The sequence below is a fragment of the Sciurus carolinensis genome, chromosome 7 (assembly GCF_902686445.1).
Source record: "Sciurus carolinensis chromosome 7, mSciCar1.2, whole genome shotgun sequence".
Lineage (NCBI taxonomy): Eukaryota > Metazoa > Chordata > Mammalia > Rodentia > Sciuridae > Sciurus > Sciurus carolinensis.
In genome coordinates, this window is record NC_062219.1 from 71,719,602 (window position 1) to 71,863,780 (window position 144,179).

The 144,179-nt window shown below is 35.5% G+C and overlaps 1 protein-coding gene across 3 annotated transcripts; it reads left to right on the plus strand.

Moving 5' to 3' along the window:
- Positions 1–43,765: 43,765 nt before the first annotated feature.
- On the plus strand, positions 43,766–107,967 carry Map3k7 (mitogen-activated protein kinase kinase kinase 7). Of its 3 annotated transcripts, XR_007109495.1 has the most exons (18): positions 43,766–44,214; positions 58,195–58,305; positions 61,353–61,418; positions 61,897–61,942; positions 62,852–62,990; positions 66,109–66,233; positions 68,158–68,286; positions 69,936–70,066; positions 71,800–71,881; positions 74,381–74,511; positions 75,159–75,288; positions 77,864–77,944; positions 87,665–87,729; positions 96,559–96,664; positions 101,244–101,305; positions 102,149–102,264; positions 104,075–104,843; positions 105,653–107,967. XR_007109495.1 is itself a non-coding variant. In XM_047558584.1 (17 exons), the coding sequence occupies exons 1-17, from the start codon at positions 44,095–44,097 to the stop codon at positions 104,253–104,255; spliced, it is 1,821 nt and encodes a 606-aa protein (XP_047414540.1). In that variant the 5' UTR covers positions 43,766–44,094; the 3' UTR covers positions 104,256–107,967. The 3 variants fall into 3 exon arrangements, 2 of the variants coding, with proteins under 2 accessions (XP_047414540.1, XP_047414541.1); XM_047558584.1 differs by having other exon boundaries at positions 104,075–107,967; XM_047558585.1 differs by lacking the exon at positions 77,864–77,944 and having other exon boundaries at positions 104,075–107,967.
- The last annotated feature ends 36,212 nt before the right edge of the window (positions 107,968–144,179 follow it).

The window sequence follows — 144,179 nt, forward strand, 5'->3', positions numbered from 1 at the left end:
CGGGAAGTAGCATTGATCAAACTATGTTACATGCATGTACAAATATGCCATGATAAGACCCATTATTCTGTATAATTAATATGCACCAATTAATAATTTTTTAAAAAATTATTCATGAGCCAGGATTGTTGGTGCATACTTATAATCCCAGCAACTCAGGAGGCTAAGGCAGAAGTATCACAAGTTTAAGGCCAGCCTCAGCAATGTAGATTCTCGGCAACTTAGCAGGATCATACCTCAAAATTAAAAAAAAAAAAAAATTAAAGGACTGGTGGTTAGGCGTCTCGGGGTTCAGTCTCCAGTAACAAACCAAAATCATCATCATCCTCATCAAACAAGGAGAAAATGATGGAAACTTACAAATAATAAGAAAATTTAACACTTAATATGTCACTCTCAGTACAAAACCAGTGAAGTGGAAAAAATAAAAATAAGAATATAAAAAGATCTAAACATATTATCAATAGGATACATCTTTAAAATATGTATAACATTATACTTTTCTTTTCCAGTACTGGGAATTGAGTCCAGGGATGATTTACCACTGAGCTACATCCCCAGTCCTTTTTATTTTTTATTTTGAGACAAAGTCTCACTAACTTGCTGAGACTAGGCTCAAATTTGCAATTCTACTACTGCCTCAGCCTCCCAAGCTGTGCCACCATGCCCAGTTATAAAACTTCATAAGGTGGCAGAAAGTAGAAATACTGCAAAAACATACATTGATTAGAATATAGTAAAACCAGAAGTGAAAAATTGCAATAAAATGTCCTTCTTCTTATAAATTTTTACTTGATTAAAAATTTTCAAAAAGGCAGAAGGAAATATAAACAGAAAATACAGAACTTCTGAATAATCATAATAACACAAAAAAACTATATGCCAGAGTCTTAAGGCAGTGACTGAAAATTTACAACCTTAAACATCAATGTTAATTAAAACAAAAGAATGAAAATAAATAAATGCAATTTCCTGTTCAAATACTACAAAAATAGCAACAGATTAAATCAGAAATAAGGACTAGGAAGGAAGCTAAAGATAAAAAGATAAAAATAATGGCACAGAATTAAACTAATTGGCCAAAATCTATAAATCAAAATTGTGGCTCTTTTATAAAAAATAATGAATTAATAATGAGATTTGTCAGGCTAGAACCCAAGTCTAAACACAAAATTCATTTATGTTTCATATATGCCTCATACAAATACTCTGAAGGTAACTTTATACTGTATTTTTAGTGCAACTGCATTTTGACTATGACTATTACATGAGGTCAGGCATGGAATTTTTCACTTGTGGTAGCATGTAAGTGCTAAGTAAGTTTTGAATTTTGGAGCACCTCAGATTTAGGATTTTCAGATTAGAAATTCTCAACCTGTATTTGACCAAATAAAAATGAAAAAAACATTTTCTTGACATAAAACACCACAAGACAAATCAAAGACAAATGACAAATTGGGAGAAAAATCTATAACATCACAGATGAGGGCTGATATCTCTGATATAAAAAGAGATTTTTTTAATGAACAAAAATCTTGTAGCAAAAGTGAGCAGTAGTCATGAACAGTCAACTCACCAAAAAAAAAAGGGGGGGGGGGAGGACTTAAAAACAATGCTAGCTATAAGAAAAAATGTTCAATTTCAAAGTAGACAAATTAAAACACACCAAGATACCATTTTTCACCCATCAAATTGGCAAAAATTCAAAAACTTAACCATACTCCTGTTGATGAGGTTTTGGGAGAAAACTCATAAGACCTAGAACTAAGTACAAGCAGAAACAAGTGAACTACTGTATTTTAAGTAAGTAATATAACCACTCTGCAGAAAAAATAAAGAACCAACCCAAGCTACTTTTCAACACTGGTTAAGGAGTCAAAAGAATTCTAAACAAATCTTGAACTCTTCTTAGTAAGTTTGCTTTTGTGTTGATGAAGTGTGAATTCTGAAATTATTTATGTATATTGAAGGGATTATAAAAATGAATAAATATGTTTGTGTTGCCAGAAACCAGTGCTCACTGCAGAAGGGACATGCAAATATGTAATGGAGAAAAACGGGTAAAGAACTTTCTGAATTTTTGCAGGGGGCAACAGGATTGAACCCAGAGCACTTAACCACGGAGTCACATTCCCAGCCCTTTTAATATTTTATTTTAAGACAGGGTCATGTTAAGTTGCTTAGGGCCTGCTAAGTTGCTGAGGCTCACTTTGAACTTAGTATCCTCCTTCCTCAGCCTCCCCAGCCACTGGGATTACAGGTATGCACCACTACACCCAGCTAGAACTTTGTGAATTTGGATTAAAATTAGAGGAATGAGCATGAGTTCATGATTTCTAATATGTGTGCACGCTCATGCACACGTGCGCGCACAACACACACATTTCTAATAAAGAAGTCTCCTCATGGCAATACACACATAATACCCCATCTTGACTGGGCTTTTTGTTTTTCGTTTGTTTGCTTGTTTGTTAACATTCAGGATTGCACTCATGGGCACTTCACACAGCTGTACCTCCAGCGCTTTTTCAATTTTTTATTTTTTATTTTTTTTGTGACAGTATCTCAATAAGTTTCTGAGGCCCTCACTAAATTACTGAGGCTGGCCTTGAATTTGCAACACTCCTGCCTCAGGCCCCAGAGTCACTGGGATTACTGGCATGCAACACCATGCCCAGTCCCTTCTTGATTTCTAAACACCATTGTCTCCTAATAGGAACAAGAATTCCGTTTGGAAATGCCATCCCAGGTCTAGGACAGAAAATGTTCAAGATCAGCCTTAATGTCAGAAAGAAGAAAGGACTCAAAACATTGATGGAAACATGTCAAAAAGAAATAAGATTCAGCTGAAAAGCCTCCCACTGACCAAATCTGGGGCAATTTGGGCATGAAAACAAATACCTATAGACTAAAATAGGAATACATGAGTCCATGCTGATATTAAATGGAAATGATAAATAAATCGATAAACATTTTAGATGTATCTTGATTATTAGGAATAATGGATTTAAGAGATGTCTATTTCTTCTTAGAAATGTTTACTGGTCTGAAATCCCAGCTACTCAGAAGACTGAGACAAGAGGATCCAAGTCCAACCTGGGCAACTTAGTGAGACCCTATCTCAGTTTTTTTTAAACAAGGGCTGGGAATATAGCTCAGTGGTAAAACAGTTGCCTTGTATAAACCCAGGCCTGGGTTTGATCCCCAGTACCACAAAGAGCAAGAGAGAGAGAGAGAGAGAGAGAGAGAGAGAGAGAGATAAAGGAAGGAAAGAAGGAAGGAAGGAAGGAAGGAAGGAAAGATCTACCTCTGTCCTTTTCCGAAGGAAGGAAGGAAAAGGAAGGAAGGAAGGAAAGATCTACCTATGTCCTTTTCCCTTATTTTGATTGGAGTTTAAATATTTTCTGTTAGATTATAAATTCTCTCTCATTATGTGTGTATACATGTGTGTGTATATATATGATAGAACACCTTTATTGCTTTTATTAAACTGTTTTTCCTAGTTGTCTTTTTCCTTTTAACAAATGAAAATTTTATTTTAAGAACTCCTTCAGATAGTAGAGTCACATTAAGAAAAACAACTACTTACTATAGATTATATTCATTTGAACTTATTCTTTAACTTTTCTTCACAAAAAATAAAACACCCCTAGAACATACTACTCATGCCAAAATGGAAAATGAAAAGAAAGAGACAGAAGAGGGAGGCAAACTGTGAGGATTAATAAGAGAGGAGTTGAATTCCCTCTGTTGTGCCTTAAACCATTCAATTGCAATAGCAAAGGACACCAGAAGAGGAAAATGTGATCCTCTTCCACAGAGAAATTAATTACTTTCTTAGATTTGAAACCTTTCCAATGAAAAATTTCCTGTTGCCCAGGAGCACATTCCTAATTAATGATCTTTAGTTTGTCAGGTAAGCTCATGCTACATAACTCCCATCTCAGCTCTTTATGAAGGAAGAGGCATTTAAGGCGTGAGCTGCAGGCAAAAGAGTAGGAGAGTTTATGCAGAGAAAATGAACTGGCAGTTGGAGCCTGTACACTCCATTCTTCTGCATGGAACCATCAGATGGGGCTACAAGGATCTTTGCCCCCTGGCTCAGTGGAGAAGAGTATGTGCTGACTCAAGGCTCCAGCACCCTCTTAGAAAAAAATCACTGCACAGTTAACTTCTAAATTACTAAGAACAATTGTAGAGATCAATAGAAAACACCAAGCTCTAAAGACATTTCCTACAGCATAATTTGAAGAAGTAGAATACAGGAAGCAGTGAGCCACAGAAAATCAGGTCTTACAACTAATTAGAAATTTTTCTGAGCTTTCTCTCAAGAAAATCAGTTCATCAGTTAAAGGACAAATTTGAAACATGGTTGGTTTACAAATTTTCATTTGGATTGAAAAAAATTCCAGCCGGATATTTGAGCCAACATTCTAAGTAAAATTGTGAGACTGATTAATTACTTACTGTTAATAAAATTGTAATGAAAAATTGATTATTCACTAGTAGTTAAAAGCTGTTTTTCACATGTCAGAATGAAGACAGTCTATGAAGTAGCCAAAAAAAAAAAAAAAAAAAAAAATCTGCTAGAGTATCTTGTTTAACCAGAAAAGGAAGAAGCTTAACACTACATCTCCCAAAATGTAACTTCCTCCCTTAAACTTTAACATTTATAAAATTTCCTTGCAACAACTTAATAAATGCTTACCTTGTGTTTAGCTATTAATCCTAACTGGTAATCTTTTTCTTTTATAGTTTGACTCAGCATAGAGATGCCACAAAGAGCTACAGTAAGTGTATCTAACTGTGTGTATTCTTGTGTAGCTTTTTTTTTTTTTTTCCAAGTAAATAGTCTAGAAACCATTTTTGACCTTCCTATCAGTGGAAAATCCTGTTTAACCTCCATCTGTATCCACCCATCTCATTCGATTTGGTAGGTGTGGCTCAACTATTCACACTGATGGAAGTTACAGTAGCCTGAGCATGTGTCTGCCAAAAGCTATTCGTTTAAATAAAAATAAGAAAATAAACTCTCCTTAAGAGCAGATCAGCAGGGCCAAGTTTTCTCCTCACTAAAAAGAATACAACCTTTTAGAAACAGACTGCCAGGGTGTTCACAGGCTCACCATTCTTCTTCAAAGGAATGTCATATCTCCTGACCTTACTGGTCTGACCAGTCACTACTAATAGTTCTCCACCCATTGTGCAGTCTCCAAATGTAGCCTATTTTGAATATTTTTCCTTTCACTCTTCCTATATAACCAGGTCACATCCTGTACATAATTCCTTCATATTATCTTAAATATTCACTTCTCCTATAATTGCAAAGCTAAAATTCTGATCCAATGTCCAATTGTTCTCTTTTTCTATTTCTGAACTAACTGTATCTTCTAATTTGCATGAAACAAATTAGGTATTATTTCTGTTTTATTTGGATAAAATTATAATATTTGTTACAAGGAAATATGTAAATATAAAAACAGGACACATGAATAAGCAGGAATTGTAAATATATGTTAGGACCAACTTAATATCAACATGAGTATATTATTATATATTCTAAAGTCATATAAAATTTTTTCTGCTGAATATTGGGCGAATTAGATACTAACATATCCTTTTTATTACATAATTAAATATATTTGCTATAGAAAAAGTATGAAAATATGGATGTCTAAACAAAACAAAAGTCTCCCTAATCCTACTACCTGAAATGGCCATTATTTAACATTTGGTGAATGTCCTTTCTGATTTTTCATATTTTTATATGTGTTATTTTTTTTCTTACAATGCTGGCACTCATACTGTATGGTCTGTTTTATAATATGTTTTCTACATCAATAAATATACAGCTAAAACATCGTTCTTTATGGTTATTTTTTTAATTTTGTGAATACCTTAATTTGGTTATCTGATCTTATGCCTGTATTCATTTTTACATATAATTTTGACAATGATTGCTTTTTAATGTTAATCTCACTGACCAGGCTCCACTTAAAACCTAGTTTTGTATCAAAACATCAGAAATAATATGTAGCTCTTAGAGAAACCATGAATCCTAACATGAAATCCAGCTAAACACATTTTTTTATTGTACTACAGCATTTAGTTCTTTGGGCTCATCTGCTATCAATTAGGGTGATAAGCAGGCACTCAAAGCTAGCTTTTCAATTATGTTTTCTACCTTCAACTGAAATGTTCCTGTCATTGCATATTGTGTAATAATTTTGAAAAAGCTTCATCTTAGCAACCAAGTGATAACTTTAAAATCAAGAATCTGAACCAATTAATTCCTAACATTAATTATTTCTTTTAAAACAAAAGGCACTTAAAAGTAAGAGACTGCAAATATACTTTTATCCCACTGGCTGTCCTTATCTCTTTTTTCCCCCAGCTCACAATTCTGTTGACAACTCATGCTCAGACTCAAATCATCATTCAAATCATAATTAAAGCATAATTCTGAGCTCTCTTTGTACATGTTAATTCGACCACCACCAGATGTAAAAAGCCACACAGAAATTCCTATAGAGTAGTATTAGCTTGCAAGCAGCAGAATTAAGATGCATAAAATTATCTTCTATAGCAAGTAAATATTTTGGTTTTAATTACATTATTACCTTGTTTTATGCTACTAATTACTACAATTTATTGTATAATTGACTCTGAGAGAAAAATATTACCAGAACAGTTCTATAGTCTTAAAACTGAAGATGGTATATACTAATAATTTGTCTTACTGCTCAGTCCCTTTAAAAATGTGAAATATTTTGTAATAGATTGATAAAGCTCTTTCCTATTCTCCCACTAATGTATAAAGTTATTGTATACTACTGTTTATGTGATGATTTATTACTCTATAAGTCATAGGGAATAAAAAAAATTATATTCTCAAGCCATATATTAGCTGTCTTTATTCCCTAGCACCTAACTCAGAACTTGAAACTTGGTAGGTGCTCAATAAGTTTATTAAATAAGTTAATGAATTAATCATTTCAAGGATTCCTTTAACTTGACATCATAAAGTAATATTGTTGAATGTTAGCTAGTATCCATTTCAGCATTTACAGATTAACCAACCTGCAGCCTTTAGAGAAAAAGGCTGAACATTAGAAATAATAATAGTTTGCCATAGATTGAAAACAAATGAACTCATTCTGAGACTCGGCAGTCATTCATAAGCCACTTGAGCTGCCAGCCCTCTTACAGTTTATGACCTCAGTCAAGTCTTTCTAGTGAAATAAAGCCTGTGTCACTCTGGGGCCATCTATTGTTCTCTCTGTAATTTTGTATCAAATTTTAAAGGATATAAATACTTGCGGTAAAGCCTAGTTGTTGAGCACATTCATTCACATGTAGGTGCCTTTTCTTATTAACTACAAAACTGGGAACTGGCACTTCCTTACTTCACAATAACCTAATCATACATACCTTTGAACTCAGGATGTTCTTCAAATGCCATGATTTATTATGTCCTCCTTGGTCACAGAACAATCAACCTTGTCAAATTCAACCAGGGCCAGCCTCTTTCTCTTAGGAGTAGTAGCTAGTAATAAAAGATGAAGAGTTATTTCTTACGTGTAACTGTATATACTTGGAATTACTTTTCCAATTTAAAAAAAATTCTAATATTGCAAATGACAGTGAAATGAGTGAAAATAAGCAGCTATATACATAAATTTTTTCTACCACTTCGAAAGCCTATTTCTAGCTTATTGCCGTGCTTTTGTTTAATTTCTCTTGAACTAATGTGCCCTCTAATGGTTCAAATAAAAATATAATCAGAACCATAAAATAAGTGCCAACATATTAATTGCACAGACTATTCCATTTAAAAGATATTCCCTTGACTTGAACCTATGCCTTTCAGATTAAATAGATGTCTTTAATAAACAACCAGAAAGTTATGGTATTTTATAACAATTTCTAACAAGAATTTGGTCATGATAGAAAAACATATGTACAGAAAATACATTTAATCCTGTCTAAAACAGGAAAACTGAAATCAAAGACAAAGACTTTCTGCCTTGTTTAACCAATTAATTGCCTTGTCAGTAATTTAGATAATTTGTTTTTTATCAAATAAGATAGTATGTCCTTAGAATGGAATTTTTAAGTCCTTTCCAATCATTGATGGGAAGGGGAAAAAAGAAAAAAAGAGAAAGGAAAAAGAAAACACGCACAGCCTTTTCCCTGCCTCAGAAAGTAAAGACATCATTTTTCCTCTTACATACTTGGTGTGATTTTCACTGATGTGGACGGACCTATCAAGATTGCATAGTCTTTGATGAAAACAAGGTTAGAATTTGGAAGTATTTATGCAGTGTGCTGATTGGGTAGGTGCTTTGTATGTCACAAGGATGTGTTATTTTATTAGGAAAAAATCCCCACATTTTCTGAATTCATTTCTGTCTTTATCATTCAGCACTAGTTTTAAAGATGCACAAACTATGTTATATATTATATATATATATACACATATATATATGATAATAATTTTTAAGTGAACACAGAAATATTAAAAAGGCTGCAGGCTGAGAGACAGAAGACCTGGATTCCAATTGTTTGTGCTACCAACTGAACTTGAACAAAGGCATAAAAAATTCTGATTCTGTTTTGCTCACCCTTCAAAGGAGGCAATTGAATTAGATAATTTCTGATCTTCCTTCTAATTTGAAAATTTAAGGTTTAAAAAAAAATGATACATATGGAAAAATATATAATCATTTTGTCTTTATAATCTAAAATTATAAGGCATTAAATTAGATTTTTAAGTTAATGTTTTTCTTTTACATTATTTCATTTTGCTTGATCATTTTGCAAAAATACATGATAATGTTCAATAGAATACGACAGAAATAAAATATCTGGTGAAAGTACTTATAAACTATAATCACTCAGAATTTAGTAATTTCTATTATCATTTGCCATTGTTTACATTGTTTTATTTTGTTTGCATGTGTTCCTACCTCTGTACTTCAAAGACAAGAATTAGTTCCTCCATTATTATCTCCCCATGATACCACTATTCAGTTAAAGGAACTCTCAATGAGATTTACCAACAGTCAAGATTAAGTTTGCTGGTTTAATGAATAAATTACAACTGGGACCCTGGTGAATGAATTATCAAAAAAGAAGTGAACAACTGGGTTCTCATACTCTTAAAACAAAACTCAAATACAATATGCCAAGGAGTTTTAATATATATGTAGTAAATTTATATTTACACCCAAATCTGTGTAATAGTAAATGACTGGGACCAGAGATATTTTGATGATAAAGAAGAAAATAACCACCTAAAAAATCTGTACAACCCACACTATGTAGAATCAGAACTGGTAGTATATTGCTCCCAGATCTTCAATCTCATAACTTCCAACTATGAAGAGAGCTTGAAATCAAAGAAGTATCAGTCCAATAGTTCCTCTGTGATTTATCAGCACAGCATTAACCTATTAGAACCTCTGTTTAGGTCTCCAGCAAGTTTAGTAGTAGCCAGGATTGAAGGCTGTACCCAAGAAGCCTCTGTGCATTGATTAGACCTCCCTGTTTCCCTGTTACCACTGGTTTCTTTCATCCTTTTATTTTCTGGAATAAAGAGGAATTCTTTCCCTTCTACTGACCAAAAATTGAAGTCTAGGTTGTATATATAGCTCATGTGTAGATATAATCAATGATAAGGAACTTCCATTTCTTACCTTTATTCCTCACTCAGTCAGAGGCTACTTTTACCTGTCTTCTCGCCTAAACTCACTATGAAAGCATTACTCCTGCTTCCTTAACACCATGTGTAAGACCCACACTTTAGAAACACACTGATGGGCATCCATAACTGTAGCATTATTCTTTAACTTCTGATCTCCAGTATCAGATGATTTGCCTGGTCTCTTATCATGTACTTCACAACCACCTACTCTGGATTTCTAATTCTTTGTGGTTCCTGGGATTGAAAACGTTTGAGATCTGCTCAGGCCCTCCAAATATTATTGCTTATTCTGTACTGGGGATTGAACCAAGTTCTTTTCGTTATTTTAAGACAGAGTTTTGCTAAGCTGCCAAGGTTCTTGTTAAGTTGCTGAGGCTGGTCTTAAATTTGCAATCCTCCTTCCTCAGTCTCCTGAGTCACTGGGATTATAATTGTGTGCCACAATGCCCAGCTCAAAGATTATTGCTATTTGAGACCAGCCCTTGAAGTCATCAGTGCTAGAATCATAAGAGGTAAAATAAAGGCTTGTTTAAGACATGGACCTTAGCCCAAAATACCTGGGTTTGGATCCCAGATCTTTTACTAACTTCATGACTGTGGACAATTGACAACCTCTCAAGGTCTCTATTTCCTCCTCTATAAATACAGACAAGTGAGCAGCCTCACAGGGTTATTTGGAGGATTAATCATGGCCCCACAATAAAATTCTCAAATAATATCTGGAATATAAGTGATCAAAATACATTAATAAGTGATCAAAATGTTAGCAATATTAAAATGGCATGTTTAACTTTTTCTCTTAGTCATAAATGCAGAATTCTAAAAAGGCAAGGGAATTATTTTTATGACGCAACCATCTGGCAATCCTAATTTCTATTTTTTATAGTTAATGTGCTCATAAATCCTCATTTCCTAGCTTACACCTGTTGTCCTGGGGTGATTATTAATATAGCAATTCCTTTTATTCTCAAAAAGTGTCCAGATATTGAACAATAAAATATGTAATAATTCTAATTATAATATAGAGTGTTTAGTTATCTTCCGTACCATTAGGAGAATGAATTTGATAGTCTCTGAGTTAATGTAAAGCACAAGGGTTTTATGAAATACATAGTTTATACATGAAAATAAATATTTGGGAGCTTTGTAAATAAAGTCTAAAATCTTAAAAAGTTCTATTAGGTTTTTTTAAGGTGACATAATTTGATATCTTTATTTAAAAATGGAAATAAATGGAGCATGAACTAATGAACATGTAGAGAACTACATTTATCTCACTTGTTTGAAATGCATGCATCTCTCTGGAGTCCTTTTCTTACTCTCCAGGTCCTGTCCTGTTCTTCTTCCTTACTTGCTCTCATGCTTCCCTCTTCTGGACTGGAGGTGGGGGAAGGATAAGCAAGACAAGAGAGAGGACTTCTCCCGACTCCCCTAAACTCCACCCCCTTTACCTCAGGGTTCCCATATAAAGATGGCCATTCTCCAAACCAAGCCCAGGGAAAAACCACTCCTAAGCAAGTATTAAGGGAAGCTCATAAATATAGGGAAGAACAATATAGATTTATGAGTCCTCTGTCACTGCATGAAATCTACAAAATGACAATATTGAATCTGAAAAGTAACACATCCTCATTTAGTTCATTCCTAAATATTTAAAATATGTGAAACCAGAAAGAACTTCTGGAAAGCAACAAAATTTTAAAAGAATAATTGTATCACATAAAAAGTGCCTTTTTTCTCTTTTTCTTTTTCTTTCTTTCTTTCTTTCTTTCTTTTTTTTTTTTTTTTTTTTTTTTTTTATACCAGGGATTGAACCCAGGGGCCTTAACCAATGATCAATGAGACACATGCCCAGTCCTTTATTTTTTATTTTGAGACAGGTCCTCACTAAGTTGCTAGGCTGGCTTTGAACTTGCCATCCTCCTGCCTCAGCCTCCTGAGTCACTGAAACTATACCTTTTATTTACCATCTCTTCTCCATCATATAATTTTTCCCATTGTCCTGCCATACTTATGTTCATCTTTAAATTAAACATATTGTTATAAGTCATTGATTGATAAAACTTGTAAAATTTGAGCCAAATACACACCACTTATAAAGCATATGTTGCAATCAATGCTACTTACTTTAAAAGTTGATTGATTATATAAACATGGTCCACAATTATGAGAAGTAGAGTTTATTGTACCTCGGTGGACATGCAAAATTTAATCTTAAATATGAATCACTCTATAATTGCTTGATTGTTGCAATGAGCTGAAGGAAACAAAAAACAAGGATCCTGTGGAGAACAAGAAATTGTGAAAGCAATCATAGAGGGAAGCAATTGTTACATTTATGATTCTTTCAATTATGGATTATGGAGACAACTGCACCACAACCTCTTCAGTTTCAAGACAGCATGTGTTTTTATATAATAAGCCTCTGAATAAAGGAACTATTATCAATAGCATTTGCAACTTAATTGGCTACCTTTGAAGCTAAGGAGGTCTTATGCTTCCCGGCTTTGATTCCCAGCTGTATTTTAGAACACTGCATTCTGTCCAGCTGTTTAACCTCTATTTTTTGTTACAGATTCTCGGAAGGATAGTGCATATACATTTGACTAGAGCTGAGCAACATTTTCACAGGGAGGAATAAATAAGCCCAGAATCCGTTAAGCATCTGTAAATTTATGTGTTTATTCAACAACATGCTTACACTGCACCTCTACTCTGTTATAATTACAATTAACATTAAAAGAACCATCATCTCAAACCACAATGTTTATTAAATCCTCAAACAAATCTTGCCTCTAAAGTCTGGCCCATTTGCCAGAAACAATACTAAGATGCACTCCCTATTTAATGGTTTTCCTAGAAGTTTTGCTTTAAACAACCTTTGGTCTAGTAAAGGCTGATGTTCTCTAAGGTATCTACCCCCACAGAAATTCCAACCAGTAAGGATAACAGTTTAAGAAATGAGAGTTTTACTGCACTGGTTCGGTGTGGCCAGGAAGGAGGAAGTTTACTAATATACGATGAAAATGTACACCTCATGGTGCAAGAGGGGATAAAGAATTCTAATAACTTAAATATCCTGGCAGGTAAAATTGGGGGGAGGGAAATACCCATCTCAAACTAATATCAGTGATCCATCCCTTTGATTTTCCTACAGTCAAGTCTCAGGTATAATATGACAGCATCCTCTCTAATCCCTGCCATTGAAAAGAAATCTTTATTTGATGTTTGTTAAGTGTCATTCAATCAGTAACACCAACATAGAAAGTGTCAAAAGAGTGGATTATTAGAGACAACAAAATTTGAAGAGCAATACCCTGATTCGCAGTCTGAAGTTCCCCACAATGATATTAGCTCAAGTAACTAGGTGTTTTGATGTGTTCACTAGCACTATTCGGTTTTTCTGGATGATCAGTGATGATCTGAAAACATTTGGAAGGAAGCAAATGCAGTGCAGGAAAGTGAGGTCCCAGTCATGGTTGTCAGTCCTTACAGAGGGATTTCCTCTGTTCCTCACACAGTTCCCTCTATTGCTGTTCCTACACCCTGATGGCACAGGACAAAGGTAGATTATAATTTCAGAGATGTTGCAAGGTTCCCCCAAACACCACCCCATGAAATTCAACATTGACAAATTCCTACTTTTGTGGTTTTTCCTGTATTTCAAAGAACTGATTCTAGAAAGCTTTTATTAAAATACAAAATTACTGCTGGGCATGGTATACTCCTGTAATCCCAATCACTAAAAAAGACTAAAATATGAATATCACAAGTTTTAGGTCAACATGGGCAACTAAGTGACCCTGTATCAAAATAAAAGTAAAAAAGACTGGGGATGTAGCTCAGTGGTACAGTGTTTGCCTAGCATGTGCAAGCCCCTGGGTTAGATCCCCGGTACTACCAAAAAAAAAGTTACTAGAAGAAGACTAAACACTTCATCTGCTATGATAGCAACACCAATTTTGTAATTTCATAAGCTCTTTGTTTAAAAAAAAAAAGAATAAAAATTGTGGTTAGTCTTCATAATCCAACCAACCAACCAATTAACTGGGCTAATTGCTGGGAATCTCAAGATACATTTGTTTAAATGCCCCACCCTTACTGTCTAGTGGGGAAGGTGGACATACATATAAATAATTTATTGCATATAATAAATAAGCCCTAAAAAGTAATCATTTGATAAGAAGGAACAGAAATTTACTTGGGGTCGCTAAATAAAAAAGATATTAGCATAATGGGTTAATAGTATCTAACAAGCAATGTTGGTCTCAGAAAGGACTCAAACAGGAAATAAGCCAACAGAAACCAAGACAGTGTCCATTCCTCCTCCTGAATGCCCCCAGGGACATTTCATATATGCTTTTTCATGTAGTTTTCTCCATTTTCTACCTTTCCTCTGTGTGCAAGCTCTTTTGGCTTACACATATGACCACATCAACCCTTAATACCTTAAGAGTTTACTTCTCCAACACCCATAGCCAACTAATTCACTCTGTATCTCCATATCTGTTCTTTGAAAGGGAGTCTGACTTAATCCACACCTAATCCAAGGACAAATTTTCTTTAAAGAAAGTGCAATAATGAGGAGGAAATCATTGCCCTCTTTAGTACAGTAATTCCAAGGTCAGTTTTGAAGGGAAGATAGGTATCTTCCAGAGAAACGAAGGAAAAAAGGCAGTCTGAGCTCACAAATGTCATGTTCAAGAGTATAGATGGAGCAAAGTATTCCATATAAAGAAAGACCCACACATAAATATCCACTTATCAATTGATAAAGCTAGGAAGATAGCTGGGGACCAGATGATGAAATATTTTTATGTTCTGCTGAGGCATATGGTTGGTTTTTATCCTAGAGTTTATGGGGATGGGGGAATCAAAAATTTTAAGCAGAGGAAAGATAAAAGCATACCTGTGTTTTTAAAAGAAAACCCTAACAGCAAAGTAAAGGATGGACTACAGGGAGAACAAATTGAAGGCACCATTCTAGAGGGTACTATAGTAATCCAAGTAAGATATGGTATAGACTCAAAATAAGACCATGGCAAAGATGATACACAGGAGAGGAAGGATTCAAGAATATTAATAAAATAGAAGACATCATGGAATGGGGTCAGTTCAGAAAAGAAACTTCACAAATATTATTTGGGGAAGAGAAGGAAAGTTTAAACCAAACTCAAAGTGGTAAGGAGTGCACCAGATGTGACAGGAAACACACTAGAAGAAGTGATGAGTACACAAGATACATTTTGCCTTCTTTCCAGTCTTTTCATGGACTAGCCTATCTACGATCTCTGAATATTTTAACCCAAGTAAATAATGGCAGACCCCAGCTCTTTGGGGTATGAGCACAAAGGGCAAGAAAATAATTGGTAATTAAGTCTTAATCAAAGGCATACTCCAATTATTCTGTCATTTTATTAAAATGTCTGTCAATTCAGCCTGTTACACAAAAGGACAAAAATTCATTCATAGTGAAGCCTTAACTTGTGGATGCTGGGCCCTGTTTCATTATGTCCTTAATTAGAAGTTTTAACAGTGTTGTTTTCCTTTCAATTACAAGAATAAAAAGTAAGAAATAAGGAATGTGAACTTCTCAGATGATCCTATGACTTTGAAGCCACATATCTGAATATATGATCTCTTGCTTTTGCATTTAGAAGCCCTGGGGAGCAACATTATCTGACTGATTATGAATGTGTATATTTTCATAAGAATATGCAATCTTAGCCAGCTCAGCACAGGACACTGAAGTGACTAAGTATCAAATTAAAGATTATTCTTTTTTGTGTGTGGAATTCACTCCAGCAAGAAATTGAACAAGGGGATTTGAAATCCAAAAACAGTGGACCACCTCCTGAGATGTTATTAATTATTAGTGGGCCATAGTCTTCTAGTTTCTTATCTCCCTATACACCCAATGCTCCCATTGCTTTAAATTATTATCATTATTGGCTAAATGCTTTCAGTATGCTTGGTACCCTGGCAAGCACAGGTACCATACCTGCCCAGGGGTTTTCTACCTAAATTACACAGATATAATTTAAAATTGAAAGTGAATAGTAGTTGTCATTTATAGTCTTTTCAATGGACGTAGAAGCAATAGGAAATAGCTAAAAGTTTATAGGTTCCTATACTTCTTTCATCACCCCCCTTGACTCTTCTTTCTATTCCACAGCATGGTCCACTAACCCAGACAAGAGTAGTCTGGAAATATGTCACAGGTCAGTAGTGAAAGGACATCCATAGCTCAGAGAAAATTATTAGCACATAGAAACAACCCTGAGTGTGTGGGCCACCTCCCGCTGGCCCCTGCTATTTGGTGTGGGGCCTGTGTTCAGAAGTTTGGCAAAGGAATGTTGAGTGGAAAATAAAGCCATGGGATGCCTTCCTCTTCCCTAACCTACTCCACCCGGGCCAAGTCACATATGGCCAGCAATGCCCACATGTCAGTCTAAATCTTCACCATTGTCTCAGAGGCCTTGTTCGTCCCAGATTTCTCCTCCAATTCCTATGACAACTCTCTAGAGAAGTGAGGTCTGAAACTTCAGAACCTCTGGTTTTAGTCCTTTATGTATGTTGCAAAGCACATCTCATCTACATGTGGTTTTGTTCCACAAAAAGCTAAGTATATAAAACCGGAAAATTGGGGTGCCCTTTCACCTATATTCCACCTTACTCCTATCATTGCCAATAAGCACAATCTTTTTTAAAAATAAAAAATACTGTGTTTGCCTCAAGGTCAGACAGATGATAGGGTAAAAGCAGTCAGATTGGGTGCTATTCCACAGGATGTAGAAAACCCCAGACAAAACCACAGGAGACAGGTAGGGAATAGGAAAGCACCCAACCAACCCTGGGTCAATAAAGAAAACAGTAGTAGGGGATTGGTATAAGGGATGGGGTACAAGTGACGTCAGGCTCCAGGGAATAACTATGGGTCTGCTTTACCAAAGAGTCCTGAATCCCTTTGCAACTATCACCAAATCGACCACACCCCAAGGCCCTGCCCCACCCTCTGCCAGTGCTTAGTCTGCCAAGGTGTCTCCACCACCAGTTGTTTGTCATTAGGGCACTCTATTTTCTTGGTTCAACAGGAAGGAGAAGAGGAATAGTCTTTCCCCACTTCATGAAGAAGTCCACCCAGAAGTTCCATCGCTGAAAGTCACCTCCTGGTACAACATTGGTACACCTAGTGATTTAGGTTCTCCTCCTCTTGAGGACCTCTACATGCATACCTTTCTGTGGGAAGATGTTTGAAATTACCTAAATTTGAACACAGTTTTACCTTTGAAATACAGATGTTTCTTAAAGACAAAGCTCTTGACTGACGTGAATACAATGAACAGTGCATATGAATACATTTCTGAAGGGTATTTATAATCTACTGCATTATTGCCTACTGGCCTTATCTTCTACACTGATTCACAGGGAGATGGCTCCTCAGTTATTTCAACCCAGCAACATGCCACCAAATATGCCCACTTCTACCACCAACAATGCTCAACTCTCCTCTGGCCATCTCTTTTGTTTCCTTTCTATGTTCAGCTCACCATGAATTCCCTCTCCATGCATGTTTTACCCACATACTTATTATTGTTTTCACAGCTATTTACTAAATGCCTACTACATACCAGACACTAACTACAAGGTGTCATTGAGTTTGGAGTGCCTGGAGTTTCAGTATTCCATTCATGTCTGCTCTAACCTACCAGTTTCTAAAATGTCAACTGGGTCTTAGTCCACTGATGCAGTATGAACCTAAATCCTTATTTCTCATATTCCTGACATTTATCTGGAGAGTCTTAATGCATGCATAGTTCTTTTCTTACTGATCCTTTATAGTTTTATTGTTTGGTTGGCCACAAAAAACCTAACTCATTTCCTCTGAATAAAACTCAGGTGTTTCATCACTAAAATAAATGAAATAGACTTCGACAGCTCAATGAAAGTGTGCTTTGTAGAGATTGCATAAAATAACTTCAAAAGTGGTTATGTCTGGAAGGGGTTCAGGATTTGTTATCACAAAACATGGAACTGTTGCATGTTTTAAGCTGAAGGCACATTTTATGCTGAAAGAGTTTTAGAAAACAGAAGCAGGAAGGTTTCCCTGACCTCCCACAACCTTTCTCCCCTGAAGCAAGTCATGAAACTTGGAAGGATTTTCTGACTTTCCCTGGAAGCAGGTCATAAGACCTTTTGTGACAGATACCCTGAGGAAAGAAGTATCCTTATCTTCGAAGATGAAGGAACACAGAAAAGAATCTGAACAAACAAGCCTTGTTAAGATTTCCCCAGGTATTACATTTAGCTCGTACCCCTTTATCCTATCATTTTTCTACACACTGGAACAGTCTTCACCAAAATTATAAAAACCACTCAAATTTAACTTTTTCCTCAGGCCTTTGTTTTCTTATGAAGGCTCCATATTATGTAAAACTTAAACATGAGTGGATTTCTCTTGTTAATCTGTCTTTTGTTATGGGGTTCTCAGCCATGAACCTAGGATGTGTAGAAGGAAACATACCTTCCCCACATACATAGTCCAGAAATGACTCTCAAGAGAAAAGGAACAGGAGATGAAAACTATAATAAAATTAAAATTAAAATAGCTAAAATCCTGAGCATAAGAGGTACAACTGTACCATGCTTTCTAGAAAATATGGATTTTCAGGGGGAAAAACTTGGGCAAGGTGAGTTTTCATTTACTAAAAGATTTACAGTATCATTTTGCAATATGAATAAAGCATGCTTCAATTAGTAAAATAGAAATATTCTCTATATAGAGAAGATAAATAGTTATGTATAGATAAAGATATATAATATATATTTTCTGATATGCATAGTATCTTTACACTAATCACATAATATAAACTTGTTAAATAATGAATGGTCATTTCTCAATTTTATCTATCATTTTTGTTCTAAACTTTGCCAAATATCCATGAAAATTAGAATAACCAGGTGGACAGAATATTTTAAGAGCAAGTTAAATGATTTAAAATTGAATCAATCCTTGGTTTTCTCTTAGTTGCCCAGACAAAGGCTAATATATAATTGTCTGGAATCCATAAATATCATAAGCACAAAGCTGGATAATCCATATCGATATGCAGGGGTTAAGGGTGAGGAGTGGAAAAGAGGAGAGAGAGACCAGGAGATTTCATTTAAACATTTTATAATTATAGTTTATAAATGTTTGTTGAAATAATGTTTAATCTTAACATAATACATTTTTCCTAGTTTCTATACTTCCTAAAGTTTTTCTATCTAAATTACTGCCTGGATTTGTCAGAAATTCCCTTTTCTCTATACCTTCTATAGGTCTTTTACTCATGTTTGTCCAGATTTTCTCATCTCTATCTCTTTCCCCTTTTTCTTTCATTAGTCCATATAATCTGCTCTCCTCTTAATCATTTTAAGATTTTCTTTTATCTTAAATCTGGTTTGTAAACAGTCAGAGCTACAGACAACAGTGGTTGCTAACATGGGATGACAAAAAGTACATAAACAATAGCGACATAATCCTACTTTAAAATTTTTTAAATTAACTTTTTTCCCTCTCAGAAGTCTACCTTTCTTTATATTGTTATAATCAGCTTTACTCAGTTAAAGGTGCAAGTGTGAATCAATATTTCCAACTAGAGTTCCGGCCATAAATCTAGAAGCCCAGAGAATTCAGGGTCTATAAAACTTGTCGGTGACTCTACTTTTGGAAGGGAATATATTTGGGTCTGGATGAAGTCACCGATGTGTCTCTGAAGAAACAAATGTCAGCACGACCTATTAAAGTCAACCCTGAGCTAGGTAGCAACAATGAGCTGGGGATTAGCATTGACAGCTCCCTTAATGTGATTCTTTTGGACAGGGATTAATTTAATGTGTTGCTGTCAAATGAAACAAAAAACGAGATGGATTTACTAATGACTCTATTCTATACCACACACTTTTCCACTCCTGATCTATGTCAGAATGAATCTGACAGCCAGAGAAAATAATTTTTAAAATGGAAAGAAGGAAGACATTCCCTTCTCGATAAACTTTCAATAAGGGAGTTTTTGCTGGGCTCCCAAGAGGCAGGATGAGCGAGCGTAGGGCACCGGACCATGTGGAGGAAGAAGCTGGGAGCCGCTGCTCCAAGAACTTACAAGGCAGCAGGATCGGACCTAGTGCTGGGTCCCAAGTAGGCACCAAACTTGCAAGAGGGACTTAATTTACCCAGGCCTTCCGATGCTAATGTGAAAGGTTGTATTTCAAGACTTCTAAATTTCTTGAGTCTAAATTGCTAATATCTGGAAGAGGGGGTCCTCAAACCCACCAGGAGCACCAGCCTTGTTCCAAAGACAACTCTGCTGAGAGTGTGACAGAGAGGGGGCGAGTCAAAGAGCGAAGGCTGATCTTTAGCAAAACGGTTTGCCAAATCAAATGCTAAAGCCTCCTTAAAATAGTTTGGATTCTTCTTTGTTCTCCCTAACAAAGAAACTTTAATTCGCAGTTCTGTGCGAAGAAAGACAATGCAGACAAGCCATTTTCAGGTGAAAGGTGTCTCGTCAATTAATAATCATTGAATAATGACTGAGGATTGGCAGGAGCTATTCATCGAATAGGGTGCTCATAATATGAAAACGGCATCGATTTACCATATAGACTGGGCATTATTCTTCCTCGTGATTTTTTTTTTTTTTTAATCTCCGGTGATGTACACGCGTTTCTACTCTTGTATATACGTGTAAGTTACCAAAAGGTTTGTAAATACCTCCGGCCCTATGTCTCAGTCTGCCTCATTGACAGTGATGCTCCCCAGCAGCGCCCAGACTCCAACGTGGTGCCTGCCAGGCGCCAGAGCCCCGCGACTAGTGCTTAACTCGGCACCGCCGCCCTCCGGAGTACGTTAGTGGGTCGGAGAAGGAGTAGGAGAGTGGACAGGGAGGAGAGCGGCCCGCGGTGGCGTGACCGGAGAACCCGAGTGAGGAGCTGCAAGAGCGAGTCTAGGGAAGTCAAGGGATAGGGCGCTCCACCCCTCCCCAAACAGACACCTCTTCGCCCTCATCCCGGGCATGGAAAGCGCTCTTGGGGAGGAAATGGTTCCCCGTCCGGCCGCTTACTCTGCCCGCCGAGCGCGTCCTCTCCCCCTGCTACCGGCGCGCTTTGGGCAGAGCCAGATTCCGGTGGAGGAGCGGCGAGAATCCTGGCTCTGACACTTAACTTGATGACCTTGAGCAATTACCTAGCCTCTTAAGGTCGAGGTTTCCCCGCCCGTTAAGCAAAACTGAAGAAAACGCCTTGGCGAGCTCTGCAAGAGGATGAAATGGAAGGATGGCTGCCTAGGCTTGAGCTCCTCTTGCATGCTCTGTGTTCGTTCGACTCCGCTTCTTCCTCCCTACCGCACTCGTTATTTTCTGCTTTCTCTGGGTTTGCTGTCGTTTTTATATCTTGTTTTCCCTTGGTTTTGTCTCTCCAATCTCTCGCAGAACCCTTTTTTAATTTTCCTTCTTCTTTCACTTCTTGTCCTCCCACGTTCATTACTGTCATCAACAAATTCATCAAAGATTTGTTTTCAGTCCCCAGACCCTGGGCTCCCTAAGGCAAGCCTCCATCATCTCCTTTCAGCCCCCTCCGTGGGCCACTCCAAATAGGCAGTCAAAAAGAACTCAGCTTACTACAAAAACATGATCTGAAAACACACGTTCCCTCGGTCCCATTCCAACCATTAAATTTCTGCTATGCAGGACCCCTAAGACCACCTCTGCCCAGAAGGTAGGATCCGATAGGAATTCTTTGTCGCTGTGTCCCCAACACCAGGTCCAGAAACCTATGCAAGGGTTCGACAAATGTAGGCCTGTGACAAGCCAGCAGAGCGGGAAGTTAAGACTGGAATCCAGTCTTCCAGTTATTTCTCTTGGTTCTTGGTGGAGAGAAAAACAGATTTACATATAATGTTCCATATTCAAATATGAATATTTTTACATCTTCAAATAAACTCAAGGATATAGTGTAAAAAAAAAAAAGAGCACAATATATACGTAAATGCTTTTTAAAAAGAAAAAAAAAAAACATGTTCTATAATTTTTACCTAAAGAACTGAGGCTTGGATAAAGTTCTTTATTATGAAAAAATTGGTCAGAAGGAAGAAAATTAAATACCACAAAATTGAATTGCCTGAAGATGAGGGGTTGCTTTTATACTCATTTACTAAAACATTTTAAAGATGCTTAATAACATGTTATGTATTTCTTTATATCAACAAAAAACTATTACTATATAAACATAGTAGTGGTTTTTATAATTTTATTTATACTCTTTGTAGTATAAATAAAACGCCATAAATTATAACCAGAGTTGATACAGGAACTCAAAATAAATAAATAAATAAAATAAACAAAAAAAACAAAAAGCCAAGGGGGCAGGGTGGGACTCATAAAGAAAACTAAATAGAGAAATTTAGTTGCTTGCAAGTTACCTCAAACCTTTAGGTATCAAGTTTTCCTTTGAAATTATTTCTCATTTTTATTAGAATCTAATTGAAGATCACCTGTAAAAAGTGGGGGAAGGAAAGCAAGTGGAGAAATACCAGTTATATGCACAGGTTTTTAAAAGAGTAAAAGAACCACAGTACCACCTTGTGGGGAACAGAGATTTTTTTCTTCTTCTTTAGTATTATGTTTTTAAAATTTCTCTTTACTACAGCCACACATAAACATATTAAAAATAAAAATAAATAAATCCACTTATGGCATAGGCAGAAATTTAGGTGTATTTGAACAAACTGTGATACTATGCTTTCTCTATTATTTTAAACAAACTAGCATGTTTATATCAAAAGTTTTATGTTTATACTAAGTTAAACATGACAATATATGGTATTGAGAAATGTTCTTCTATTACAGCAAGTAATCCCAGAAATTGAATATTAAGTATGAAACAATAAATATAAAATTATATGCAAATCCTAAAAGAAAAATCTTTCTTAGCTTAGATTTCACTAATAAATACAACTCATACTTTTTTAAAATGTATTTCTTTCTTCAGTGGTTTAAATCTGGAAAAGACATATTCTTAGAAAAATAAAAGCTTTTTTTTTTTTTTGTTAAAAATTGCTTATCTTGTTACATCTAATAGTAGAGCAACCACTTATAGGACCTACAAACATTACCGTAACAAAACCATTATGGTCACTTTCAGGATGTTGAGAAGGCACAGATCACAAAGCTTGAATTTTGAGAAGTAAAACTAAAAGACTCCAAAGTCACGAAATGCAAAATAAAAATTGTTCCTTTTCTATTGTACATCTGGAAATATCTTACATGACACAAATGTTTCCTGTTCTAAACGTGTTTTCTGTAAAGCAAGAGGGAATTCAGGGGTTACCTGTAGGCATTCTTTATTCTTTCTGCTTTAGAATCACAGGGCTGGTATATCCCTCTGACCTTCAGGAAGGACTAAATCAAAAGCATCCCGGGAAGAGACCAGTGTATTTCAAACTATGTTCAGCAGAGCCCTAGGGGCTGTCAAAAGATTACGAGGGGAGGGAAACAGAGAAAGGCCCCTCACTTCCAGCTTCCACCAAGCAACTCTGCTTTCATCATTTTCATATATAGGAATTCTGCCTAAGATTGAATGTAAACAACAGGCTCCATGGCTTTGAAAATGTTAGAAAAGCAGTCTAACTGAAACTATTTTATAACTCTAGTAGAGAATTGCTGTAAGAAATGTCCTGAAGCTTCCTTTGAGTTTATTAACAAATGCAATCCAAGAGCAAATCACTATGTTTCTACATACATTTTTTGGTTAAAATTAAAAAATCAGTAATTACAAGATTTATACAGGTTGACTTTTTAAAATCAAAATATATTAAATTAAAATCTCTATATTACAACCCTTCCACTCCCCAGGAATAACACAGCTAACATTTTGGTTTATATACTCAAACAATTTCTTTCTCTGTATGCACAGGTGCATGCACCTTTGGTGTGCATACATACCCACACCCACAGTGTGTGTCTGTTTATTCATCTTGAGAAAACAGAATCATGTGTCTGTGGTTTTCCTCCTCAATCACATAAGAACATTTTTTCAGTGTCAGTAGCTACAGAACCACTTGTTCATTGCAAAGATTCCACAGTATTCAAGATACAGACTATGTAATTCATTTAATCTCATCTCCATTGCTGTTTGGATTTTTGTTGTTATATCATATATTTGCACTTGCTCTTCCTAAAACGTATATCTTACACTTTTCACCCTGCCAATCTTTGCATGTATAAGTTTCATTTTTTTGTTATTTCCTCAGAGATGGAAGTTTAAATGTCATTTAAATGGAATTTATATGTCATTTTAAATTGTGATAAACAATAATACACATCAACTTTTAACATTTCTTAATACAATATACTTTTCCTGAAGAAGTCAACTTTTTCTCCTTCTGAACATTTAAAAATACAACAGAATAGATGTTTTTTAAAATAGTTAGTTGCATATTAATTTTTTCACAAGAAAAAAAATACACCTATATCTTTTTTAGATATTTCCAATACCACAAGAATTGGATTTATACCAATTTGGTATCGGGGATTGAACTCAAGAGGCACTGAACCACTGAGCCACATTCCCAGACCTATTTTGTGTTTTATTTAGAGACAGGGTCTCACTGAGTTGCTTAGTGCCTCACTGTTGCTGACACTGGCTTTGAACTCACAGTCCTCCAGTCTCAGCCTCCTGAGGCGCTGGGAATACAGGCATGTGCCAGCGAATTTATACCTTTTTGAAAAGCTATTTGGCTCTATCAGTATTTAAAATATGCATAACTTTCAACCCAACACCAAGTAACTTTTCTATAGAAACATTAACAGAAGGTTATTAATTTAAAATATTTATTGGTCCTCTCTAAATGTTAGTCATTTTGTTAATTTCTCATGGAAAAGTAGTTAAAAGATAGAAAGAAAACCCACCAAGGACATTATAGTGTGGTAGGAGAAAGCTATACAGGATAAATAGTATATAAGTCACTTTAAATTGTGATAAACAATATAAAATAATAATCAATAATTAAAATAACAATTAAATTAAACTAATAATTAAAATCATATAATAAAATTATTTTCACAGTGGATCTTCTCAAAGAGTGACAAAAATGACATCATAATCTCTCATTATACTTGATCTTTTAGATCCAATTTTTTTGTGCGTGTGCTGGGGATTAAAACCAGGGGCACTTAACCATTGAAGCACATCTCTAGACCTTTTTTATATTTTATTTTGAAGACAGGGTCTCATTAAGTTGCTTATGGCCTCCCTAAGTTGCTGAGATTGGCCTTGAACTTGCAGTCCTCCTGCCTCAGCCTCCCGAGTCCCCACCTGGTTTAGACCCAATTTTTGATGGTATATTTCTAAAGTCTTCCAAGTATGTTTTTTCTTTCTCTCTCTTTTTTTTTTTTTTTTTTTTTTTTTTTTTTTTTTTTGCATTGCTGGGATCGAACCCAGGGACTTGTGCTTGCAATGCAAGCACCCTATCAATTGAGTTATCTCCCCAGCCCTTTCTTTCTCTTTTTAATGTACTTCAACATATGAAAACCACTGCTCAAGTCTAATAAACCTTTTATTGAGATTGACAAATCACAGCTTTCAGCTCATTTTAGTCTTTGTCCAAAATTTATTAAAATAATTAGGCCTTATGGGCTGGGGTTGTGGCTCAGTGGCAAAGTGCTTGCCTAGCGGGTGTGAGGCACTGGGTTTGATTCTCAGCACCACATATAAATAAATGAATGAAATAAAGGAGCATCAAAAAAAATTTTTTTAAATAATAATTAGGCCTTTATATCTTAAAAGTCCTTTCAATTTTTCGATTGTAAATTTATTTTTAAAATAAAAATAAAATATGATAAGTTTTCAAATATATAAATACATACTACTGTTTGGATAAAACCAAGAACATATGTAAAACTTTTTGACTGGCTATCAATGAAGTTCCAACATTATTTCAAAATCATTTATGATAAGATGGTGTTCTAGAAACCAAATTCAGTGTTCAGAAGATTGTTTGGATATATCCATGTTTAGTGTATCGAAGTCTGCACTGAAAAGTTATTTATGACAAAGTTTAACATAAAATATAAAATGCTTGCCATTGTATTGTGGGAGTAGGGCTAGATAAAAGGTGTGGCTTTTATCAATGGTTTAGTCTCCAAAGATGTCAGTTGTAATAATAGTAAAAGATACAAAGACTAAGCCAAGCAGTAAACCCACAGAAAATTCAGACATGTCTAAACATATTTAGAAGACAAGTGAGCATTGGTCACCAAAGTTCTACTCATAAAAGAGACAAGGATGCTCCAGGAAAATAAGACTTTCAGAGTTTCAGTTTGACTCATTGAAGGATAAAAGAGGCATAATTTTAGCTGTATTAGCAAGCTTAAATGAGATATGTGCAGAGTTCCAGAAAACACTGGTTAGAATTTAAGAGACTAGAATGACCTTGGAGTGGGATAGGAGAGGTGATATCCAGGAAAATAACTGCTTTGTTTCTGTGAATGTGTCTCTATGACCCTGTTTTTCTCCTCTGTATCTGGTGCACCCTAAAAAAATGTGAATTAAATAACATAAGGACCTAACTGGAGAAAGTCACTAGGAAGCAGACACTGGTTTTCTTGTTAAGTTTTGGTTGAGTTTGAATTTTGGAAGTGGAGTTCTTTCTATCTGAATCATGAAAAAAACAGAGAACCACCGAAGAAAAATTATTTAAGGGCTCATTAATGACATTAACTGGTATAAACTGACATCTTGAAAAAATGGTAGAAAAACAACAGAACTGAATAAAAACAGAATAGCCCTAGCTTCGATGGATAGAGATGTGACAAAATGAGCACAGCAAAATGTTAATGATAGATTCTAGGTGGTAGATATTTAAATGTTCACAGTAAAATTATTTCAAGTTTACTATTATGTTTGAAAACTTTCATAATAGAATGCTAGGGAAAAAATTGTTTTCTTAAATCTAAGAAGGTTTGAAGTCTAAAATGAACCAGAGAAGGTCAGAGCAAGAACTATTTATACTGCAACTAAAACCAGCTGTGAACCAGAATGATGGGAATCTGGTCAGAAAGTCAACTCATCTCCTTTTCTCTACCTCTGACTCTCCAGGCACCAGTGGGTGGTTACATTGTTTCTCCCACCTAGAGGTTAGTCTTTCCCTGGTATTCCAGTCATTCTATGTGTTAGGTCGTCAACATGTAAGCACATACTGCCATTCACTATATAACCACCCAACACACACACACACACACATCACCTCAATATCAAACAAATAAGCTTAGAAACAGACACTTGCCTATATCCTTAGTCCCATCATTAGCTTTCATGTTGCTGCCTGAGTCTCTTCTGCCCACAGTCAGGCTTGAAATTCAGTGCCTCAGTGAAGACCAGTGGAATTCTGGGATTTCCTGCCTCTTTTAATTCTAGCTCTGGAAAGCTTTAGTTGTAAGGGTAACGTTTCTGTTTGGTTCCTGTTATTCCCACAGTCACTTTCCCGCTATGGTGCCTGAGGCACAATTACATAAATAGATGATGACTCTTGTACCAGCATGACCCTTAGCATAGGCAGCTAAAGAGGGCTAGAAAGGGTCTTTGATTTGGAAGGCCTAAGACAAAAAAAAAAACAGGGGGGTGGCTATTGAGAGTTGAGACTTCTAAACATCTCAGGTCAAGTAACATAATTATTCAACAAACTTATTTAAATCTCTACAATGTACTAGGCACTGTGCCAGGCACTGAGTAATTTGATGGTAAACAAAACAGATATAGTCTCTGACTTTACAGAACTTATAGTGGTGGGAGAGGTAGTAAATAAACACTAAAAAACAAATATCTATACATATGTATAATAATTTATTATGAATACCATAGAAAATAGCGTTCTTTAAGAGAAGATTAAGGAGACCCACTTTAGATAGGATGGGTAGAGAAGGTCTCTCTGAAGAAGTATCATTTAAGCTTTGACCATGGAAAGTGAAATGCAGAGGCAAGGGAGGTGGGTGAGAGATAGTGAAGACAGGAGAGAAGATGTGAAAGTTTCCAATATAGATTAATGTAGAGGAAAGGTAAGGATGCTGGTTGAATGTTTTAAGTTGCTGTAATCCAGGGTAATTAAGTCCTTGGATAAGGTTTTGGATAAGCAAATGTGTCAGATTTATTATGCAGGTCTGGTAAGTATGTTAAGGTCTTTAGATTTTATTTGAGTTCAATGGGAAACCTTGAAGGGTTTCAGGCAGAGGAACGAAGTCTTCCTGAGTACCACCTAACCTAGAAATTGCTAGAATTCTGGGTAAGCAGATCTTCTAGAATAATACAAGAATGTTAGCTACAGGAGGTCAGGAATTTTTATCTGATGTGAGGATGGTCACTATTCCATCCTCATGTTAGCAAGAGCTCAGTAAACATCCATTCAATAAACAGTATATCTCTAAGGATAATGGTTCCTTTTTATGATTATAGTTTTTTCTTTTTTTAAACAGTGTTGGAGATTGAACCCCAGGGTCTTGTGCATTGTAGGCAAACACTCTACCACTCAGCCACACTCCCAGCCCTTTTTATTTTATTTTTGAGATAAGAATCTCTTTAAATTACCCAAGCTGGCTTCAAACTTGAAATTCTCCTGCTTCGGCCTCCCAAGTAGCGGGATTGTAGGTATGCACCACCAAGCTCGGTTGATTATAGATTTAGATAATACTCAGTTTAATGGCTTTGCTCTCCTTTAAGTATCTAACTAGGTTTAATATCATAGGGCATTTCTTACATAGCAAAGGCTCTTAAAATAGAAATCTATTTATTTGGTGTTTTGTCACAGAAGTCTTGAGGAAGGAGTGAGAACAATGAATCCATACAGACTACATAGTAACCATTAGGAAACCTATCATTGCAAATGAAAAAAAATAAAAGAAGCAAATTGTGAAGGGGTGCTGGAAAGTGTTAATAGAACTGCTGAAACTTAAGGATTCAAATAAGTAAAAATGCAGGGGTGGATCTCCTGGCACCACTGAACCCAGATGCTCAGGCTTTGTCATTAGGATTCTGTCTCTCTCCATCCATGCTCTAATTCCCTTTACAAGATTTGTTCTCAAGTAAGCTCTTCCCAAATGGACACAAAGATAGCCACTAGTAGCTTCAGGCATGCAGACTACCAGCCTAGAAATCCTAGCAGAAAGAAAATACATTTTTCCCATAATTTAGCCAAAGTCTATTGGTTCTGATTGGCCTCACTTGGTTTACATAGCCACCCCTCAAACCAATAACCAGAAGGATGTTGCCAAAGGGATATGCCATTCTCCTTGTTCAGATGTTCCTACTACTAAAGGGGAACAGTCGATCTCACCCAAAACCCAAATATTGAGAGGTTTCATTGTCCAAAAGAAAACCAAAATGTTAATGCCAAAAGAAAACTACAGAATGTTAAGCATCTATCTGCAAACAATAGTAAAGGCAGAAAATGACTAATAACAATTATTTTTTTCAAGGGATATATATTTTATATATATTTACATATATATAAATACATATATACATAATAATATATAAATATATAAATATATATATAATATATATTTGTATATATGATACATATATATACAAATATTCTGCCATGTTTCTTCAAGGTTATTATATCAAATTTATAAATAATATCCTACACAAAATTAAGAATAATTTGTTTCAGACCCTTATTTACTTAATCAAAATATTCAGTTTTGAGCATTTATACACATAATCAAATGTGTAAAAATCTTCAGAATAAATATAACTGAACCAAATGTGAAAACTTTGAGAAATACTACTCTCAATGAGACATTAGTGGGATAATGAAATAGGACTTAAAACAAAATTCCACAACAATGAAGTCATTCTTAAAAGTATGATTGAAGATGAAGAGCAAAGGAGATAGAGATAGAAAGAACAAACTAGTTGAATAGATATAAAAAAATAAGTAAGCTGCAACTAATATAGAACAGAGTATAACAGAGGAAATGCATCACCACTCTGTGACGCACACTGTGTCTTTTTTATTTTTGTAGTGCAATTGCTAGGGAAAAGCATAAAACACAGTGAATGAAACCAGTAACCTCTTATTAAAGACTATTAATATTTGGAAAAGCTATTAAGATTTGCAAGAACAACATATATTTATAAGAATAGTACATAGATATAGCTGAAAACAATAAAATAAGCTAAAATTCAAACTTCTATGAAGGCAGAGTTAACCCTAAACAATTAGTCCTGGTCATTGGTATATCTCTAAAGGTTGCTATAGTACCTGGCACACCACAGATGTTCAATATGTTCAGTTAAAAAATGACATGCATCGGGGCTGGGGTTGTGGCTCAGTGGTAGAGTGCTGGCCTCACATGTGTGAGGCACTCAGTTCAATCTCCGCACCACATATAAATAAGTAAAATAAAGACCCATCAACAACTAAAAAAGTTTTTTTTAAAAAGAAAGACATGCATAATCAACTCTACCCAGTTATTTCCATTATTTAAAGTTAACAATTTGTTGGGGCATTTGGTGATTTCAAAGTGAAACCAATTAAACACAAAATTCATGTGAATGTAAAATCATACACATGTGCATTTATACATACCAGCATTTATATGACTATAAGTCTGCGATAAAATATACCTCAGTAGGATTCTACCAGTCACTCATAAAGGTATGTAAGGTTTCCAGAACTGGCAAATAAACAAAAAACTTATCCATTACACTATTTGGTAGACTTAACTGCCACAACCAAGATTCCAGCTAGACTGTTTGGATAATACAAAGCTCTTAGTTGGGTTTACCATAACATCAAACCCTTAGAAAAGGATTGACATACATGGTTTATTTGAAACACTGAGTGACTTTTAGAGAAATAGGAAGGTAATGTAGAAAATAAAAGTCATCGTAGAGGTCTATCACCTCTTTTGTTAGATCGATTCCCAAGTTTTTGTTTGTTTGTTTGTTTTTGAGGCTATTGTGAATGGAGTGGTTTTCCTAATTTCTCTTTTAGAGGATTCATCGTGAATAGAAATGAATCTTATGAATAGAAATCTTATGAATAGAAATGCATTAGATTTATGTGTATTGGTTTTATGTCCTGCTACTTTGCTGAATTCATTTATTAGTTCTTAAAGTTTTCTAGTGGAGATTTTTTGGATCCGCTTAATATAGAATCATGTCTTTGGCAAATAATGACGACTTGAATTCTTCTTTTCCTATTTGTATCCCTTTAATTTCTTTGGTCTGTCTAATTGCTCTGGCTAGTGTTTCAAGGATGATATTGAATAGAAATAGTGAAAGAGGGCATACCTGTCTTGTTCCAGTTTCTAGAAGGAGTGCTTTCAGTTTTTCTCCATTAAGAATAATGTTGGCTGTGGGCTTAGCATTAGATAGCTTTTACAATGTTGAGGTATGTTCCTACTATTCCTATTCTTTCTAGTGTTTTAAGCATGAAGGGGTGCTGTATTTTTTCAAATGCTTTCTCAGCTTTTATTGAAATAATCATATGATTCTTAACTGAAAGTTACACTTATTGAGTTCTGGATGTTGAACCAACCTTGCATCCCTGGGATAAACCCCACTTGATCATGATGCACTATCTTTTTAATATATTTTTGTATGTGATTTGCCAGTATTTTGTTAAGGATTTTTGCATCTATGTTCATCAGGGATATTGGTCTACAGTTTTCTTTCCTTGATGAGTCTTTATCTGGTTTTGGTATCAGAGTGATACTAGCCTCATAGAATGAGTTTGGAAGGATTCCCCTCCTTTTCTATTTCCTGGAATACTTTGAGGAGTATTGGTATTAGTTCTTCTTTAAAGGTCTTGTAGAATTCGGCTGAGAATCCATCTGGTCCTGGGCTTTTCTTGGTTGGTAGGCTTTTGATGGTTTCTTCTATTTCAGTGCTTGAAATTGATCTGTTTAAATTGTATACATCTTCCTGATTCAGTTTGGGAGGATCCTATGTCTCTAAAAATTTGTCAGTCTTCGATATAGATTTCAAAGTAGCTTCTCATTATGTTATGTATTTCAATGGTGTCTGTTGTGATCTTTCCTTTTTCATCACGAATTCTAGTAATTTGAGTTTTCTCTCTCCTTCTCTTTGTTAGTGTGGCTAGGAGTTTAACAATTTTGTTTACTTTTTCGAAGAAGCAACTTTTTGTTTTATCAATTTTTGAATTGTTTCTCTTGTTTCAATTTCATTGATTTCAGCTCTGGTTTTAATTATTTCCTGTCTTCTACTATTTTTGGTGTTGATCTGTTCTTTTTCTAGGGCTTTGAGATGTAATGTTAGGTCATTTAGTTACAGAACACTAAAGAAAGAAATTAAAGAAAACCTTAGAAGATGGAAAGATCTCCAATGTTCTTGGATAGGAAGAATTAATATTGTCAAAATGGCCATACTACCAAAGGCGCTGTACAAATTCAATGCAATTCCAATTAAAATCCCAATGACATTCCTCATGGGAATAAAGAAAGCAATCATGAACTTCGTCTGGAAGAATAAGAGACCTTGAATAGTCAAAATAATCCTGAGCAGGAAAAGTGAAGCAGGAGGAATCACAATACCAGACTTTAAACTATACTACAAAGCAATAGTAACAAAAACAGCATTGTATTGGTACCAAAATAGACAGGCAGAACGATGGTACAAAATAGAAGACACAGAGATGAACCCACATAAATACAATTATCTCATACTAGACAAAAGTGCCAAGAACATACAATGGAGAAAAGCTAGCCTCTTCAACAAATGGTGCTGGGAAAACTGGAAATCCATATGCAGAAAATTAAATTAAACCCCTGTCTCTCACCCTGCACAAAACTCAACTCAAAATGGATCAAGGACTTAGGAATTAGACCAGAGATCCTGCACCAAATAGAAGACAAAGTAGGCCCAAATCTTCATCATGTTGGCTTAGGATCAGATTTTCTTAACAAGACTCCTAAAGTACAAGAAATCAAAGCAAGAATCAATAAATGGGATGAACTCAAACTAAAAAGCTTTTTCTCAGCAAAGGATACAATCAATAATGTGAAGAGAACCTACAGAGTGGGAGAAAATCTTTTCCACAGCACTTCAGATAGAGCATTTATCTCCAAAATTTATAAAGAATTTACAAAACTTTACACCAAAAATAAAAAGAACCCAATAAATAAATGAGCCAAGGAACTGGACAGACACTTTATATAAGAAGACACACAGACAATTAATAAATATATGAAAAAGTGTTCAACATCTCTAGTAATTAGAGAAATGTAAATTAAAACAACTCTAAGATTTCATCTTACTCCAATTAGAATGGCTATTATCAAGAACACAAATGGGCTGGGGAGATAGCTCACTTGGTAGAGTGCTTGCCTCGGAAGCACAAGGCCCTGAGTTCGATCCCCAGTACCGCAAAAAAAAAAAAAAAAAAAAAGAACACAAACAATAATAGATGTTGGCATGGATGTAAGGGAAAAGGCACACTTTTACATTGCTGGTGGAGTTGCAAATTGGTACAACCACTCTGGAAAGCAGTGTGAAGAACTCTTTTGACCCAGTTATCCCACTCTTCAGTTTATACCCAAAGGACTTAAAATTAGCATACTACAGTAAAGCAGGAACATCAATGTTTATAGCAGCTCAGTTCACAATAGCTAGATTGTGGAACCAACCTAGATGCCCTTCAACAGATGAAAAGATAAAGAATCTGTGGTATATATACACAATGGAATACCATTCAGCCATAAAGAATAATACTACGGCATTTGCAGATAAATGGATGGAATTGGAAAATATCATGCTATGTGAAATAAGTCAATCCCAAAAAACCAAAGGCTGAATGCTTTCCCTGATAAGTGGATGATGATATATAATGGGGGTGGGGGAGAGTGAGAGAAGAATGGAAGAAATTTAGATTATGGAGAAGGAAATGAGAGGGAGGGGGTATGAAAAATTGTGGAATGAGACAGACATCATTACCCTATATACATGTATGATTACATGAATGGTATGAATCTACATCGTGTACAACCATAGACATGAACTGATGTACCCCATTTGTGTACAATGAATCAAAATGCAGTCTGTAAAAAAATAAATAAATAAATAATTAAAAGGAAGAAAAGAAGCTGGTTAGCTGAGATATTTGTACATAGGTACTTAATAAATGAACATAGGTACTTAATAAATAATAAACAGAAAAAAAAGAAAAGAAAAACCAAGCAATAAACGGTGAATTATTAATCCAAACACCTCAGTAGAAGGCATGAGATATTTATACCCCACCTTCTAGCAAAGAGGGTGAAGAAACTGTGTATTTATACCTATACACCACAGGTCAGTGAGTTAAGGTCCATCACCTGGGGGACATTAATTCCCATGTACTTCCAGCCTGCTCATGTTTGTAGGGAAGCAGGTTTTGATAATCTAAAGGTAGCTTCCCCCAAAAGATGCCATTGTTGGCCCTGGGAAGTCACGTTAACATGTATGAACAGTTAAGAGAATCTGAGGGGACATGGGTGAGACACTCACAATGGCTGCTATACCAAACAAGTAATGGCAATTGTTACATAAGAAAAGGTATGCCAGAATAAAAAGAGAGGTTGTGAACATAAAAATATAACTGTCAGGCTAAACAGCTTTTAAGGGTGCTACTATATATACTCAGCAAATTACCATAGTTTGATGAAGAAGTGAATAAACAGTTCAAATAGAGATACTCCACAACACAGCCATAATAGCCCACTTGCTCTGAGCTCTGAGTCTTAATTTATTTTTTAAAGAATGCTTCTGACAACCCAGCTAAAAAGGAATAGCTTTGATTCAGGGTTTTTTTCCCTCTGTAAGAGATAGACACAAACTCCATTTTTGCTGTAAACAACCAAGAATAAAAATAATAGATTAAACCCTAACAATTTTCTTTAATGCAATTATATAGCTAATTAAAAGTGTAAAGGAAAAAAGCATCCTGAATTTAAGAAACACAGGCATGTTACTTCTTCCTCTCTACACATACTCAATCTCTCACATTCTTTCACAAGATTCAATGGCATCTCAAGGCTAAAATTGTAATGCAGATTTCACATCTTATTATGGTCCTATAGTTAAAGTTGGTTGCTTTCAAAAATTGTTTTAATGCTGTTCAATATTCTTCCATTGGAGGCGAATTATCAATTCTTATAATATCTATTTCTTTTTAAATTAAACTGGAGACCTAGGATATAATGTATTCTTTGTTTTCCAAAGGGGATCAATCCCAGGCTTATTAAAGTTGATAATGAGTCCTTTAGAAAAAGTTAGAAATCAATTCTGAGCAGGAAAGTTAAGGTAAGCAATATTATATGAAATTAAGACCAAAGATAACTCCATTTTTGCTAGTTTAATAAATACTATATATCAATTAAAATATGCTATTGTTTTTCTTTTACAGAAGATGGCTTATATTGATTAAGAAACTTGTGAATTGTCTGAATTTATGAAGAGGTGCAGAACTTACTCTCATTTAGATTGATCTAGGATTGCTTCCTTTGGTCTCAGAATGAAATTTCCCTTTAGGCTGTGAATTTCATCCCATTTTGATCAAAAATGACATACTAACCTTAAGCAACTATCATTTATCAAGAAAACCAGAAGTATTTATTACAGAAGTGTGAGAAATTTAGATTTAAAACGCTAACATAAGTTGGATGATAATGTTTGCTATTTTTCATCCTCTCCCAATTACCCATTTCTACTTTACACCATGCAGTATAACATTACATTTGATGCACTCATTACAGTATGGACCACATTCCTAAATATCCCTGAGGATTCATTCCTAGGGATTAATTAAACTTGCACTCTTTAAAATGTTTTACTCTGCTTAAATTTCAACTTTAATTCCTTTTCCCTGAAACTAAAGAATCTTTCCATGCCGCTCACCAAGTTTTAAATATAGTTGACACTAAATCAGTAGTAGATAATCTATTAAGAAAGGAAAGGGAGTACTTTTAGGAAAACCACAGTGATGCAACCCTTAAGTATAATTACTCAAATAAATGAACAGAAAAGTTCCATTTTTTTCCCCAGGAAGGTTGATATTTAAAAATATTCTGCAAACAAAAAAGTTTACAATTAATCATTTGCTTTAAGGAACCCCAATAGGCTCCAATATGCAAGTTGATCATCTGATAAATCAGTAGAAATCTACATCTAGAAATATAGCTCTAAGCTTTCAGGCAAGTAGGTTTTGGTGATCCTCTAGAGATCATTAAAATGAAATATCGTCCTCGAATATAAAGCCAGTTGTTGTCCTTTCAAACAGTGAATCAGATCAAGGTGACAAAATGATTTTATAGAATACTAATGTGTTCTCCTATACCTGTACCAATATCTACACACACCACTTCTTTTGGCAGGAGGTACCAGGGACTGAACTCAGAGGCACTTAATCACTGAGCCACATCCCCAGCCCTTTTTATTTTTTATTTTTTTATTTTGAGGCAGGGTTTAGGTAAGTTGCTTAGGCCTGGCTAAGTTGCTGAGGCTGGCTCTGAACTTGTGATCCTCCTACCTCAGCCTCCCAGTCACTAGGCATGTGCCACTGCCCATACATACCATTTCTTTCAAGTGTCCTTTTGTTTATCTACCATATTATTATTCTCCTCAGTTTAACTGGTCTCCCTTCTTCAAGACCCTCATTTAGGACTAGTAAACAGTAGGCTTTTTAGTTCATATAGTCGCCAGTGGTTTTGGCAAACAGGAATTAAAAACCTAATCATCCTTTGAATGAACCAATAAAACCAACTTACAAAACCAAAGATGATAGCAAAGATCACAGTGTCCTCACTAAGGCCCCATGGCCCCATGAACACAACTGGAAATAGTCTTCAACTTTAATCAATAAAAATGTATTACCAATAAAAACAGAATCACTAAATGCAACTTTCTTCTTTTAAACAATAAAAAAATGGGTCCAAAATTTAAATGTGATCAAAATTTTTGGTTCTTAAAAATTATTCAAATAACTTATTAAAATAAATATGCCCCTAAGCATTCTTAACTCTGACTGGACAATGAAATAGAAACTAATTCTGCCTTGGTCACATCTGAGACTTAGTGGATCAGAATCTGCAAAAGTAATCTTCACTAACTTACTGATAGGGTTATGGCTAACTTTGTTGAATCATTTCATCTATTTCTATTTCTCCATATAATTTCATTCCTACTAATATTTTTGAAGGCCAAATATGTTCTACATAATAAAATATATAACTTAATATCTCATTTCATATATATTAAAAATATTTAGAAATGGGTTAAAATTTTAATTTTAACCAAACTAATGATTCAAATTCCTACTAACAACTCAAAATATTTCAATACTGATAGCAGTTTAGCATAGCTCATTTAGCACAATACTTAGGGTAAGCATGGTTAATCAGGTTTCAAATACTAAAATTTTATCAGATTATTTTTTCATTTAACAATTTAAGCAAAAGCTATCAGCATGGGTTTAATAATCTGTGCAGAGCCAGACTTCTGCACTTCAGGTAGGCAATTCCATTAAGTAATAGTTGTCATAATTCCAGTTCCTGAATGTCTTCTACTACTTCTAATATTTCTTCAAACATCTGAGCACCAAATATCAATTTCCCAAACTTATCAAGTGTGAAAGAACAAGTCAATATTGAAGATCAAACTAAAACACAGTTTAGGGATGATTTTCTCATTAGACTATGTCTTTTAACTTTTTAAATGCCTCTGGGCACAATTAAAAGACCCTGTTACTTTTCCTGTACTGTGTGATAAGTTTAAGTGTGTTATATAATTGAATTGATTAACAATTTTTAGAAGATTAATTAGCATCCCAACAGAAATTTAACAGAACTTTTCATTAATACCTTAATCTTGATAGTTCCAATTTCCCTCTCTGCACATTTTGAATTCCCAGAGATAGCTTCTAAATACAGACCTCTATTTACTTAATGGAGCTTTTCACCACTGAGAGTAGCTCTGTGGGGTGCTGAGGAACTCAGAGAAAGATGTGAAATGGGCTGCTCATGAACAAGAATGCAAAGTAGGCCCTCTCAGCCTTGCAGGTTTTAAGCACAATATCCTTTATCCTGATTGCAACTTCAGCAGAGTGGAGTGGTTGGTTTGTTGAAATAATGAATAGTAGATGGCATCCATTTTAGCGGAAAGTTTTAATTTGTGATTCCCTGAGGCTGTGTGAAATGAAACACCCCTATTTATTCCTGAAAATGAAGCCAAATTGCTTCTGGAATTTCTTCTGAGAAAAATCATCTAAAAAACAGCAATTTGATATATTAGTCTGTGAAATAAGACATTTAATGAATGCACTTTTATAGTAAAGAACACTATTTCCATGAAGGTTATTTTTATTTCTAAACATGTTCTTATCTGATTAAGTTTCTACTTTTAAAAACTGATGATGGTGTATGTCATGATGTCTAAGCTTGCCTCTGAATGTAAGTAAAAATCTGTCTAATTTTCCATATTTTTACTTAAAATACCAGTTATTCTGAAAGTAATCATTAGTGCTACAGTAAAACTTTCCTATTAAATTTCAGCAAGCAAACTATCAAATGAACTATATAGCAGTAGGTATTTGGAAGGAAGAAAAACTAAAGTTTCCCCTTGGAAAATCTAGGAAGAAAAAGTATCCTAAAAATTAGTTATCTTAAGATTGGAGAGAGATTCAAATTGACCAGGAAAACAAAGCAATTTAAAAGACCTCAAATACTTAAAAACCTCCATTACACATGATTGGTATGCTAATTGTACATCAATTTAGCTATTTATTAAAATTTCTCTAATAATATTACAGACAATATTTGGTTAACCCAATCCTCATAGCTGAAATGAATTAAACAGCACTTACTTAAAACTGTAGATGCTTATTTACTTCCTAAAAAGTTAAATGTTTACTGCATTACAGGTGCTATTCTAAATCCTGAGGGAACCATGAATAACATTTACTATTCCTACCCCAGTAGAACTAACATCCAACTGGCAGGGGTGGGAAGGGAGTGGAAGGACAGAAAATAAACAAGGCACAGAATAATTAAATAATATGTTATCAGATAGGTAATGACATAGAAAAAATAAAAACTGAGTAGTGGAGAAAGCGAAAGGGAAAAGAGCCAAAGAGAATATATAACTACCCCATATAGTTACTGAGCTGAGACCTACTTAGGAAATTTTAAAAAACCAAGTTGGGAATACCTCACCTATAAATCACTAGCACGTAGGACCAAAAATCAAACAAATACAAAACAGACCTCCTAACTTTTATGGTCTACACGCCAAAAGTCTCAAACCAGTTAAGGAAATACATTCCCTTCACCAGAAGTGGTGAAAAGAGCAAAGCTGGCCTCTAACTCTTGATGGAATCCCCATCCTCCTACACTGGGTCCAATCTATACTACAAGGGGCCTTACGCACACACATGCACACTCCAACCTACCCATTCAAACTCATTCACACACAAACATACACAAAGAGAGAACCCTTGGCTAGCCTTCCAGAAGGCAGACTCAGAGACGCTTATGCACAAAACTATGAGGCTGTTTTAGTTCAGGGTTCTACAAATCCTAGAGTATGATTTCCTTATGCTCCCATCCCATGAGGAACATCATATAGGAGAACCAGAGAAGGACATTTTAAAGTGTGAGGCTAAGAACAAAAACCCCTCTTGTTAAAACTAGTGGGCAGTACAATACATGGAAAGTCTCCAACAAGTTTCTTCCCTCTTCATTAATCTACCTAAGCCAGTCCCCGTCCCTGGGAAAACAGATTCCTAGTATCTGTTATAGAGAACTGTTTTACCCATTATCATCCTTCAAAGAAAGAAAAATGGAAAAGTAGCAATTATTTTACATTTAATTAATTTCTAAGAGCCGTCACTTTTAATTTGCACCAAAATCTTTGATGTAGGTATTGGGTAAATAAACTAAAGTTGAAGTTTAAGCACTTTATTCAAGATATGCAGCAGAACTAGGATAATAACTCTATCATTAGAATTCTAAAACCTGTGCTTTAAAGATAAAGCATAGAAGTCCTAACTGCAACTAGCCTATCACCCCTCTTCAAAGAACAGGCAAATTAGAAATGTTTCACAGAAAGGAAACTAGATAATCAGAGAAACAGAATAGCTTTTGCATAGACACCCTAAAAATATTAGATTCAGACACAAGTTGTTCACCCAACTCCATCAGAGTACAGAACATTTCCAGAATCCCAGCAGACTCTATCAAGCCCCTTCTCAGTTAATAACAACTCCCCAGTTCATAATCCATTGTTCTGATTTTTATAACCACAGACGAATTTTGCCTATTCTTAAACTTCATATAAATTGTGTCATACTGTAAAAAAAAAAAAGAAAAACTGGAAAGAATGCTAAGTGATGAGTTAAATAGAGACAAGGGCCACATGTTCCTTCTCATACATAGATGCTAAAAATTAGTTGACCCTAAAGTACAATAGTGGTTACTAGAAATTGGGAAGGGTGCAGGGAAGTCAAGGTATGGGCATGGGATAGTGTGGTAGGATTTTATTGGTGCATGCTGTATGATATATGGATATATCTCACTGAACCCCGTTAATAAAATTTTAAAATAAAAAATAAATACAAGGTGCTCTTATCAGTAGTTTTTATAATAGAGAAAATTTAGAGACAAGCTTCATGTCCAACAGAAGATAATTAGATGAATGACCCACTGATATCCTGATATGTTTCCACTCTTTTCGGTTCCAAAGACTTACCCTTTTCTCCCAATATCTTAGATCTTTCCCTTGCCTGAAATAGCACCAACTCTGAAATAACAAATTCAACAAATTCAAGCATCTCACCCTCTAATCACAACCCCAGATTCACTCAATTTGCTTGGAAAACTTTCATCATACCTGTTTTGGGGGATGGGGGTGGGCTGGTGTATGCATGGCTAGTTAACACTGAGCTACATCACCAGCTCCCTCATCAAAATTGTTCTTCAAACACATTGCAAACATCCACCCTGCTGACCCTCCTATCTTTTTCCAATCGATTACACTTTCCTATTATCTCTTCAGGTTTGCTTTTATGACCTATCATTTCAACTACACTCTTGCCAAAACCCTACATTCCCTTGCTTTCATACATATTTTACTTCCCCTTACTAGTCAAATTTCTCCAAAAGTTGTTCATATTACTATCCTCATTTTCCTCACTTTTCATTCACTTTTCAATCCAACCCATCTGATTTCTGTTCCCTAAGCCCTAGTCGAGGTTATAAATAACCTCTGAGTGTCTAAATCCAATAGATATTATTCAACTTTTCTCATATTTAAATTCCTGCAAGTACTGTATTTAACACTGAATCACCCTTTTTATCTTGGCTTCCACATCATAGTTTTGGGTTTTTCACAAATTTTGTAAGCAGTGCCTTCACTTTAATCGACTCTTAACCATTTTATTTCTTAAGGTTCTTTCTTAAGTCCTGTTTTCCCTCACTTTACACATTGTTATTCAGTGATCTCATGCATTTTCATGGCTTTAATTATCATGAGAATGTCAGCATCTGCTTTTCTACCTTCATCTTTTTCCCTAGGATCAAGTGTCAATTTAATAACAACAGTTCAGACTGGAAGGATATTTCAGTGGTAGAGTGCTTGCCTAGCATACAGGAGGTCCTGGGTTCTAATCCCTAGCCCTTCACAATGACAACCAATACTTAGAAGTTTCTCAGGTACCTCTAGCTCAACATGTCAAAAATAGATTTCTTCATTAATTCCTTTCCCAACCTGATTTGTTGTACTTCCTTCTGTAAAAGGCACCCTTCCTTCCCTGAGTTGCACAAGTGAGAAATCTGCAAATCATCCTGTACATTGCACTTTCCTCTACCATCTTCACCATATCTAGTCAGGTCTAGCTTTTATCCTTAATTCATGAAAATTAAAGACATTAAAGGGAATGCAAAGTCAAAATTGAGGTGAACCAAAAGGGGTCCAGCTCCTCTCCATTGTTTTCCCGTGTTTGAACATTACTTTGGATGATGTTCAAAATCATGTAAACAATTCATTTTGAAAAGCATCTAACAAAACAGATGTTAAGTATGCATAGATGAGTAGATATATGATAAAGCAAGCATAGTAAAATATTAGAGGTAGAATCTTGGTAGATACACAAATGTTTACTATTAAATTCTTTCAACTTTTCTGTATATTTGACATTTATAGTAACAAAAAGTTGGGGGAAAAAATCAAGCAGAACTGAATCATGGCTAGTGATAAGCCCTTTTGTTAGGATTCTAGTCCCAGCCTGAAGGTATAGAAAATGCATCTTATATTCCCAAGGAAAAGGAGAACTGATAAAAACTATTCATTTGTCCAAAATATATTACAAATTATTTCCTGATCTCCCACCTGGCATTATCCACTGTACTAAGACTGAGGTGTTAAAGAGAAATCTGAATGGACCTGCAAAGTGAAAATTTAAGAAGTGACCATCCTAGTTTGGAAACCTAAAAGGAATGACAGGTGAAAATGATTATCCCATTGATTTAATCTAATCCTATTTGGTTATTAGTACACTGCACATCATTTCATATTCCCTATTTCTCACTTGGACAACTGACTAAGTGAGAGCATCTTTTAGTGAAATAGGAATCTCACAAAGAGGAATACATTTGTGGAGTGATTTTTTTAGGTGTTTATATCTATAGAGATATCCAACAGGTCCAGAACTGGGGAAAAATCTCAGTACTGAGAAGAGACTGGCAGTCATCATCATAAAAATGGTGAGAAGCCAAGCCCCTAGGTGAGATCATCCAGAGAGGCTGTTGTACAGTGAGAAGAAATTACTCCTTCTTTTATTCTTTTATCCACCTACCAAATTGTCATTAAGTGTTACAGGACCTACAAATAAAAAGTGACAGCATTTTGTAGCCCATAACAATTTTTTGATTGACAAATACAATGACCTATTTGCAAGCCCGAATGAGTTCAACTTACTTCCACACAGCATCTACTTGTTTTGCTCTTTAATTGGTAAGCTCTCTTATGGTGATATCTGATCACCATTCCCCTCACTCCCTCCTTTTCATTCCTTTTTTTTTTTTTTCTGGAGATTAAACCCAGGGTTTCCTGCATGCTAGGCACTAAGCTACATCTCCATTTTAAGTCTCTCATTGAGACCTAGAATTTGACATATGCAGTAATCTGTCCCTAGTCCCTTGGCCCTTAAATCCTCATTTCTAACCCCAATTTTCCCACTGCTTTCAGGTCAAACTCACTAAAGTCTAATATCTAGCTTAAAACTAAAAAATGTATTGGTAGTACAATATGGGCAATACTATTCACCTTGGAAACAGACTGTTCTAGGTAGTAAGGATCAAAATTGTTTAAACTCCCTGAATTTACCTTATCATGTCCTGAAGATGGAGACAAAAATATTTGATTTGCAAGCCTATTGATAGTCCATACATATGTAACCCATAATTAAATGAATACGACAAAGTATGATAAATTGTACCTTACCCACCTGCTGTGTAAAATTTCTAATAGCAAAATGCTAACTTCTATTCGTGAGCATTCAGCTTCCATAGTGTTACTCAGGTTGCATGCACTGACTCGCTTTTAGAATTTCTCAGGGTATCGGGGACTAGCTCAAAGTGACAGACAAAACTGTTCCTTCCACGAATACCAAATTTGAGGAAACATTTTACAGGGCTTCTTAAAAAAAAAGACTCTACTTGGTTTAGGACCGAAACTAAAAAATACGCCACAAAAACAATGCAATACCGCCTTGTCCATCTACAGGCGGATCAGAGATGAGGAAGTGAAAGGATGACAGTTCACGAAGCAGAGACAAAATCCTGGGTTTCATCTTTCCCGCTGTTTCTTAAAAGACCAACCACAAGGACTTTCCGTCGTGCTCCTCATCACTTCCGTTCGCGCACTTTATTTACGTCACCGCCTCAGGTCTCGCGGTATCACCCTGTTGCGGAGCACCTTTTTAACAAGGGTCTCGCGAAACTTGTTCTACAAGTCCAAGAGTTAGCCTCTCACCCTTCTCCACCCCACCTCCCAACCGGTCCTTTCTTTCTTTTTCCAAGCCACAAATTTCTCCCCTCCCCTTCCTCAAGCTCCCTGTCCTCCTCCTGTTTCCGATTTTAGATCGGAACCGGAAGTGTGGTGGGCGGGGCCCGGCAGCGGAAAACGCAGCGGAGCCAGAGCCGGGACACGGCAGTGGCCGCTGCCCAGTCCACCGCCACGGATCGCGGGGTGGCAGGGCTGTGCGGCCCCAGGCTGAAGGTCGGCCCGGAGGCGGGTGGGCGCGGGTCTCACCCGGATTGTCCGGGCGGCACCGTCCCCGGCCCTCCTGGGCGCCCAGAGGGATCATGTCTACAGCCTCCGCCGCCTCCTCCTCCTCCTCGTCTTCGGCCAGTGAGATGATCGAAACCCCTTCCCAGGTCCTTAACTTTGAAGAGATCGACTACAAGGAAATCGAGGTGGAAGAGGTGAGCGAGGCCCGGCACCGAAGTGCATGCAGTTCATGGCCCGCCCCCGCCTCTGCTAGGTCCCGGCTCTGAAGCCTCCCTGATCCCTTTAATTCGAGGGGTTCACCCTGGAGTCCCCACAGCCTCCCGGAGATGGAGTGTGGAGGACTCAGATCAGCTGCTCCTTGGTAGCTTTTTCTCTTACTTTGGCACTCTTAGTAAGTTTGAATTTGATACTCTGGTGCCTTGATTGGTTCACCTTAAATAGTAGAATGAACTGGTGAGAGTGTGGTCCACCAATTCTCACATTTGTAAGTAGTAAATTTCAGCGAAGGTCGTGGCCAATGTGGAGTTTCAGTTCGCTAAACCTGGTGTTCTTAAGTGCCAAAGATTGTGTTGTGTTCAACTTCTAGCCCAGTGCCTGGTACGTAGGGATGCTCAATAAAGGCTTCTTAAATTTATGGATAATTAAGTCTAATGAACCCCCCCCCAGTACTGAAATGATTCTCAGTTTATCTGATACCATAGGACAATATTATTAATATTAAGTGTTCTTCCTGCAGTTGGGCCAATTTTAATGAACTTCACCGTTGGTAAAAGAAACTAGTGTGTGATAAAAAAGTGTTTCAGGTAGCATATTCTAAAAGTGATAACTAATGATTAGGGTAACAACAAGAATACAGCACCAGAACAAAAATCACTGCTAGAAAATTGGATCCATTCTTTATTCTGCATTAATTTATTTTAGAGGAAGGTATTGGTTCTAAGGGTCATAAAATTTAGAAAAGTTAAAATCCTTGTATCAATTTTTAAATACACTTTACAATTTTTTATAAGTTTGGAAATAGTTTCATACAGTTACCATTTATCATTTTAAGCTAATCATTTCATATTATGAATGTCATAGTACTGGTCCTAGTAAAATAGTATAAACTCTGAGTTATCTTTGCTTTAAAAATCTAAAGTTACTTTGCAGCAGCAGCAAGTTAAAATTAGTAAGCTAATTAACGTTCAACAAATACATTTTTCCCGGGCATTTTTTTAGAAGAATAATGGATTACTGAATTACATATTTTTATGACATAAAATACCTGTAGAGGACATTGTGTTCCTTGAAAATATTCTCATTTTACAAGGTAGTTTGGTGGGAAGAGCAAGATTTAGGATATTAAAGGAAGGTTCAATATATCATAAGTGCAACTTATTAGCTGTGTGATTTGGGAGCACATTTCTTAACCCCTTTGAGCTTCATAGTTCCTTAACTATAGTTTCCTTAACTATAAAATAAGGGTAATAATTTCTATTTTGTTTGTATAACAGATCTGATTAAACAATATACATAGTCATCCTACACAGTGCCTGACATATATTAGAAAACAGTTCCAGTGAAGAACAGTGATCTGCTGTAAGGTTGTGTGACTAAAAGAAGACCTGTCTTTTGAAGAGAAGAAAATATTTTTTGGTGCCTCCCCCCACCCCCATTGAGGCTATGATAAATTCCTTTTTCAGAAGTGGATAGTTGATCCAGCTTTCATGGCTAACATTCTTTTTTAAGAATAAAAATTCAATGAGTCAGAATACAAGAATTGCAGTTTTTAAATAAGCATTTACGTCTACTCTGTGGTGAACTGCTATGCTTGGAGACTACAAATTGTTATATAATAATAACTTTGCTTTACCTAGTGCTTTTGCAAACTTACTTCATTGGATTCTTAAAACCTTAGAAAACCACTACTTTCTAAAGTTTTTTTTTTGTTGTTCATGAAAGAATGCAGATTACTGAAGAGACATTTATCAATTTGATGCTTTTCCCCAAAAGCCATTTCACTTCTGGTTAGGTTTTTATGTTTCCAAGACTTTTTTTCAGTTCTGTGTTTCAACCCCACCTCCTCCAAGTATTTAAGACATTTCTGGGAAGAAGAATTTTGTTTTTAGATGAACATTTTTCTATTTTTAGGTAGTCATTTAGTTTTTTGATTTTGTTCACTTTCATTTTTTAGTACCCAGTTTATTTTCACATCACAGATTCATTTCAGATCTTTCTGATGTTGAAACCATGACATCATTTCTATCATTTTTCATTTGCCCACATTAAAAGTGTTAGATAATCTATGGTACACCAGGGGCTGTTTTTCAACTTAAATTCTGCTTCTAGGTTAAATCTTGAATAGGAAAAGAGAAGGATGACCAAAAACAAACAAAAAAACTATTTTGCATTGCTTTCAGCATTTTATATGTTCAAATGTATCACCTTTTAAATAAAGAAAAGCATATACTATATTTCTCAGTAGCATAATTGAATCAACATTACATCAACATAATTAAGAAATAAAAAATTCCAACCACAGATCAAATGTAATCCTTTAGTATATAAAGATATTTCTAAGATATCAGCTGCTTTTAATTCCTAATAAACTGCATTCCTAGTATCGTGACTCAGTAATATATTGGGCACTTTTAAAATTCAATTCTATCAAATAATGTAAGTTCTCAACCTCAGGCATCTACCTAGTTACTTTTTTAAAAAAATCATTCCATTTTTACCTTCTTAAATTTGAGTATAGAGAATGTTAGAATTAATTGTGAACTGTGTACCTTGAGGATGAGGTTACAAGAAGTGATGAAAAGAGTATGGTATAGTGAAAGGTTGCTGAACTGAGCATTTAGAAAATTTTGATACTATACAGATACTGCCGTAATATTTTTCTGTAACTTTGGGCATGTCCCCTCATTTTGGGATCCTGTGATTTCTCTTATAAAATAAGGAATTGGACAAGCTCATTTGAGATATCTTCTGGTTCTCAAATGAAAACACATTCATTGTTTCCAGTATTTTATACTTTGTTTCCACAGTAAGCTTAGAAATTCTTTAAGGACAATGATTATGATATCACATGGAATTTAGTTGGTAACCAATTAATTTTGGGTAGACAGGTCAAATGAAGTCCCCATTTTATAGATATTAACAAGTGGTCATGAAGTTTGATTTGTCAAAAGCTATGTGTGTAAGTAAATGGTAGGGCTGGGGATTGAATTTGAAATTTCTTGCTCATGAGTCATATGCTCTTTCCACTGGATTTACAATGTCACTTTAGTTCTTTCTGATGTACTTGATAATGAAACCTTATTCTGAGAATAGAAATACATAATGCTGGGCTGGGGATGTGGCTCAGTGTTTAAGTGACCCTGGGTTCAGTCCCTAGTACCAAAAAACAAAACAAAAAAAGAAATACATAATACTGATTTCCTTTATAGTAGTTAGTCCCCAGCATTTAACAAGCATTCTCTGTGAAGACTACTGCTGAGGTTTTGTGGAACATGAATAGAAAAATCCTAGGACTCTCTTAGAAATATCTGACTTGGTATGAGACTAGAAAAACAGAATGGTTAATTAAATTTTCAGAACCATGAACTTAAAACTATGAATATGGTGTAAATTGAGCACATAAACCTTAATTTGAATGTTAATTACAGAAGCCTCCATTGAGTGGGGACAAGTTTTAAACTAGGGTTTTGATGAAGTAATCATCATGGGTTGAGAAAGACACTAAGAATTGTCTTTGCATTTGTTCCTCTACCTAGAGTGAGTGCTTTTGTCTCCCCACTATTTCTTCAAGTCCCACCTCAGATGTCCCTTCCTCAGAGAAGTCCCTTCCTCTCCTGCCACAACCTAGATCTTTTTTATTATTTTTCATAGCACTTACTAGTAACTAAAATTGTATATACCTCTCAGCAAAATTCACATTTGTAACCCCAATGCCTAGCACCTAGAAAGTTATTTGCAAATATTTGTTGGATGAGTAAATAAAATTATGACAGCATAATATGAGAATTAAATGCCTATCTGGGTCTCTTATATCACATGTAATAAAACAAGGGTTAAGATGTGTTATGCCATTTGACTAAGGCAGCATTTACACTAGAAATGAGATCTGATTCTTATTCCAGTGTTGGTTCCATTATATTCCATTATACATAGCAAATACTTAGTAGAGGTAAAAGATGCAGTCAAGGGCCAGTTGCTATGAATAAGCCAAATCTTGGTGGACCTTTACTCAAATATTACAGGGTCTATTTGTAAAAAAGAGAAACCCAGATTGTGGACAAGTATAGTGTATGAGCAAGCATATTGGACAAATATGATCACTGAATATGTTCTTAAGTCTTATTAGAGACACAAAGGTTTTATTTTAAAAAACTAAAGCATACTAGGGATGGGAAATGTAGAATGAATTTGCATAGTGACGTTTATTTTATTGGTTTAAATTATAAATACATGGGCAACTAGAGAAAACCCTAAATCATATATATTATAGTGGTCTGAATAAACTGAGTCTGTAGATTTGTTTGTCACCATTTAATGCTGGATATTCAAAACAATCAATAAACCATGTGAAACTTAGTGAACACTGATTTCAATAGAAATCTCAAATGATTGTTATGTTAAAGAGGTAGCTACAGAGATCATTTTTGTGTTGTACATGTGTAACTTAAAAGGTAACCTGAGCATATTATTTGAAGGAAAGGTCTATTAAATAGGTCAGAAGTTTTATGACAGGCTTTAAATGAGTACATGGAAAATTCAGAAGAAAGAATAATCACCCCTTTTATGTTATCAAATCTGTCTTGTCAGCAGATGACAATTCCACTCTGCCAGTTTATTAATAGATATTGAAGTTCTGAAATAGTTGGAGGCCCCAGGTCCTAACTAATAAATGTAATATCTATGCTTGTTCTGTCATGTTCCAGATTTCTAGCCAGAGTCATGGTAACATACCCAGGGGTCTATTCACATAGTCTGTATAACAGAGCCAAACCAAACTGACAGCTATAGTCACTGAACTAAAAATAACAAACTGGGGACAATTAAGATGAATTATTTAATAGTAAATTTAGAGCACAAAGGTATATGTCCTTTTCCATTTATTTAAGTTGATGTGGTTTTTTTTTAACATAATTACATGAAGGAAGGGAGTAATCTTTTATTCTGAAGATGTCAGTTTTTTAAAAATTGCTTTCTTTAAACAAAACAATTCTGATTTTGGTTTTGGTTCCTTACAGTAGTAATTACATTAAAACGTTCTATACACCATCTCTTATATTGTTATATTTTTATTACAAATTTAAATTTAAATCTTTTTTTTTTTCTTTTAATGAGACTAAAGTTGTAGATTCAAAACCAAGAGGACTAAACCATGGGGGGGGGGTGCATATCATAAGAGAATTAATCTAAAATATCTTAATGTAAAATATTTCTAAATTGACTTTTACAATCAAAGTCTTCTTTGCAATCCTACTTTTACAAAGATGAGGGATTACAAAGAATATCTTAAATATTTATTTGTAGGTTCATCACTTAGAATGAATATGTATAATGGGGGAGATACTTATAACTTAGATATTTTCTCTTTTTTACACTCCTGATAAAAATTGATTTGGGGGGAAAACAGTCATTCAAGATAATTATTAATGGTAATGTTTCAGAGAAACTGTTATATTATTCAGATATGAATACAATCCAGAGGTATATTTGATGTGTGAATTTGAATTAGAAATTTGATAGTAAGTAAAATGTACTTTTTTCATTATTTTATAATTTGAATATTAAGTTTTCCATTGTTTGTCTCAGTTGGCCAATGCTTACTCAGTAGTGACCCTGCTATTTTTCTGTTGATCTATCATGTCAGGAAAAACACTGGACTGCTGTCTTCAATTTGTAACTTGGACCTATTCCTTCTCTAATAATGTATATAATTTCCTTATGTTTCTAGGTATGACATGTCATAGTCCAGGCATGACAATTACTCTAAATCTGATATTCTCCACCATTTTATATTCTCAATTAATGTAATAGGTAAATATGCTACCAAGCTATTGGTATTTAAAATTTTTTCTTAAAAGTATAGATTAAAAAAAAAAAAAATCAATACACTTGTAATGTTTCCCCATCTGCAGAGTGCTATTAGCCCAAGAGAGCTAGAATGCTGATAGTAGTGGACTTCCTTCTCTAGTGAATCTATTACATCAGTCGTTTCCATGTTTTTGATTATTTCCCTGTAGTGAACAAGACACTTTATGTTTCGGATATGTGTGTGTATTAAATATATAAGACATGCAAAAATAGATGCAGTATTTTAAAATAATGGGTATTATTAGAAAACTTAAGTTATAATTCCATAATATCATCTAATTATTCCTCAAGTTACAATAAATATTTTCCAAATACAGTCATGCCAGAATGTGAGGATTGGCTTTATTAAGATAAGCTAATGTGCCAGGTGCAGTGGCACAGGCTTATAATTCCAGCTAATAGGGAGGCTGAGGCAGGAGGATCACAAGTTCAAGAACAGCTTGGGCCACTGAACTGAGACTGTCTCAAAATAAAAAGAGTGGTAATATAGCTCAGTGGTGAAGTGCCCCTGAGTTCAATCCCCAGTACCTCAAAGAGAGAGAGAGAGAGAGAGATACTATAATCTGTAAATCTACTTAATTACAGTTAAGCGAACTACTATATGCTAAAAGGAAGGGACAGAAAATGAAGTCAGTATTTGATGTGTTAGACTTGAAGTACCTGTAAAACCTCGGCCTTCCGCTTTTAAATATATCTCCAGATTGGGCAAAACATTTGGATAGGAAGAATATTTAAGAATACAAAGTCATGAGATTAGAGAGCAAATTGAGAAAAAAGGGCCAAAGACTGAAACCTAGAAAATAACAGCATGTAAGATTTCAGCAGAAGAGGAGTTAGTGAATAGTGCTATCATGGAAGTATTTCATAATTAGTCTTCCGTTGATTATATTGTGGTTGATTTCTGATTTTTTTGTTACTGAAAACTAACATGAACAGTCCTTTAATATCTGTGTATCACTTTAGAATTAATTACAGAAGTAGAATTTCTGGGTCAAAATGAATACATTTTAGTTGTATCTTGACATATTACTGTCGTATAGGGACAATAGGCTAGAGCATCCAAGATGGTTCACTCTTGTCTGACTGAGTGGTGCCAATATCTGCTGGGAGATCACTTTGACTCTCAACCAAACACTCAGTTGCCCTCCATGTGACCTATCCTTATCCATTGGGCTTCTTAGATCATGTGGCTGGATTCCAAGAGGAAGAATATAGAAGCCACTAGACCTGAGCCCTGGTTTTGAGAGTAAAACATCACTTCAGCCACTCTGCTGATGAAAATAGTCCTTGGCCAGATTTGATCCAAGGGAAAAAGATATAAATTCCTCAAATTGCTTGTTTCTTTAAAAATATCAGGCATTTTAAAAACCCTTTCTAAACAGTTAAAAATCTAATTTGAATATAATCTTTTGAAAAGTTAATTGTTTTTGGTTGCAACATACTTTGTACTTCTGAGTAGCTTTTTCTATTGCTGCTTTTGTATAGGGTACTGGACTGAAGTTTGTAGAGCCCCTATTTGGCTTCATGAGACATATCTGAAAACTGACTCTGATTTACTAGTTCTGTGATATCGAGTACACAACTTGGTTTTCTCCGAGGATGGAAGTAAAAAAAAAATCCAATATATTCATAGGATTGCGATGAGACTTAAATTCGATCATATTTGTGAGTGCTGTATCATGCAATCAAGGTTTGATCAGTTATTTCAGAGTTCATTCTTCAGTCATAAATATTTTCCTTTCCATTCTTTTTTTTTTTTTTTTAGTACCAGGAATTGAACCCAGGGGTCTTAACCACCTAGCCACATCCCCAGGTTTTTTTTGTTGTTGTTGTTTTTTATTAGACACAGGGTCTCACTGAGTTGCTTAGGGCCTCACTAAGTTGTTGAGACTGAGTTTGAACTTGCGATCCTCCTGCCTCAGGCTGCTGAGTCACTGGGTTTACAAGTGCATGCCACTACTGTGCAGGACCCTTCCTTTTCCCTTCTTACTGCCCAGCATGATGTCTAGGTGTTCAGGAAAACTACAAATGATACAGCAAGGGAGGGAGGGCTCTTTGGTCTATGTGACGACTTCCACTGGAATATTGTATTCATACTGTTAATGTTGTAGTCTAATGCATGGGTTATCAAACATCAGAATTACCTGGAGGACTTGGTAAAACATATTGTTGAACCCTACCTTTAGACTCAGTATTTCTGAGTAGGAGCCTGAGAATTTACATTTCTTACAAAGTTCCAGGTGATGCTAATGCTTTTGGACCAGAGATTGCACTTTGAGAGCCACTGGCTTAATGCTTCCATTGTTCTTATAGCTGCTTTCTTCTTAAAACATTTTTCCTCTTGATTTCTGTGAGACTCTTCTGCTTTGCCATCTTATCGACTGTTCCTTCTTAGTCTTTGCTATTTCCCATTGTTGTGTTCTCAAAGTTGAAACTGCTGCCAGGCACTGCTACACACACATGTAATCCCAGCGGCTCAGGAGGCTGAGGCAGGAGGATCTTGTGTTCAAAGCCAGCCTCAGCAAGAGTGAGCCACTAAGCAACTCAGTGAGACCCTGTCTCCAAATAAAATACAAAATAGGGCTGGGATTGTGGCTTAGTGGGTGAGTGCCCCTGAGTTCAATTACTGGTCCAAAAAAAAAAAAAAAAACATTGAAATGCTTCAAAGTGCAGTTCTCAGACTCCAATCTAAATGTTTTTTGGTGATCTCATCCAACTGCTTTCATGAGAAATAGACTAGAAATACCCACCAGATGCCGATGACTCCCACATTTGTATTTTCCCCTTACTTCTTCACTGACACATGTTTTTGCCTTCTTAGAAACTTCTATTTGGATATCTAATTGGTATCTTACACTTTATGATTAAGACTAAATTGAGTTATTTTTTTAAAAACTTGCTTTTCATTCTTATTCTTTAAGAAATCTGGACATTATCCTGGATTCATCTCTTTTTCCTTTCTACCTTTCCTGCCTGCGTACAGACCATCAGCAAGCCCTGTTGACTGGGTATGCCCAGGTTTCTACACTACTGTCACTCTTTTCCTCATAGCAGTTATCTCTTGTTCAGGCTGCTATAATAGGCTGCTAACACATCTCGTATACATTGTAGCTTCCCTATAACGTATTCTTCACATAGAGTTTGAATGATTGTTTTTAAATAACTTTATTTTTACATGGTGCTGAGGATTAAACCAAGTGCCTCACACATGCTAGGCAAGATCTCTACCACTGAGTCATAACCCCAGCCCTAAAATGATTTTTTTTTTTCTGATGGAAATCCTATCAATCTTTCTTCCTTTAAATTTCTCCACTGCTTGCTGCTGCACCTAGCCTGAAATCCAAACTACTTTTTGTAGTGCATAGGCCATTCAGGTCTTCCTCTACCTATCCCTCCAGCCTTGTCTTAAATCACTTTTCCCTTCCCCTACTAGGCACCAGCCACACCAAACACTCTTTAAGTATTTCTCTAGGTCATCAGTGAAATGTCATCTTTCTCAGTGAGGCCTTGCTGGACTATCCTATCTAAAATTAGGTTGAGAGGGAAGTGCATACATGTATGTAAACACTCACACAATTATGTTCCTTTTCTTCCTTGTACACTTATATTCTAAAATGTTGTATACTTTTCTTACATACCTTACTTCCTATCTCTCTCCTTGAGAATATAAACAGCAAGAGCAAGGATTTTGGTTTGGTTTGTTTGCTGCTATAGCTTTTTAGTCCGGAATAGCACTAGTCCATATATAGTATTCACATATTATGAATAAGGGTATTTTTCTCTTAGGAATTTTACGTTAGTTGTTTCTTCTCCCTCATCTTGGTTGATTCCCTTTGTCATTCAAATATCAGGTTAATAACCTTCTCAGATGGCCTTCCTGTTCTACCCAATCAGAAGCTGTCACCAGTCTTTATCATAATGTCCTTTTATTTTTTATTGACTGTGTGACTTTTTAAAAACAGTATGGCTTTCTGTTTATTCATCCTTTTGTCTTTTAATTGTCCTTTCTCCTCCACCTGCCCCACATATTAGGAAGTATATTTCACAGTAGATCAAGGCCTTTGTCTTTACTTCTGTATTTCTGGTATGCCAAATGGTAGCTGATGTAGTAGGAACTCAAGAATTGTTGGTATAAGGAGTAAAGAAATGAAGTTCATCATACCCTTTGCTTAAAGCCTCATTTTCAGGTAGCTGTAACCCATTTCTCCCTGCTGACTAGACCTTTCCCTTGACTCATTGATTCCCAGGAACTCAGCCTATGCTCTGCATTAAACCCCCCTTTTCTTTGATCAGTCTTTCATTCCACAGCCTCTGATAAAAGTCCTAACACTCAGCCCTATAATAGCCTCCTTCCCATTGTCTGAAGACTCTTTAATTTTCAGTTACCTTTTCTGTTGGTTTTTCCTGATCAATTCCATGTTCTGGGGCTAGGGGAATTTGGGGTAAGGCCTTCCTCTATCTCTCTTGCCACTATTCTTACTCATGTGTACCTTGTTCTGTGAGGCTGCCTTCTCTTGAGAGTCTAAGTAAGCTACAATATAAATTCTTTCCTTGAATTCATTCCTAAGCCTGTTCTAGAACAGGTCGGATTGGGGGTGAAGTCTTAGCCTTCATCATGGATTATCCCCTTTGGTTCTCTTCAGCTGTGAAGTATTTAAGTAGTAAATGCTACTATTGTTTAGTCTTGAATTTTTTTCTGTACCTTCCATTCATCCCATGAAGGTAGGGGTCACTTGTTTACAGATTTTTTTTTTCTTTTTACCCCTAATATAATTGTGTTTATACTGTTGAGGGAATAAAATGCAGTCATTTTTGACACACAGAAATTTAATTCTTAAGCATTGACTTTGTGCTTATAGCCTTGCTCCTTTGAATTCATTTGCAGTTATTTTTGTCATATCTATGTATGTATACAGCCTTGGACATCTTGCCTTTCATTATCATTTTAGATCCTGTTATTTCACTCTACTTATAAAACATCTTAAGGCTATAATGAGGATGGAGTCTTCTTGAGTCCATAGGCTTTCATCATGAATGTGCCTGTTTTATATTTCAGGGTATTCTGGAAAATTGCTTTCTCCAGCAAAAGGGAAAACTTTGTTATGTCCTCATTCGCCCACAGTTTGTTCCCATAATTTAAGTTGAAAGCTCAGAGCTAGATATCATCTCATCACTAGGTGGCACTTGTGGATCACAAATGGTCATACATACCCAACACAATTTTTGTGAGAAGTGCATGATCCACAAATACAGGTGATGTTTAGAATCCCTGTGTGAACATTCCTGAGAATAGAAAAATGAAGAAAGAGTCATACTAAATACCAGTTGCTTTGATGTATTGTAAATATATGGTTGAAGACTATGTTAAATTACTTCATAAGCATTAGTTCATAGTTAATAGTTAGTCTGGTCTCTGTGCATAGCTTCTTAGTCTAATGTGGCCATAATGTTAAAAAACATTTAGGACCTGTTTACTATTCATATTAATTTACATGAGAGAAATGAGTACTATAGCTTTGTACACTGATTCACACCCAACCCTAAGCACTTACTGTTCTTTTTAGTATTTATTCAAATGCCTAATTTTAATTTGCGAACCCTGTAGGTATTTACTAAGAGAAATGTAAGCTTCTCTGTTTTACTATTAAGAAAACAGAAACTCAAGAACATTAACTTGCCCAGCATTGAGACGTAATAAACAGAGGCTACATATAAATTCAAGGCTATTGGGTTCCAGAACCTGGGCATGCTCTTTTCATTATTTTAATGGTGCCAGGTAGCCACTACCCCTTCATGGTAAAGTAACTAGAGGAGGCATGCAAATTATTGATGTTAATTCCTTTCTCTTACAAGCAGTGTGGAAGAGAGCAAGAACCTAAGCAGCAGGAGGACCCTGAGGTCCAGGGTTAGGAAGAGTAAAAGAGAAAGTTGTCAAAGGAAGGAATGACTGCCAGAGATACTGGCCTAATTAGCAGTTTTGCCCAGAGGCAGCCCTGTTTCCTTTAGGCAAAGTTGCATATAGAGCCTGTTGGTAATTACATGCTCTAGTCTTCAGATCCTGACTTCTCTGAATTCTTTGTGACCATCTCATCTTACAACCATGTGACTCCATTTGCTTACCTTTAAAATGGAGCAGAAGGAAACATGTTAGTGCATGAAAAGCACATAGAAGAATACCTGGCCACATGGTAAATATTCAAAAAAGGTTAACCATTTGGGTGGCTTTATATATTGAACAATACTGAGAAGGGTTCATACTTTAAATGATTTATGAAGTATAATTTGAGCCATGGCTAGAGTCTATACATTCCAGATTACAACTACTGTCCTGGTATAGTAGTTGTTTTTTGTTGTTGTGTTTTATTATATTCAGTACTGGGAATTGAACCCAGGAGTGCTTTACCACTAAGCTACATCCACTTTTTAGTTTTTATTTTGAAATGGAGTCTTGCTAACTTGCTGAGGCTGACCTCAAACTTGCTATCCTTCTGCCTCAGCCTCTTGAGGAGTGACTGGTATTACAGGCATATTCAACTGCTCCTCGTCTGGTATAGTTATTATTAATGCTGCCTACAAAGTGTCCCTATGTAGATAATAAGTCATTTAATCACCCTAGCTATAGTCAGCTTTATTATAGAAGAATTTTATGCAAGTTTGTCTAAAGTGAAGGCTCCTCCAAGGGAAGACATAACTGCTTTCTGGCATATGGAGGACATTATGTGTGTTACAAAATTAGGCTTGCTACCATTCTGGTATTAGACTGCCTGGCATTAAACTGCACTGTACCATTTGTTCACTACATATCCTTGGGAAAGTTAGTTTACTTCTTTAAAGCTAGGTGCCTCCTCTGTAAAATGAGGCTACCATTATTACCTACCTTCTAAGGCTGTGTAAATGAGGTGATGTATGTAAAGCACTGAGCTCACTGTCTACTACATAGGAAATACATGCTCTATAGAGAGGTTTTTTTGCTTAAGGAATAGGCCCTGACACAGCACTTAAATATGTTGAAAGTTGAGAGATTGGAGTAAATGAAATTTAACTAACATTCTTCCCAATATAAGATTTTGTTCTACCAGATGTAAAAGGTAATTTTTATTTTGTTTTATTGTATTGTTATTTTTATAGTATGGAAAATATCAAATATTCATAAAAATAAAACAGCTTGACAAAATTTGAACCCATGTGATACCTGTTAGTTTCAAACAATAGAATAGCTGATCACTCTTAATAGCTTTTTAAAATTAGATATATTTTACATATTATAAAATTCACCCTCTTGAAATGTTACAGTTCAGTGACTTACAAATTTACTCAATTGTCAGCCATTACAGTAAGTCAGTTATAATATTTCATCACTTTTGTGGGATACTTGCTACCCATTTACATTAATTCCAATTCTCATCTTCAGAACTAGGTAACTGCTGATCTTCTTTCTAACACTATAAATTTTTCTTTTCTGGGTATTGCATACAAATAGAATAGATATGTGAACTCTAGTGTCTGGCTTCTTTCACTTAGTATAATACTTTTGAGATTCATCTTGTTTTGTATTATCAGTAGTTTGTTTCTTTTCCTGCTGAATAACATTCCATTGTATAGGTAATACTGCATTTTGTCCATCCTTCAGTTTTGCATCTTTAATTATCTATATTTTTTATCCCTTTCCTTTAATTACTCAAAAGCTATTTTTAGTCTTTTAAATATGATAGCTTAAAACATTTATTATAATTATTATGTCTATTTTTCTGAACCATCTTCTGTTCATTCATTTTGCCTGTTTTAATTTTTTTCTGCAGTTAATAAATTGCTTTACATTGTTTATGCCTTCATGTAATGTTTTGGTTATTTTGGTTTTACTTGAGAATGAAGGGGTGTCTAGACCATTGAAACAGTACAGTCTGTTTCACAGACTAAAACAGTACATTTTATTTTCTCCTCACTTTAACGAAAATTAATTCTTACCCAGTGGCAAATCCAAATATACATGATTTCTAAAATTTTCTTTAATCAGATTTGATTGTCTCCAGTGTTATATTTGAACTGGATTTATTTGCTTCTGATTCTTTTGGGTTTTTCTTTTAATTTAGGTTGTTGGAAGAGGAGCCTTTGGAGTAGTTTGTAAAGCTAAGTGGAGAGCAAAAGATGTTGCTATTAAACAAATAGAAAGTGAATCTGAGAGGAAAGCTTTTATTGTAGAGGTAAGTTGAGATGTTATTTCTGTTGTGTAATCCTTCACCTGAGATACTCTGCATTTAATATTATAAAAGACATTGTTTCTCAATTGGCATTTCTCTGTATACATGAAGATCAGCAAATAGGTTGAACCAAAGGTAGTACCATAGGAATATTTTTTCATTCACATTTTTAGTTCTGATTTTAAATTAGGGAGAGACTTAAAATTTAAATGAATTGAGCCCTGCATTAAGATAGTCTCATCTATGGAATTCAGATCTATTTCAAGGTATGTTATTTTAATTTTGAAATAGAGAAAAATGATATTCTCTTATATTATTGAAAATTAAGGACCAATTTTATGCATTCATTCTTAATATTTTTAGAAATTCATATGAGATTATTTTAAGAAAAAATAACTTCAGCTTTGGTTTTTCCTCATTTAGCATGAAAATTTACAGTTCTTTCACCAATTAGATGATGAAGGACAGTTCAGTAATCATGAGGTTATGAGATTTATTCCTTAGTATATTAACTTTGTATTATTTTGTAGATAGACTTGATAAAATCAGTGCTTTAAACTTTCAGCCTCATTGGCCAGAGGATTAGTAACTTTTACCTTACAAAGCTTCTGAATTTATATCTCTGTTCTCATTTAATCCGAATTTCAAAATATACTCAATGGTTTTTTTTTTTGTTTTTGTTTTTGTTTTTTTAATGTGTTACATGGAGAAATGAGCTTTGTTTTGTTTTGTTTTCAGAATTGGGGATTGAATCCAGGGGTGTTTTACCACTGAGCTTCATCCTTAATCATTTTCAATTTTTATTTTGAGACAGGGTCTCAGTTGCTTAGGCTGTACTCAAATTTGGCAGTTCTCCTGCCTCAGGCTCCTAGTTACTGAGATTATAGGCATCTACCACCACACCCTGTGAGAAATGACAATTTAATTTTGATATGATGAAATGATTTATAATTGACTGAGTGAATTGAGAAACACTGATGATTGGTTTAATTATCTTAAAGGAAAATGATCTTTAGTAGAATGCTCTAGGAATCTAAACTCAACCTTACCTTAGTCACAATTTTTTTGTTTATGGTTAGATAAACTTATACTGTTGCATTGACGGTATCACAAAGCTGCATGGGTTGCATATGTGTTAAATGCTAGGAATCAAGAATCCAAAGGATCATAATGGCATGGGGAAATTTTTTAAATTAACTTGTACACACATGTAATTTAAAGAGTCAAATGGTTCTCTAAAACTGCATAGTAAGAAACTGTAATCCACTATACCTTTTCCCATCTAAATTTTCTGCTTCCCAGAGACAACCACTTTGGTGTTTGGTGTCCCTGAATCCAGATACTATTTGTTGTACTGTCCCTAAAGATTTAGCCTCTAGTCTTTTGCTTGGGTACTGTAAGGTAGTCATTAAACTATTGGAGTTTAGGGGAAGAACTTAGGGACATAATTTTCCACCCCTTCTTCCCCACCCCCATTTACTGGTTCATTTGCATAGGTACCTGGTACTATCACTCAACCTCTTGGAGGTTTTGTGAAAACAGTCTGGTTGCTTCTTAGTTTTTTTCTCATTGTAGTTGATGATTCAGCTCTTTTAAATCTGTTGTGTCTGTTATTGCTAGTCATTAGCTTTCTAGCTTCCAAAAATCTGTGCTTTAGTTTTCTCATTTCACATTCTTTCCATCCTTTTTGAGTTTATACCTTTAAAAAAGCCTTTACCATCTTAGGAGGAAACAGGGATAAGTGTGAAATAATCTGCTATCTCAGTCTTACTAAAATAAAATGTAATAAGCATATATTTATGATAAATATAATAAATAGTGATGTTAGTTTTTCTATTAGGACCCAAAATCCATAAATGTTGACTGTAGAAAGATAAAGCTTTCTAGTAGCATATAGTAAAAAGATTTAGAGACATCAGTGGACTTAATATGAGCCAGCAGCATAATGTAGGTTATAGTGAATAAGGTGAAAGACAGAAAGAACAGAGAGGCAAAGGGAGAAAAGAGAACATGAAGCAGTTTTGTGGGGAGGATACACTAACCCATTTTGTCCCATTATCTATAGGTGTTCTATATGTGGAACACCTATAGAAACTTAATATCATAACTATATAAGATTAATGTAATTATATGTATATGTGCTCTAGATTATGATTTTTAAACCTGTGTGCACCTGTGACAATTTCCCTGAAATATTCACAGAATTGAAAAGTTGAGACTTGATGGATTTCATAGAAGTTTGAGATGTGGAACAAAGGAAATGAGTAGAGTGTGAATTATTGGATCATGGATTATAAACATCAGTGTAAATTATTGGATCATGGAAGATTAAAACTAGAAGTAGGGAGACCACCTAGGAGGTAGCTATAGTAATTACTGCAGCAATTCAGGTTGGAATTACTAAGACAGTGAGAATGGAAAGGAGGGAATTATTTTGGGAGGTAGACTATGGAACTGGAGGCGAGTGTGCAGAAAGACTACACATTAGAAGTCAGATAGACCAAAGTTCAATCTGTAGGATTTCTAGCAATATATCTAATCTTCTCTGGGCCTTCACTTTAAGTACCTTCCTTGCAGTGTTGTGATGATTATATAATACCAATAAAACTGGGCCACATGGGAGTGGGTAGATTCTAAGAGCAGTCGTGACTGTGAAGACAGTGACAAAAGTAGAGTGGCCTCTGGCTTGGATAACTCAACTCACAACCATCTCTGAGATGATGTCATAACGTTTCTTGACAGAGTTTAACTTCTGTGTGCTCATGCCTTCTTCATAACTCTTCATAATTATAGCACTTCACACGTTATTTTAATTATTTGTTTACCTGCCTGTCTTCCCAGCTAAACTATTGGAGTACCAAACTGTTCTGTGGCATTTTAGGTAGGCACTTGATATTTTCAGTGCCTGTGACCACAGTGCTTGTGCTACATGATAAATAGTAATTGTTTCATGGTTTAAACAAATAGTTTGTGTGATCATGAGATTTAATCTGTGAAATTAACACCTCAAAAAAGGATCACTTTTTAAAAAAATCCTTAATTTGTTACAGCTTCGGCAGTTATCCCGTGTGAACCATCCTAATATTGTAAAGTTATATGGAGCTTGCTTGAATCCAGTAAGTTTGTCACTTTTTCATTTTCATCTTATCTAGGAAGAAATGACATGGCAGATGTATGGAAGTGTGTTTGTAGTTCGTGAAACTATTTTGATCTATTCTCTTAGATATATTTCTGAAAATAACAATTGTACTTTATGCATTTGATATTTTTCTAGTCTTTTAGCAAAACAGTGCATTAGAGGAGTTGTTTTAGGTGACCTTCTACATTAACCTCATCTACTTATTAGCACTAGAGAAAATCCTCAAAAGATTGTGTGATTATGTTTTTATATTCATCTCCACTCTTAGTGGACTCATAGAAGACATGGTCCTAAATCATAGATATTCCCCCTTCTTTTACTTTAGCACATGTGATAAAAACCAAAATAATAATTTTTAATGAACCTATAAAATCAAGGGGTTGAATTAAATTAGTTTTCCAGGACTCTAAGATGCTATATAGCTATAATTAATATTTCTGGCATATTTTCTTTAGGTGTGTCTTGTGATGGAATATGCTGAAGGAGGCTCTTTATATAATGGTGAGTATCATTAGACCTGTCTTTACCTGGTAGATTAAAATAATTTGAAAACTTGTAATATTAAGTTATTTAATGTTCTTCACAGTTTACCATTAGAGTTCCAAAAGGAAGTCATCAAAAAAAAAAAAAAATTCAAAGATTATAAATTAGGGGGCTGAGGTTGTAGCTCAGTAGTAGAGCCCTTGATTAGCACATGTGAGGCACTGGGTTTGATCCTCAGCACCACATAAAATAAATAAATAAAGGTATTGTGTCCATCTACAACTAAAAAATTTTTTAAAAGGATGAAAAATTAAAAGATAAGAAAGATGCTACATTAGTATATGAAATTTGTAATTCTAAGTATACCAATTTTTAATTGATTGTACTTATAAAATAGTTATACTAATTTTTAAGTTAATATTATTTTATATAAATTTGTTTTTTATGTTTACTGTCCATGTGTCCCTCATTGATAATTGGTTATCTAGTACTTCTTTTTATTTGGTTGAAACACTGGTTTTTAGTGATTAGAGACAGTATAATTGTAAATATCTTGTTATGCCCATCTTATTTTTATACTGTTTCTCTGCATCTATTTTACTGTAGTGTGAATAACACTACTTCTAATTCTTATTTCTCTGTGACTTTATCAATTTGAAAGAGTATGTAATGTATATTAATTTTACTTAGATGTATAAGTAACATTTAATTGAAGTCCTGTTAAATGTTAGATACTTTCATAGCTGTTATCCACTCAAAATTATGACATATTTCCGCATTTTTTATTTAAAAGAAAATTGAGAGCAGGACTAATGGGAATATGTGTAGAAAAATACCTGATCATGTGTTCTGAAAGTGCTTGCATTCACATTGTGTCTTTTGTTATATGCAATAAAGTTCTTTTTAGTTTGTGCCTTTGTGTTGCAGTGCTTCATGGTGCTGAACCATTGCCATATTACACTGCTGCCCATGCAATGAGTTGGTGTTTACAGTGTTCCCAAGGAGTGGCTTATCTACACAGCATGCAACCCAAAGCTCTAATTCACAGGGACCTGAAACCTCCAAAGTAAGTTCTAATAATGTGACATTCTCTCCCTCCTCTCTCCACCCTCTACCTATTCCCTAATTCAAGGTAATTGTTGACTGTGATTTTCTTTTTTCTCTTCCCTTTTAGCATAGTCAAGAATGTTTATTTTTTACTCATCTTCATCATTTAGTAATTTATCTAAGCTTATAATTTAGATCGTTGTCTTTAGGGAGATTTTTCTTTTTCATAACTCCTGCCTTAGATTATCCCACTTCTAGAATCTGTTAGCCTATATCCATTTTATGCATGCAGTATATAATGTTACTTCTAGACATTTTTTCAAGAACAAAGAGAAGTTTGATTTATTGTTTCTCTGTATCCCTAACAACAAGTACAATGTTCACACACAGCAGACATTTCACAAAAATTTACAGTGATATTCCTTGTCCTTTTCAGAGGAAAGCAAAAGGGAATTTCTGGCATCTGGGTAGAAATTAAAAATATTCCCTATTTCTTCATATCAAGACTCCTGGGATTTTGAAAGAACTTTAATAAAATTCCTTAAATAACTCCAAAAGGCAAAAACTTTTGGATTTTTTTCATTTGTATAGATAATCAATTAAAAAAATATACACATGAAATGTATTGTCCTTTTTTTATGCATTTTTTTTTCTTCTTTACTCACCTGTGAAAGATTTAGAGCATCTCCACATGTCTTCTTTCCTCTACTACCACATCAATCTCAGATATGAAATTTCTCTTAGGAAATCAGTCACAGTGTAACAATATAGTCTTCATTTATTTCATTCTCTTGATATTAGCTTAAAGCTTTAAAGCATCCTTTCTGGTTGTAATTCATCACTCATGTTTAATCTGATACACTCTATCTACATAGTTCTAAATCTTGAAATCATTGTTGATTCTAGTTTCCCTTATTTCTACTTCAGTGCTTAAAATTTCCCAGATCCCTGGTAAAATAATGTTTAATCTGTAGGTTCATGTCATTTTATTTTTTCACATGAGTCCTATGTCTTAGTTATCTGCCTTGGTCAGTGAAGAAGAAATCACTTAGTTCTTTTTTTTTTTTTTTTTTCCCCTGGGTATGGATATTCAGTCCCTTTCCCCCTCTATTAACACAGTTCAATTCTTAAAGCAGGCTCATGAGAATTGTAACTCTTAACCAGTAACACATGACTAATGATTCAAAGACTGTGTGTAGGTAAGCATCAGGCATAAAGTATTCTTTTCCTGGAGGAACCAAGACCATCAGGTGCAACACCCAGCAGTATCAATTTTCATCTCTGTTAGGATGTCTTTTGGTTTGGGGATAAGTGACTAGTTATGGAACAATATATATAAAGAAATATCTTATAAAAGGAAGTCATTTATATTTTCTAACATCTTTTATATTGCGTTAACCTAACAGCTTAACCAGTGACCCTAATATCCTTCAACACTATACCTCATAAATTTTAGATTTCCTTTATAAGCCTGGTATGGATGACCAGAAGTATCCTAATAAAATCAAAAAGATTCTTCTTTTGCTAGTAAATTCCACTAACATTTACAAGAGGTCAGGTCTGAGTCCTTCATTTCTCTTGAGCATCTCTTTGGTTGAATTCATCCTATGGTATTATAAGTCATCTTTGGGGCAACCAGCATACTAGTCAGACTTTAGAATTAGCATTGATTTCCTATAATGTACTGGGGAAAGAGAATTCTTTGGAATGGCTATACTTTCATATACAATATGCATAAACCTCCTATGTCTTATTGTCAGTAGAAAACTGACAGTTTCTCTTGTTAAGAAGAGCTCCCAGAATAGCACATAAAGAAGGTTCCCGATGATTTGGTGAGGAGTTTTACATAGTATCAAGTTGAATTTGTGTTCCTTTTTTATTTTATTTATCTTTCAAGTTCATTCATATGTACATCAGAAACTAAAATATGCTTTTAGTCTTAATTTTGTGGAAGTAAGCCTACAAGATAATTTAAATTCAGGTTTTATTGAGCCTTGAATGTCATGTTCAGGTTTGGTGGATTGTTGAAGACTTATGAGTAAAGGAGTACTAATTGTAAATGTCATTCATAAAATTACTTGGATACATTGAATTCACTAGGTTGAAACAAGGAAACCAGTTAGACAGTACTTATCATTGCCTTGAGTAAAGGGTAATAAGAATTCAAATAAGAATTAGATGGGGATATTTTTTGTTGTTGAATTGATTATGGAGGTAAATTGATTGCATTAAGCATTTTTACCACTTGAATTATGGCAGTATTTTTAGTGGTGTAGAGATGGCTATTGTAGTCTCATTGAACTAAAAAAAACTGATTCTAAATGTCTTCAGTTAGAATTTAATACAAAATTATATACAAAAAGTTTATGAAATTTATAATTAAAATGAGTTGCCATGTTCTGGTGACAGTTGAATATAAATATAGTATGATTTTTGTAAATTATATCACCCATCTCTGTTTATTTGTCGTCTAAAGCAAAACCTAAGTGCCCCTTGGTAATTGTAGTTGGGTAATAATAGCACGTAGTGAATTTTAAATTCTGAAAATTTTCTGGAAACCTTTCATTAGGTTGTTTTAACCATAGTAGATTTGTACTTTTCCCACATGTACATATTCTAGACACAAAAGTAGTGTGGGGGACTGAACATTTTTAGAAATATCTTCAAAATTAAGCATTTAAAATAAGTACCATTTTTCTTCTTGTATTGGCTTATTTTACTTTAATTATATAATGTTATTTTTTTTAAAATAATAATACATATTACGATTGGACTCCTACTTCCAGGCACCATAATGTTGAGCTGCTGGAAGTTTTATAAACCTGTTTTATTTTGACCAGGAGAAATATGGTCAGGACTGATTATGGAGCTAGAAATGGAGACATCAAAATGTGAGTCTAGTAGTCGCCCTGAGAGAGCATTAGATTATTGTCAGTTAATTTTTGCTGGTATTCCTTGAAACTATTAGGCTCTTATAGTGACCAGGTAACATTTCACAGAAGTTCAGTGATAACATTCATTTTGTTTAACTCCTTTCATCTCCACAAATGTCACTTTTTATTGTAGAATCAAATATTGACCTTACAACATTTTGATTTTTTTTGTTGTTGTTGTTGTTTTGTTTTTTCTCTAAACAGCTTGCTGCTGGTTGCAGGGGGGACAGTTCTAAAAATCTGTGATTTTGGTACAGCCTGTGACATTCAGACACACATGACCAATAACAAGGGAAGTGCTGCTTGGATGGCACCTGAAGTTTTTGAAGGTATAATGGCAGAAACAATTTATGACTGATAATTTATCTTACTCCATGTGAATTCAATATGTATTTATAGATTTTCCCTGTACCCATGGTTTTACTTCTTCATAGTATATAATTTAAGGAGCATGCAGAAGTCTAAAAAGGCTTTTAAAAATACAGCCTTAGATCCCAAATTTTATGGCAAAATTGAAATCATCTGGCATCTTGCATGCATATTTAAACACATGTGTAGCCGATCCTCATTGTTCACAGAGTCCATAATTACAAAATTGTCTGGTTACTAAACTTCACTTGTAACCCCCAGATCAGCACTTGTGGTGCTATTCCTGTTATTCACAGACCATATGCACAGCAGTGCACATTTTTGAATCACCCAGCACACTTCCCAGTATGAGTTGAAACAAAATGAAGTTCTTCCTCCTTTGACTAATGATATAAATGGGTAGCATTTTTGCTGTCAATTTCAGAGCCACATTTTCTCTGTTTGATGATTTTTATTGGTGATTTTGCATAGTTCTCAATTTTAATGATGCCCAAGTACAAGAAGACTGAATTTGTAAGATAATACCTGAAAATACATTTGTTAGGTAGCATTCTTTCAGACATGATTTACAGTGTTAAGGGTCAATGTTAGTAATCAGTATTATATGTTAATAAGTTTCTTTATACAAGCACACTTAAAACAAAAACTTATTTATCAATTAGTTGACAAATTTTGTAATGAGGGGCACATTAGAATCTTAACCCTATATTTTTCCTAGGAGCAGTGATTCAGTGTTAAGTCAGTGTTCACAGAGACTTCATAGAATAGGAATGCTAGGAAAAATGAGAATCAGCTGTGCTTTTGTATTGGTTTCTAGCAATTAAAAATTAATAGCTTAAAATTTCAATGAGCATGTCTTAATGAAAATAACTGGATAGGGAAATATAATACCAAGAACTACAAATAAAGGGCACTTATGTTTACTTTCAAGTTCTAAGAGAGTAGTTCATAAATTAGATACTGTTTTTCTTTTCTTTAGTATGGGGGATTGAACCCAGGGTGCTTAACAACTGAGCCACAACCCCAGCTGTTTTTTGTATTTTATTTAGAGACAGGGTCTTGCTGAGTTGTTAGAGCCTCAGCCTCGCAAGTCGCTGGGATTACAAGGAGTGTACCACTGCGCCTGGCCATACTAATTTTCTGCATAAGAACTTTTAAATTATCTTTTAAATGAGAGAAGTTGAACTCAAGGTATCTACTTTATATGTTAGGAAATATGAACACCCATAATTTTAGATGCATTAAGTAATCAGATTCTGGCTATAGGTTATTTATTTTATTTTTGCTGAGTTTTAAAGTTTTTTGTCTCTGTAATTTAGCCACCCCAGAGAAGGTGAAAATGTTATGTAGCTGTCACTTGAGTGGAGCAGCTGTTTTGCCCCTAAACCCAATTAGACAAGCAGGACAAGCAGGCATTGAATTACACAAAATTAAATATCTTCTGTTTCATACACAGAATATATATTATTTGGAATTTTTAAAAAATCACTTATTTAATAACCTCTTTGATGTTAAAAAGGAATAGTGTTGGGGCTGGGGTATAGCTCGGTTGGTAGAGTGCCTGCCTCGCAAGCACAAGGCCCTGGGTTCAATCCCCAGCACCCAAAAAAAAAAAAAAGGAATAGTGTTACTGTAATAAGGAGAGCAAAAAGATTTGTTCATATGGAAGAGTAATAGTTACCATTAATTGTTAAGGAAAACAAAGCTTAGTCTATCAGACTGAAGTTGTTAAACAGATTTAAAGTACTTCAGAAAGAATAATTTCTTGACTCCACATGTGGTAGCCTCTTGTTTTTGACTGAGATACCCCAAAATTTATGAAAGCAGTTGTTTCTATATTTCATGTGGAAAAAGTCTCAAGATTATACTATCTTTTTTTTCTAGGTAGCAATTACAGTGAAAAGTGTGATGTCTTCAGCTGGGGTATTATTCTTTGGGAAGTGATAACACGACGGAAACCTTTTGATGAGATTGGTGGCCCAGCTTTCCGAATTATGTGGGCTGTTCATAATGGTTCGTGAAAAGAAATTTTTCTTTAATTTACTTTTCGTGCTTTCTACTTGGAAGTTATTCTTGTCCTCTCTCCCAAAGAACTTTTTCCCTAACATTAAAATGTGCAATTTTTTGTTACTAGACTACTTTTTTATTACCACTCTCTGTCCTCAACTCCTGGATCTGAGGATGTTTGCTGGTGTGCTGATTTGGGAAGGACCATCAGTGCACAGCCAGAGCCTGCTGTCAATGTCTTAGGGACAGAATATCATCAGACTAGACTCTGCAAAAATTAAATACATAAATAAATGTTAATTGATAAAAGATCTCATCTCACATGGTTATGGTAAAAGAAAAAGTATATCCTGTTTCTCCTGGGGAGGCAAATGTTTCACCAAGGAGAGAAAGGAAAAACACATAAGAGTTATTAAGCTCAATCAAGCAAAACACAAAGCACTTCACATACCCTTATTTTAATGTTCTTACCCATTCTTATTTTACAAATTAGGAATCTGAGGCTAGAGAAGTTAAATAACTTGCCTAACATCACAAGATTAGTAAGTGGTAGAGCTAGAATTCAAATCCAGATCTTTTCTGATTCATATTAACTTATAGACTCAGTGTTATTTTAACCCTTTGATCCTTTTATACTTCCTAATGATGTGTCTAACCAGATATGGTGTTATAATGCATCTTCATTAATGAAATTACTTTACATTTGCCTTGAGAAAATAAACTATGAAGGAAAATAATTTAACCTTCTTAACTTTAGCATCACTGTTATTTCTGTCACTTGATTATAGTCATTCTGATTAATACATTTTTTACACATTGTTCCACAAGTGATAAAAACAAATATCTGCCTGTTTAGATCATTCATAGACTGTCATATTGTACCATGAGTGCACTACTATTAGCTGTTTTATCAGTTTTCTGGAGCATCTTTAATGTTGCTACCTTCATTGCCATTGAAGAGAATGCTAGAGCATTGACCAAGAAAAGTTTACCTTCTCTTCCTCACCATTGATTGTCAGTAAATAATTGAACATTGGTAAAGTAAACTAACTTGATAATTGATTCAATTACTATGATTCCATATTTGAGGCCTTCTTTAAGTGTAGACCTTACTAATTATGTCACAAGCTTGATAATTAGAAGTTGGCAGTTTTCAGCTTGCAAAATAATTGATTCATAACCGTCAAAATGTCTGCCTTCCACAAAAGGCTTATTAGGAAGCAGAGTATGACACCATAGGTCACCACTTTTTGAATAGGGAAGATGATTTTCTAAACACATTTGAAATTTTTGCAACAATTCTGAAAATATAGATGAAGTTTCCTCAAAACCTTTCTTAATAAAACAAATTAAGGCTTTGTTATTTGTTAAAAAAATGTTTATAACAAGTCAGATATTGTTAATTCTCAGTCTCAGAGTTACATGTATTGTAAAAAATCTAATTTACCTTTTTAAAGGCATGGTTTCTCATTATGAAAATATACATAGAATAAATATTAAGCTAAAGTCCCAACAAGTATGTTCATTAATTCAAAATAATAGCTCTTAAGTCATGAGATCTGTAAAATAAATACTGTTTTGGAAATGTGTATAAAAAACTTGCTCTATTTTGTTGATTAAAATGGTCTTCCCCCTCCTCTTACTTTCAATTACAGGTACTCGACCACCACTGATCAAAAATTTACCTAAGCCCATTGAAAGCCTGATGACACGTTGTTGGTCTAAAGATCCTTCCCAGCGCCCTTCCATGGAGGAAATTGTGAAAATAATGACTCACTTGATGCGGGTATAATCCTTCTTTTGAGGGGCTTTGGGTTTAGGGGGATTTAATATATACTCAATTTTAATGGATTTTTAAAATAAAGAGCACAATATTATTTTATGTATTTCCCATGTTAGAGTAGACTTTACTCATATAACCAGAAAAGGAAACATTAGTTTGGAAGAAAAGAATAGTTCTTCATAATGCAAAAATGGCTAGGCTATGTTTCTGGACTTGTTTCATACTTCTTACGTTAGTGGACAGTATGTTTGTTTCTAGGCCTGTTGCTACATCTGTAATGTGAAAGAAACTGAATTAGATGATATCTAAAGCCTTTGTAAGATTTAGGTATGACTCTTAATTACATGCTAACCTACATTATAAATTTTTGATACAAATTTTCACAAGAAATATAATCATTTATGCAGGGCACAAGAGAGGTTGTACTCTTCAGGAACATTTATTTGAATGACTTTTACTATTTGTTTTTTTGTTGCATATTTTCAGATTTTCACATGACAGTAAAAAGTTAAACTTTTTTCTAGGGCTTATGAAATGTTGAAGTTTAGAAGAACCCTTTTAAAATGATGATCAAATTAAACAAACTACAAACTAAACACATTAGAATTATTTGATGTATTTTAGGCTTTTAGTTTTTAGAACACTAACAAAAACCATCAAGTGGTACTTCGACTTTAATAAGTTCAGTAAGGACATGGTGACACACACCTGTAATTCCAATTTCTTAGGAGGCTGAAGCAGGAGGTTCCAAGTTTGAGGCCAGCCTGGGCAAATTAGTGAGATTTCATCTCAAAATAAAAAAGACTGGGGATGTAGCTCAGTGGTAGTGCACCTCTGGGTTCAATCCCAGATACTAAATAAATAAATAAATACTCATAAGCTCATGAAAGTGCATGATTTCAGAGCATACTCGTTCAGAATAATTATGCAGTCTCTTTAAATACAAACTTAGTGATTTTCTGAATGATCAAAGGTTGAATTAATTTCTTCTTTCGAAAATCTTGGGCAGGGAAGCTTGAATTAATTGGTTAAAGTTTACCAGCTATATATAGAAACCTAGGCCCTTGAGGTGTGTGTATAAGAAAGAAATCTAGTCTTTGTAGTTAGATAAAACTTTGCGCCATATAAATTGTTTAAATGGTGATTGTGCTTATATGTGCTTTGTCTAATTTGAGAATACTTTCTTGTTTTTTTCCCTAAATTCTTTTTTTTTTTTTTTGGTCCACTGAATAATTTCAGTATTATTTCTCCAATTCATTAAAAAAAGCCATCCAAGCCTATTTATTGATACTTAAAATATTCTAATAATTATTCTATGGCATACCAGTCTCACTTGTCAAACTAATAGTCATTGCAACCATTTGGAAGTTTACATTATTGGTAAATATATAAGGAACATAAATGTGTTTTGTGTAATTATGAGAAATAATACTATATTCCATGTTTCTCTAGAGAAATATTTGTTATTTTCTTCAAGACTATCTAGACTTCATGTAAACTAGAGGCTTAGGTAGGTGCATGGCATTGTCCACAGTTGACATTTTGAAGGGAACATATTATCATCTATGTCAGATCAGAAACTTAGGCCTCTCCAAATTCAGTATGCCTGAGGGAAAGTAAAGCAGCATCTATGCTACTGTCAAATCTTACAACGAGATAATTCAAATATATTCTTTAATAGAATTTAATTTGTATTAACAGAAATTTTAAATTATGATTTCCTTTTGTATATATAGTACTTTCCAGGAGCAGATGAGCCATTACAGTATCCTTGTCAGTATTCAGATGAAGGACAGAGCAACTCTGCAACTAGTACAGGTAAATGGATAGATTAGAAGAATTATATCCTGAGTTCTTTCTATCTTTTTCATATGAATTATAATCAAGAAGCAATGAATGATGTCCCCATTTGCATTTTAATTCCTTCATTTCATATGATCATCTGCAATTTGAGTTTCCAGGTGCATCATTCTTCATGAAGGTATCTAGATTAAAGAGTTACTTGAGAGTTGCTTCCAAGTCTTGGAATTCTTATGTAGTAATGTATAAAAAGATTGAATATTGTATTGCTGTGAATATCATAATTCTTAATTTGAATAATAGTTTTTACATAGATATTGCTAGATCAAATAGGATTAGAAATTATTGTAAATGTATACAACATGTTTCTTCACCATGAACACCCTACTTTTGGTTTTTTTTTTTCTAAGACACTTTTATTTAAGAAGCTGTGTTTTAGTTGAAAGTTACTCAGTTTTCTAAAATGTGAAGTAGTAATAACAAATGGTCGTTGGTGGTCATCAAAAAATAGCTGAAATCGCACTCTTAGAAATCTTATACTTCTCAAAATACTTTGCATTTTTGTTACCCTATTCCATCTGCAAGGTATACATATACCTGTACACATATATTTGCATCTCGTTGAGTTGCTTAAAATTTTATTCTTACTGAAGTATTTTTAATGTTCTTTTCCCTTGCATTAAGAATACTTTTATTTTAAGTTGCTTTACTGTTTAGCTAGTTATTCTCAAAGTCTAATTATATTGAAAATTTATTGAATTGCTTTGAATTCGAAAGTGAACTTCTCTAGAATTCTATCATTTGCTTCTCCCTTTATCTCTAAACCCTCTCCTCGTTCCCATATTGTGACCTTCAGTCCTTTGATCCTTCCACCTTTTCACTGACCTTTTCACTGACCTTCCACCTTTTAGGTTCCTTTTTCCTTCATCCCTCCACTTAATTCGTCAACTCTGATAGTCCTTTGGAAATTTACTCAGCTGTCCAGCCCCTTTCTCAGAATTAATCAGGCTAAATCAGCCTGATTAATTATGATACTTAGCTACTCCTTGCCTATACCAGTGCAGCTGCAGGTGACTGGAGATAGCACATGTGTACCATCCTAAGGTGCATATGTAGCATTGCTGAACCATTGTACTATTTTTAGTCCATATCCTCTCCCCTAGATTACTGAATTTTATGCTTTGACCTCTTTCCCCAAACTTCAAACACTTCCTCTTCAATCCCCACTCTTCACTCTCAGTTAACCTTGTTTGCTATTCTTTGAGAAAAGTGGAATAATCAGAAGGTAGCTTATACAGGCTCCCCCATTATGCACCTGCTTATCTGCATCTGTACCCATCTATTCTGTTTTTTCCCATTGGTGTGACTAAACTATACATGTTTTTTGCCAAAGGCAAACCTTTTTGCTTGTGCCCTATGTTCTATCTGCCCTTCCCACCAATTCTGTTATATGATCAGTTTTAGCCTATTAGGATCATTCCCAGAGTAAATACAGTCTATATTTGAAATTGCTGGCTTCTTTCATCCCATTCTATCTTATACCAATGCCATTTAGACTACTATTCCAGAACTGTTCTTGTTAAGGTTACTAGTTATTTCTTTTACTAAATTTAATGCTTTCATAAGTGATTCGTCATTTGACACACTTTATTATTATCTCTTCCTTTTTTTCTTTTTTTTTTTTTTTGTACTTGGGATTGAATCCAGGGGTGCTTAACCACTGAGCCACATCCCTGCCCCTTTTTTGTATTTTATTTAGAGGCAGGGTCTTCCTGAGTTACTTAGTGCCTCACCAAATTGCTGAGGCTGACTTTGAACTCGAGATCCTCCTGCTTCAGCCTCCCAAGCTGCTAGATTAAAGACATGCAACACCATGTTCTGCCATTACTATCTCCTTCTTACTTACCAGCATTTTCTTCATTATTTTCTTCAAGACATTACATTAGCCTGAGTTTCATTTTAGGTCTCTGGCCATTTTGTTCTGTTTTCTTTGCTGTTTAATCTTCATCTCCTCAACCTGCAAATGTCATTATGCCAAGGCCTCAAATCATTTTGGATATGTCCATTTCCTTGATAACTTCTTCTAATATCAGGGCTTTATATACCATCAGCTTGCTAATGTTTTTCTTCATATCATATTCAAAATCCATATTCATATATCCAGCTACTTGCTTGATCTCTAATAGGAATTCAAATTTAACATTTTCCAAACTGAGTTCCTGTTACTTCATTTAAATTTATTCATCATCTTGTTTTTTCCATCTCAGTTAAATAACCCCTAGTACTACTAGCTTATGGTACAAACTTTAGGACTACTAGATTATTAGACATTTTAACTCCTTTTTTTACTATCCTTAAGTTTCATTTAAAATGGGCTCTTTTGGAGTGTCTTCATTACTGTAAAATATTATTTCTATTCATGTCTTCCAGTTGAGAGAAGAATTTTGGTTGCATACTATTGAATGAAGCATTTGTGGTATTTTCAACCTGTGGTCATAAATGTTTCTGCTTTCCTAGGCTCATTCATGGACATTGCTTCTACAAATACTAGTAATAAAAGTGACACGAATATGGAGCAAGTTCCTGCCACAAATGATACTATTAAACGCTTAGAATCAAAATTGTTGAAAAATCAAGCAAAGCAACAGGTTTGTTATATTACTAAAAGTAAACTTGCATGGTGACCTTGCCAGTAGTCATAACATTAAACTAACTGAAGTTAATTATTTGCCATCTTCTATTATATAAATCCTGACTGTTCTTCCTGAAGCATACAAACGAGCTTAAGAAGAGAGTCATAATGAGTTTCTTCTGCCATTTACTGCCAAACAAGTTGTTATCCCTTCTGATGATTGCTGTCTTTGCCAAATCTGCAACTTCATCCCTGTGATGACCCCCTCACTTTTTTGGTTGGTGGTTAAAAATGTATAATGGACAGATTTTGACTGCACCACCCACTTAAAGGAGTTGTCCTAAATCTGTCTTCACGCTGTTCAGATTTTTACATTGTTGGTTTAAAAATATTTCAAGGAGCAGTTTTTGTTCTTGTTTGCAGCATTTAGATTAACTAATAATGGGCATTTAACTCCCAACTCTAGTGACTACCCTTTCATAAAGGTAGTATCTCAGCTTACTCTTCTGTCTTCTGTTGCTCCCTCTTTCTTCAGATTTCCCTTCTTTAGAAAAGTAGTCGATCCATAAGAATCCAACTTAGTAATCTTCCTCCTTCTAAGCTGCCCAAGATTTCTAAATCTAAACAACTTCAGTAATTCAGAATGACCTAAAATTTTAACAGAGTGAATCTGGACGTTTAAGCTTGGGAGCCTCCCGTGGGAGCAGTGTGGAGAGTTTGCCCCCAACCTCCGAGGGCAAGAGGATGAGCGCTGACATGTCTGAAATAGAAGCCAGGATCGCTGCAACCACAGGTAAAAAGGAACAAGTCCAAAGAGGAGTGAAAATGCACATAATCCTTTTTTGGCATAGTAATTGCAGTTGCTTTAGTGGGGATGTCAAAGGTTTTGTGTGTATGTGTGTGTGTGTTGTTCTTTCTTTAAGCAGGAAACAGATTTATAGTGCACATTCTAAGCCTGTAGCCATAATTTGTATATTTATCATACTCCAAATGAGGAAAATATGACTTTTAAAATTTTTTGAATTATAAAATGTCTTCCTAATTACAAATTTTATCAATTATAATTCTTTCTGCTCAAACTTGAGCTGAAAGTCTTAAGTGATAAATTGAAATTTAGCCAACTCCAGAATGTTTGCAAGGATTTTGAGTGATTTAATTAGATGTCTGTGCTGCACTTAGATAATAGCAAATATTTTATTTTGAAGTTAGCTAAAAAAATATATTCCAAATCCAGCTATGATTCAACCTCACTGTATGCTTCTCCTTCCTTCTAGTGCAAAAGTAGCTAAATTGTATGTGGTTAATTCATTTAATCATAAAATAAAAGAGTAATAATTGTGTTGGATCTTGAAAAACTAGCATTAAATTCCACTTTGTCAGTTCTTAAAATTACTAATAATAGAAGAACTACTCAGCACAAACCAATTATATATTTTATTACTCAACTGGACTGAGAACTTTCTTTTCTAACCAGGTTTCATTTTACTAATGCTTATTTAATTTAGAATTTTTTAGTTTAATTTTGTTTTTCCTTCTGATTCTTCCCATGGTAGAGGGGAACTGATTATAAAACGTAAACACATTTTTGTTGAGGGGAATGTGGAAATGTAAACAAAAATCTAAATAATTATCCTACTAAAAAATAAGCACTTAAACATTTTTGTGTAGTTAGATCTAGTCTTTTAACTAAGAATACATATAACTGTTTGTTTTCCATGTGTATTTGCATATTTTTTAACTTAGCTAACCAGGTTTTATATTTTTAGGTCTTTTCTTTACATTTTTCTCTGAATATATGTGGAACTCTTTTCAGAAAGTAGTAGTCCAGATGGACCATCGTACTGTATATACTTCTCTTCAATTAATCATGATCACTGATTTTATCTGTTGGCACTAGACTCCATTAGCTACAACAAAGTATCCAAAATAACAGTGTCCGTAATATATAAGCCTTATTTTTCATACATAAACAAGTTTGGAGGTAGTCTCTATGATTATCAGGCTGCTGGTCTCCCTTTATTTCTCTGTGTTATAGCTTCTGTCCTCAGGGTTACCTTATGGTAACAAAATGGTTATTACAGTTCCAGTCATCACTTCTACATTCCAGACAACAGGAAGGAAGAATCAGGGAAAGATGAAAGGGCAGCCAGCCTTCTTAAAGAAACTTCCTACAACAACTTTCACATAGATGTCGTTGGCCAGAGTAACATGGTGGTCACATAGCTTCTTGAGAAGAAGGGATCTGTGCTCATTTATTTAGGAGCATTGCTATCTTAATTAAAGTCAGCTCTTTTGTCAAGAAAGAAAAAAGAGAGATTGGCAGGGAACTAGCAATAGAAACAATCAAGGTGAGTATAGGTCACCAAACACTGACAAGCCATGAGTCACAAGTATTTTTGTAGAGTGGGCTTTATTAAATTCTGCCCACAGAAACATAACTCCCACACTTTGGGGAACCTTTTTCAGTTCAGGGATGTCAAGAGAGATTCACCAAGTATACTGATTGTACCCTAAAACAGAAAGTAGTGCCTTCATAATAGTTTGATGCTGGTATTATTTTTCTAGTCAAGTCTGGTATATAATTATTCTTTATAGAAATGATATTTCACTAGGTTAAGGATAACCGTGCACTTTAAAACTACCCTGTCCTACCTGCCTAAATGTAGGACAAATACTATTGTACATCCTTTGAATTTTACATAATTTAAATTTTTTAGTGAATTGTCTTACTTTGAAGGTTCATACTACAACTTCTTACAACCTTCATGTTTAGCAGAAATATACCCTAAATTTTGGAACTCATAGTAAATATTAAGTTTATTAGCTATATGTGCAACTATTTATAATTAGGAAAGCATATACGTTTCATACTTTGATTTTCTAATTATTGTTTTATTACTGAATTTTACTTTATAGTGTATTTCAGGAAAACAGTTAGTTGAAACTATATTTCTGTGTTTGTGTAATTAAAACAAATATGGCAGCTTATGTCTTATTCTTTTTTTCCTTCCTTCCTTCCCTTCCCTGCCCCCATTGCATATCATTGGTTTCACATAGGTAGATTATTTCAATGAACACACCTGAAATTTAGTTTCCTCATTACCCTGCAGCTTTGTCTGTCTCTCTTTTTTTTTTTTTCCCCCTTGCTAATTAAAACCAGTGTGTGAAACTTCTTGAATTGTTAGTTGTTTGCTCTTTAATCATGCCTTTTCTAGCATGGATAAAAAGTTAGATAGTTCTGCATGCCATTCTGCATGAAATGTTATTAACATAACTATTTGAGAATTATTCTGTTTTTGTAGTTAATCATTTTCTGTATTACTATTTGTGGTTGTTTGCATGTATACTGTATATATGTGTTTTTGCAGCCTATTCCAAGCCCAAACGGGGCCACCGTAAAACTGCTTCATTTGGCAACATTCTGGATGTCCCTGAGATCGTCATAACAGGTATCATAGACCACTTGAGTTGGTCTAATAGCTGTGGAACCGGAATAATGATCCCTGGTATTTTGTAAATACTTCTTGCTCCAATTTTTACAGGACATGAAAATCGATACCTTGCACACAGTAATTAGGAAGAAAGATTGAAAACTGTATACAAGTCCCTTTTTGTTTCTAATAGCAAGGATAAAATAAAAGGAAAAGAAAATCTTCTCACAGAATGGAGTATACCAACCAAGAATTCTGCCAACTTCCTCTCATTTGGGAAGTAGATGTATGAACTCAACTCAGACCTTTTTTGCACCCAGCAGAAACAGGAAACAACTGAAATTTTTCGTTGTCCTGGGTTCCTTTCCTCCTCAAGTTATTACATTTGGGGCTACCTCTAGGCTTTATTCCAGCCTCTTTCTGTTGGCAGCAAATTAATATGAAGTTGAGAGAAGAGAGTTGCCAAATCCCATTTTGTCTTAATGTGGAAAACAGAAACAAAGTAAAACAAAAAGAGATTTGCTGTTTTGCAGGGTATCTTGCAAAAAAAATAATAATAATAATAATAATTATTATTATTATGTAAAACAAAGGTCAATTCTACTTCTTGTATCAGAAAGATCTTATAAATTACCTGTTTTTATACCTGATTCACACATGGTACTTCAATGTCAAATTGGTAAAATGATTTAATATCTTGTAGTCATTTCATAGAGAAATATAAGTTACCATTTCTAATACAAGCTTAAATGTCATATCAACCTTCAGTATTGACTAATATGTTAACTTTATCAATTATCATTTATCCCTCTACCCTAGGTTTTCTTCTACCTCTGTCCCCCAAATTTTGGTAAGGAAATGCATAGTGTTCCTTCCAGTACATGTGTGTGATTTGGAGAAAGCACTCTGAACTTTGCCTGTGATTGTGCTTTCAACAAAAGTGTTTATATTGAAAAATTCTATAAGGGTAGAGACTGTGTTATCGATTAGATCAGTAGTAGTTGGCTCAATTCTTCACATATTGAGCGTAGTATTTAATAGGTGTTTATTAAAGAAAGAAAGAAACCATTATGAGCATCTCCAGTAGCTAGCAACTAGGATACAAAAATATATCATACAATTTGGGGGTCATTTTGTCTATACAAAATTATTTTATATTCCACTAGTTATTAAAACAGTTTCTTATTTTACATTATTGTCACTATCACTATTCAAAGAAAAGCATTAAGTCATTTCTTACATAGTAATTTTTTTATTGAGTCAGGAATGCTTTAAAATTAAAGTATTTGTGATCATTTTACTTCCATGCTGATAGGTGTATTTATTCAGAAACAATACTCTGGTTAAAGAAGGGTAGCATTTAAACTTATGTACTACTGAATTGTGATTACCTTAAATGTTTGAGAGATTAAAACATTTAGACAACAATACGGTCAATTAGGTTTACGGTTAAGCATTAAAAACAAATTATGTGTGTGTGTGTGTTTAGCAATATAACTATTACTATACAAGATTATGGAGGAAGGAGAAAAGAGCAAAGAATAATAGTTTACGCTGGCAGGAGTTACTGGCTTATGACTAACAAAAGCCACGGGTGTTACTAAACATCCTACATTGTCCCAGACAGGCCCCACAACAAAGAATTAGCCAGTCCAAAAAGTTAACAGTGCTGAAGCTGAGAATCCCTGGTTAAATATTCTTTTTGATGTACAAAGTAGTTTAAAGTGCATCATCTTAATTGACCTTCATTTCAGCCTTATTAGCTAGTAAGGTTATCAGGGGAAATTATAGCCATTTTTCAGACATAAAACAGATCCGATGATACTGGGTGGTTTTGCCAGAGTCACACAGCAGCTTGGACCCCAGCCCAGATCTTCCAACTCCAAATCACACCCATTTCCTTCTCTTTAGTTTAAGTCACAGAAGATAGAGTAATCCCTGCCTCATCCCACCCACTGCCCCACCTATCCACCCCACTTTAGTGTTCACATTAAGAAGAGCTCTCCACTCAGGGAAACCATGACTATGGGTCCTTTATGGAATCAGAAAACCTTAATTCTGCTATTAATTTGCCAGAGCAGCAATGCTGTTTGAATGAAAATATTAGTAATATATTTTATAAATATTCTAATTGGATTTTCCTTCCAGATACCAAAACATTAACCTAATCAGTTTCCACACAAGAATATGAGATCTGGAATTGAAATTGATGGACATAAAAACCAACATTAATGTTGTCTACATTGTAATATAGCCTACCCTTTGAGAATATTTTGAGTTTCCTAAGGAGGATGGCATTTAATTTCCCAAAATTCATAATGCTTCTGCAATTTTTTCCTTCCTTTAAGAATGTTTCCAACATGGTCTATGATTTTAACAAATACTACTTGATGTATACCACTATTATTAATTAGCCATGGAACCCAGTGGTAAGCATTTTTTAAAATATAGGGGTTTTTTAAAATCTTAATATTTATCTTAGATAAGTAGTTTCAGTAATACTTCCCTTTGACCAAGTATAACATGCTGAGTCCAGTATCCTTGTTGCAGTGAACTGCCTCTCAAGAATGTTCCTTCAGACGTCACAAAAAAGATTTCATATGTACATCATTACTAAACAGGTAAAATGCCTAACGTAGGTGAACAAATGCAAAGATCCCTGTGGGTTGGGGATCTATCTCAATGGTAGAACATGTGCCTAACATGAGGAAGGTCTTGAGTTCAGTTCCCAGCACTGCAAAAAAAGAAAGAGGAAGAGAATCCAAATGCAAAGACCCTAACCTTCTAATCTATTTATTGCTTACTCCTCAAAAATATTATGTGCTATACCATCTTCAAATGAGGAAGAAAAGTCAACTTATGGCTATGAGCAATTTTTCATCAGTTGTTTTAGGTCATGCCTAAATCATGCTGAAAATTGACCTTTAATATTTCAGGACTCCCTATAGATTAAACTATTACAGTTTTCCATGTCTCATCTCCATTATTCCTAGGACGGAAGTTTTGGCAGACTTTGGTATAGTAACCCTCCCTTCTACTTTCACTGTTCACCTGCCCTTAAAGAGTGAGCTGCAGACCAGTCTGACTCCATATTACCAGACCAGACACAGTGAAAAGCAAATTACTGGTAGTGTTATATATGACATTTTGCTGACTCTTCATTTGTGAAGAAGATTCCACCAGGTAGCAATGTGCTACCTAAGCAAAGTAAATGTAAATATGAAAGTTTCTTGCCCAGAATTTAGACCATTTGGAATCATAATTTTCTAATGCACTTGCTTGTTGAACATTATAAATCAATAAGTTGGTATAGGCTTTGATAAAAGGAAATGGCCTTTCTTAAGTGTTTTCCACTAAAACTTGAGGTTTTATATATATATATATATATATATATATATATATATATATTGTTGTTGTTGTTGTTGTTGTTGTTGTTGTTGTTGTAGATGGACACAGAACCTTTATTTATTTATTTTTATGTGATGCTGAGGATCGAACCCAGTGCCTCACACATACTAGGCAAGTGCTCTCTACCACTGAGCCACAACCCCAGCAAATCCTGAGTTTTAAAAGCTATTCTTTTCAACCATTGTATTGTTATTTGTTGTACTTTTATTTGAAGAAAAGAGAATGGGTGATAGATACGTGGGTTGCTTTAAGGTGTTCTAGTTTTTTTAAATTTCTTTCAGTATTTTAATACAGGACAATAAAATGCAGATCTTTGTTTAATTTGGCTTTTCCTTTTCCCCACATCTTATTTTTATTGCTATCCAAGCTTCCAATTCTTTTTTCCTTTCCCTTCATCTCAAATACCCTAAAGAGACAGGGTTTCCAATTGTGAAACTATAATACATTCAGATAATGATAGTAATAGTTTCTCTGGTGCTAGAAGAATGTATGTTTGCATTCCTTTTAAAAATCCAAATGTCAAAGGTGAACAGATAAAATGCCTAAAAGTTACAAAAAAAGGAACAACAGCATTTTCCAGTTTAAAGCATAGAATAAGTCAACAGTAGTTAAGAAAGCAATTTTGTTCATGATTCCTTCATCAATAATCAAGGCACATCAGCAGTTGTGCTCCTAGAGTCTGATGTGAATAGTTAGAGCTCTCAAGGAAATCAGCTATGAATATAATACAATTTGAAATTCACTGGAAAAAAATTATCGGGGTGTATGTGTGTATGAATACACACACAAACATATGTGCTACCTGTAAAAGTTCTAATTGAAACCTTAGTCTTCTGCATCTCCTCCTGTTACAGGCCTGGGGTCTTCTAGGAAACTTAAGACAGCATGAAGACTCCTCCAACCCCACTTCAAACCCCACTTCTTGTGATCAAGTCAGAAATATTTCAGACATGTTGTTCAGAGTAACAGACATGAGTTTATTAGAAGGGAGAGGAAAAGAGAAAGGGGACACTCTCAAGGGAGAGTGGGTCCTTTCAGAGACAGGGGGGAGACAGTGTGCCTCTTCTGTACTCCAGTGTTATCGAGGATTTCAGAGAAGTTTCCAGAAGGTCCCACCCAGGACCACCTCTTTACTTTTGACAGGATGACGTCACACTTTCAAGTCCCCACTGCCATGACAGCTGTAAGTTACTTTGGCCCATGCCAATTGGTTCTAACTGAAATCTTAACCATAAATTCTTAGAGATAGTATGGTTAAAGAGAATTGTCCTTATCTCCCTGAGTTCCTATATCTGGTCTGTTAAAAGGTTCACAAAAATCTTCCCCTTCAAGGAAACTTGGGTTTCTTTGATCAGCGTTATTTCAGATCTGCATTTCTCCTGCAAATAACAGGTAGTTTGCCAAGGATTGACAGACATATTGTGTCCACTTAAGCCAGGAAGGGCTATGGGTAAATTGCTTCTTGGAAAAAAAAGCATGTGGGGATCAGCACCGTGGGCCCATTTTATAGGATTATTCCCTTAACCTCATGTTCCCACCAATTCAGTTTGTCTGTTCCCTTTCACTTCCACTCTAATATAAAATTCATTACACATAATTTATACAAGCTTGATTGCTATTATAAAGTGAAATGAATTTCCAAAATATGATTCACAAAAGTAAAACTTTCCAAATATTGATATTATAATTATACTAATTATAATCCAAATACATTTTGAGAAAATTACCTAAATTGGAAAATATTAGAGTATTTGTTGTATTTACACTTTTTATTAGTGCTTTGTAATAGCAATAATTTTAAACTTCTTAGTTCACACCAAACTAAAATGCTTGGTTGTGTGTTAAACATTTGAGAATTCTGATTCATTCTATAGATACCAGTTGCCAATTTGAGAACCTTGAACAGTGTTTTTTTTTTTTAACATCTTTTTTATTGTTTATTCTATTTAGTTACACATGACAGCAGAATGCACTTTGATTCATTGTACACAAATGGAGTACAACTTTTCATTTCTCTGGTTGTACACCATGTAGAGTCACACCATTTGTGTAATCATATATGTACCTACGGTAATGATGTTTCTCTCATTCCACCATCTTTACTTTCCCCTCCCCTCATTTCCCTGTACAATCCAACATTCCTCCATTCTTCCCTTAAACCCCTCCCCCCATTACATTTCAGTATCTACTTATCAGAGAAAACATTTGGCCTTTGTTTTTTTGGAATTGGCTTATTTTACTTAGAACAATGTTGACTTAGTACACCTTTTTGTTTTCTAAGCCTTAAATAATATGATATAACCTTTAAGAATGATAGAATGTCTTGATCAAAGAGCATTTTTTTGTCTGATGTTCTATTCCTAAGGATATGATAAAGAAGAATGAATACTTAAACGTTTTTGAATCTATGTTATTGAAATATATAAAATATATTGCCTGGTTCCCTGAAGAGCCTGAATTTAATTATTATTTTTATCATTCTCAGAACTGAAAAGAAATTTTATATGTCTTTATGATTTAGATCTTTTGACTGAAAAAGATTTAATGAGTATTCACCTTCAATTTCAGTTAAGGACATTTGGCTATACTCTTGATATTTTGTTTTTTTATCAAGAGTATGATAAAGTAATAAAGTGAGATAAGTAGAATATGAAAAAGGCTCAAACATATTTAACAGAAGAGTGGATGGATAGTTAGGTTTCTGTTACTTACATACTGTTGACTTTTTCTGGAAGTTTCAAATATTTTAGGTATTGGCAAACAGATTGACTGACTCTAAAGCACCAGATAGCTGAAGGCAGATATTCTTCAGGAACACCTAGGTATTATTTTGCTTGCTTTACCACGATGACAATAGAACCTTTCTAATACTAAATTTGGTTGAAGAAATAGTGGGTATTGTTTACAGATATTCCTTTTAACTGGATAAATTGTTAAATATATTCTCCTAAATAATGCAGCTCTAATATGAAGAGACAGTGGAATACAAAGAATGGAGTTTTTCTAGGTCTGGTACATTTATACCTGCACAGATAAATATCATTAATTGTTGTAAAGATAGTGTCATTAGCAGTTGGAAACCTTTGATTAGGGATGCTGGGGTCCAAGAGGAACTAATATACATATGCCTATTTCTGTCACTTATTGCCACTATACTTCCATCAAAATGTTCTATATGTGGTTAATAAGGAAGTTAACTTTACATTGAATATTTAAGAAGTCCCTCCACTATATTGTAGTCTACCAAGATAACTTTTTCTAATATTAAAAAAAAATTTAATAAATCTGACTTATTAGAAGGCACAATTCATCCATAAGTAATATTACTCTCCTTTGATAGAATTAAAAAAAAAAAAAATACCTGAAAGGTCTAAGGTAAGAGGCAGAATTTGTTGAAAGTGGTTAAAGAATATGAAATTTGTGGTAACCTAAATAAGAAAGCATTTTAAATTACATATTCAGTTTACCATGAAACAGGAATTTAATGCTCCAGTATATGATGCTATATAAATTTTTAAATCATTTTACATATGTTAATAATGTCCCACAATTTTTAATATTCTAACTTAAGAACCTTAAATTTCCCAAAATTTTGGTTAAGAGATGTCTTCACAAAAGTATAGTATTGTTTTTTAAATGAAGAGGGGCTTCAGGAACTTTGAAAAAAATGACTATAGTTAAAGGGATGGAAATCTGTGAACATGTTTAAACCAGTAAGAAAAACCACAGGAGTGGTCTGCCTGGGACTTAAGCCAGCAATCTCCAGGAAGAATTCTGGGATGACTTACTCAGGAAATCAATTGTATTTAAAAGAGGAACTTCTTTGAAGAGGTAGATTTCAACTTAAAAACATAACTATGAAAGCAATTGACCTATAAGCTGCTATAGTTTATAGCTGCCTCCCTTTTGATTTAGGGATAGGGAGTAGGGAAAGGTATGAGGCATAAGTTGGCCTCGTGATATATTCCTTCTGTTGCTCTTACTTACAAAAAGTCATTCTAAAATATCTACCTACCTACCTATATATATACATATATATACTATTTCATTCTGTAATCATTTCATTACTTTCATTACCTATATCTATATATTTATATATTTATATCTATATATTATATCTATATCATATCTATATACTTATAGATATAAGTATAGATACTTATAAATAGATAAATGTATTTCTCTATCATAAGTAATGAAAGTTTCAGAAATGATTACAGAATGAAATACTGCGTCATATGTGGGTTTCAGATTCCTTAAATCAGTTATATGTTTACATCATGTTGCTTTCATTTCTTCTTTTTTTTGTTTGCACTATTGTGTGTAATACAGGTATGCACATATCAAAAAACGATAGAAAAATGTATAATGAGTGCATTTCTAAATTAGTATTCAGTTGCAAAATATTCAGAATCCAAATGTTCTGCAAACACATGCAGTAATTTTCATTTGGAGTACTATGAGATTGATTTTTATATTCATATTTCTAAATTATGACTTTTAAACAATATTGGAGCAACAAGTATTTGTTGATTGCAATCCTTTTTTGCTTTGTCTGAACTATTTGCCAGGTGGTTTCTGCCATGCTTATGCTAATTGAAATGCATCGCCTGATATTGCTTGCTTTAACTCATATTGTAGCTTGAAGATTTCTCATTTAATGGTATTCGTTAACTGTCTGCTCTTCTTTACCCTGCTTCCTTAAGTTTTTACTCCTTTTCCTCCAACCCCCTCTTGTAGACTTGAGTTGGTTTTTGTTGTTATTGCAGTGATGGTGATGTAATAGTTTATAGACACATGTGCAGGATGGTTCCTCAGATTCACAAATGTTTCTGATCTGAAAAGAGAATTCCAGACACTTTTACAAGCCTGTCTCATCTGTTGCTAATTTTAGAATGAGTGTGTTGAATGAAATGTGCCTAAAATTGCTTATTAGTCATCGTGATGTGAATCCTTTTTGTCCTTGGGAAACAGTGAGAGTTAAAAGTATTCATGAAAATATCTTAGTGTGCCTGGTTCAATAAATGCACAGTTTGTTGTTTTAATTTGTAATGGAAAGTTGGGACTTTTGTGAATAAATTGAAATTTGAAGTAAATTTGAATTCATATTATGCGAAGAATTCTAAAACAGCCTAAAATGGAAAAAAGAGATGACTTACACTTTGAAAATGGCTATAAGTTTGAGTTTATATATTCAATACATATATTATTGCATTAAACAATTTTATTCCATTGTAAGGTCCATTTAGTTTATATACAGAACAATAGTGAGATCACAAAGCTTAAGTTGTTAAATTACGTTGATTAGTATAAGAGGATTTTTTAAAACCCAGAATCATAAAACAATAAAATTTAAAAAATGAATTCTCTGCTAATGGGGCCATAGCTATTAGAGTGCATGTTCTGAGTGCTGTCTGCTGGTTGAAAAATTACATAATATAGCTATGAGAGTCAAAAGAATTTTGAGTATTGTGTCAGCTGTTACCCATAGTATTTTGGTGTTTCCTTTTAGACAGCTGATCTCTCAGCTTAGAAGATACTGTATAAACAACCCTGTTCCCAAATAAAAGTGCTGAGTGACACTATTGCTCAATTCATTCCATTTTGCTAAAGATGTAAATGTGTAGCATTCTTTTTTATTTTTATTAAATTAAATACAGCAAGAAATATACACACACACATATATAATAGCACATTTCAACAATTTATATTTGAGAGTGGAATGAGAGTCATTTATCTCCAGAAAGAAATTAAGTCTATATTCACAAAAAATAAATTACTGCATTCTGGCAAACACTGTTAGGATTAAGTGTTACTCGCTATAATAAATTTAAGCCTAAGCATCCATTTAGACCCTGAAACAAGGTAACTGCTGCCCATTAAAGTCAGTTGTGTTGTGTCTTACAACACACTAGCTGTCGTGCTGTAAAAAATTGTAACGTAAGGCCCTTGAAATAGATGCCGTCATCAGGCCCAACCCTGCAGCATTCATCTATTTAAACACATGACAGAAGATGGTGGAAGAGAGTTCAGCAGCTATTCATGTGGTTGGAATGGTTATTGTATTAGGACATATTCTGTTGTAGGCCAGCAACTTTTGAGTTAAAACACTGCAGCTGTTTCTCTTCCTTTCCTTACGTATCTCTCTCTCTCTCCCTCCCTCTCTCTCTGCCTCACATACACACACAATAAACTCACTTATTCTTTTTTCCCATGAACATTTTGTATAGATCCAAGGAGCAGCAGATGGCAACTTCCTGCTATAGCATTTATACCCTTATTACCTGTTTGAATAGATTCCATTATTTTACTTTTTTTATTTTTTAAAAGGCAACGGGCAACCAAGACGTAGATCCATCCAAGACTTGACTGTTACTGGAACAGAGCCTGGTCAGGTAAGACTTAGCATTCAAATTCTTTGTCTTTGAAAAATGATAGGCAGAAATCAAGAATTAACTATAATATACTCTGCAAAAGTAGTTTTGTGAATTGATCCAAAATTGTGGTAGAGAAGTTCATTGGCAGTGAACTTTAATACTTAGAAAGCATAGATGCTATTGTTAATGTAACTGAAAGGATAACTTCTGAAACTAAATTTAAACTGCATGAGAAAGTAAATTGTTCAGTATTTCTCTATGTTATATGATTTTCATATGTTTTAGCAAAGAAGTATTCAGTTATATAGTTTAATAATTTGTCTTATGATTGTACTTGAAAGTGAATCACCAATGTTATCTCCTTTTTACTAATGAGAGGAGTAAGTAGTTCCCAAATAAGATGTCTCTCCTCTAGGGTCACACAGGACATTGGCATATTTGTTAATTTGGCATATCTTCTGCATTTATATTTTTGTGAAATATCTTTTAGACAATATTTACTAAGCTGATGAATACACTCTAGAAAGGCATTTATTCCAGTTGTCAAGGTTTTTATTTATATTTCTAGATGTTCTTCTAACCACCCATTATCTTGTTATCACTGCTTCTTTGTAGGTAGTTCAGACAGTGCTGTTATTTAAGCCATTACTGACGAATAGAGTCTTTTAACCAACCACGTTATAAAAGTAGCTTGGTCATTAGTGGTTTTTTTTTGTTACTCAGGTTAATGTACCATATATAATTTGTATCATGTTCTCTAAAATGATTGAGGACTGATAATGAGATGTTTTGTTTTCATTTGTACTGAAGTAAATTTTTTAAGTACAGCATGCATCTGAAGTAATTAAATTATCATATCATGGTCCATATTCATGTAAAATTTTGGCATTCTGTACTAAAAAGAATGTGATTTAATTGTGATAATTTGTATTAGTACTTTGCATCCTGAAAAGCTGTTTTCATTTTTATAAAAGACTTTAAATTTTAGAGATTCTTTGTAATCATTAATAAAATTTGAAAGTCCATTATAGCCATTTAACTAACAACTAATCATTTGAGATATTTAAGTGATAAGTATCTTTGATCCTCATTTATCTGGAAATATTTTTATTATACAACTCAGTGACTACACACCCATGTACACGTATATTCTTAAAACATACATACATATTTACTATGTTTTGTGATATTAGTAACTCTAGATCTTTATTTCTCTATTCAGCAGTAAATTTTTCAGTGTTTTTGTGAGGTCCTGAAACTTCTGACTAAAGTTTTCCCTTTTTCTTGCCCTCAAATACTTAAAGGCTTTAGTAACAGATAGTTTGACATCTGGTACTTGCTTTGATTCTGGAGAGGCTTGATGAGCTCAGTCTTTTAAGCTCTGTTTATTATTGCTATTGACATTCCATTTATGAGAACCTCTAGCCAAGTGCTCTCCCTTTGACTAGGAATGAGGACCTTTCCCTAAGATACATCAGCAGTGGCTGCTACTGTGTGTGCTTTTTCTCTGGACTCTGGAATAAAGGCATTGCTTTAATTGAGGCCTGTTCTCCTTACACCAAGTCTTACTCATTTTCTCACAAGTTTTGTAAACTTGTAATTGTGGTTATTAACCATTTAATTTGTAATGATGCTTTCAGGTGGTAAAACACAGGAACTGAAGCAGATTGTGATTGTGCAACAGTCATTTGCCTTATTATAGACTATTTCAAAAGATTAGGGTAAGGGAAAGTTTGATAAGACAGTAACATTTATTCTGAAAGAGTTGATGTGCAATCATTATATGACTAGTTTCTAAAATGGAACTCACTTTTAACCATGGTTTGCAATTAATTTCATAAGTTTATTAAACACTTCCAATGAATCTGGCCTCCTAGAGGCTTTGAGAAAGAAAAATGAAACGCTAGATATCCAAGAATTGATCTGACACTAAGGTCTCCGTATTGTTAGAAGTTGCTCTGACTCTCACAGCTGGCTATATTATTGTCTTATTATCATCTTCCAGACCCCAACATCAAACAAGTTTATGCTGAGACCATGGTAAAATGAGACAAAATAAGCCCACTTTATAATGTTATCTAAATACAGACAAAAACAAGTTCAGTGCCACCCACAAAATATCAAATATTGCCCTCTCCCACCTAATATGAGTCACTGCTACTTCTTCACTATTTGCAGCTTCATCTTCACTCTGGTCTGCCTTCTGTATAGAATTGTCCCATCTGTTGACAGCAGCCAATCTAGAGTTGAACCTCACGTTCCTTAGAGCCTCCCCAAAGTCACTCGACCAAAGGCTAAATTCTATAATAGTTTCTTTCTAAAACCTCTTACTGACGCACCCCATGGTACCCTGCGGTGAGCTGTCTTCATAACAACACATTAAACCCAGCTCTTAACACAACAGATCAGTTCCTGGTAGTCTTTGGCTGGAGAGCACTGACAATACCAATAAAGCCCAGTCCTTAGGGAGCTTTTGGGGCTGATCTGCCTTATCTGTTCAGTTCTCATATGAAAGAACTATAGTAATAATAACTTCCCTTTGTCATATACTGACTTTGTACCAGGCAAGCCCTTAATATATATTATGTAAATCTTAACCCTATATAGTGGATATTTGTTATTTCTATTTGTAGGTGGCTGAACTGAGGATTGGAGAAACTTAACCTAAGTCTCAATCTTTCCTCACACTTGTATGAACTTGTTATGATCAGGTTTTAAATGCAGATTTGATTGATGGTGCAGAAACTGTACACTCTCTCATCCTATCTTGCATATAAAACTGGATTCAATGTGTGTTAGCGTAATCCTACTAAATGTTAAACGTTTTGGTTTCTGATAATGTGTCTGCATCATCCTTATTTAGTTTTCAATGATGATGAGTTCTAACTGTATCATACATTGAGCAAGGGTAACTATAATATTTATTATGGTAAGTTTCCACAAATGACTGCACAAATTTAAATTTATTTTTTATACATTATGTGAACCTTACAGTATTTCACTAAAACTATCTCTTCTTGAGAATGCCTACATACCCTGCTTGGAATTCTATCCATTGTGGATCTGTATTCGAGAGTTCTCTTGGAGGGGCCGCAGTCAGTAAATATTACAACTTCAAAATGATGCAATTATGATTATCTAGTGAACTGCACAGTTTTAAATAGTGGCATTAGGCATAAGTTCTTGCCTTAATGAAAATATTTTTCCAGTCTTTCAGGTAGGAAATAAAAAGCCAAGTCTTTTTTTTTTTTTTCCAATAACTTTCTATTCCTTTTTATAAATATAAAGCTCTGTCAAAGGTCAATTCTGGTTCATGTCTACTGTTGGTAACTTTCCCTACAGTTTAAATTTGGCTTAGTATTTTCTTGGTGCCCTAAATTGCTCTGTGGCATTTCTGCATACTCATAAACACTTTCATATCCAATCTTATGGTTAGTCACGTTTATCTGTGTCTCTGAAACTTTGCAGGTTATACGAGAGTAAAGTAATTGCATTTGTCTTGAAGGGATGAACAAAATGTGTTTTAATAGTTTGAGAGCATTTGTAGCCATCAGAATATTTCTAGTGATTTTTTTAAAAAATAGCTACTATAGAATAACCTCCATATTAGGTTGTAAGCAGTAACATAAATTTAGCCAGAAATTAGTTTGATTTTTTAAAAACTTTAAAATTTTACCTGTTCTTGTTAATCTTTTATAGCTTTTAGATATACAGAAAATATAGTTGTTTTGTACTTCTTTAGTTTTTTCATATAAACATGTTAGCATATTATTTATTAAAATATACGTTCCTTTAAATATAAAGACTTTAAGATATTTCATACATTTAAATTTAACTCCATATAGCTTTTCTTGTAGCTTTAAAGAAAGTTTTGAAACGAACTAAAAATATAAGCTTCATTTCTTAGTTTTATAGCTGTAGAAATCTACAAGTAGAAAAGTGTGTCAAGTACCTCAAGAGCCAACAGCTTGGAGAAAGAAGGTGAAAAGAAACAAGTAAAAAAAGAATTCTCTTGGGAAAGATTTAAATTTCAGGAGTACTATTAATATTAGGTCTAGATAGCCTTATTTGTTTTAATATTGCAAGTGTTTAATGGCCCTTTTTTTCCATGTACTAAATCTGTTCTTACATTTTGAAGACCTAATTCCTACTTGTACTGTCACTTATTTAATTACTCATAACTGATACTGATTCTCCTATGTTGCAGACTCATTTGTTTTTCCTTTTAAGAATATTAAAATATTAGCATAAAATGACTGCTTGGAACCCAACCTGCCACCACTATAAAGAAGCACTGCACTAAGTTTACAGTAGAGGACTTGGAATATAGCTGAGACCACGGTTTCAATCCCCAACATTGCAGAAAGATTAAAAAAGAAAGAAAGAAATGATTTACAATAGAAATTATAACTACAAAGTAGCATACATTTGAAGTCAAGGCTTACTCTCAAAGAAAGTTAAAAGGACTCAGCGATAATTTCATAATTCTTGCTTTATCAAGAGCAACAGTATCTTAAAAGTACAATTTATACATTGCATGACTTGTTCTCTTTAGTGTATGTTCATTCTTCTTGTATATCAAAGGCAAATAAGCTTAAGCACCATTCTTATATGTAGTTCCAACAGCTTGTGTTGACATTTTCTTTATTGAGTACTTATATGGTTATTATATAGTTAGAAACTTCTTAAAGCCCAGGTAGCATAATATAAAATTATATGTTCTCTACTCTTTCATTTTAATATTTTTAGTTGTAGATGGACACAATACCTTTATTTTATTTGATTTTTTTTTTTTTTTTTTTTTTGTGGTGCTGAGAATTGAACCCAGTGCCCCACACATGGGAGGCAAGTGTTTCACCACTGAGCTACAACCCCAGCCCATGTTCTCTACTCTTAAGAAATTAAAATACTTTTCAAAAACTTCGAGTGTAGCCTGGAGTGTTGGCACACACCCTGTAATCCCAGCAGTTTGGGAAATTAAGGCAAGAGGTTTACTAGTTCAAGATCACCCTTAGCAACTGAAAACCTGTCCCAAAATAAAAAATGAAAACAACTGGGGTTGTAGCTTACTGGTTGAGTACCTTTGGGTTCAGTCCTCAGTACCCACCCAGCACCACCACACCCACCTCCAAAAAAATACTAAAGCATTTCAGTCCCAAGTTTAAGTTTATATAGGAAGTTGTTATAAACATTACCAAAAGTCAAGAAGGAAAAATGTCCATGTAATACTTTTAGTCATGTATATGCTTTATAAAAGAACTGTGATTTTTAAACTAGGAAAGGAATTATTAGATGATACAAGTTTACTCATACCTATTTTGTTTTTACAGCCAGCTTACCCAGCATTTAACAGGCATTGTTATTGTGTCAAGATCTTTAATGTACATTATTTTCACAACCTGATGATATAGTCATATTGTCTTCATTTACTTTTAACTTTCTTCGATTCCATTGAGTCATAGAGGTTAAAGAATTTATCTAAAGCTGCATTACTTGTAATTAGCAGAGCAGAAATTCAAACTCTAGGTTTTCTTGTCTCCAAAACCTAATTTCTTATCTATTGCTGCTTCTCATCCACACTTTATAAATGAGGAAGGCTCAAAAAGGTTAAGTTACATATATAAGCTCATTTAGCTAAACATGACCAAACTGAGATTTAAACCCAGGTATTCAAAGTATTAGACTGAACCTTTTGAAATTTTGATAGTTGAGCTACAAAACAGCAGAGTTCAGTTTCATACATGCCCTGGCCACTTATCCTTGAGTGAATTTGGAATCAAGATGAAAAGCTGAGAGGGGAAATATGGCAGAATTATGAGAGGAGAGAGAATCTAGATGGATAATATATACCTGCTGATCAAGAGTCATGAATGCTTAAGAATATCAGAATTGATCCAGCAGCAACCAGTAAGTGAATGGTTTGCATTTGATACAATGCTAGACATTTCATCCTTAAACATAGGGTCTGACTTTGTTTGCAAAGAAGTAGAACAGAAACAAAAATGATCACATAATGTTGAAGGGGATCGGAGCTGAACCTTACAGGATAGGGAAGAATCATTAATGAGAAACAGAATAATAATTGTGATACACAGAAACCTGTGTAAGAGTGGCATGAATGAAACTGAGGTTTTAGAAAGACCAATCTGATTATGGAGTTAAAAATTGTTTGTGGTATAGAAAAGTTTTAGGGAATTTCTGAAAAAAATTCAGTGGTACTTAAGATGAAAGTAATATTTCATCGGTTTTTCTTCAAAATTATGTTATGATTTTTTATCCCCGAAATGGTTTTACTATCTAGTGTCTTAATTCACTGTGCTTTTTCAAAATTTAAAATCATAGAATTTTGATAGTGTGGAACATGAGAAACCGTCACATGCTTAGCGTGGCCCCATTTCTCCAGATAAAGAAAGCAAGTTATTGTAGTGACCTAAAGCAAAACTCAACAGAATTAGAACTTATATCTGCTGTATTCTACTTGTGTACTTTCCACTACTATATTGACTCTGATTTTACTTGATGCAGTCCTGAATTTTAGTATTATGTATTGAAATGGGACCTAAGATTCTTCATGGTGGGGACATAGTGGCACACATAAAATTCCAGCTATTTGGGAGGTTGTGGCAGGAGGACCACAAGTTTTGAGAATAGCCTGGGCAACTTGGCAACACCATATCTCAAATTTTAAGCTGGGCTATAAACCAGTGGTAAAGTGCCCCTAGGTTCAATCTCCAGTATCTTAAAAAAAATCTTTGTTTTTTTTTTAAAGATTCTTCATAAATTTTTAAATGTTTTTCTGTAATTCCATGTTCTTTTGAGCCTCTTATTTGGTATTCCATCATACTAGAAAGAAAAAGGGGCTTTTTAAAAAAAATCCTTAGGATATCCATTTTAGTTTTCTGACATCTTGCTACTGAGGTTCTTAACTCATTTTGTAAATAAAGTATTTCTTATCCAAAATGTGTGGGATCAATTGTGTTTCATATTTTAGATTTTTTCACATTTTGGAATATTTTCATATATATATATATATATATATATATATAAATATCTTAGAGATGAGACCCAAATCAAACATAAAATTCATTCATATTTCACATATGCCTTATACACATAGTCTGAAATCAGTTTTATACAATATTTTTAGTACTCATGTTTTGACTGTGATCTGTTACATGAGGTCAGGTGTGGAGTTTTCTGTATGTTGGCATCATGTCTGCACTCAAAAAGTTTTAGCTGTGTCACTGTGATATGCTGATTATAAGTCCTTGGGGTACAGGCCATGGAGTGGGATAGCTGGGTCAAATTGTGGTTCCATTCCAAGTTTTCTAAGAAATCTCCATACTGCTTTCCAGAGTGGCTACAGTGAAATAAACCAATCCCAAAAACCAAAGGCCAAATGATTACTCTGATAAGTGAATGATGATACATAACAGGGGTGGTGGATAAGGCAAGAATGGAGGGAGGATGGATTGTATAGAGGAAAATGAGGGGTGGGGAGCGGGCAGGGGGAAGGAAAGATTATAGAATGAGACAAACATCATTACCCTATGTGCATGTATGATTACACAAACGGTGTGACTCTACTTCGTGTATAACCAGAGAAATGAAAGTTGTACCCCATTGTGTACAATGAATCAAAATGATAATAATTTAAAAAATAAAAAGTTTTGGGTTTCAGAGCACTTCTACTTTCGGTTTTTGGATTAGGAATGTACAATCTATAATCAGTCTCTTCCCTCTGGCTGTTTTGTCTATCTTCTGTATGTTTTCTAGAAGTTGACTATATATGTCCCATGTTGAACTCAGGATGTAGCTCTTCTCTTTATCTATTATACTTGAGATTTGTTGTGGTTAGGATTTGTTAAATTTTCCACTGATTCAGGAAAAATTTTATGGATTCATAGTGAATACATTTTTCTCCCCCCTTACCACCACCACTCCATACAGAGCCACTACAGAGACAGATTTATTTCCTGTCAGTGGATTTTTCTTTTCCTAGTTTACTCTTTCTCTGAGAAGGACACCTGCCCTGAGTTTTAGGTTTAAACACAGGTTTCTCCAGGCTAACCCATCCTATAAAGGCCCAAGGTTTTATTTTCTGTTCCTATAGTGCTGTAGGCAATCAAAACTCTAAAGCTGTAGGCCATTATGTTATGAGATCCCTAAGGGTAGCATATACCTTCCCTGCTCTCTTGGTCTTGCTTCAGTCTTAAGATTGTTTCTCTTACATTCTTTTTTTTTTTAATTCATTGTGTTTCTTTTACATTCTTGAAGCGTATCAGTTTGTATATACACACACATATATATATGCATGAGTGCATATATATTTTTACATATATGTGTGTGCATAATGTCTTTAGAGGGGTTTTTTAGGGTTTGGTTTTTTTGTTTTTTGTTTTTTGTTTTTTTTTAATTTGGTGGGGGTAGTGATAGGGTTTGAAATCTATTAGGAAAGCCCTCTACCACTGAGCTACATCCTCAGCCCTTAGTTTATATTTTCAAGAGTATTTCAGGACCTCTACTCATAAAAATGGAAATCTGTCTTTTGCCTTTTAATGGAAATACTCTCTTGCTGCTGTTTTTTTGTTTTGTTTCTCAGTACTGAGAATGGAACTTTCTCAGTGTTCTACCACTAAACTACATCTCCAGCCCTTTTTTTTATTTTATTTGTTTATTGAGACAAGATCTCAGTAAGTTTCCCAGGCTGGCCTCGAACTTAACTTCAGTACTCCTACCTGGGATTACAGCTGTGGCCTCTACAACTAGCTTTGACATTGTTTTTTTTTTTTTTTTTTTTTTTAATGAAAAATCACATTTTGTTTCTTCCATCACTCTTTCCTACAGGTGAGCAGTAGGTCATCCAGTCCTAGTGTCAGAATGATCACTACCTCAGGACCAACCTCAGAAAAGCCAACTCGAAGTCATCCATGGACCCCTGATGATTCCACAGGTGACCGGTCTAGTCCCTCATTATAATATGAAATTGAATTCATCTTATTTACATTTATTTAGCACTGTTACTAATTTTCACAACCACAGACCTTAGGTAGTGGTTTAGATGTTTATATTAATAAAAGGAGCTATTTACCAAATTTTAAAATATCTTTCAATTCTGTGACAAAGTCTGCCTTGACCTTTGCATTTTTTCCTCCCAGATACTAAACACTTATTTTGAAGATAGTTCATTTTCAGTTTTTTCTAGTTAGGAAGCATAATGTTTTCTTGATACTTCAGTCTGTGGTTTTCTTATTATGATTCATCCAACTGGATAATAGTAGTAAATCATTAATTTTTATATAACTAAAATCAGTAGAATGGTAAAAATATCCATCATCATCTTCATCTCAGTCTTTTTTGTTTTAAGAATACGAAACTTAGTGGAAAAAAATTTCTGATTTTTAGTCTGATTGAGAGACTTCATTTAGTTATCTAGACCTTTAAAATCCAATTAAGAATTAAACTGGGCATGGTGGCACATACTTGAAATCCCAGCAGCTTGAGAGACTGGGACAGGAGGATCACAAGTTCATAGACAGCTTCATTAACTTAGTAAGATCCTAAGTAACTTGTCCAGACTTTGTCTCAAACTAAAAAATAAAAAGGTCTGGGGTTGTGTCTCAGTGGTTAAGCACCCTGGTTTTATCTCTGGTGCAAAAAAAAAAAAGTTACTTAAATTCCTCAACATGAATAACTAACTTGCCACTTTATTAGTATTTTAGTATTAAAATCTACCTACCTGCAGGTATAAGGATGGAATAGTTTCATTATGGACAAGCAAGAAATTATGTGCTATAGTGGAATAAACTTTTCCCTAACATTAAGAGAATACCTTGGGGCTGGGGATATATAGCACAGTGGGTAGAGTGCTTGCTTTGCAAGCATAAGGCCCTGGGTTCAATCCCCAGTACCGCCAAAAAAAAAAAAAAAAATACCGTACTAAAAATTCCTCAAATATACTTAAAAACAAAAATTTTTATTAATATTTTATTAAGTCAGAGAGGGAAAGATGATCACTTAGACCTTAGAAAATTAAACCATTTGGGATTTTACATTAGATCAACTATGTTATTAATAGTGGCAATTATAATTAAAATTCAACAGCTTTCTCTCTTCACAAACTAAAATATGACAGGTATTTATAGATATTTGGCATGGTTTAGTCAAGTTTATAATTTAATTTAAAAAGTTAACCAAGTGGCTTTTCTCTGTGTCACGTAAGATAAAACTATGTTTAGCAAGGAGTGTATGCTCTAGTTTTAGTAAGTTTAAATATAGTGGTGGTAAAAACTCCTAAATTTCATCCCTAGCACAGCTCACCACTACTCAGCACATGTGTAGAATTCATCATAGTTGTGTTCCTGCCCCCAAGTGGTAGACGGGGAAATGCTCCTATCAGATTTTATCATTAACTTTCAGGTAATATCAGCACTTTTTAGTTCCTGAACCACGGGAGTACATTCTCTGACATGCCAACTGTTTCTGGGTCCATGTCCCAGCTGGACTGAGAATCCAAACTTCAGCCTACACTGATATAACTAAACATGTGAATCAATAACATGCAGGTGTTCTTTCTGTATTTCCCTGTCTCTCTCTCTCTCTTTTTTTTTAATTTCCTGTACCTAAAATGCCACAAGTACCAGTAGCTAGAAATCTTACTTGGTCCCAGATCGCAGTATGAACTAAATTTTGTCTTTGCTTCGAAATGTACTGCAGAATAATTTATCTGTAATAAATAGAATAAATTTTAGGGAATAGATAAGCCCTTTTTCTTTGAAGGCCCACTACTAGTTCAGAGAAAAATTAGGAGTATAAACCTAAGTTTTAAAGAAAATGAAATGATTGATTTTTTAATTTAAAAGAAGTTTCTGTATATTTTCAAAGACAATAACAATTTAATAATTAGGAAATGAGTGCTTTTCAGTTCCTATTTATAATATAAGGGGTCTAAAGAAATATGTACCAAGGACCTAGTGAGGAAAATACCTAGACCTATTGGAGGGAGTAGCAGAGGGAGAAACTCACTAAAGAATTTCTTCTATGCTTAGTACTTTGCAGAGATAGACATTTAACATGTGGCCTTTCCTTGTAATTAAAGTCATGACACACATTAACAGTAAAACTCATCATGCTGTATAATAAACTACTAAATTTATAGTGCAAGCTAAACATTTTAACAGTTGAGTAAAATCCATTAAATGTAAGACCTGGCAGAGTTCATAACTTTTTGGTACTCTTTAGTAATAAAGCAGGAAGGAGAAGGCAGCATTCCAGGCAAAGGGACTGCATAGTTAAAGAATATGAGATGGTAATAAGTATTGCATTGAGGGAACCAGAAAAGAGATTTTTCCCAATTTAATCAAACCATTATGAATCTTGACACATTCAGGAGAAGAGGTTAAATTTGTTTAGCAGTTGAAACATTAAAAAAATAAACTTAACTGGAGTAACCTTGCCATTTGCTTTCATAGAGTAATCTCATGACCAGTTATTGGTATGAGAAATTGGAAGCTCAGTTTCAACTTAGATATAAGTGAGAAAGTGAAATCTTTCTTGGTTTTAGAAAAAAGATGAAATTCAACGAAGGACCTTATGAAACTTTAAGTCACTTGAAAAACACAATCCTTGAACTTTTTCCGACACCTGCTGTACTGAGAAATTCTAAAATATCAAACACAGAAATCTGATATATATATATATATATATATATATATATATATATATATATATATATATATATACATGGTATCAGTGATTTAAGAAAGAATAATAGGAGTGGAAATGTTAAATTCAGGAAGCTTTTCAAGACAGTTTTTCCTGTTAAGTCAAGATATATCATTTTTAGTCAATTTTAGTTTTATGCAAAGCAGCATTTGAGTGGGAACATGATTTGAAACTTCTGTTGGGGGAGGGGAGAAAGTTGGTGAGAGAAATAATGAAGTGTTATTTCTTATTTAGCACTTTTTGAAAAAGTTTATGTTAGAATATGAAGTTAGGGTAAGTACCTTACAGCTCTGTTAGGCTCTGCTCTTTTTTTAAACTTTACTTTTTCAATGAAATATAAGCTTGACTATTTAAAATTGCTCTTCTGCTAGGCACAGTGCCGCACACCTATAATCCTGGTGACTCGGGAAGCTGAGGCAGGAGGATCTCAAGTTCAAAGCCAGCCTCAGCAAGGTGCTAAGCAAGAGTGAGGTGCTAAGCAACTCAGTGAGACCCTGTCTCTAAATCAAATACAAAACAGGGCTGGGGATGTTGCTTAGTGGGCAAGTGCCCCTGAGTTCAATCCCTGGTACCAAAATAAATTTTTTTAAAAACTGCTCTTCCTTCCTAATTCTCCATTTAGTATCAATAGTAATAATAATTACCACCACCTTGTGTTGAGTGCTTAGTCTATATAAGCATTGTGCAGGGTTCCTTTCATCCTTACCTCATTTGGTCTGCTTATTAGCTTTAGTAGTAACTTCTGAGCACGTTCTTAATGGCTTCAAAAGAAGAAGAAACCTAAAGGCTAGCGGTATAGCTCAGTAGAGAGGTCCTGGGTTAAATCCCTAGCAACTGGGGGAAAAAAAAAGGGGGGGCAACCTAAAGTATTAGTCATTAATAAATAAAGTAAGGGACTATTGAACCGTCAAACTTCCTTAGTTTCTTATTGGATTGAGTACAGCACCTCCATTGTCATCCTGACCTTGCCTTTCCATACCACTCCTTCAAGTTGTATGGCAATTTTACCTGCTTTGAAACAGAAACAAAAGCATACTGTTCTGGGCTGAGCATGTTGCACAGTAGTAGAGTGCTTGCCTAGCATGCTAGAGGACCTGGGTTTATCCCCAGCATTGGTGTCAGGAGCAGGGGATGGACAGGGAGCTGTCTGTTCAAATAGTTGTTTGAACAGACTGGTTCAAACAACAAGATTGGTTGTTTGAATTAACCAATTTAACTGTTTTGGCCTGACATTGAGTCACACTTCTAAACTTTTTTGTTTCCATATTGTTGTATGTGTAACATACTCATTAGTAACAATGCTCATTTTCTTCTCATTCTCTTTGGGAGGGACAAGGTGAGAGGTTCACATTAAAATCTGTATAAGTTGAAAATGATCCATTGGAAAAAAAGTGCTTGCTTTCTCCCTTTACCTGTTTACCCTGTTGTTGACAGAGTTGATCCAGCCTTAATTGTAAACTTAGCATGATAATGAGATTTGGGGTTTGATTAGATAGGGTCAGGACTGAATATAAAGGTCTCATATCATTGTTTTTGTTTTAATTAAGCAAAGGCTTATAAGCTTTAACATTGTGGTCTGTTTTGTTTATAACCAACTTAAATCACAGAATGTGATTGCACTTAATATATATGATTAGTTGTACTCACTTTACCTTTAGAAATCAAAGCCACTCTTTTCATTACAGTTGCAGTAACTTTTGTTTGATGTGCTGTTTACTTTACGTGGGAATCAATATTTTGTGTGTGTTTTCTTGCTTGTTGTTTGTAATTATGACAGAAAATAAATAAAATATATGCTTGAATTCCAGATACCAATGGATCAGATAACTCCATCCCAATGGCTTATCTTACACTGGATCATCAACTACAGGTAAAGGAGCACTTTCTTAGTGGAAGTTTACTTTTTTCTTCTTAGGGAGATTATCTTTGAAACCGATTATGTTTTTATTCATCATTGTATATTCATTTATTTATGCTTGTAGCCTCCTTAAACTTTAAAATCAAACTAAAATAAAGGAGTTTTAGTTAAGTTAATCAGATTTAAGATTGGCAGAATCATATGTTCTATCGTAACAGTCGTTTTAAAATAGTTCCATATCTTTGTTCAAGACTGCCAAGCGTAGCATTTTCGCTCTCTAATTTTAGTACATTAAAATATAAAACTCCTGTAAACTCATCCCTCTTTAATACATTTTGTGATGCATTCTTATGTTCATAGTGACCAAGAATGTAAATAATATACTTTGGTGCTTTCTCACTAGTATGAGAGCTAAATAAACACCTCTTAGGAGTTAGAGGCTGTGGAACATACTTTATACCCTAAGCTATTCAGGAGTTTGAGACAGAGGGATTGAAAGTTTGAGGCCAGCCTGGGCAACTTAGCAAGACCTTGTCTGAAAGGGGGGGGAAAAAAAAAACATCTTTTAGTGTAATACAGTTTGGCAACCTGAAATGTCATACCAGAAGCTACAAGTATTCTAGTCATTTCTCTGGAACATGAAAGTGTTAAAACAGCAAGTGTCAATTTAAGTTCTGAGTTAACTCTGACAAAAAAGACACGAACATTTTCTAGGGCATGGTTTAACACTTATTTTTAAAAGATCGTTGCTTTACTGCTATAAAAATACATCACAGTCTCTGTCTTAATTCTCATCTTAGCTAAAAACTAAGATTTGATTTTAATTATGTTTTAACATTCCTGATTTATTTTCAGCCTCTAGCACCATGCCCAAACTCCAAAGAATCCATGGCAGTGTTTGAACAGCATTGTAAAATGGCACAAGAATATATGAAAGTTCAAACAGAAATTGCATTGTTATTACAGAGAAAGTAAGTCTTCTATGAATAAAAATTAAAACTTTAATATTTGGAGTTTAAAATATATAAAGTGACAATGTTATTTGAAGACATGAAAACTTTTAGAATTAATCATAAATCATATTTACAGCTGGAAGATTTATCTTAAGTTTTAAGTGCCCATTGACTATTTTTTTATGCAAAATTCAACCCTTTTGACTATGTCATATTTGTACTCAGGAGAATAAACTAGTGCGATATATACAAGTATTATGTTCTCAGAGTTTTAAAGCTAAAAGCTCTTTAGATATATTGTTATAAAGATGTAATGTTTCCTTGGTCATAATTTGGGTTACTAACATGCAGGTGTACTTCATCTTATAATTTAATACACATATCCTTCCAGATCTTTGTTTAAGAGAGAGGGATCACTTATTTCAAGGCTTTATTTCATATCTATGAGTGTTTTTCTAAGGAATTTTACACCTATACTTGTTTTTCTGAGAGTTATAGAAACTGCCTTCCTCCCATTTTTAAGAAATCCAAAGGCTAGGATTGTAGCTCAGTAGTAGAGCACTTGCTTAGCATGTGCAAGGTCCTGGATTCAGTCCCTGCTACCACAAAAAAAGAATGAAAAGAAAAGAAATCCAAACCAGTTTCCACACTACTCTATGCTCAGTTCTTTAAAAAAAAAAAAAAAAAAACTCCATATAATTTTGTACTTATAAAGCTAATTTATGGGTGGAAACTAAAATTAAATGTTATAGGAGAAAATTATGGCAATATACATGGTAATAAAATTCCTCCTACTAATTTTTATCTACATAAATTAAAATTCTTGTTTTCCAAAATAATGAGTGAAAGCTTTCTGATTTTGCTTCAAAATAAGAATTTTATCACCATTTTTTCATACATAATTTAACTAAAATCAACTTGGTATCTTAAAGGTAAGCCTAAGAAGGAAATTAAATATTACAATCTAGAAGTTGTAGAAGTTCTTGTAGAACTGCTGGCACTTTATGTTGGTTTAAAAAAAAAAATCTACATTTCTTATTTCACATATTTAATCAGTACTCTTTGAAAGAAGAGTTCTATTCAGAAAAAAGTAAGTGGTGGATATGGGAGAATATGAACACAGTTTTAATCAATTTTAAGTATTTACTTTAAATGAGAAATATTGGGAAATTATTTGGTTTCAAGATTTTTTTATTATTCATTATATCCAGTAACCTCACTTTAGGAGCTAATACTTTAGCCCCAAATAAAAGGGACTAAAAGAAGTTAGACTGTAAAAGACTCTGAGAATCTTCCCTAAAATTATCTGCAAATGTAAGTGGTTTAAATGTGGTTTATGTTGTTCTCACTGTTTTAAAATAGGAAAGAGCTTTAAGTTGGATAGCATCTCTTTTAACTAGCTTGCAAATGTTCTATTAGCTACCACTCAGCACTGTAAATAGGATTGTGACATCAGAATATGAATGTGAGTACATGAGTATAAAAGTAGAATATGAATTTTTAAAACATCAAGTGTTATTTTCCTCTGATCAGATAGGGCCTTTTTTCTTCCTTCACAAAAAGAAGATAGCAAATGAAATTCTCTGCAATTTTTATTATACCACTTTACACCATTAATTGTCTAAATATAGTTCTTTATGAAAGGATTATGGTATTTGTATGGTGATACCATAAGAGTGGGTGACAGTTTGCAGTGTGGCCCATAATCATATTTGACTCATGTACTTAAGATATAAAATGATAGACTCAGAATAAAGTTCTTATTAATTGAGCAAGGTATCAGTTTTTCTATCCTTGATGATATTTATTATGTTGTATTTGTTTTTAGGCAAGAACTAGTTGCAGAATTGGACCAGGATGAAAAGGACCAGCAAAATACATCTCGCCTGGTACAAGAACATAAAAAGCTTTTAGATGAAAATAAAAGCCTTTCTACTTACTACCAGCAATGCAAAAAACAACTGGAGGTCATCAGAAGTCAACAGCAAAAACGACAAGGCACTTCATGATTCTCTGGGACCGTTTAAATTTTAAAATATGCAAAGAAAAACTTTTTTTTAAGAAAAGAAAAACCTTATGACAATTCATGAGTATTAGCTTTTTGGCGTGTTCTGAATGCCACCTGCCTATATTTGCTGCATTTGTTAATGTCATTTATTTTCTTCTCATGGTGGATATGCAGTTCCACTGTCTCGTTGCATAACATGATGGCATCTATGACTTGGATAAGCAGCAGTTCTCAACTTCAGAACAGATGCAGTGAACTGTGGATGTATATGCATGCTCCTTGTGTGAAGGGTAGCCGAACAGAACGTGGGTTTTCAAACTAGCTGCTATATGCAAACATCATCCTTTTTTCTATTTTAGAGGTGGAACCTCGAGAATGATTTTGTTCTTGTGTCTCATCTCAAAAAACTAATAATTTTTTCCAAAAGATGGTATGCACCAAGTTAAAGACAGGGTATTATAAATCTAGAATAATTGTTGGTACATTACAGAAATAAAGAACCTTTAGGGTTAGTTTGTGGTTAGGACTTTGATGCCACCATATCCTTGGATCAGTACTGAACATAGTTCCATCTGTAAAATATTTAAAGGTAAGTGACGGCTACTGTATTAATGAAAGCAATTTTCTCAGTTTTCATCAGACTAAAAATTGTTCATTATACATTGAACAAAATGGAGCTCTTTTTTTTAAGGCATAAAGACTTTGAATTCTGTGTGTATGTGTGTTGAAACTATAAAGCTTTTATGACTCAAATATTAATTTCTCTTAAATGAAATTAAAGGCAAAACAATATGGTCTAGCTTAAATGATCATTCCTTCCTACAATGATTATTGGGTTGTTTTACCATATATTTTTAAAAACTAAAGAGAAAATACTGGAAAATGGAAATAATTTCATAAGCTAAAAGACTTTGACTTAGATTTCTTTTTATAATACCAAATGAGGCATAAACCAGGCAAATCAAGAGAAGTTGTTAAGGAAGTTAACGTAGTAAAAATAAACTTATGAGGTATCCTACTTACCCTCAAAATAATTGATTTTTCTTGCAAGACCATCTTGGAATGTCTGCTGCCTTTTCAACACTTTAAAGAAAATTCCAGCACTTATAAAGAGAATATTTATATTGTTAACAGTAACTTTGCTACCAACCTTCTAAATAACTTAAAAGTAATAAAATGTCATTGAAATAATAATCTACACCAGGTCTATTTTTTCAGTTGATATTAAATTACATTTTGATACCTATACATATACAAGAGCGTCTTTTAAGTAAGGATGTCATCCGTTTGGTTTTTATAGCATTCGTGTTTTAGAAGAGAAAATTGAAAATGAAAGCATAATTGCTCTGTTTATTAGAATTCTGTCATGATTTTATTGCTGTATTTGGTCTGTTTCAGGTTAACAAGTGGATCTAAGAAGTTATCAAAATTGCTGGGCATGGTGGCGCATGCCTGTAATCCCAGCAATTCGGGAAGCTGAGACAGGAGGATTGCAAGTTTGAGGCCAGCCTCAGCAACTTAGCGAGGCCTAAGCAACTTAGCAAGACCCTGTCTCAAAATAAAAAGGGCTGGGATGTAGCTCAGTGGTAGAGCACCCCTGGTTCCACCCCAGATACCCCCCCAAAAATTATAATAATAAGTTATCAAAGCTATTCTTAAAATTGCTAAAGCAGATAACTTTTTCTTCCATTACTTTTTTTCTTCCACTGAATTTTATAATGAATCCCATGTGTATACAAGCAATAAAGATAAAGGACAGTTCATACTAAACTGTGTCATGTTTAGCTTCTTCAGAATCTCTTATTAGAAAACTTTTAGGAACTAAATGTCTTCTATCACTTAATTTAAATAAAAGGAGGGTTATCGTGCCCATATAATTTAACTACCTAGCTGAAATTAATATTGGGCTCAGCATACTAATAGTAAAATAAAACCGACACAGAAAATAACTGTAGACTAAAGGAAAGTGTAACTCAACCATAGCACGCCTGCTTGTGTGTACATCTGTCTCCATCAAGAGTCACTGTTAAGCAGCTTTTCTAATTATCTCAGAGCATAAGATATCCAAGTGTAAGTGCTAAGGCTTGACTTTCCATTAGAATTTAGCATTAAAGAGTTCAAATTTCATTTCTAGACACTGATGTGTTTTGCAATGTTTTAAAACAAAGGGAAAATTTATTATTTTTTACATGCAGATACTTCAAAAAAAAAAAAAAAAAAACATGGTAAATGGAAAAAAATAGTAGATTTAGTCATTGTTCCAAATGCAAAAGGCTGTTGAGCAGTTGCTGTTTGTTTACAATCAATTCCTTGGGATTTTCAGTTCTATAGTTGTCCTGGACTTTCAGAGCAGTTCAGTCTTACTCTGTTTTTAAGTAGCCACATTGCTGATCTCATACTTTAAAGTCCCTATTATCCCTAAAAACTGGGGGAAAAGGATACTGTGGAGAATTAAAATCCTTGACCAGTTTCATCAGTGTCTTTACCCATTAAAACTTCAAATAGAGATGTTAACAAGATAGCCAAATGTTTTAATAATTCTGGTTTTAAATTTATTCTGACCATCATTTGGGAGTGGAAATAGCAGAGAGGGAAATAAGATTCAAAAATGTCCTTATCTGAGAAATTCACAAACAAATACTAATTATATTTTATTCTTCTCTCTGGGGAAAGAAAGCAAAGCTTTTCTGATCTAGAGGGAAATATTCCTCAGCAATAAAAATGTTTGAATAAAAATCAGTTATAGCAACACAGCATATTGAAAAAATTTGTTTAAAAAAATGTACAAATGTTTGACTTTTGTTTGCTGAAGTATTTGAAAGTATTGAATTTTTTTTTTCTTCAAGTTACTCTTATGTTCCTAATTTCAGTTCCTGCCTGTAGCCAGAGATCACAAGTCTTCCCTGTGAGACTATTGTTTCTCTCTGTAAATGTGTGTGGTTTTCACCGTTCTTCTCTTCAAATGATAGTAAATTCTACTTTGACTTCTGTCATTCAGAACATGTGTAAAATGATGTAATGCAGAAATTCTTGTGCATACTGTGTAACTGAAGGAAGCTTTTTAGATTTATTTTTGTTTTTAATAAAACTCGGATTATTATTCTAAACTGATACATAAAATGATGAATGACTTATATCAGCAAATGAGCTTTGAGGTGTTCACTATAGCAGTGTGTTTGCCTAACACAGAACCTAATAAAAACTGAAACATCAATATTTTTATAGTATTCAACACTGTTATACCATAATCTTTATTTTTAAGAAATCTGAGTGATTAGCCAGTTAACACATTATCTCCTTCAACTCAGAATTTGGAGTTAAATGTGTGCTTTTCAGAATTTCTTGAGTCTTTAATTTGTATGAAGCATCACATCACATATATGTGATCCATTTTTATTAGACATCTGATTTCTAATAGTTTTTCAAAGTTATATGAAATATTTCAATTTTTAGTATCCCCCAGCTTACAGACATGCACATTTTTATCAACCCAGCCTTCATTTTTGTAAAATCATACATTAATTTTTTCACATCTTTGATATTTATTGATCACCTATTAACAATTTGAGCTGCTGTTACTGGTGCTGAGTTCTGTCCATTTCAGTCACACAGTAGGTAGGTGGTATTGATACCGCCATTTACCGGTGACGAGTTCTGCTCCCTCTAATGTGGAAGTTTGAACACTAGAGAAGCACACCAAGGCAAGCATATTAAGCAGGTTTTATTTAAAAGTAGTAATAATACAGACTTCTCCTGGGAAGGAGAAGGGGGCATGACTGATGTTCTAAAGTCCCAAGAAGTGAGCGCACCCTACATCTTTTGTAGGTTAAGGTCTCTTGTTCTCCCGTTCTTTCCCCCTTATCTCTTTCCTAACTGCCTACATGATTAGGCCCAGTTTTGCATAAAGTGAGAAGCGATGGGCAGGGGGAAGGCTAAGGTGATTCAGGCAGGTAAGGGCCCAGAGGCATTAATTAGCATCTCCTTGTCTGTAGTCCCTGACAAAGGCAGGTAAATTTGGTTATCAGTGGACTCTGCAGTTCCTTTGTCTCTAACTTCCAGAGGCAGATGACTTTCATGGCTTCCATTTTTTTTTATTTGACCTGATCCCCTATTTCTACACTAACTGCCTGTCCCCAATTCTGGCTTCAGTATTCCCATCTTTCAAATGGGAAAGTAGGCTACCAAATGTTAACACTTGTAACTGGGGGGCTGGGGATATAGCTCAGTTGGTAGAGTGCTTGCCTTGCAAGCACAAGGCCTTGGGTTCAAATCCCCAGCACCGCAAAAAACAAACAAACAAACTTATACCTGGGTATGGTTTCCCATCATTGTTGCTTGTTTTAGGCAGTATCTCATGCTTGAGGATGTTTGCCATTGTCTGCCCATGATATGAAGAAGAACATAGGAAATATTTTAAATTGAATAACAAAGGAAGAGGAACTTGAGGTAATTCCTAACTAGCAGGCACAGAGGCTTTGTGACCACTCTATAGTAGCCACAAAGCCAATATTGATAAACCCTTGCATCTTTTAAACCCAAATCTTTGCTCTTAACTTTGCCACACTGAAATTTAAAATTCCCACCAAGTTCTGAGGTACATCAAGTTTTCACATTCACAAATTTGGTGGGTGGAGTATAATTTTTCTACCTATTTTACCTGACAGAAATGTGCACCCAAAATGAAAATACAGGTTTAATCTAGAAAGAAGACTTGTTCTTTCCAGTCTACAAGAAAGTGAAGCATAGCTTGAATTTTTTCATTGTGAGACCTCAGACAACCACTGATCTGCTTCCCAACGATATAGATAAGTTTGCATTTTCTACAGTTTTACATGAATGAGATCATATAGTATGTACCCTTTACTTTTTAAGCTTTTTATTTCCCACTTGGATAATTTTGATTCCTTTGAGAGGAATTTTTAATTAAACCTTTTCTAATAATACTTGAAAATGAGTTTTCAGTCTTTGAGGGAAAACTTAAAATTTAAGAAGACTGTAGATCTGTTGTTCACTATGATCTCCTTGACAGCAATGTCATCATCTTAAAAACTCTTAAGACCACAGAGTAACCCAGGGTCCTTTGCATGGTAGGTAAGCACTCTTCTGCTGAGCTATATCCTCCAGTCCTTTTTTTAAAACTTTCATTTTGAAAAAGGGTCTCCTTCAACTGCAGACTGGCCTTGAACTTGAGAGTCTCCTGTCTCAGTCTCCCAAGTAGCTGGGATTACAGGTGTACACCACAACACCCAGTTCCACGAGAATCTAAACAGATGCTATTTCTTTGAGGATTGGAAACATCTTTATTATCTAAGTTGCATAGGAAGTGAATGATTTACATGTTTGTAGGACATCTACTTCTTACATTGTGGACATGATACTATTAATACATGCTTAGTCAAACTCATGTCTGATTGAATAATTCTATCTACTTATTCATGGTTCCAAGTTTTACATGTGGGAAGATTGAAGAAGCAGTTCAAATTTCCTTGGCTTAAAATGAAAATTTTTCCACCTTTTACTTTCTCTTTTCATCCATATAAGAGAACCCCTTAGTGTCTCAGACCATGTATGGTATCTCCCTATATTCATTAGAACATAAGTTTGGCTGCTGCCCAAAATAATGGCTTAAAAAAGATAGCAAGTTCTAGGCGTGTTCAGCTACTTGGCAGGCAGAGGCAGCAGAATCACTTGAGCCCAGGAGTTTTGAGGCCTACCTAGGCAACATAGTAAAATCCTGTCTCAGAAGGTAAAAACAAGATAGCAGTTCTTTCTCATACAGAAAGGCTAAAGTAATTGATAACATCCCATCCAAAGAGAAGCGGGGAAAGGTAAGAGCATCGCATCCTTTGACCATAACTTAGGCACATGGCCACCTCTAACTTCAGAGAGACTGGGAAATATCTTTACACGAGGTAGCCCTGTGCTTAGCTTTTTGAAGTTCACTTAACAGGTGAAAAATGGAAAGGCTACAGAGACAGTGAGTAGGCTCCACCGCACTCCCTGGAAAAGGAAGGTAGGTCACTACTTGTTACCACTTACTCTGTTCTGCCTACAAAAGGGAGCAGGAAAAGCTAGCCTCTCACCAGAATGTCCAAGTAACTTGCATTTTTCTTGATGTAAAAATGACCAATGTGTATACATTCTTTGGGCAATTTTCCTGTATTTGTAATTGATGTAGCTTGGAAATATAAAATTAAACTTCAAAGTGTGTTTTAAGTTGGAACACCTTAGTTGGAAACCAAACTCTTGAAATAATTTAAGGTCACTATCATGCAGTGCCCATTTAGGAGAGAAACTGGTTTAAAAAAAAAAAAAATGTGCCAGGCGCAGTGGTGCACACCTGTAATCCCAGCAGCTCGGGAGGCGGAGGCAGGAGAATCACAAGTTCAAAGCCACCCTCAGCAACTTAGTGAGGCCCTAAGCAACTCAGTTAGACCCTGTCTCTAAATAAAATACAAAAAAGGGCTGGGAATGTGGTTCAGTGGTTGAGTGCCCCTGAGTTCGCTCCCTGGTACCAAAAAAAAAAAAATGTGATTAAGGAGAAGTAACAAACTTGTCATTGAAGAATAGAATTGTAAGAATAAGGAACTAACATCTGTGAAGTGTATATTATCTTTCAGGCATTTCTTATGTTAGCCCTACTTTAGAAAGATGAACTATGCTTTGCTCAAAGGGGTTTGAAAATTCACCAAGCCAGTGAATAATGAACTCCAGGTCATACTTAGGTCTTCAGACTGTTAGTGCCCATGGAAATCTGTTTTAATATGTTTAGAACGGGGAGTGTGTTTTCTTGTTTACTTAATAAAGTGGAAGACAAGCTAACTCCATTCACAAGAGTCCTTAATGGAAATGAAATAGTGCCATTGGTGGGAACATTTCAACAAAGATTGTGTGAAAAAAGGGAAGCAGTTAATGTCTTCAGATGTTACTGTGATGATTCTTCCCTTTTAAAAATCATTTCCTTTTTAATTGTTTTTTGTGCACTAAAAATAAAAGCCAGGGAGAGAGAAAACTTCAGACATCACAGTGGCTGTGTTTCCTTGGCAAGGGGCATTCCACAGGACAGCCCAGCTGGTGGTGAATCGGAGGTCCTTTGTGATAGGCAGAATGGGAATGGCATGCATCCTACAAGGCTGGGAACTTCCCTTCCCACTACTGGCCCCAACCTGGTAGGGGCAGATTTGATAGAAGGGCCAAGGTCCCATGGATCCGAGGGGGTGCATGCAACACAGCCCCAGCAAGAAAAGTGAAATGAGTGAGAATTTCAGTGGCTGAAAAAGTGAAAAATACATATTCTGGAGAAATTTTGCTTCAGAATGGGAGGGTAGGCCCCAGGCATATAACTCTTCCAGATCCCCAAGTGATTCTGTTGCACTAAAGAGAGATAAAAAGGGTACTATGTAAAATTTCAAGATCTTGACCTATCTAATCCTGTAAAAACAGGATGTTAGAGAGAGATTAAATCTGCCGCATATCTGAGATTCACAGATGTGGAGGTGAGGCTAAAATCATGGAAGAGGCAGAGACAGCTTTCAAAAATTATGGGAAGGCAACTCAAAATGTTTTTAGATAAGGGGAGGCTTTAGGGAGCAGGGGAAGTACCTGACTTTCTATAAGGAGGAAAATGTGAATGTACAAAAATCAAAGTTTTGAATATTTGAACATTGTCTTTTCCACCTTTTCCATGCCTATGGAGGAAGCATACAAGGTAAAGGTGAAAATAAAAGTTAAATACATACTACTTTACAGTTAAGTGAAAAAAAAGAAAAACAAGGGACAGGATGTAAAGCACGTGCCTAGCATTAGTGAGCCCTGGGTTTAGCACTTCAAAAAGAAAAAAGTACTATTATGTTTATCACAGCATTGAGTAAAGAAAGAAAACTACAATCTGAATAGTCATTAATCAAAGTTAAAGTATAATAGAGCTAGACCATATAATACTATTATATAGTCATTAGAAAGTATAATAGCTCTACAATTGGTGTATAAATCTGTCCTCCAAATATTAAGATTGACACACCAGAAAATGGGGTTTATAACAAGAATGCAAAAAATTTAAAAAATATATCTAATTTATTATATAAATAAGAGAAACTGTACAGTTATATCAAAAATGCCCAAAGGACATTTGACAATATTCACAAAATGGAAGAATTAAATGTAATTTCCCAAACATTGACAGCTATTTAAATTAATAAGAATTCGATCATATGGCTGCATCTGACGTATCAAAATCAGCAGCTTTTCTCTGTATAATAAGTACAAACATTTTTATAACTTAACTGACAATAATAATGAAGTTATAAAATACCAAGAAATAAATTTAACGGGAAACAACAAAGACCAAAAAAAACAGTCTTTTTTTTCTTTTTTTTTAATGGTACCAGGAATTGAATCAGGGCCCTTGTGAATACTAGGCATGTGCCCACCGAGCCACAGCCCCAACCTTAGAAAATTAGTCTTAATGAATGATGTAAAACAAGTCTTGAACTTAACATTTTCTTAAACAAGTAAATGTTGTTAAAGTTTTTGTCTATGTATACATGCATATATTTTATTTAAATTAATTTTAATTGAAAGTCTAGTGGTGTCAGAAGGGGGTTTATTTTGTACAAAAGGATTTTGAAATTGAGATAATTTACATACAAATTGTACATAATTAAAGTATAACATTTGATGAGTTTTGATAAGATGTAAATACAATCAAAATCCTGAAAGTTTCCCTAACCCCACAAATTTCCTGGTGCCAACTAGTAAAACATCAATTTTCTACCCTCATCCTCAGGCAACCACTGGTCTATTTTCTATAACTATTTTATATATTCTAGAATTTAATCCTACAAGAGCTAGTCATTTTTGGCTTAATTTTTTCACTCAGCATGATTTTGAGATTCATCAGGTTGTTGCATATTTTAATAATTTGTTCCTAATAAAGTAATAATTTTTTAGCAGAATTCCATTGTATAGCTAGAACGAATTTTATCCACTCATTTATAGATGAATATTTTGGTTTGTTTCCATCTTTTGGCTCTTTTAAATAAAACTGCTGTGAACATTTGTGTACAAGTCTTTATGTGCAACATGTGTTTTCATTTCTTCTGACTAAATAACAAACTTTTCCAAAGTGGTTATTCAATTATATATTCCCACCAGCAGGATATGAGAGTTCCAATTGCTCCAACATCTTGCCAATCTTATGGTATGACCAGTCATTTTAATTTTAGCCATTCTAATCCTTGTGTTATGCTGTCTTACTGAGATTTTAATTTGCTTTTCCCTAATGGTTAATCATTTTGAGTATTTTATCATATGCTTACTGACCTTTCATGCAATTTGTGAAATACTGTTCTTTGCCCATCTTTTAAATGTTTTCCCATTATTATTGAGTTGTAACTTTTGTGACTTACCCTCCCCACTTTTTTATTTCATTCTAGAGATTGAATCCAAGGCACTTTACCACTGAACTACATTCCCAGACCTTTTTATTTTTTATTTGGAGATAAGATCTTGCTAACTTGCTGAGGCTAGCCTCTAACTTGTTACTGGGATTATAGGTGTGAGTCACTGTACCTGGCTCCTTTTTATTTTCTTAATGATATTTTTCAAAAAGAAAAACTTCGGGTTTTTTACAAAACCCAATTTATCAGTTCTTGAAGTTTGTTTCATGTTCTGTGCCTTCTATGTTAAAAAAAAAAAAAAATCCTAACCCAAGATACCAAAAGTTTTTCCTTCTGTTCTAGAAGTCATCTAATTTAGCTTTTACATTCAGGTCTGTGATCCATTTTGAGAATAATTATTATATCTGGTATAAAGTAAGGATCGATATTCACTTTTTTCTCACAATTACATGTTGGTACTAACGACACGTTAACTAACTCAGGCTGACTCCTTACTCCCTGGTGGGTGAGCAAGATCAAGGCCTCAAAGGCGGTTTCAAAGGTTAATGAGGATAAATCGGACCACTGTCAGGGATTGGTTAACAACAGTTCCACGAACGTGATCAGCTCCTGCTTGCCATATAGTCCTATGGGACTCTCACCTGCGTGAACCCACTCATGCCTTGCTGACCTTTAAGCTGATTGGTTCCCACCTAGCCCCCACCCTACATAAAAGCTGTGTGATTTCCTCAATAAATGAGTTCCTACTGTGACTGGTCTCCCTGACGCATCTGATTGTCCTCCACCCGGAGGGCTGTGTGCGGGCGGTCAGTGGGCCCTACCTATCCTGGTCTGGCCTTGTTGGGGAGTGCCCCCTTCCCTTGCCGCTGGTTGAGAAGAGCAAGGGGGCTTAAGACCCCAACAATTACACCGTTGTGTTCCAGCACTATTTTATTGAAAGATTTTTATTCCCTGCCTGCCCCCACATTGAATTGTCTTGGCACCTTTGTTGATATCAGTTGACCATACGTGTGGGTCCATTTATAGATTCACTCTCTATTTCATTGATCTACACCAAATTGTAACTTTATAGCAACTCTTGAAATCAATCGTCTAAATCCTCCAATAATGTTCTTTTATGAAATTGGTTTAACAATTTTCATATAAATTTTAGAATCAACTTGATTCCTACAAAAAAAAAAATATTGGGAGTTTGACTGGGGTTGCCTTAAATTTATAGAACAAATTGAGGGGAGTTGATGTCTGAACAATATTGAATATGCCAGTTATGAGTTTCAGGATTTTCCCTATTTATCTAAGTCATTTCTGATATATATCAGCAATGCTGATATATATCAGTTTTTAGAGATTTTGGACTTTGTTGTTGTAATGTATATATGACATTTTTATTAAAAGTCTCAATTTGAGGAATCAACAGGATTAAGAGCACCTATATGTATAGACATAGATACCAAGAAGTAACTTGAAACAAGCCCTTCACCCCATTTTTTAATTTAAAAAGTGTGTTAGCTTTTTGTTGCTATAGCCAAAATACCTGACAAGGACAACTTAGAGGAGGAAAAGTTTATTTTGTCTGATAGTTTTAGAGATTCAGTTCATGGTGAGGACTCCATTGCTCTGAACCCAAGGTGAGGCAGACTGTCATGATGGAAAGCCTATGTGGAGGAATGCTGGCAACCAGGAAGCAGGGAAGGGGCGGGGTCACAGGGAACCCTTCCAGAGCAGACCCCCACAAGTGACCCACCTGCCTACGGTTACCACCCATTTAAACCATTCAAACTAGAATGAACCGAACAGGTTACAGCTTTTATAATCTAATCATTTCACCTCTGAATATTCCTTTTGGGGGACACCTCATATGCAAACCATAACAACAACAAAATCCTAAGCCACAAAAATTGCCTATTGAGAAAAGAGTAAACTCATTTTAGTAAATTACATAGTTTTTTAAAGGAATGAGATCTATATCTGTTGATCTGGATAGATATCTGTGCTCTATTAACTATATTAAAATAGGACATTGAGGAACAAATATTATAACACCATTTTGGCCAACAAATGTAATATGAGATACATAGGAATACAGAAATCAGTGGAGAGGGGATACTAATAAGTGGTTATCCCAGGGCAGGTAGAGGGTAGTGGAGAGATTACTCACTTTCTTACATTTTGTATATTTTGTATATTGTTGTCTGACTCGTTGTGAAGTACATTTTGTTGACAATATAACATACATACACCCAACCCTGATATAGACTTTCTAAGATAATTTTTTAAATAATCAAAAATCTTCTTTTTAGTTGACTTCATGATTACCAGTCTGTGCATAGTATTTCAAAAGTCTAATATTGGAGGAGGGAAGGAAAGAAGACACACACAAAAAAAAAACAGCATAATGAGTCCATCCTTAGCCATCTAGAGAAAACAAATCGTGGCCAGCAGTTTTTCAGAAGACTTCTATGATAATGACCAACCACCATCTAAATCCATCTCTGTGCATTATAGAATTTGTGATCTGAAGCACATGAGGAAAAGCTTCGGGAAATTGTATTGGCTCTTTGGGGGGGAAAAATGGAGGCAAACTCATTCATCTCTAAGGAATCAATCCCGATCTTTGCCTGCCCTTGAAACACTCAACTTACAGAAGTGTGAATTGATTGGTCAACAGAACACACATGGATAGAAGATCTGTGCGGACACTGCTATGCCTGAGTGATCCCACAGTGTAACTGGAGACCTAAGGAGTGAGTCATGCTCACATTCTTTACAAGCACTGCAATGGCCTTTAACTTTACTTACTCATTCATTTAAGTAGATAAACGGAAAGTGTTTCTGTTTAGGCTCTACCAACCGATGGCAACCACTGTGGGACATGTCAAAAGACTTTAAAGATACTGTAGAGCGATACATTAGTCATATAAGCCAGCTTATTCTCACACTTAGGAGGCATCAGATGAATCTACTTTTTCCAATATTAGCCACACCAACTATTGTCAACTGCATGCTGCTAGCTTAAATGATTTTGCCTTAAAATTAACAAAAATAACACGCTCTTTAGGTGATCTAGAAATCAAAATATACAAGGATTATGCATTTCCATTTCTTACCTAAAAATACTCCTACCTCAGCCAACTCCCTAAAATGTTTAAGTGTCCTCGCTATCATTGTTCCTTAGAGCTTCACTAAGGATCTCAGCAAACTGCCATTCTCTGTAAATAATAACCTGTCACAACCACAAAGTGGTTGGTTCCAAATGCAAAGTATGCTGATAAGCTGTGTTTCAGCAGACTGTTCCCTGGATAAGCAAGAGTTCCTCAAAATGAAACAAATTTCCCCCCAGAGACAATGCTTTGGTTACTGGGGGTGGAAGGGGCAGGGAGTATCTTATATTAATGCTTTTTAAAGACCAAATGGAACTTAAAAGTATTAAATATTTCTTACTCAAAAAATTGCCTGTATTATCTTTGTTCCAAATTCTCTTACTCTGTCCACTGTTAGTAACAGGGCATTTTTATTATCTATTAAAATGTGACATTTCACCTCCCAGGATTGTCTTCTTTAAGCTGATTTTGAGCACATGGATATTCTCTTTTAATTCTCTCTTGGTGAATATTTATTTTGTTAGTGATGTGTATGTGTGTGTAAAGAATGAGAGGAAGTGGAAAAGGAAAGAACCATAGTACTGGGGACAAGATGAAACTATTCACTGACACAACAAACTCCAGTTTTTATGACTTGTAATTCCAAGACAGTCATGCCAACTAACAAGTGTGTTTCTGCTTTCTTTTACATCAGCATTCATAAAATTGCTCCAGGATACAGGGAAGGAGCAGCAGTCATCGAATGAGTTTTGCTTATAAGTCTGAAAGCAGAGGATTGTAGCTGACTGTGTGAAGGAACAACAAAGACCTAGAAACCAGACTGGTTCTGGTCCTAGCTGGTCACTGCCTCCCAGTTTGACTCTGTCATGCATCCAAGCCCAGTTTCCACATCAGGTAAACTCAAGATGGCCTAGGTCCATTTGTAAATGCCGATCATCTCTCAGTATTGTTAGTGTTACCTTCATTCTCCACTAAGGCTGATTCATTTCCTCTGTCAGGTATACCTCAAGTTTGGTGGTAAGAAGGTAGCAAAATGTTAGGGGAAGAGTAGAATTAATGTGGATGTTGATTCCTCTTTCAGAAAAGATTCTAATTCCTCTTACAGATAAAACAATGTCAGCATAAATTCTTCACAGTCCTTTTGAAAGTATTATCTTTATTTAGAATCAGTGAATATCCTGCGAACAAATATGAATGCCAAACTCCAGTGGAAGATCTCCAGGACCGCAGGGAGAGTCCTTAAAGCAAGTTACTGCTGCTGTGAATCAGGAATGTGTTTGCAAGACCAGCAGAATAAAGTCTCCTGGATAATGTCACAAAGGGTAGCAATCCCAGGAATAGCAAAAGACCCATTCTAGCTGGCAGTATTAAACCTGAGCGATGCTGAGAGAAACAGCTGCCTGAAAACTAAGTGGAAATTGAATTTAATACTAATCACCATAAATTGTAGTGATTAGTCATATAAAACCATAAATGTATACTATGACTAAATGGGTCATTTACAGAATATCCTCTCAGTTAACTTGGCATAAATTCTAATCCTCAAAGATTAAATTGAACACTAATCACTTTGAACGAGCAAGGACCTTTTGTAATCCTGAGTTTTGTATTTATATATGGTAATTTCCCCCCATGGTAGCCAGTAGGGCTGATCATTATTACTACGTGCACACTAATGTATGACAAGGCATGTTATAACAAGGATGGGGTTTTCATCTCTTTTCCCTACCCTCCCCCTCCTTCATTCTCAATTTGAGCTTAATTAAAACTGTTTAGAACTTGGCTGTTAAACAAGGGGACAAAAAAGCCCTGAATACTCCTCCACTCCTGCTTGCTAGGTCGGCTCATTAAGGGTTGTGATTTTACAGCACATCCATGGTGGGCTGACCACAGTTTGGGGGAGGCTCTAACCAAGAAGCAGAATGCATCTCGGCAATTAAGTCAATTTGCCTTAAAGTGTTCTAAAGGGAAATTTTAATTTTTTAAGTAAATTCATGGACTTAGTTTTTGGTTTTTGTGGGTGACTTTTTTTTTTTTTTTTCCTCTTTTGGTATCAGGGATTGAACGGAGGGGCACTTAACCACTGAGCCACATCCCTAGCCCTTTTCTATCCTTTATTTGAAGACAGGGTAGCTTAGGACCTTCTAAGTAGCTGAGGCTGGCTTTGTTTTTGCTTTCTGTTTGTTTATTCTACTTAGTTATACATGACAGCAGAATGCATTTTGATTCATTGTACACAAATGGAGTACACTTTTTATTTCTCTGGTTGTATACAATGTAGAGTCACACCATTCATGTAATCACATAAAGTACATTACATAAAGTAATGATGTTTGTCTCATTCTATCATCTTTACTTTCTCCTGCCCCCTCCCATCCCCTCATTTCCCTCTGCACAATCCAAAGTTCCTTCATTCTTCCCTTACCCTACCCCATTATGTGTCAGTGTCCATGTATCAGAAAAAACATTTGGCCTTTGATTTTTTAGGATTTGCTTATCTCACTTAGCATGATATTCTCCAACTCCATCCATTTACTGCAAAGACCATAATTTTATTCTTTTTTATGACTAATATTCCATCGTGTATATATGTTACAGTTTCTTTACCCATTCATCTATTGAAGGACATTTAGGTTGGTTCCACAATCTAACTATTGTGAATTGAGCTTCTATAAACATTGTTGTGGTTGCATCACTGTAGTATGCTGATTTTAAGTCCTTTGGGTAGAGGCCAAGGAGTGCAATAGCTGGGTCAAATAGTGGTTCCATTCCAAGTTTTCTAAGGAATCTCCACACAGCTTTCCAGAGTAGCTGCACCAATTTGCAATCCCACCAGCAATGTAAGAGTGTACCTTTTTTCCCACTTTGAGGCTGGCTTTGAACTTGAAATCTCCTGCCTCCAGAGCCAATGGGATTATATACGTGTGCCACCATGCCCAGCACATGACTTTAGTTTTTAAATCAAATTTGCTTTCTATAAAATGAGCTGCTGCCATTCTGCTCTCTGTACATTTCCTCTTTTTATCCCATCTTTGTAAATATTTGGTTTATACTGCTACTTATTAATTTTTCAATTGTGCATACCAAAATTTCTATTATCATAGCATTGGAGGGTTTAACTTGTTTACACACACTTCTCCCATTTCCTTGATCATTTATCCAAATATAGCTATGTCACAATTTTGAATTAAATCATAAACAATATTCCATTATTATGACTATATAGTATTCACTGTTACTCAACTAATATATCACTATATTTCCTATGGTCTGGAGGTTTGTTTATTCCCAAAATTCCTCTGTTGAAATCCTAATCCTGGCAGAGGAGGATCCAAGATGGCAGACTAGAGGGAGACTGCATTACTTATCGCTCTGTAACTCAGGTTTCAAACAGAGGATATCTGTTTTTTGGTGAGGCAATTTTTGCTGCTTATCGATCCCCTGCTGTTTACCCATTTGTCTACTGTGATCACCTGCAGTCTGCCAGCATATCGACACCTCATTGAGTGCACATTGCTCACTGTCAGGTGCCTATCATTCGCCATTTGCCTGCCTCTTGCCTGTCCATCACCTGCCTTTCACCTATCCATCATCCACCACCAGAAGTTCACCTCCTGATCATCCAACAGCAGTCAGCAAACTGATAGCAGACCACCAGTGGAGTGCCAGCTGCCTGCTGTTGCATGGAAGTTCTCTGTCACAGTACCTGCAGGTTTGGTTACACGTGGCTGCTGCCATTTTGAGAAAACAGCCAGGACCTATAGTACCCTTGGCCGGACTGACTGAGTCCCATCTCCAGGATCCCTCAGCCCGGCCAATCACTCCCTGCCTCCGGGGCCCTTGCATAGACTGACTGCTCCCCACTGCCAGGACCCCCAGACCGACTGATTGCACCCTGCCTCCAGGATCCCACAACCAGACTGACCACGCCCCACCTCCAGGACCTCCAGCTGACCACACCCACACGCTGAACTGCAGTTCCCCATTTGCCAATGCATTTGGAAGCCAGAGTGGCCATCTTGGATTATCCTGGAAGGCATAGCTCCGATCTCTAGGTGGGGCAAATCCCACCCTGAGATACCTGCTGGAGACTTGAAGCTCCTTGTCAGTTACCTCTTATGCATCAGGCTACTGAAGAGTGGGAGGTTTGAATACTATGTGACTGTTACAGTATACATTTTCTTTTTTCTCCTTATTGAACAATTTTAAGTTTTTATTTCTTTACTTTTCTTCCTCTCTTTTCCTTTTGTTTACCTGTTCCCTCAGAGTCTCTTTCTCTCTTTTCACATGCTAACAACCAACTTCTTTTGATTACACTCTCACTCTTTCCATTATCTAGAACTTCTGTATATTCTTTTCTTATCCCATTAACAGCTACATTCTACACCCCTCCACATCCTCTTTGTCCTTCATTAGAAACTGTAGACCTTACTGCAAATCTGCTACACCAAAGATAATAATTGAACTCACTCTGTTTATTATGACAATATTGTTAATGTCCTCATAGGGGCTATTTGGTCTAGGATTGCATATTGTCTGAACTGGGCACTGCTTATATTGATCTCCCCCTTAAGAGGTTTTGGAAACCTACAGGGTCACTATAAACTGATGGGGGGAAACTGCAATACCCCAGATCTGCACTGCTAGAGGGGAAGATACATGAACAACATGAAAAAACAAGGAAAGAAAATGATCCAAACAAATCTAGACTCTATATTAATAGAATCCAATAACAGTATGGTAGAAGAAATGTCAGAAAAGGACTTCAGATTATACATGATTAAGATGATTTGTGAAGCAAAGGATGAAATAGAGAGCAAATGCAGGCAATGAATAATACCAATAAGCAGTTGAAAGAGCAACTGCAGGAAGCAAAAGATCATTTAAACAGAGAGATAGAGATTCTAAAAAAAAAAAAAACAAAAAAAAAAAACAAAATAAAACAAAAATTGGAAATCCTTGAAATGAAGGAAACAATAAACCAAATAAAAAACTCAATGGAAAGCATCACCAAAAGACTAGACCACTTGGAAGACAGAACCTCAGACAATGAAGACAAAATATTTAATCTTGAAAATAAAGTTGCCCAAACAGAGAAGATGGTAAGAAATCATGAACAGAATCTCCAAGAACTATGGGACATCATGAAAAGACCAAATTTAAGAATTATTGGGATTGAGGAAGGCACAGAGATACAAACCAAAGGAATGAACAATCTATTCAATGAAATAATAGCAGAAAATTTCCCAAGCCTGAAGAATGAAATGGAAAATCAAATACAAGAGGCTTACAGAACACCAAATGCACAAAATCACAACAGATCCACACCAAGGCACATTATAATGAAAATGCCTAACATCCAAAATAAAGACAGGATTTTGAAGGCTGCAAGAGAAAAGCATCAGATTACATATAGGGGAAACCAATACAGATATCAGCAGATTTCTCAGCCCAGATTCTAAAAGTTAGAAAGGCCTGGAACAACATATTTCAAGCTCTGAAAGAACATGGTTGCCAACCAAGAATCCTATACCCAGTAAAACTAACCTTCAGATTTGAAGATGAAATAAAATCCTTCCATGATAAACAAAAGTTAAAAGAATTTACAAATAGAAAGTCTGCGCTACAGAATGTTCTCAACAAAATATTCCATGAGGAGGAAATGAAAAACAACAATGTAGGTCAGCAAAGGGAGGAACTACCTTAAAGAAAAATCCATTCAAAGGAGAAACCAAGCCAAGTTAAAAACCAAAAATAAGCCCAAATGACTGGGAATACAAATCATGTCTCAAGAATAACCCTGAATGTTAATGGCCTAAACTCATCAATCAAAAGACATAGACTGGCAGAATGGATTTAAAAAAAAGACCCAACAATATGCTGCCTTCAAAAGACTCATCTCATAGAAAAAGACATCCACAGACTAAAGGTGAAAGGATGGGAAAAAAACTACCATGCACACAGACTCAGTAAAAAAGCGGGGGTTTCCATCTTATTTCAGATAAAGTGAACTTCAAGCCAAAATTAGTCAGAAGGGATAAAGAAGGACATTTCATACTGCTTAAGGGAACCATAAATCAGGAAGACATAACGATCGTAAATATTTATGCCCCAAACAACAGTGCATCCATGTACATCAAACAAATCCTTCTCATTTCCAGGAATCAAATAGACACAATAATTCTGGGTGACTTCAACACACCACTGTCACCACTGGATAGATCTTCCAAACAAAAACTAAACAAAGAAACCATAGAACTCAATAACACAATTAATAACCTAGACTTAACAGACATATATAGAATATTCCATCCATCAATGAACAAATTCACTTTCTTCTCAGCAGCATATGGAACCTTCTTGAAAATAGACCATATGTTATGCCACAAAGCAAACCCTTAGTACATGCAGAGAAAATAGAGATACTACCTTGTGTTCTATCAGATCATAATGGAATAAAATTAGAAATCAATGACAAAATAAAAAACAGAAATTACTCCAACACCTGGAGATTAAATAATATGCTATTGAATGAAACATGAATAACAGAAAACATCAGGGAGGAGATAAAAAAAATTCTTAGAGGTAAATGAAAACAATGATACAACATATAAAAATCTCTGGGACACTATGAAAGCAGTACTAAAAGGAAAATTCATTGCATGGAGTGCATTCAAGAAAAGAATAAAAAGTCAACAACTAAATGACCTAACATTACAGCTCAAAGCCCTAGAAAAAGAAGAACAGAATAACAGCAAAAGTAGTAGAAGACAGGAAATAATTAAAATCAGAGCTGAAATCAATGAAATTGAAACAAAAGAAACAATTCAAAAAATTGACAAAACAAAAAGTTGGTTCTCTGAAAAAGTAAGCAAAATAGACAAAACCTCAGCCACACTAACAAAGAGAAGGAGAGAGAAAACTCAAATTACTAAAATTTGTGATGAAAAAGGAAATATCACAACAGACACTACTGAGGTACATAACATAATGAGAAGCTACTTTGAAAAAATCTATATTCCAACAAAATAGAAAATACCAAAGACATTGACAAATTTCTAGAGAAATTTCTAGAGAAATATGCTCCTCCCAAACTGAACCAGGAGGACATACACAATTTAAACAGATCAATATCAAACAATGAAATAGAAGAAGCTATCAAAAGCCTACCATCCAAGAAAAGCCTAGGACTAGATGGATTCTCAGCCAAGTTCTACAAGACCTTCAAAGAAGAACTCATTCCAATACTCATCAAAGTGTTCCAGGAAATAGAAAAGGAGGGAACCCTACCAAACTCATTCTATGAAGCTATATCACCCTCATACCCAAACCAGGCAAAGACACATCAAGGAAAGAAAACTTTAGACCAATATCCTTGATGAATACAGATGCAAAGATCCTTAAAAAAATACTGGCAAACTGTATTCAAACACATATTAAGAAAATTGTGCACCACAATCAAATGGGGTTCACCCCTGGAATGCAAGGATGGTTTAACATTCATAAATCAATAAATGTAATCATCATGTCAATAGATTTAAGGATAAGAATCATATGGTTATTTCAATTGATGCAGAAAAAGCATTCGACAAAATACAACACCCCTTCGTGCTCAAAACACTAGAAAAAATAGGGATAGTAGGAACATACCTCAACATTGTAAAGGCTATTTATGCTAAGCCCATGGCCAACATCATTCTTAATGGAGAAAACCTGAAAGCATTCCCTTTAAAAACAGGAACAAGACAGGGATGCCCTCTTTCACCACTTCTATTCAACATCATCCTTGAAATACTAGCCAGAGAAATTAGACAGACTAAAGAAATTAAAGGGATATGAATAGGAAAAGAGGAACTTAAGCTGTCACTATTTGCTGATGACATGATTCTCTATTTAGAAGACCCAAAAAACTCCTCCAGAAAACTTTTAGACCTCATAAATGAATTCAGCAAAGTAGCAGGTTATAAAATCAACATACATAAATCTAAAGCATTTTTATACATAAGCAATGAAACATCTTATGGGAAATGAGGAAAACAACTCCACTTGCAATAGCCTCAAAAAAAAATAAAATAAAATACTTGGGAATTAATCTATCCAAAGAGGTAAAAGATCTCTACAATGAAAACTAAACAACATTGAAGAAAGAAATTGAGGAAGACCTTAGAAGATGGAAAGATCTCCCATGTTCTTGGATAAGCAGAATTAATATTATGAAAATGGCCATACTTCCAAAGGCACTAAACAGATTTAACACAATTCCAATTAAAATCCCTATGACATTTCTCATAGAAACAAAAAAAGTAATCATGAAATTCATCTGGAAGAACAGAAGACCAAAAATAGCCAATGCAATCCTGGGCAGGAAGAGTGATGGAGGAGGTATCACAATACCAGACCTTAAACTCTACTATAGAGCAATAGTATCAAAAACAGCATGGTACTGGCATCAAAATAGACAGGTAGATCAATGGTACAGGATAGAAGACACGGAAACATACCCACATAAGTACAGTAACCTCATACTAGACAAGATTGCCAAAAACTTACATTGGAGAAAAGACAGCCTCTTCAACAAATGATGCTGGGAAAACTGGAAATTCATATGCAGTAAAATGAAATTAAGCCCCTATCTCTCACCCTGTACAAAACTCAACTCAAAATTGATCAAGGATATAGGAATTAGACCTAATACCATTCACCAAATAGAAGAAAAAGTAGGCCCAAATCTCCATCATTTTGGTTTAGGACTAGACTTCCTTAACAAGACCCCCATAGTGCAAGAAATAAAAGCAAGAATCAATAAATGGGATAGATTCAAACTAAAAAGTTTTTTTTCTCAGCACAGGAAACAATCAACAATGTTAAAGGAGAACCTACAGAGTGGGAGAAAATCTTTTCCACACACACTTCAGACAGAGCATTCATCTCCAAAGTTTATAAATAACTTAAAAAACTTTACACCCAAAATACAAAGAACCCAATCAGTAAATGGCTAAGGAAATGGGTTGACACTTCACGGAAGAAGATATACAGGTGATCAACAAATATATGAAAAAGTGCTCATCATCCCTAATAATTAGAGAATTGCAAATTAAAACCACCCTAAGATTTCATCTAACTCCAATTAGAATGGCTATTATCAAGAACACAAGCAATAATAAGTGTGGCATGGATGTGAGGAAAAAGGCACACATACATTGCTGGTGGAGTTGCAAATTGGTACAGTCACTCTGGAAAGCAGTGTGGAGATTTCTTAGAAAGCTTGAAACGGACCCACCATTTGATCCAGCTATCCCACTCCTTGGTTTATACCCAAAGGACTTAAAATCAGCATACTACAGTGATGCAGCCACATCAATGTTCATAGCAGCTCAATTCACAATAGCTAGATTGTGGAACCAACTGAGATGCCCTTCAATTGACGAATGGATAAAGAAACTGTGGTATATATACACAATGGAATATTACTCAGCCATAAATAAGAATGAAATTATGGCACTTGCTGGTAAATGGAAGAAGTTGGAAAATATCATGCTAAGTGAAAAAGGCCAAGCCCCAAAAACCAAAGGCCAAATGTTTTCTCTCATAAGTGCATGACAATATAGAACGATGGGGGGTGGCAGGGGGAAGAGAAGAATGAAGGAAATTTGGATGGTGTAGAAGAAAAAGGGGTGGGAGGGGGTGGGGGTGAAAAAATAGTAGAATGAAACAGACAGTATTACCCTACATATATGTATGATTACATGAATGGTGTGAATATACATTGTGTACAACCATGGAAATGAAAAATTGTACCCCATTTGTGTACAATGAAGCAAAATGTGTCGGTAAAAATAAAAAAATATTTTAATAAAAAAAAAAGATATCCTAACCCTGCAAGGTGATGGTATTAAGAGGTGGGGCCTTTGGAAGGTGATTTAGGTCATGAGAGTAGAACTGTCATAAATGGCTTTAGTGTTTTTATAAGAAGAGACCCTGTCAATTAAAAAGAGAACAAAACCTGGAGATCTCCATTGCCCCTTCTGCTGCACAAAGACACAGGGAAAAGACAGCATCTCTGAACCAGGAAGCAAGCCCTTACTTGGTTACACCACAGAACTGTGAGGAATGAGTTTCTATTCTTTTGTAGCTACAGAGTCTGTGGTATTTTGTTATAGCAGCCCAAATGAACTAAGACAGTAATTACACCACTTTTCTCTTTAAATTATTTTTTGTTCCCTTGCTTACCTTTTATTCATTTGTCTGTAGATTTATCACCTTTTAAAACAGGAGATCCAACAGATTTATCATCCACATATCATTTTTCATGTTCTCAAACAGTTTGAGACTCCCTCTCAGATCCGTTGCTCCCCTGGAGATGTCCTTCTGCAGCTGCCTGGTACAATCCCTCCAGCTCTGACACGGCAACCCAGGTTTTTGGCATGCCTGATTGATGCCAGGAGTCAGGCAGAGCCTTTCTACTACCACCATGTCCCCCCATGATCGTCCATGTAGCTTGGCTCATTCTCAGCCACAGATGTGGGATGTAGACCATTCAGGGACTCAACATTGGGTTTTCCCTCCTGCTCATCAGGCCCTAAATTTTTGCCCTTATAAGGCATAGCCCTTTAGGGTTGAAGTCCTGCCTTGATCTTGCCCATTGCTGGTCCTAATCCTACCAAGGCCTACCATGGCATCTGGAATCTTGTACATTCATCTCTCTGTTGGGGACCCTGTCAGCAGCTGTCCCATACTTTAGGCTGACTGCTTCCCCGCTTGTCTGGACATCTAAATATGCTCTGTTCCCAGATGACCCATCCAGTTTATGAGACCCCAGCACCTTCTGCTGGGCACCTTATTCCTGGACATCAGGTTCCACATGCCTGGTCTGGTCTTTGGTTGGGTGTGCTGGCCTTTCTCACCCCCAGGGAAATGTCTGACTCTGTCTTGTCCCCCAGTAATGTCACACATACAAGCAGGTGGCATCTGGGCCAACCAACTACATTCCTTACATGGTTTCTAATTTGCATTAAATATTTCATTCTATTACCTATTATATTGAATTACTTCTACTTTCTGAAATGAGCAGGGAATAAATGCTCAATAAACTGTAATCAGAAAGTTAATTTAAAAATGGCTCTAACCTGTAGTTTTGGCTTAAAGAAAAAAATAACCTCCAAAGAAATATTTTCTATTTCTAGGTATTCCTATACCATCCCAGATTTTAGTTTTTTCATGTCAATTAAATAATTGACAGTTAAAACTATACAGTTTTAACAGTTAAAACTATAATTTCAGGGAAGTTTCTTTCTTTTTCCTTTTCTTCTAGTAGGCAGTGATTTTTTTCAAACAGAATAGGGAATTAAGAGAGTATCTTTTATCAGTCCCATCAGAGACATGGCCAAAACAACAAGACCAAGGTTCTGAAGGCCACTTTAACTTCAGAAGGACATTTTGCTGACAGGTATGCTCCCGGAGTACGTTCCCAGGTGGCAGCACAGACTCCTGAGTCAGACATAGGCCCTACACGTCCTTCCTCTGCAGGTCAAGGAGCGGAAGGGCACCTGCAGGCAGGGGGTCCCAGCAGCCTTAGCTTGCACCACTCCTATGGTTCCCCTTCTTGGAGGCAAATGCCAGCCACTCTTCTGTGTGTCTTACAATTATTAGCTGAGTGATCACAAAAAGTTTTTGAGATAGGTATTGTTATACATAGTTACATTTACACATGAGGACGCTTAACAGTACTCAGAACATGCTAACTCAAATATGTCATCGTGGCATACTATATATCTTAAACTGAAGGAAACTGAGGAAACCACAGACTCAGTAAGGTCACTCTCTGAATTTCCTTCACCCCTTCCCCTTCTAAAGCAGTCCTAAGACCTAGTTGAACTTTCCCTGAATATAGCTGATAAGACCCTCATTCCATAAGGGCCCTCCCTCTACCTGGAAAAAAGAACTAAGACACAGAAACAGAAGAATCTGAGCCAGGCCTTGCTAAGTTCCCCCACTTTATTACCATTAGATCCTAGCCTTTGGTCCTCCAACCCTACTTCCACATGACTGCCCACAAAAATACACAGGATTCCCAGTTTCTTAAGGTCTTTATTTCTGAAGGCTCTCATTTCATGTAAAACTGATAGTAAATAAAGGTGTATGGTTTTTTTTTTTGTTTTTTTTTTGTTTTTTTTTTGTTACTGTTTCTTGCTATAAGGGTCTCAGTCATGGACCTCATGGTAGTTGAGGAAAAGATATTACTTTTTCTCCCCCACAACACAAAGGCAGAGGGAGGTAGAATACTTACCCTAAGGATTCTCAGCAAGTTAGTTGCAGAGGTGGGATGGATGCAGGCAGCTTAGCTGTGGGCTCGTTAACATCATGCTCAACTCTGAACATCACTCTAGTGGAGATCAGAGGTTTTAAGAAAATGCACAATCTTTAGATACTCTGCCTACTTTTTATGTCAGATCCTTTTCCCCAAAAAGATAAAAAGTTGACTAGCAACTTATAATTTAAGCATTAGATGCCCATTAGAATTAAAGTATCTTTACTTAGCCAGGTGCGTAGCACATGCCTGTAATTCCAGCTACTTGGGAGGCTGAGGCAGGAAGATCACCAGTTGCAGGCCAGCCTTGCCAACTTAGCAAGACCCTATCTCGAAAAAAAAATAAAAAGGACTAGGGATGTAGCTCAATGGTAAAGTGCCCCTGGCTCAATAGCAGTGTCTTAATTTAAAAATCAGTTTTATATGAACTGACAGTTTTAAAATTAAAGAGCAGGAAATGTGATCATGAAAGAAGAAGGAAATTTCCTACTTAACAATTTTTACATTCTCCATTTCATGCTGTTTACAAAATAAAGCAATCCTGACAAACTTGTTCACCATTGAGCAGTTTGGAGAACTAAAATGCAATTAATATTTTATAAGGACAGATATTTTTTGAAAAGTGAGAAGAGGTAAGCACTTGGACAAGAAGCAGTGTCTGTGGGAGGATGGAAATGAACATCCTTGGGATAAAAATGAAAAGGTGTCAAAGGACAACTCAAGGGAAAACCTAGGAGCACCACCTTGAGTTCTGACTCATTTCTCTCGAAAGAATTCATTCATTCTGTCACTCAGGTAGTCTACTGGGGACACTGGGACAAAGGAGTTCCTGCCGTAAGGAATCCATGAGTTAATGTAGAAAGCCAAAGGGAGGTGAAGCAGGCATGGCTGCAGGCATGGCTGCCCACTGTAGGAGGCACCATCATAGACTGAGGCTCCAAGCCCTGCAGGGAGCTCTGAAGACAAGTCCTATCAGAGCAGCTGCCAGAACATACCTGGAAAGATGATGCCGTAGCTGAATGCCGAAGCTTGAGGAGAAGTAGGCCAAACAAGCATCACGATGAAACATTCCAGAAGAGGGGCAGAGTGTCCAAAGGCCTAAAGTACAAGCATTCACCTCTCTTGAACCCACAGGTCTAAAGATTCCTCTTGGGGAGTGGGCCAGGGAAAGAGAAGCAAGGAGAATGGGAAGGAACTAGGTCAAGATAGGTTTTGCACGATTTCTACAGGAATGTAGATTAAATGAATAGCCCAATATTGACTTGGTCCAAGTCATCTTGACCCTCACTTGAGCTGCCTTGGCGTATCCTGACCACATCCCTGCTCTGCTCTCGCTCCCCCACCATCCATTCCACAGAGCAGCAAGAGCAAGTCAGAACATGTAGACTGTCCCTCGCTTAAAGCCCACCAGTAGATTTCTCATGCTATTAGGGTAAGATTACAGACAATCCATGTGGTCTATGGTGCCTTGCTTCCTCTGGCCACTGCATTTCCCCTTGAACTCCTGCCCACACCCTCTTCTTGCTGGTGGCACGTTCCTTGCAGCCTGCTCCCAGCTAACTTTTGCTCTGTCTTTCGGATCCAAACTTAATAGCGATTCCTCAGAGAAATTTCCCTTGATCTCCAATCTAAATTTGACCCACTTGTCATGCTTTTTTAATATAATTGAGGTGAAATTTACACAACAGAAGATCAGCCATTTAAAATTGTACAATTCAGTGTCATTGAGCACATCCACAATGTTGTGCAACCACCAGCTCTATCTAGATTCGTAACATCTTCATCCCCCACCACTACCCTACAATCATCATTCCCGTTTCACCCTGCCTCAGCCCCTGGAAGCCACTAATCTTTCTGTGTCGGTGGATTTAACTATGCTTGATATTTCTTATAAAAAGAATCATTTAAAATGGAACCTTTGGTGTCTAGCTTCTTTCATTTAGCATGTTTTTCAAGTTCATCTATGCAACAGCATTTTCCAAGCACTTAATTTCCTTTATATGACTCAGTAATTTTTCCATTGTAAAAATGTACTGTATATTGCCTACCATTCACTGTTGATGGCTATCTGTGCTGTTTCTACCTTTTGGTTATTTTCAAGTGAGTTGCTATGAACAGTCACATGCAGGTAGCAAGTATTAGAGTGTCTGTTTCTACTTCCTTTGGTTATGTACCTTTAAGTGGAACCACTGAGTTATTTGGTAATTTTATGCTTAAAATTATATATACATAATTTTATATTTATATATAAATATACAAATATTATATATACATATATATGTATATAAAAAAGTGAAGATAGTCATGAAGATACTTCACAGGGTTCCTGTGAGGGATAAAATAAAAGAACCTGGCAGGGCTCTGGGTACAGGGCATCCATGACAGGTATTCGCTAAATGGTTTCATGTACTCTTTTATGACTCAGCAGACAAAATTAGAATGAATGGGGCTAAATTAAAGGGTCAAGATTTCAGCCTATGAAAGAAAGAATTCTAAGGTAAGCTTTATGAGAATAGGACCACATCCATCGTGTTCCCTTTGATACATTCAAGACAAACTGTTTATTGAATGATTGTTTAGTAAGACTGTTCCACAGTGGAATAGGGGCTGCGGATGAACCTCAGTGGTAAAGTGCTTGCCTGGTATCTGTGAGGCTTGGGTTCCATCCCCGATACCACACACACCAAAATAAAACACAGTGGAATGGTAACCATGAAGCAGAGGGCTACTCACCACAACCATGATTCTGTAAAGACTCAAAGTCCATCTGTTCGAGATGCTAGAAAGAAGCCTGCCCAGGTAGGGCAGTGGACAAGTTTGCCACAGAGATTCCCTACACTTCTAGCTGGTTAGTGCTCTTTGAGCCCTCTTGTGAGACACACAACTTCTCTAGGGTGGGACTTAGGAACAAAAGAATACAAAAATGTCTCTAGAGATAGGGACTACTGAACACAGTACTTTTATAATCTCTCATGAGAAAAGGAAAGCATGCATTTGAATTTCTTCAAAACTGAAAATGGAAACAAGTTTGGAATTTTCTTGGGTGCCTAAGTTTAAGAAGAAAGGAGGGGGCTAGGGAGATAGCTCAGTTGGTAGAGTGCTCGCCTCATAAACACAAGGCCCTGGGTTCAATCCCCTGCACCGCGAAAAAAAAAAAAAAAAAAGAAAAGAAAGGAAGTTTTATAGAAAGTGAAGAACGTACTTTAATTTTCTGTAAGCAATTGCAAATACTTTCATATTTCCAATCAGAAATTTTTTTAATATTATTTTTATTGTGGTAAAACATAAAACATTCACCAGTTTAACCACTTTAAGTATATAGTTGGTAGCATATTCACACTATTGTATGATTGTCACATCACCATCCAACTCCAGGACATTTTCACCATGTGATCTCAATATTATTTTTAAATATTAATATTACCTAGGAACTCTGTTCAAAAGTTGAAGGTAAGTTGTTGATAAGCAATTAGCAATTAGCTTTTAAAAAGAAAAAGAAAAGCCAATAGAAATTTATGTTTGCAATATAATCAGAGGAAGTTGCTGTTGAGAGGATTAAAAGTAGCTAAATTTCCTGAGTAGAAAAGGGCTTTGGGATATTTTTCATTTGTTTGAGGATCTGGAGAGATTAAAAATTATATGGATTTCATGTATCTCAATCCCTTGGTCAATAAAAACTCCTAAAATCTTCTACTGCACTAGCAAGTAAATCCAACTTAGAAGCATAGATGCTACTTGATAGATGAAAATCATCAGCCTCAGTAATTTGGTTACTTGCTTTATTGCACCTATTTGAACTATAGTTATTTTCACAACAGGAGTATAATCAATTCCACATATCCAAATCAGAATCTCATAGATAGGATTTGAAATCCTCTAACTATTTTTGACAACTGAACTGCTTTCTATATCGTCTATAGTTGACCTCAGGACACATCTCCAAGCCGCCCAGCTTTGTGTGCTGGGCTCCCCAGGGCCAGTACAGTGGTGAGCCTGTGCAACGCAGATCACGTGGTCACCCAGCAGGCTACACCATGACAGTCCCACATGGGACCAAGCAAGAGTGCGCTATGGGCCCAATAGGGCCAATTATAATCAGCTTCATATTGTTTTATTCTACTTCCTACATTGAACAGAAACAAAAAGCACCAAATTCAAAAGATTACTGGGCAGCAAAGGTGAATCAAACACAGCTGATATCAGATACAGTTTCAAAAGCAACTGTCTGGATAAGCCTTTAATAGAATTTTCTAGTTTACAGCTCTGAAGATGAAGGCCAGTTTCCATGGTAACAAATAATCTCTTTAAAGAGTGAGGGGTCCCTCTCTAAGCCTCAGTTCTTTACAGCAGCATGAAGAGGGAGGTAGGAAAAGGCAGGCCAAGGATCTGGGTCTAGAACAACAAAAAGTTTTCTTTTCAGCATTAAAATTTTACCCATGAAATCTGCTGAAACTTTAGCTCAAAACAATTTCTCTTTTGACAGTACTATTACAAAAGTTCAAGTTAGCTATTCTGAGATATTTAAGCAACATTTAAATTTAACATTTTATTGATAAATTCCTTAATTTTTTTTCTTTATTCAGTTAGTGATACATGAGACCCTCCAGTATTACAGTATGATAGTAAAAGGCAAAGAGAAGTCACCTTTCCTGGTCTTCCACCCCAATACACACCCTCTGGGGTCACAGTCTGTTTTTTCTGTACCTCTACCTTCTTTATATATATATATATATATATATATATATATATATATATATATATATATATATCAAAATAATACATACAAACCAAAACAACAACATGATTTTAAAATAGGCAAAGAAAGCCAGGCACAATGGTGCACACCTATAGTCCCAGCAACTTGAAAGGCTGTCAGAAGGATCACTTGAGTTCAAAACCAGCCTGGGAAACAGTGAAACTTCCATCTCAAAAGAAAAAATTAAAAAAATATGCAAAGTACTTGGATAGACATTTCTCCAAAGAAGAGATACAAATGGCCAATAAGCACATGAAAAGATATTCAACATCACTAATCATTATAGAAGTGCAAATCAAAATGAAATATCACAATGAAATACCACTTCACACCCACCAGGATGGCTGATACATATGGAAAATAACAAGTATTGGAGAGGATGAGAAGAAATTGGACCCCTTTGTGCCCAGCTGATAAGAATGTAAAATGACACAGAAATTGGGAAACAGTATAGCAGTTCCTCAAAAAATTAAAAACAGAATTATCATGTGATCTAGAGATCCCACCTCTGGATATATACCCCCAAAGATTTGAAAACAGAGATTCACACACCCATTTGCATCTATGCTCATAGCAGTCAAGAGGTAGAAGCCAAGTGTCTATTGATGGATGAATGGATGAATAACAGGAGGTATATGCATATAATGGGATATTATTCAACCTTTAAAATGGAGGAAATTCTGACACATGCTATGGTAGGGATGAATCTCTAAGACATTGAACTATGTTAAGTAAGCCAGTCATGAGAGACAAATGATTTTTCTTATATGAGGTTCCTAGAATAGTCAAATTCATAGACAAATAAAGTAAAACGCTGGCCACCACAGGTTGGAGGAAGACACATTGAAGAATTATTATTTAATGGGTTCAGAGTTGCAATTTGGAAAGATGGGAAAAATTCTGGGGATGAATGATAGTGATGGTTGGTTAACAATGTGAATATCCTTATTGTACAGATCTGTACACTTACAGATAGAGTTAAACATTACATATGTTTTAACACAATAAAACTTTTAATTAAAATATACATAGACACAAATATTCAGGGGTATTAGGTTTGCTTTTGTTTCCTTTAACTATAAGAGAATTAGTATATACACATATTCCTGGGTATCAAACCCCAACTCTTACTGGTATAAAGCAGCCATTTAATTATGCACAGAATGAGAGACTGTGGATCAGGAATTTGAACTCCCTACAGAAGGGACAACTATTTCTTTCTTTCTTTTGTTTACTTTTTTAATAGCAGAGAAGAACTTTATTTAGTGCTCATGGTTTCAGAGGTCTCAGTCCATTGATGGCCAATTCCATTACTTTGGGCTCAAGGTGAAGCAGAACATCAGGTAGAAGGGCATGACAGAGGAAAGCAAGTCAGGGCATGACTACTAGGAAGCAGAGACAGAGCACTCTCTTACCAGGAACAAAATATAAATCCCAAAGCCATAACCACAGGTACCTACCTTCTCCAGCCACACCCTTCCTGCCTATAGTTACCACCCAGTTAATCCATTCAAGTATATTTAAGCACTAATTAGTTTAAGGCTCTCATAACCCAGTCATTACCCTGCTAAACTTTGTTGCATTGTCTCTCACTTGAGCTTTTGGGGACACCTCATATCTATACCATAACATTCCTCCCCTGGCCACAAAAGCTCATGCTCATCTCACAATGTAAAATACATTTAGTCCATTTCAAAGAGCCATCATTGTCTTAAGAGTTTTAGCATTGCCCAAAAGTCCACATTCAAAGTCTTCACTGAGACTCAAGCAAACTCTCAGTGAAAACTCCTATAACAATCAAAAGGAAGTGACATATATCCAATATATAAAGGCTCAGAGTAAACATTTCCATTCTACAAGGTAGACATGGGGGCATAGAAAGAAGGGTGGGGACAAAAGCAAGATCGAAATCCAGTTGGGTAAACAAGTTCCATGGTTCCACGTCCAGCTTCTGGGGCACAAGACATCATGATCTTCTATCCAAAGGGTTTATACAGCTCCACCCCTATGGCTTCGCTGGTCGCAGTCCATGTGGCCTCTCTCTTAATTTTTTTTCTGCTTGATTCCTACAACTCTCCTTGGCAAACATCCCATATTACTGGCATCTCTTAATTGTGGAGGTCGCCACTGCAGCTTGGACTTCCATCTCACATCTTTAAGCATCACCTTCTCAGGAGCAGCCCACAGGAACTCTGACCCTGCTATACTTTGCCTGGTCTCTCAGGCCTTCCTTTGAAATCTCAGTGGAAGCCTCCATGATCCCCTAACTCCAGCATCGGCCAATCTTGCAGAACCAGCATCACATGGTTGATGCCAAGGTTTGTCACCATCTTGAGCAGTAGAAAAACCTCCAGGGATCCTGACTGCAGCAGCCTCTGATGCCCAGGTGGGTGTATTTGACAAAACAACTTCTTAGGCTCCCCTGTGCAAGCAGGGTGCCCCACTGGTCTCTTCTCAAAGGAAGTATTACTTTTATACTCTTGAACCTGAGTTGGGTATGTTCTTGCCAATTCCTGAGATGCCCTCAAGTCATCTTTCCTACTGTTTCCAGGTAAAATTCGTAGTTTTTTAATATTTTTTATTTTTTTATTTTTTAGAGGCTGTAATGTCTTTAACACCCACAATTTCCTTCACCCCAGTTTTACTCCAAGTTTTCTGGCCAAACTGCAAGTTTTTAAGCTTTTTCTTCTTTGCTTTCTGCTTCTGATTATCACAGAAAACTTGGCTAAAACCACCAACAATACCCATACCACCCCTTGAATGCTTTGTGTGTAGAAATTTCTTCCACCAGATTAAGAAGTCCATCACCTTTAAATTCAGCCTCACAGAAAGTCTTAGGACATGGGTAAAATGTTGAAAACTTTTTAGCAACATAACTTGAGTGGCCACTAGTCCAATTTCTAGTAGAGTCCTCCTTCTCCTCTGAAACCTCTTGAGCCCAGTCTTTACTGTCCTATTGGCATTCTGTTCTTTTGAGCACCCACCAGAATTGCCCTTTACGCTCTGCTTATGATAATATAAGCCTTTTAGACTGCATCTCTAAACTTCTCAAAATTTCTCCCCACACAAACCAGCTCTAAATGCTTCTGAACTACATGGTCAGGTTAGTCCCAGTAATGACACCATTTTTTGGTTCCAATTTTTATTTTAGTCAGTTTTTTCACTGCTGTAACCAAAAGACCTGCCAATAACAATTTTAGAGGAAGGAAAGTTTACTTGGTACTCACTGATTCAGAGGTCTCAGTTCATAGATGGCCAACTCCATTGCTCTGGGCCCAAGGTGAGGCAGAACATCATGGTGGAGGAAAGTAGTTTGGGACATGGCACCAGGAAGCAGAGAGAATGAGACAGCTATTTCTGCTCACAGTGTCTGAGACCTATTCTGGGAAAACTCAAAGAGATGACTAACTGGCTGGAAGCTGGTATCATCTGGGGACTTCTGTACACATGTGTCTGGGTCCTCACCTAGACTCTCAACCACAACACCTGCATGTGGTCTTTTCTCATGGGCTGCTTCTTTACACTTCTTTATACTATAGCAACCACATCAAAGGGCCATGTACCAAGAGAGCAAAGTAGAAAGATAGAGTATTTTTGCAATCTAGTGAAGAAAGAAAACCTGAGACAAAATAAGTTTAACAGAGTTCATTTGAGCAAAGAAGCACTAGAAAGAACTGGGCAAACTTCAGAACCTTTTCACAGAGTGAAAAAGGCTAAAGAAAGAAAAAATAAGGACCAAATAGTGGACTGAACATTTCAGTTACTTTCTTTGTAAAAATTAAAGCAGAGGTAACTTCCTTATTGTACTAGCTAAAACTGACCCTTTTGGGAATTTGGTTATTTTCTCTCCCTCCTGATTTCTCAGGTCAGATAAACTAGATTCTGCTTCATAGAACTTTAGCATAAGTGACTCCATTTTGATTGGGTTTTGCAGGTCTTAATGCAGGAGCTCAGTTCAGATCAAAGGCCTTATGTTAGGTTTGTATTGCTGTGATCAAAATCTCCAACAAGAACAACTTAGAGAAGGGAAAGTTTATTTTGGCTCATAGTTTCATAGTTTTAGTCCATGGTCAGCTGAGTCTGGTGTTCTGGGCCCAATGAGTGAGAGAACATCTTTGGGGAAAGGTGTGGCAGTGGGAAACAGAGAGAAGGCAAGAAGTGACCATAAAGATGATGCACCCTTTCAGGAAAGCCCCCAGTGACTCACCCCCTCCAGCGATGCCCCATTGCCTACAGTTACCACTTAGTCCATTGGAACTAAGATGGACTGATTAGGTTACAGCTCCCATAACTCAATAATTTCACCTCTGAATGTTCCTGCATTACTACAAGAGCTTTTGGGGGACACCTCATATACAAATCATAAGAGGCCTTCTAGAATTTTTATTCAAGACTAGCCTCAAAAGTCACATCATGTCAATTTGTTGATGCAGTTACAAAGGTTTTCCCAGGTTCAGCAGATGGAAAGCATGCTGAGGTCACAGGGTAAGAGAAGCCTATGAAAAGGGCAAAATTATTGCAATTTCCATCTGAAAATACAATCTGCCATAATTCCTTAGTTTTCTATTTGTTTTGACAAATTTCATTGACACCTCTAGAAGCCAGTAAAGGTATAATTCCTCAATTTTTCTCATTTGCAAAAATTACTTAAAATTCTAACAGCAATACAAATACATAATAATATTTAGAAAACAAAAGAAAATCCACATCTTCCTGAACCTAATCATAGTAATTGTATTTTTAGTCTTACCCCTACGATTTCCTCATAATTTACATACTTTTGTATTTGTTTTTATTTCTTAACACTTAAGCCCCCAATTTCACATCTCAATATAAATGACCTTTTAAATGTTGGTGGTTTTTTTTTTTTTTGGTGTGTGTGTGTGTGTGTGTGTGTGTGTGTGTGTGTGTAGACAAAACAAAAATAAAATAGAGTACGGCCCCCAAGACAAAATCTTCAGCTCAAAACTTTTGTTTCTTCTAATCTAGCCGAAACCCACCAGGAAAAACCACATCCAGGCTTTCTTTGTGCTCCATCTCCTCCCTCTGGTGAACATATGTCAGGGCCATAGCATGCTGACCTCTAGGAAAGTCAAGTCATGAGTGAACGGTGTACTTCAGAGCTGTGCAGCTGGAGCCAGTGACTGCCCTGCCTGTGGAATGCCAGCAGATGAACTTTAAACCACCTTTCCTTTTTATTTTTTTGTGGTACTGGGGGTTGAACCCAGGGCCATGCAACCCAGCTACACCCCCAGTCTTTTTTACTTTATTTCGAGACGGGGCCTCACTAAGTTGCTTCTAAAGCTGACCTTGAGCATGCAATCTCCCTGCCTCAGCCTCCTGAGTTGCTGATATCACAGGTATATGCCACCACATCTGGCTCTTAACTCACTTTTCTGTGACAAAAACCTTTGGGGTTTCAACAAAATACATATGAAAAATCATTAGTGTCAGAGGTTCCCAAACTTTTGGGACTTCAAACTATTGCTGGTTTTCATTGATTTATAATGAAATAGAAAATACTATAATGTTGTGAGTATTTTATAAAGCTTAATATACTCAATTTTTAAAAAACTGACATTTACTTTTGGTGTAAAATACTTTATGTTATGACATAAGTCTGATCATAGATTTTTTGCATTCCTAATGAGCAAGATAAAAAGATGGCCATCCTACCTTCATCTCTACATTTAGTATGTTAAGTTCTTCTTTGCATGCATCTCTGCATTTTGAAAGTTTTAATCATCTGGGATGTCCCAAAGTCAAGGAAACAGTAATTGCTTTCAAATGACCTTCTTATGAAGAGTCTTTCGGTTCAATGTACAATGTGTGAAAAAAAGGGATTAAATGCTAAGATAGGAACAAATTGCTTGGTAGGAGAAGAGGATCCAAAACTCTGAATTCTGCATGTGACCAGGTGCATGGAGTTTATTTGCATGGAAGTCATTTGTTTTCAGGGTGTCTTACCTCTGCCAAGGAATAGGTCAGTAATGCCGAATTTTACCCCTGCAGAGAGAGGAGAGGAAGAATGCTTAATTGTTACAAGAGAGAGCACCATGTAAGTGCTGTGTGTCTTCACTGTGCTGTGTCCTAGGAGCTTTCTTGTGAAAAGACTTCTCAGCATGTCCCATAATAGCTGGAGGAAAAATGTGAGGAGGGATGCTCCAACGTCTCTTGTATTTCCCTGGGAGTTCCTCATTTCAATGAGAAGAATATTCTCTAATTAAAATGCCACTACATTTTTTTTTAACAAATTGCCATCTAATTTCCCTTTGATCTGTTTTTTCCACTTGGGTTGCAAGGTTTTACAGAAATTTCCCAAATGCTTTGAGTCTGCAGTAATTTTATTTCATTCTAATTAAACTTCAAAGGATGAAACGAAAAGCCATCGTATATGCTAAGCCTTTTTCTACTTAAGCAATAAGCATTTTCAGGGCATCCAATATGTGCCTGAGACTGTGCTGGGTGTTGGAGTTAGAGTGAGGAATAAATGCAACACAGTCCTTCCCTTTCTGGGTTCAGTGTTTCCAGGAGGTGAACAAATCACACACAGAGCACTGATACGGTGGTACTCAACACCATCCCATAGCCATTTCACATGGGGCTTTGTGGAAGCAATGTGGAGGCTGTGACTGAGCTGACACTTCCAATGAAACTTAAAGGATGACTAATGTTTAGCCAAAGACAGCAAGAAAGAAAAGATAATATAAGCTGAGGTCTTAGGGGTTGGGGAAATGGCACAGCCTCTGTGTAGGTATGTGTGTGCTTGTGCATGTGTGCACAATAGTGTTTCCATAATAAGAAAGGGTCTGCATGGGTGTGGTTTGGGGGGACTTTACTAAATGACATGGGCACAGGTCAGCTAACCTGAAGTAAGAACATTGGTTCTTGGGGTTCAGAGATTGCTTTAACCATCTAGAAAGAAAGAATTACTCTTGTACAAACAACTTTGACTTTAATGTGTGTTTTGAACACATACCTCCCTCGCCCATCCATCAGAGGATCTGAAGACACCTACACTCACCCCTTGAGGAAGAACAGGTTCATCTATACTTCTCTAGTGCTATGACTTGGGGGCCTCTTTGCCCTCTGGTGTCCTGGTTGAAGGTTCTTAAGTTTTGATGTCTGTAGGAACCACTGGTGATCTTGTTAAGATGCAGATTCTATTCAATGGCTTACGATTTTTCATTTCTAATAAACCCAAGATGAAGCCTATGACCACATTTTGAGGACTGAGGTCTAATCTACTTGCTCACACTCTTGTCTTGAGAGAGACCATAGTGGATTCACCACTCAAACCAGTAGGCAACATGAACAAATGGTTCATGGGCATCTTGGAGCCATCTTGAATAGATATTTTGTCAAAAATGGAATAAAGCCTAGGCTGCCAGACAAGGACTATGTCCAGATCCTCCCTGCACCTGAAGCACAGGGTACCATCCAGCAGGTATCTAGGTCCTCAGGTACTGGCAGAGAACTGACTAGCATGTGATCTGGGCCAAAGACCCAGAATTGGAGGTTGGAAGTGTGGAGGAAGGAGGCAGAAACTGTGGGATGGGGCTGTCACTTGTTCAGAAAAATGGGCCCAAATATATCAGTGATAGGAGTTTAAGTACAATACTAAGGTGCCTGAGAAGCAGTACACAGGAGCCAAAGCAAGGGCAGAGCCTCTGAGTCACAATACTGAACAGTGACTGTGTGCCAGAGACTATATTCATACTTTGCTCAGATGCCCCATTTCATCTTCACACAAAGTCCTTGCAAAACAGACTTTAAGTCCCTACCAAAGATGAGGAGACTGATGTGCAGAGTATTTCACTCTATGGCCTACTATGCCAGTTGGCTCACTGTGAAACCATAGTTCATACCCAGATCTCCATGTTCTGAAAGCCCAGGCCTTCCAGGTACCTGCCCCCACTATCTACTGTCCTTTCTAAAGATGAATGTGATAGGGCTCTGTATTTATACTCAGAAGCCCTAAGGTAGGATTTGTTAATATCTGGATCCAAAAGCAAGTGACATCAGCTATGAATTAAAAAGTAGTAGGCCAAGAGGAAGTATGTCAGGAGAAGTTGTCATCTGAAGGAAACCTGTGCATCTGGAATTGAACCACCCTTGCACAAAGAGGCCTTATTCTCCAGGACCAGACGGGATTCGCTGTATGTAGGCCAGTCAGTGGTCCGTGGTGCCTTCACCGACTTGGCATGTACAGAGATAGACAAAATAGTTCGTGGGCACCTTGGAGCCATCTTGAAAGGATATTTTGTCAGAAACAGAATATTTGCCTAAGGAAAAAGAAAGAGAAAGAACTAAGTGGGAAGGACTATCATATGACAAAGTGTCTAGAACATAGTAAACCATCAATAATTGGTAAATGCTATTTATAACTGTTGATGAAGGTAACAATGATGCTGATGCTCAGCATATGCTAGCCCCAAATACGGCACCCTGGCATTTGAGAAACAGAAGCAGCAGTTCTCTTTGACCTTCTCCCACTGTTCTGACCACAAAATTTTTTTTCTAACAATCTTCTAAAGTGTGTCCTAAGTCCCTCATTCCAGGGAGATGTATTAACGTCTAGCCTAGAGGAAGGGAGCCAAAGACTGAGAGACCTGGAGAGGAATCTGAACTGTGAAAAAGGTCATGCCAGGACCCCCCAGCTCACTACCATTAGCTCTCACCCCCTTCATCCAGTCATGCTTCTTCATCAGACCCAAGCATAAAAACATACTGATTTCCCTATTTGAGGGGGTCTTCCTTTGTGAAGGCTCCTGTGTCACATAAAATTTATATTTGATTCGTATGCTTTTTTTTTTTTTGTTATAGGAGTCCCAGTCATGAACATTGCAAGGGGTAAGGAAAAGATTTCACCTCTCTCCTCTCCACTGTTGTTGGGTAGTGTTTCTATGCATTACCAGAGAACCAGTCAGTGATATGCAAGAAATGTAGACACATGCTCAGGCATAACTAGATATGAAATATTCCAAGGAACCTGTTTTAGTCAGTTTTTTCGCTGCTGTGACTAAAAGATCTGCCCAGAACAATTTTAGGGGAGGAACAGTTATTTGAGATCTCACGTTTTCAGAGGTCTTAGTCCATAGAAGGCCAGCTTCATTCCTCTGGGCTTGAGATGAGGCAGGCATCATGGCAGAAGAGTGTGGTAGACAGAAACAGCTCACATGATGATCAGGAAGCAGAGAGACTCCACTTGCCAGATACAAATATATACCCCAAATCCACGCCCCAATTCCCACCTCCTCCAGTCACACCCCACCACTTCAGTTACCACTCAGTTAATCCCTATCAGGAGATTAATTCACTGATTGGGCTAAGACTCTCACAATCCAATCGTCTCTCCTCTGAACCTTCTTGCACTGTCTTGCCTGTGAGCTTTTGGGGAACACCTCACATCCAAACCATAACAGAACCTAAGTCTAAGTCAGTCCAGCCAGGTGGCCAAACAAATCAGCCTCACCTGCATCATGTTCAGTAGAAAGAACCTCCAACTGGAGTTGGAAGAACCACTCTGCTCCTCGTTAACACTCACTCTCTGAATCTCCTGTCTGTGAGATGGAAACACACACACCTGGGCTGTCCACCTCAGCACTGCTGTGAGTACCAGGCAGGACCACGTGTGTGTAAGAAGGTAGAAAACTGCAAGCCCAACACATAGAAGCACCGAACAAGACTGCAGATGTCTTACCATTCTGCTCTAATTCAGAAACTAGTTTTTATAAAAATTTTATTACTATACCCTCTGTGTTTCCTCTAAACTGCCTCAGATACTTGTGGAACCAGCTGGCATTTACTTACATATGTACACCCATAACTCAAAAATCTACATAGAACCTAAAAGCAAAATGAATACATTTGTTATATAACACGTATGTATATGTGTGTGTGTATGTGTATGTGTACATATAGGTAAATATATATTTATATGTATGGTTTATTTTCTGTATTAAACACAAAGAACTACTTGTTAAAACAGGTAAGCTGTCTGGATGTCAATTTAAAAGAATATTATTTAAAAACAGAAATTGCCTGGAGCAGATGACTGGAAATCATTCCTCACTGCAGCAGATTCAAATGGAGAATGCCGTCTAATTCTTGGAAATTTAGACACTCTTCTAGTAATTTAGCACAAAAATGGGCCTGGCTCAATCTGCTCTTCACATTTTGGTAATTTAAAAGGACATAACGGAATTTTATTTTAATGGTAATTGCAAACTCATGCAGAAAATGTAAATGCACATTTCATGATTAGCTTGCAGCATAAACTATGGCTTCTATTAATGTATTCCAATTTGTAATTCTTTTCACAGTATGAGATTTGAAAGCTGTGATTAAAATTAATTAGGTT

Excerpts from the sequence above, each read along its gene's own strand:
- Map3k7 (XM_047558584.1), top strand. The coding sequence starts at position 44,095 with ATGTCTACAGCCTCCGCCGCCTCCTCCTCCTCCTCGTCTTCGGCCAGT. Across the intron at positions 58,306-61,352 it reads GGAAAGCTTTTATTGTAGAG|CTTCGGCAGTTATCCCGTGT; the intron begins GTAAGTTGAGAT and ends AATTTGTTACAG. Across the intron at positions 68,287-69,935 it reads TATGTGGGCTGTTCATAATG|GTACTCGACCACCACTGATC; the intron begins GTTCGTGAAAAG and ends TTTCAATTACAG.